The 144,179-nt window shown below is 38.1% G+C and overlaps 1 protein-coding gene across 1 annotated transcript; it reads right to left on the bottom strand.

The window, feature by feature from the left end:
- Nucleotides 1–54,938: 54,938 nt before the first annotated feature.
- On the bottom strand, nucleotides 54,939–116,450 carry INSC (INSC spindle orientation adaptor protein). The gene is made up of 13 exons (XM_054390756.1): nucleotides 116,396–116,450; nucleotides 114,275–114,362; nucleotides 97,877–98,222; nucleotides 97,424–97,476; nucleotides 95,755–95,878; nucleotides 94,866–94,979; nucleotides 89,407–89,532; nucleotides 68,371–68,542; nucleotides 67,019–67,197; nucleotides 59,732–59,798; nucleotides 57,743–57,898; nucleotides 57,009–57,085; nucleotides 54,939–55,067 (listed from the first exon to the last, which is right to left on the bottom strand). Exons 1-13 carry the CDS (start codon nucleotides 116,448–116,450, stop codon nucleotides 54,939–54,941), a joined length of 1,686 nt encoding a protein of 561 aa, XP_054246731.1.
- Nucleotides 116,451–144,179: the final 27,729 nt, after the last annotated feature.

Here is a 144,179-nt window from a genome sequence, read left to right as displayed (position 1 = left end):
AGCACACATGTCAAATTAAAGAGCAGCTTATGCACCTGATATTTAATTATTGCCTAGCACTACAGACAACCGGGAAATGTCAAAGCGAGCAGTCCTGCATTGGAGCAACTAAAACTGATATCTTCTTTGGCAAAGAAAAAAATAGAGATAAAATATGTATGGGCGATTCAGTTGTCTTACAATTCACAGTTACAAAAAAATGGCCTCCCAAACCTTAAATAATTTACCATCATGATGAATTCAGAGAATTCTGTCAAAGCAGAAGAGTGTGTGAAACAGGTTCACCAGCTCACATGATTATTTGTATTAGATGCATGTTTGCATGATTAAAGTGTTTACAAGAAAATGGCAGGATTTGAGCTGCTTCATACCAACTTCAAATACCAAAGGGATTATTTATTTACTCAGGTATGAACTAATTCACAGGTGTTAAAAGAAACATTCATTCCTACAGCTCTGTTATCCTGCAGTTAACTTAAAGTCATCCTTAGCTTACTGGAAATTTTCCTAAATTCCTTCATAGCCAAATCACCTCCATAATCCTAGTTGTAATAAGGTTGAAATGAAAAGCCGGCGATACTAAAAAGGATGTAAGTAAAGTGTTTCCAGCAAATTGAGACATGCTAATCAAAAAAAAGAAAGTTTTATGGCTGCAACAGAGGTGCTGACAGTAAGGTGAGGAAAAATCCATATCGCCTCGAGTTTGGAGTGCAATTTTTAATAAAGGAAAAAATGTGCACAATACAAAATAGTTTCTCTTAGTCGTTGATCTGTAATGGAACACCCAAATAGAGATCCAGTGGTATCCCGTAGCTAAGAAAGTTGTGTGTGTATCTTGGACCATTCTACTCCAAATAAAGGAATCTAATTACCCGTAATCTTAATTGCACAGTCTAATACTAAAAAGGCTTAATAAGAGTGCTTTTGTATTTACAAAACTGCACAGCTTGTGAAAGAACCCTCAAAACATTTGGCAGGAATCCCAGCCGAGGTATGACTGACTGGAACCTCTAATGACTACAACATGTAAACAAGTGTTTTGTTTCGACTGATAATCATTAACTTCCAGTGTCAGACTTATCCCACAAGGTTTTGTTCACTGCTTCACCAGCCTGCTTTACAAAGGCATCTGGTGCTAAGGGAGAGGAAGGGAGGGAGGGGGGAGGAGGCATGGGGGGGAGGCAACAGGGGGGAGGCAGAAAGTGCAGAGTGCTGTACAGTGTTGTCACTCTTAAACTAAAGTGGCAGTAGGCAAATGAAAGGGTCATGAGGTAAATGCTTCTAACAAGTAGCAAGCTGCTGTGATAATTCCCACCATTCTTTGATGGTCCCTCTTACTGTGTGACTTAGTGACATAATGTGCTAGACCTCCTGGTTATTTTATTTTTTAATGAAGAAAGGTAATTTGAAACAGAGCCTCTCTGAATTATTGTTTCATGACTTGGTAGTTTTCAAAATTAAATGTGTGTAGGAAAAAAAATTAAAAAGAAAAAAGGCAATTTGGTTTCCCTAACTACTGTAGTACTGGAACAATCTGCCTCTAAGTGCTGCATTAAAATAAAAGACAGAGGAACAGTTGAAAACAGTCCTACAAAGACATGTCCAGTATCCCAACAGAAGAGAAGCACATCGGGAAATACACTAATTGTACTGTTTAGTTCAGCTGTGAAAGGGTGCTCAGCAACTCTCATTTTAAAAGTGAATTTCAAATGGCCAAATCCTCATCTGGAGTAACTCTGCTAAAATGCAGACACCACAGAGAAAAATACTCAGATTTCTCATCATTCAGTTACTTTATTATTAGGATAGTTATGGTTCAAATTATTTTATGTAGCGACCCTGGAGAAGTTGTTTAAAAAATTATGTTCATTATCTAAAATGTTTGGTAAAAACTTGCAGTCTATAAGCAAAAAACTGAATAGCCCATATTTACATTCTCAACCTTTTCTTATCTTGGGAAATGCAACTACTTTGCTATTTTTCAATAATGCAATTGTATAACCAGAGTTTTGAGTCTTTACTGAAACAGCAGCAGTAGCTTATAGATTGCAGAGCTAGTACTTCTGTGGCTACCTGTAAGTAAGAGGTCATTTGTAAACTCCATTTAACTATAGATACCACAGAGAGTAGTTTCAAAGGTTTACACTTATTTCATGCCCTGCTAGGATCTTGCCTGTGTAACAAGCATCTCCTGATCAGTTTTAGCAGAGCACTGAAAAGCGTGCCGTGCATAGCTCTCATGACTGCATGAAAGAATTTATGCATGCAACTCTCCAGCAGCTTTGATATATAACACCTCAGAATCAGGTAGGAGCTATGAATCAGCCTGGTTAAATTTATTTCAAAAACACTTGGCAAAGCAAGTTTGCAATTGTTTAATTTTCATTATAACTGCTGCCTCAGAAGATAATGAGCCCTCATAACAGTGTTTTATATAAAAGCACATTATGCCTTTACACAGCACACACAAATGGCCAGTGATTATTAACAATGTTAAAGTGTCAGTAGAACCAAGCCAGCATAACGGCACACATTTAGATGCCATAAAAGCTGCAAATGACTGCTACATTGTTTTAAAGGAAGCATCTTAAAAAGGCACTTGCAAACAGAGGGAAAAAAAATATTTGCTAGGAGGAATAGAAATTTATGATAAAATGTCAATCAGATTTGACTCCAGGAAAAGCATTAGTCACAAGAATTGGCTAAGCTCATCACTGCTGTTGTTAGTACTCTCACTTTTAGGATTACAGACAAAATGCTCCATAAATAATTTTTGCTTTTACCTTTGATTTTTTTTTTTTCCTCCTCCTTCCTCACTATTCCAGGGTTTCTGTGTTTTGGAATGCTTTAAGAAAACATTCTCAAAGCAAAACTTTGGAGAGTCCAGATGTGCACATTCACTACTGATTTATGGTCTCAAAAAAAGTCCAGCAAAGAGTAAAAGGTCTATACAAGGTAATCACTATCTAAATTATTACAAGTATTTTAGAGGCTTTTAGCCTCAAAATGTCACTCAGGGCATCATCTTAGATACAAGTAGGTCTTGTTCCCATTCACTGAGAGGAAAATTAATATGGTTAAGAAGTTTGAATCACAATGGATTCATTTTGTTAGGCTGTTAGTTATTTACAGCAATCCTCCAAAGCTATTTTTTGTAAACTCGAAATTATTCAACTAATTTATTAGGCAATGTTGGATTTAATTTTATTTTTAAAACAGAAAGAAGGAAAGTTTGGGGGGGGGGGGCACAGATGGAGGGCATTTGGGGGTTTGTAGTTGTTGTTGAAGTCTTCTTTTGTCACATATTCTAAGATACCACAATCTGGCAATGAAAGCAGCAGCATCTAAAATTTATCAGAAGAATTACTGGCTTGCTCCATGTAATTCAGAAGCTCTAGGAACCCATGTAAGTTAAACAAGTAATTTTTAATTTTAGCTTATTCAGTTGCAAGGCCATATGCTATATTTCATTTCATACATTAACAAAGGTGTTCAAGAGGAAATGAGTTGTGAATGTTCATTCCCCTCTCCAGGATATGGTTTTAGAAACATAAGCCTCCAATGTTTTTATTAAAAGTGACTATAAACAGAACTGTGAAATCAAGCATTTAAGATTGTCTTAATCAACATAATCAGTGGTCAATACTATGTTTTATTTATTTTATTCCCAACCATTATAATTTTATCTTACATAGTAGCCTATTCAAGTGTGATATGCAATAAACATTTGTATCACCCTCTCATTAACCACAATCTTATTTTTCCCTCAGTTATTATAAAACAAATGCTTTAGAAAATGAGTTAGCTCAAAGAATAAACTGGTACATCTGTATCATAAACATAATACAGATTTTGAACCTGGTAGAAAGAAGATGTTTAAAACATAACTTCAAAGTATTACTATTTCATTGCTCTCATTGGATACTCAGTTATGAACTAAGGCAGTAAATTAGTCCTCCTTAAACATGCATTAAATAGGTATTGTTTCTCTAGAGCTGGAATCTATCATTTGTCTCCAGTTTTAACATTTACATATTCAAGAAACAAAAGCCTGAACATTAGCAGAGACATTAAGAGGGCAATTAATGAAGCCACGTTAGTACAATGTGATCAAAAACAAGGCATCAGTATCCTTAGGGCAAAACCACATTTCAAGCCAAACTTTACATACAGGGGTATGTATATGGGAAGAAGTGTATCTCAGGCAGACCCTTCCTTTATGTTAAGGATTTTTAAAGGCATCAAAGTAACTATTTGTACTGGCTGCTGCATTTATTTGCACTGTAAATTATTTGAGATCAGATTCTAGAGCTTGTTTGATTTTTGATGCGTGGAAAAAGAAACCATTGTCTTATATTGTATATACTGATTGCCTGGCACCACCCAATGGCAACCATCAGAAATGCAGATGGCTGTTCTTCCAGATGCATGTAGAAAAATTATCAACACTTAAAAATACTAAAGAAAATAAGCAATAAACAATAACGAGCAGGGATTTTTTCAGAAACCAGAGAGCTGCTCTTAATCACATCATAAATTAGTTCATCAAAAATTGGGAAAAGGTAAGTGCATGGCAAAGCAAATTATTTAGTCCTTGAATGCCATATGTTTTTTAAAGAACAACCTTAAATGATCACATTTCTTATGGCATCAAAGCTCATAACCAGAAGAGAATCATTGTTAAGCCTTCTGTGACAGGAAAGCTCACCTACAGTGCGTAACTACAGAGGAAAGAGTAGAAGTTAATCAATTCCAGCAAGTAGGGAAAGTGGTGGATTCAAAGCAGAGAAGAAAAAAAGCCTTTAATTATTTCTTAACCACTGCGAAAGTTATTCACTCCTCAGTTGGTCTGTATAATTTTTTAAAACCAAAAAAACAACCAATCAAAAAAAGAAAAAAAAAATCACAGACACATACACTTCTTCAATCAAATGCAAGAGAGTAAAAAAATTACAGTCGACAGGATCAGGAAAGATGGCTATTCCCAATGAAGAGGCAAAGTCACCACTTCATTCCCAGGCTATCTTATTCAGTCAGAGCCTTGGTGCAACTCCAGCATAATTACATGAAGATGTATAGGCAATGTAAAGAGCCTGAAACACTTGTTCAAAAATCCTCAGAAATTATTCCATTTCTTTTAATCAGAGAAGCTGCTGAAAAGTGACTTGGTATTGCAATGTGTTTTTATTGCTGATCTTTCTGAGCTGTCCTATGCTCACATGTATAGTTTACTCTTCCTTGCTTTCGTCATGAAGGCTGAGCTTTATCAAGCTGGGGTTGTTTAGCCTGAAGAAAAGGAGGCTCAGGGGTGACCTCATTGCTGTCTACAACTACCTGAAGGGAGGTTGTAGCCAGGTGGGGATCAGTCTCTTCTCTCAGGCAACCAGCATCAGAACAAGGGAACACAGTCTCAAGTTGTGCCAGGGGAGGTATAGGCTGGATATTAGGAGGAAGTTCTTCACAGAGAGAGTCATTTGCCAGTGGAATGGGCTGCCCAGGGAGGTGGTGGAGTCACCATCCCTGGGGATGTTCAAGAAAAGACTGGATGAGGCACTCAGTGCTGTGGTCTAGTTGATAGGATAGGGCTGGGTGATAGGTTGGACTGGATGATCTTGGAGGTCTCATCCAGCCTGGCTGATTCTATTCTATTCTGAGTGTGATGATCATTTCATGCTAGTCACAGAAAACAGTAGAAGAGAACAAACGGTATTTGGGCTTGTCCTTTTTCTTTGTTTAAACAGATACATAAGAAACTTTAAAAAGTGGTGAACTGGTGAGGCATATTCTTTAATTATCAGAAGGATTACCACAGCCTTTACATGGAACTGAATATATTCAACATCTCAAAATTTAAGACCTTCTGGATCTCAAGTGGTACAACCATAGCACCTGCAGGATTCCACAGAAAAGAACAGTGCTTTCACAGGACAAGTCTCAGATGCCATCATGGACTAAAAATGCCACGGCAGCTTTATTTAATTTCAGATTAGATGGATTTTTCCCATGTAAAATGGAATAATACATGAAGTGTACTTGCTCCTGTGCTGTCTAGTTCCATTTAAGGCTACTATGTCTTCCTGTATACCTTCATTACTTCCATGTACTTCTGTGAAGAACAAGCCAAGTATCTACAGCCAAGTGTCACAGTGTATATTCTGAAGGACAGAAAGATGAAATGAAGACTGATGGATGTGTATGTTGCAGTTATTGCTGTGATAATTATAAATTGGTTTAATTATGATAGAACCTTCAAACCTGATGTTTCAGGCTCACCAGTGCCAGTCTCAGAGGCAAAATACTCTGTTTAAAGAGATTGTTCAGGACCCTAGAGTGCTATAAAAGGAACAATTTGTGCGACATTTTTTCTGCAATTCATCAGTGACAACTAAATCACAGATCCTGGACCATAACTCCATATCAGGACAATGATTCTGCAGCAGATTTTAGAACCAGAAAGCTACAAAACACGTGTGGTCATGAGAGTAGCACTTGCATTGCTAGTAAAGCTTCCACAGAAGAGATTCAAAATCCTTCAACAAATTGAGGCACACAAAGTGCTCCAGAGGTGAGCAGATATTACTACGTCTGCTTTATAGATAAGATGAAGGTACACAGGTTTTAACATTTTTCCCTGCATCAGATGACAAGTTTGAAGCATCTTGCATCTTACTGAAACATCCTTCCTCTTTTCCCTGTTCTCTAGACAGTAGCCATGTTAATGACAGAGATTCATAGAAATCACTGTGAGAATGGAAAAGGCACAGAATATGTTCTTACAACAGTGGATTTTAACTCAGAAAGCATTATTTGTCTTCAAAAGGAAAAAAAAATAACAGCAACAGCAAAGCTTGCAGCACTAAATATAATAGTACAATTCATATGTTATTTTCACAAGGATAAGCTGTTTTCTAAGGACAAGACAAAATAATCAACCCTATAGAAGCAGCTTGAGTAGTCTAAATATGTCCCAGTTAAAATTGTTAATGAAGCTGCAGAATGAATGCAAATCTACAAGTCCCAGAGCTGGTGTAGCACCATGTAATTTCTAAGTAACAGTGCCTGAGAAGTCCCCTAGCAGCACACCACAATCTCTGCTAGAGAACTGAGTACCCTTGTAGCACATTACTGGTCTACACAGAGGCATTCAATCGGTTTCTTTAATCTGAGGAGTGCCTTTTTACTTCATGAGGAATCCAACTCTACTGGGGGGATTTGAACTGGAGGCCCTTGGATCCCAAAACAGCAACATTACTAAGGCAAAGCGAAGGCAAATCTCCAGTACCTTTTAGCTGGAGTCTTAAGGGGCCTGTAAAAACAGTGAGAGTCTCTCCCTTGCAGGGATACCAGTTGTAAAGGGTAAACCATTCAGCCAGCTTTAACAGAGACAAATGAGGAAGAAAAAAAAAAATACGCACAGGAAAAAGGGATGCTAAATTATAAAGGAGCAGTAGCACATATGTTGTATTCATTCCATGTCAGAGTTCATAAGGAATTAAATCCCGGCAATGGCTGAGTGCTTTCAGCTACCATTGGGCCAAATCCTCTCATCTTTAATGTTTCCTTAAGAAATAGCAAAACTTCCAGTGACCTCCCAGATTACTTTTCCCTACCTAGAAGACCTAGAGCACTAAAATGAGAGGGAGATGCAACCAAACCGTTCTGGTTTACAGATAGAGGTTTTTCAGCATTTCTTCTCCCCCTTAAACAAGTAGGAGTATCAGATGTCTAAAACAACAAACAAAGAGGAGGAGAAATATTTCTCACAAAAACTAGAGGCAAAAGGTAACTTGTTTTCCTGCTCAGTAGCAGGACAGTTTCCTCCACTGTTGGAAGATTTGTACCCTCCTCTAGCTGGAAGCAGTTACCCCTCTGCTCCTGCCCAGTTCCAGGTGAGATCAGCATCTCTGAACTCCAGCACATTAGGCTGATGGGAAAGCCAAAAGGCTTCACTGGGGTTTTTGGCTCACGACCTCTAACTTTTTGGGAAGATGCCAAAGTACAGCTCTTTTTGTGCCTGTTGGCTCAGCAGCCCTGACAGGCTGAACTAAAGCACAGGCCTCTAAAGGACAATTACTCATTTATTCACAATGAGCATGCAACCTTATAACAACCAGGACAAATACAGCACTTCAGGGTCAGGCTTAGCTTTTGGATAAACACAGGGTAACACAGACTGCATGTCATTTAAATGTTTTTTGAGCAAATCAACAAAAAGCACATGCTCACAGAGAAGGAACCCTTACCCCCACTTGACATAACATAGAAAAATATTGCTCAGTTGTGCTCTATTTCTTCATTGTGTTTGTTACATCAAAAGGGGAAAATCTCCTTCATTATACACCATGCTCCAAGAGACACCCTGGCCAGACAGCTGAGTCCATACACTGACAGACAGCAGGATGGCTCCTCAAAACCTCTCTGGAAAAGTTGCAGGATAAATAGGCAGCCGTTGGATCTGAAATTTATGTAGTAATATAAAATATTAACTCCAGCCAGGGTGTGCAGCCTTTGCCAAAGCTTGATTGGCATCAGGCGATTTTGGCAACTTTGCTTATAAAGATTTCAATGGAAATCTGGGCAACTGGAAATTAGGTATAAAAAAAAAATTATAGGGACTAGCATCTTTAAGCTCTTCTGCAGCAGAAGAGGTCAGCCAGGTAGCTAAAGGCAAAGAGTTGTACTTCAAAGCCATTTTAAAGCATTAGGGGAAAAAAAGAGATACTGAAGATACCAAGAAACTTCACCTGTCTAACAGTTCATTCTAAAAAGCAACACCAAAGGAGTGAAAAAAAGCCAGTGAGCATGGGAAACCAATAACAACAACAAAATGCATAGCATGGGGGTTCTGTCATTTCAGTTAATTTCTACGTTCCTTATTCATTAAGTCTTTTGTCTACTTCTGCTGATAAAAGGCTTTAATCTCTACACTTCTAAATCTCTATGAATGACAATTTAAGGCATTTTATTTACCCCATATTTTTAAAAGTGTGGTAATTAAAATAATCTGTTTTACACTTATTAAAAATAAATTATTGCATATTTTAATGGTTTTCCTCCCTGCAACTTTTTCTTAATTAGTTATTTAAACTGTGTTGAAAATCCCAAGCCAATACATTTCAATATTCATTTTTCTATTTCAATTTTTCAAACAAGAAGAAAAGTTTCCCTCTTTAAGCTGAAAATTCAATTAAAAAAAGCAGATTAAATACTCATTGGTGTTATTTTACATCGTTCAGAGGGAGCTTCTTTTTTCCCCCAGTATTTATTAATGACAATAGTTTTGCATGTACCCATTATTCTACAACAACATTTTTGCATCCATTCATCATGTCTGATAACATCTTTCATCTGAAAAGATCCTGAAGAGCTCTAACAAACGGACACTTTTGTAACTAAGATGAGGGAGTGATTCACCACTCAAACCCAAACCTCTCTGGAACAGAAATCCTTCAACTGTTTAGAAGTCCATAGCAATGCTATGAAAAGCATCACCAAGTGCCTTAGCCAAGATGAGCAGAATTTAGCACAGCATAGTCCCCATTCCCTCTTGCTCCCACTGCATCCTGACATAACAGTCATCAAATACATAAATCAGCTGCCAAGGCTGACTGGCAAAGTGTAATTACTTCTGGTGAACTCAAAGATATTAGGACTTACATCTTTAAATAAAGGATTAGTAAACTGCATATTCCCAGACTGGAAGTGGCTACACATAATTTACATAATTTAGTGGGACAAGCTAACAATTATGGTGCTGTTTCACTCTCTGAAGAGCACTGTCACAAAGCCTGCCCAGAGTGGACAAAGCCTGCACAAAGTGGACTACAGTATTAGGAAAGAATTACCAGAAATATTACCAAAGACAGACAGACATAGTGGACAAGGTCCTCAGTAGATGTCAGCAGGCTTTAGCTATATGCCATGGCCACACAGCAATGCTTGAGCAGAGACATTCAGCCCAGGGAAGTGCTATAAACAAAGCTTACAGGGTCTGATGCAGACAATTCAGTCTGTCCTGGAGCCCGTCAGACCATAAATACAACTGGATGAACTCCATAAGAGCTGAAAAATTCAAATTAATACATTGCAAATCATCCCTGAAATTCTTTGGGATTTTTCAGCTGGGTAGGCATTTTAAAGGTCTTCTATACTTTTTATACACATAGGTGCAATAGGAATGTTTTACTACTATATGCATGCAATGTGTGTGATTTAAAATTTAACTGTATTTCATTGAAGAGAGAAGCACCCTCCCAGTTCAGACAGAACTGAAGTAATCATTACACAGTGCGGAATAGTAAGAAGAATGAACTCAGTAAGCTTATGCAGAAAGTGACTGAGTTTAATGGTTCCCTCCACACCTTAAAAAGCCCTAAGAAAACAGTTTTGCATGTCTTACCACAACAGCATAGGGTAAACTCACTTACTCCAAAGTTAGGCACATGGAGTATTGGGTTCAGTAGGGATGGAGTTTTCTTTTGCCTATATGTGCAATGATGTTCATCATGGCATAGTTTTTCTAGAACACTCAATAAATACTTTCCATAATTCTTGGATTTTCTACCTGGTGTTCCCTGTGTTGGCTTTTATTCCCATAGTATTGGTGACTGAAATATCTCTACAGCTTGGCCAGTCTATTTCCAGGCTCTCAGATAGATGCCCAGTCTATGCTTGGGAACATTTTTTTTACCCCTTCATCTATCTCACTAATTCTGCCAGTGCAGAAGCAAGAAGGTGAAACATGAAAACACTGCCTTGGCACAGGGTATTTCCCAAACTCCAGCATAATTTTTATTGCTCATACTGTTTAATGGTTCCCTTACAAATATTGTAATGCTCTTTCATGCTAATTATACTATATAATGTATGCTGCTCTCTCTTCAGCTGGCTTTCTCTCTTCAGTATTTAACAGGTAAGGTGTTTTTCCACGTAGAACCCAGTTTAGTTTGGGCTAAGATGCTACAAGTAAAGATGAAACTTTATTATAATTAGTGAAAACTACACTGTAGCAATATACAGATTTGAAATTCCTCAGTTCCAATGTCTTCTTCCCAATTTTGCCCTGCAGTTGCCAAGAAGCTTTACAATTTTATACAGACTTTATATCTTTAAAGAGCTGAAATAGGTTCCTTTCAGATTCAGACCTTTATCACTTTTTCAGTGTAAATATTAAGATCCTATTCCTAAGGAAATTCATTCCTCTATGTCATTTTCACCCTTATAAGCTTCCTTTAGTCCTTTTCTATAAAACATGACCAATAGCACTTTTCCAAACTCCATTTTTGAAAGGAGAAATAGAGATAATCCAGTCCATACACAGACATGTATATGCAGCAATACAAGTTCCATGTCAAGCTGACATTCTACACTTCTGTCACTCCTAGGCTGGAGCTGAGAGTTCCAGAAAGTAATACAAGCCAAACAGCAGTGAAGACCACTTCTGACAGGTGCCATGGAAGACCGCAACAGAAAAATCAGATCTATACAGGTCTCAATTCCTTATTAGGAGTGAAGAGGACTCTAGTGTGGCATCCCAGAAACTAACTGCTATCTCCTACCATATTCTGATAAACTGATCACAACAATCCTCTTTGCTCATGCTTTGAGCACACTGGATAGATTGCTCCTGGTTCCCAATCCTAAAGGTCAAAAGGCATAGTAAAAGATCCCTTGTTAAATTTTGTCTGATTTGGAACAAAATCCTTCCAGATAATTTCCAAGAGGTACACAGTGCACTGAACTGAGACAAAAGAAAAAAAAAGAGATTTATGATACTGCCCAATAACCAATATTTTGTCTCAGTCTTTAGTCTTATTTCCTTTCAAAAAGGCATCAGATTCTTCTTCAGTCCTAGAAACTTTTTCTCTGTAGTTCGAGATGGTCAAACCATATGTACATAACAGAGCATATTATAGCCACAAAAATTATTCCTAAGCCCAACAAAATGCCCCAAACATATTTTTTTTTTTACTTATATGATCAACATGTTGCATTCCTACTTTTAACTCCAGCACTACTCCCAATAATTTTCAAAATGGTTCTCTCAAATATAGCACTCTGTTGGTAGCTAAAAAAGCTGGTTTGCACAACAAGGATTAAAGCTGGAACAACATTTCAGCCTAATGCAGGGTAATAGAGATGAAGATTGAAATTTTAAAGTTTTAATATCCTCACAGTGACTGACCAGATACTCTATTAATTCTGTAAATTGACAGCACTGAATGAGAGCAGAGATCCACAGATCTCAATGCCAAATATACCAACTGTCATCATAATGTCTTTATTCATGAGAGATGGGGTACACGTGCACATAGCTATTCTGCACACTGTATGCAAATTCTCATTCTATAGGAATTATGCTGTTGCAAAGCAGTCTAGGGAAGCTCTACACTAAGGCTACATCCCTCTGGAAATACTGCATGAAAAGGCTTTTTATTTTTAAAGATAAATTACATTTCTTGTATAATTGAGTCACACTTTTCATGTACCACTCAGCCTAGGGATGTCTGCAGGAGAAAAGAACAATATCTTACTAAATCCCTTTTAGGATCATTAAATTTAGATCACAAAACTCTTGCAGGCATGCAATTCCAAACATGTCACAGAAACAAAAGGAACAACAACAAAAAATGACAAGCTTCCCTTACATTATTTTCCTTCTTCGCAATGATGTTTAAGGTAGCAAAGTGTTAATGAATTCAGTACAATGTATCATGCATTGTGTTAGAACTTTTACATTGTTGAAAAATTGTCATATTTGGCTAGGCAGCTGCATGGAGAAAAAAAGCTCTGACAATATCTAATTGAGTCTATTTTTACTGTCTTTCAGATAACATTGTTAGAATTATGTACTGTACATATTTCTTATTTTTAGTTTCATACTCCCTCCCGCCTCTTCACAGCCCTCCACTGCAACAGTATTTTACTATCACAGATATAAATCCAGGTCATTTTCATGAAAGAGGAGTGAGTCCCTTTCTGTAATATTGAAATGGGGCTACAAGCTGTTATGTAAATCACTATTAATAACAGAGTATCCAGGACATGTGCCTCTTAAAAGCTGGTCCTTCTTTAGAACGCTGACTGGGACACAAAAGCTCCGAGCTCTGTTTCCTACTTTATCATGTGCTTCCTGGGCATTTTCAAGCTAATCATTTCATCACTTTCCTGCTCCTTTCTGTAAAATGGGAACAGTAGAGACTTTTTTTTTTTTTTTTTTTTTTTTTTTTTTTTTGTCTGCCTTTTGAGACCTTGAATGCTTCAATGCAAAGCCTGCCTTTTCTGGGTGTATATATACATATCTATCATGTCCTGTGTAACCGCTCCAACTCGCATACACACACACTGTATTTCAGGTATTAGCACGGGATACTTGCAGGGCTTTCACCACAACAGCTTTACATCTCTCATCCTTATTCAATCAGCCTATTCTCAACCTTTTCACTCCTGATTTTTCATGAGTGTCCCAACCCTTAGTAGTCTTGTAGGAAAATCAGGTAGGCAGGTTAGTCAGACAGTACACATTTCTTCAAGGCTACAAAATTATGTCTTGGGCCTCATCCTTTGCAGCAGACTGATTTTCCCACTTGAATTTGCTGTGTGAGTTACATGACACTAACTAGGACTGTCAGGAGTGCACGTCAGACCGACAGAAGTATTGTCAAGAGGAATCACATTCTCTGGGGATGTACATGCCTAGCAGCATCACCATTGCAAAGGCACAGGTGAAGAAAGTTACTCTTCTGCACAGCCAGCCAGAAGGACTCAATCTTCAATTTGTGCAAACGTAGATACCACATCCTGCTTCCATGAGGAAGAATAGCATACTAAACTAGAGAGAGCAAGCCAGGCAGGTCAGATAGCCTCAGGTCACCACACAGAAACATGTTCATTTAAAATTTCTGTTACTCAGGCTGACTCTTTCTTTTAAAAATATCCTACAATTTAAAACAACCAAAAAATATCACCACCCCCAAACATGGCAATTGAAATATATTTTCATATCCACACATTCAAGGCACAGACATTCAGAAACAGAATCCTCAATGAAAATTTCAACCAGCCATGACCAAATAGAACATTTTGATATATATACTGGGGAAACTGTCAAAAAATGGACCTCACAGTGTTTTGGAAGAAATTATTTGAGAAGCACCAAATTATTTCATGGACAAAACAAGAAGAATACAGTAAAGAGGAGTCTCAAGATTGGAAAACAAACCACCTCACAAAAATTAAAAAGACTTCTCAGCCCATTTCCTTTGAGGCTCTGTGCCTTCCCTGGTTAGCTCTTATTAACACTACCAAGATTTTTTTCCCCAGAAAACAAAGGAAAAATGTCTTCTCTTGCACCTTGCCAAATCTCCTGTGGGTAAACTGAAACACTAAGTCAAAACTCCAGAAAGTGATACTACTGCATTCAGAAGGGAAAAAAAAAAAATTCTATTTTTGGTGGTTTTTTTCTCCCCAAAATTGAAACAAGTTCAGAACAAAAAGCTGGATACCATTGTGCAGAAGACTGAGAATTCCCTGTACCTTCTCCCTTTCCCTCTTCTATAAAAACATTTTTTTTTTCTTTCTTCACAACACCCCCACATTCTCACCATAGAAACCTAATACTGAAACTGTTCTGAGTGACTCAAGCTTCTGCAAGCTTTAGGGTACCCCATGGGGACATTGCTATTAGAGAGCCAGGAGGGAAAAATGAAATTAAAATAGAAATGGAAAGCATGGTAGTCTTATAGAAGAATAGGTGGGACCTAATGAGAATCTATACCTGTGAAACCTAATAGCCAGAACAGAATCAGCCATACTCACTCAAAAATAGTTCTTACAGCAGTTTTAACAGCAGAAGTGCTTCAAACCATTACAAAGTACAGCTGTAGACACGTGTAACAAATGCAGGAGTTAGTAGACCTGCTCTTCTGGTACACATGCCCAGAGGCTATGGTCAGACATCCAGGATATGAAAATGGATACACCATATAATCAAGACAATAATGCCCACGGCATTTGCTTCCATTTAGCCTGCAGGCTTCTGAATGTACAGGGAAAAGTCTGGTCGATTATGGGAACTGGCATAATATATGTATTGCCAAAGAGAGCAAAACTCTCTAATATGATAACACCTCTTTTCATTTTTCATGAGTTTCCTGATTTACAGTGCATAATGTACTGGTCTGAACAGATGGATTTAGGAATTGATTGGCTTGTGCACAAACTCACCCCTGTTATTAAAAAAAATTAAAATTCAGTATAATTTTCATGTGTAGATCGACACAAAGACTAAAACTTTGTGGTGACACCAACTTTGAAGGCTGAACTATAATAACCTTAACACAGATTCCCTCCATGTGTCTCTGCCTGCTCCCAGCAGAGGTGAGGACTGGGTCTCACATGAAATGTTTTTTAAAGAAAAACAAACAAATTAAATCTTCTTGACTACTACCATTTACTGTCCAGTGTTGTTATGCAACTGCATATAAAATAGTAACTGTTAATGACAAAACCCCAGAAATACTTAGAAAAGGAGATTTCCACTTTCTGAATACAAGATGAGCCATAGCTTCATAGTGATTACTGCAGCATTTATTATTTATAGTATATTTTTGGAAATAAAAGGATATGTCAAAATTTTTTTGTACAGCATACAGTCTGACCCTGAACTGTCTACTGCCCATACTCAATATTATGGTTTAACAAGGGAGAATAAGCACCTTGTTATGGTTATTTTATGTGCATTTCCAAGTTATATACAGGAAAACTACATGCACAAATTTCCCACAGAAACACTGAACATGAGAGTGCTTACTGCACTATCATCTCCAAGCCTCCTAGCTGCACACTTCATATAAGGCCTTTCATACACAGTTAAATCTCCACCTTAGATATGGTAATGTTGGTCCATAGGGCTCGTGGATGACAGTCCTAGTCTCTCACTGCTCTGATAGTTTGGTTTGCTCCTGATTTTCAACCTGGATCTGCTCATCACCAGCTCATACCTTTTGTTCCTGAGCGTTCAATGTTTTTGCATCTTCACCTCCTCTAACCAGTCTGCTCCCTTTGTTCAGTTTTTCTCCCATTCTGTTCTTTCCTTCCTGTCTCCCATGATGTCCTTAAGAGTTTCTTGGGTAAATTACTGTTTGTAAGGACCTACTTGACAGCAAATTATTCATTTCCATTTTGCACAATTACGCAAGTAATTATTTAAGCATCCTGTTGAATGTGTGTACATAGACATACACAATTGTTACTAGTAACTGAATTATCAAGTAGCTCTACATAACACAAGCAAAACCAGAGACTTCATCTGTGCTTCTGGCAATTTTCAAAGAAAACATGCTGGACTAAACACGTCATTTCTTTGTCTCAGTATGCATAATGCCAGCAGTTTTTACAACTGAGCTGAATTACTCTACCAATGCTCATATTCGTGACCAAACTCCTGTCATAAGTGTCAGTCCACACCATGCTTCATTTTGAAAACTATCCTTAATAAAATTAGCAGAGACTGATTTTACCTTTTTCTCTCTCTCAAGTGAAAGTCAACACTGAACAAACATTGCAAGGAAAAAAAGGACATCCATAAAGGTTCAAAGTTTGAAAGAAGCTGATGTAACAGGACACAACCATATCCCTATTGTGTTGCCTTTTTATAACCCTGAAAAGTAACTGGTAGGAAATCAGAGATGTATTAGAAAGTAAACTCAATTTTAAAACATCAGAAGCAAAGTTGAATGCATAACCAACGTAAAACCCATCTTGAAAACGTGAAAAAAAATTAAGCCTCGTGCATGGTTTGAGGCTTTATCAAATTTACAACCTTAATACTTTAAATTATGGAATTGCTTCAAGGCCACCCTCTATCTCTTTTGGAAAGTCTAAAACAAAACTTTCATTAAAGGAGACTGCAATTCTGTCTGTGGAGCCAAATAATACTTTCCTCCTACCCCATTTAAGAAACTTCTTATTTTACAGGTCAGCTTTACTTGCAATACATCCCGATGTTGTAAAGGGCTGTAACTAATACCAGCTAGTGGAACAGGTGAGGTGCAGCAGGATAAAGAGATTAGTCTGGTGACTTGGGTGAAAGGAGTTCATCTGGTAGCTCCATCTGATTAATAAAAAAAAAAAAATCTTTTGCACCATGATACTTGAATTTATCTTTACCTTTGCACTTCACAGCATATTACAGCCAAGTTGTGGGGCTTTTGTCTTCTTCCCTCAGTTCGACTTTCTCATTTCCCAGGTACTACTTTTCCCCTAACTCTGTATACTCCGTGAAGTCCACCTTCCTCTTTGCTGCATAATATCTTATAGAGGATCCACCTCATTTCCTGCACTTCTCTGTCTTTCTCTATAGAGCAATTCCTTCATGAATTCTCCTTCCAGGAGCTTCCTGTTCCTGCCATATCCTGAAGAGCTGCTAGCCTAAAAACCACCTTTTACCAAACATGTGGATTGCACAGGGTAAAAAGCTCCCCTCTGGATTGCAGTCTGCTCCCCTCTACACCAAGGCTCTGGATGTTCACAGCATTGAGGTGTCTAATGCATCATGAAGGCAAAGAGCAAGCCCTTCTCTCACAGGAGGGAGAGCGAGTGTGCTTTGATTTCCAGATTTCACAGATAGGGAGCCAGAAATGCACTCCAGTTTTCTCCTTTAACCTGGGAATTTACAGCCCATGTAGGGCATTCAGCCTGTTCAGCAGAAGTTTTGGAGCATGCGTATACAAAAAATAGGATGTGTCACTATCCAGAAGGGGTGGCTTCTCTCCTTGCCTGCTGCTCAGAAACAAAGCAGAGTCTTCCCCATTTATTGATCTCAGAACCCTGAAGATTTTGAACAAATGTCTTCGCCTTTCAAGTCAGAAGGGTTAGAAGCCATGGCACAGAAAAAGTAGGGGGGGGAGGAAAATTGGCAAGGAAAGAAAATGGGTTTTTAAAAGCATTCACTCAGCAGTTCAGAATTGATCTGCAGAGTATGTTCCACCTGGGTTTGTTTTTCACAGCTACTAAAGCAAGAAAGCTCTATTCATGCTCATGCTCTGCCAAAGAGGTGGGAGAGTGCAGACAGGGCCCTTATTGGATGTGCACACCCCAACTAACAGAGTCGGTAACAGCCTAACAGAGTTCAGCCTCTATTGCACAGAAATAAGAGGTCTGCTCAGACTTGGGCTAGAGACTTGCCCTTGTTAAAGCCAAAAAGCATCAAAAGGATCTGAGCCAGCCCATACACCTACACCCCAAACTGTTCCCTCATACATCAAAGATGGCATTTTACTGCAAAACTGGTCAGGAAGTACAGACAGCTTTGCCCCTGATTTCTTTCTTTCAAACCCCAGGGAGTTAGTGACCCACAGGGATCCTGCACATTGCACCATGGAAAAGGATGATCCTCCTAAGCTTTCTTCTCTCCCACCCATCATTTGGTTATTCAGTAGACAGAAACTATAGGCTAGCTTTAAAGTAATGAATCTGTGAAGCAATAAAGCTGATTTGATATTGGGAAATTTCTATAGGTCAGGATCATACTTCCTCAGGTAAGAAAAGGTTTTCTATTGGTGGTGTATGCTTGGTGACTCAAATAAAAAAAGACAATGCAAAAAAAGGACATCAGCCCTAAGGCAAGAAGGGAAAAACCATCTGTTCAATCTTAAATCAACACCAACTCAAACTGCTCCATCGTGTCTATAGCCACACACTGAACTACTTGCAGAACGGAAGATGATTATCCCAGTAATCTCCTGTAAACTTTGCATTTTCTGTATACTCCTAAAACGCTGCCAAAATACAATTTATTTACTTCCTAACATAGAGGCTGGTTCCATGGACCTTCCACAAGAAAAAGCAAGCAAGCAACCCTTTCTCTGTCACAGAGCAGGCAAGTCCCTCACTGCTGGAATGCAAGACCCCAAACTTCTTTGGCATATCTCCTCTACATTGACACAAAACAGTACAGGAAGGAATAGCTGTTTGACCTTTCCTTCTACTGACAATAAGTACAACAAACATATGGGATGTATCTCTGTAGTGAGAAGGGCAGACAAGTTCTTTAATTTTATCAGAGGCTGGAAGTTTTCTGTGACTTAGAAGGTCCCCTACAAACTCAGGCTTTCATTAAGAGATTATTTTGTCATTATGGAAAGAAATATATTTAAAGATCTGTTGACCTGTGCCTGAAAGTATAGTGTTACAACAATCTCCAAGAATTGGAATTAAAATAAACAGAACTTATGGCTTTAGAAAAGACTCAAAAAGTTCAATTTTTATGAATAAATTTCACTAATATTTTTAGAACATAAAAAAAAAAAAAAGCAGACAGCCTTTAATTTTAAAAACAAAACATATTTTTCTAGCAAGTAGCCCAAGGCTCTGTGGCAGAGCATTTGACAGTGTACTTGCTCATTTTTGCTCTGTCAAGATTTTTATACCATGCCTATGGCACACCAGAGACCTTCACCCCAACAGCTGCCATCTTTTTGCAGTAATCAATACTGATGTGCCATTAGCTGATATGGGAAATCCTTTCCCAATCTCAAGCAGGCATCATGATGATAGACTGCATTGTATAGTGTGCCACATTTGTGTATTCTGCTACATGAAGTTGCCACCTAGAATCACTTCAAGTCTCTTGTAGTGTTTATGCACATGCTGCACATGTTTTAGTTATCCTATTGCCCCTATTACTTGAGATTTCTCCTTAAGGTTGTTCCCTTTGTTGGCCTAGGAAACTTGTATATACTCCAATGAAGAATTAAAAAAAAAAAAAAAATAAAAATCTACTTTTTCATCTACTCACAAAGGTTCTAATTTTACTCATTAAAATTCCTTGCAGCAATCACAACACCCACATCTCATGGAGAGGCACTCTTTTTCAGCACAGCCAGACTTAGGCTTAGCCTGTGCTAACAGCTCTAGGAAAAGCAGAAACCCTGGAAACAAATCTGAGTTTAAGCTTTCTCCCTGACAAGTTGTGACTGTGCAGAAATTCTTTCTAATGCTTTGGTGTTACTGCCATAATCAGATATGTCATATATTCACTCAGAACTACAGCAACACAAGTGTAATTTTCACCATGTCAAAACTACAATGAATATGGTACTTGCTACTTCTGGCTACAGCATGACCAAAAAGGAAAAAGAAAGAAAGGGGAGGGGGTGGGGGGGAATAAGTGGAAACTGTCTCCTTGGGAAAAGGATGGAAATTCAAGTCTTGGCACTGTTTATGCATGCTATGATTTCTTATGCACTCTATAGCATGAAAAAGCCTACATCAAATATGATCATCTACTGAAGATTGTGTGTGGGTTTCAAAAAAAAAAAAAAAAAAACACTTTGCACATTTCAGTGCTAGTAGGTACCCACACTGAGTTATGAATAACTCCTAACATGTCTCAAAGCCAGCAAGCATCCAGCACTACTTCAGGATATGCCTGGCAAAGGAGTTTTCCTACAACTGTCATATTAGACTCAGGTAGCATTTTGGAAAAGGATAGTCTGCCTGCTCAGCAATCTTTTTTAAGAAGGGGTCACCCAAAGCACTCTTCTTTACATATAGATGTGCAAATGAGTTTTAAAGCCTGGTTTCCTCAGAAAACAAGGGTGATGCAATTACATTTGTTTAACTGTTTTTCCCCAAAGCTTCCTAAATCAGCCGCATTTGCAAGTAGAACTAGTATCAAAGATGTCATGTTGAGTGAAAACAGGCTGTCAATAGAAGGAAAAGCTGCAAGCTCAGTTTGTGCACTTACTGATCCCTAAAAACATTTACACCGCAAAGACCAAAATACTTTATTGTTCCCATTTGGAATGAGAATCTGCACCAGACTGACCAACAAACAAGCCAGGCAGACAGGTCCCATACATCAAGCTCGCTCATTACACAGGCCTCTTGGAAAGAGCCCACACCTTCTAGTTCCTTTATGTATACACATTTTTTTAAGATCTGTTTTTATATAACTTATGTCAGTAACACTAAGAGCATGACCCCTTCTAAGTTTTCTTTCTCAAAGTGATAAAATCAATATGATTTGGCCCACAAGGATCAACCAGGGTTTTTTGGAACATGGAGAAGAAAGAATCTAAAGCTTTAGCTTACTCTTAACTCTAGAGCTCTGAAAGTACATCTATATTTGCACTGTCTTCTCATTTGGCAGATAAGCGATAAAAATCGCTCCCTTTTCTCTATGCTTTCAGCTGACAGTAGGCAGATTTTACATGGCTTTATCTCATTTCTACTTTAAAAAAAAATAAATATATATACAACTCCAGGAATGAATGAGAGCATTAGCCTCCACGCATTCTGTGCTTTAGGCTATTTACTACTGGATAGCCCTGGAATATTTGCAGCTGGCTGTACTGTGTTTTGTACAATGTAGCTCTTTATCATGTTTTTTATCAAAGAACTGTGGTTTAGCACAGAATGAGGCAGTGCTGTATTGAAGCTGTAATGTGGCTCAGGTTACCAGATTGCATTTTTGATGATTTGGTATTAAAGTGCTCAACACAAAATAAAAATCAACATTTAAGAAATGCAAGTGAGAAAAGCTCTAAAAGAGACTGGATAAGCTTATGGAGATTTTGCCTTACTTTCTGTATTAAAATGAGTAGCTTTGAATAAACACAAGTGAATCTCCCTATTATTTTCTTTCTGAGGCAAATCTTATACTAAACTTTTGCTAGCAGAAAGTCAGGGGTGCGAGGACATGGGATTTGCAACCAACACAGCTGTGCTGGCAAAAGGCCCTAGCATAGATGTGGTTTTACCGGCAAAATTGAGCTTTTGCCAGCATAGCTAATTTCTCTCTTGAGAGTTAGTTTTGCCAGTACAGCTGCATCCAGACTAGGGATCACTGGCACTATGGACTTCTTACAACTCTAACCTCACTGCCTTTCAAGTGTAGACACTCTCTTAGTCTCAACCTAACAGTAGTTTGCCAATGTGCTGCAAGTTGGTCTCACTGAGATTGTGACCATAACCACCTCACAGAGCACCCCCACAACCGATCAGATAAAAAGCTACCTGGTTCCTCAGTTACTGCTTACACTGCCCTGACACGTAAGGCTCTTCTTAATACAGTCCTTTGCATATCTCATAGAACTTTTTTTTACTACTACAGCTGGTAACTTTTTACTGAAGCAGAGGCATGTATGTGAGCACTTTGTGTCTCAATCTTTTAAGGAGAAGCTTTGCTATTACAGATGCTTCCTTTTCTTCTGCTTTGTCTCTCTTGGCTGTTTCCAGCCATTTAACTCTTCTATTTTTCCCCAAAAGGTTGTACTCACCATGTTTATTCCTTTTCTTACTCTTCTTTCTTGGTGGCTTGCATTAGGACACTAATATTGTCCCACTCCCTCCACTCTAATTCAGAAATGTCACCTTCTCTCCATGCCCTCTACTCTCCACATAAGCCCTTATGCTTTTTGGTCTCAGCTCAGATTTGCAGCTGATACCTGTGCTAATAATTGCTATCAGCTGCAGTTACATCAGCTGCTGGTTTCTCATCTTAAAGGACTACTGCAGCATGCCATTTCTGATATGCTGCTCAAGTTGTGCTTTAAAGTATTGAACTGCTACCACCTACACCCCCTTATCAGTTTTCCTGTCATTCTCAAGCATTATTGACTCCTGCCTGTAGTTCTGTTCCAAACTGGGATTTCTCTTTTTTTCTGTAGGAAGCAACTTCTGCTGCCACACCAGACTTCAGAAGGCACATTCAGCTGTGATGCAGAGCATTTTACATCCTTTCTGGCACAGGGGCATATGGCTGAAGAGATAGCATTTGCCCTGACCATGTATTTTTCATGATCATGACTAGAATAATCATCCAGGAGATAAGCAAGGTGCTTACATATCAGCTGGGTGTGAACTGGAGGGAGTGCAAACTCTTCAGAAAAGCTGTACTTATCCTGAAAGGAAGCTGGGTACACCATCCTGCAATGGGGGTCTTTGATGGATGGAAGTCTCTACCCATCTCCTGGGACCTTATATTGAGATTATTGCTGGATGTTAGAAAACATCCTTCCCTGGCTCCAGGGTTTAGTAGCTCCCTGCACAGTTAGTGATTTTGAAGACTGTTTTTTTGAGGACACTAACTGAACACACCAATAGCTAGTTGGTTAGAAATGAGGGATACAGTGGTTTTGGATTTTGAGGCAAGCTCATAAGACTACCACACAGTACAGGTGAATCTGGCCTTAAATCTATTTTACTCTGGTTTTGGGGTTTTTTTTCTGAGAACATTCAAAATGGAGACAGGAAAAAGTCAGTTCCCGTATTTGAGGGGGTATAATTAATGTTGTGGGTTGGTTTGGGGTTGGTTTTGGGGTTGGTTTTGGTTTGGTTTTGGTTTTGATTTTGTTTTAATACTAATCAAGAGTGGTTATGCAACCATGAATATTGTAAAGAGCAAGAGAAGCAGTCCAAATAATATACCAGTGAAATCTCTTGCTGTGTGTATTCTATCCATCATACCCTGGAGCTATTACAGCCAAAGGTATAGCTGTGTTCCCTTCTGCCACAGGAAAAGGCTGGTACTTGTCTTTGACAGTGCTAGAGTCAAAGAGGTTCAGCTTGGGAATCCTCCACCTGGAGTTCTCCAGGCTACTGGCCAAGGCTTAGTTGTGAACAGCTTGGCTTTATTACACTCTTTTTTTCTCCAGATTCAGTGAAGATGTACAACTGGTCCTAACAGCTACTGAGTGTTTAAAAGGCCTCCGATTATGCATTGTTAAAACAATTTGAGAGAGAAAAAATTATACAGATGCTGCTGGCTTGTTTTGTTGGTTTGGGTTTTTTGGGGGTTTTTGTTTGTTTGTTTGTTTTGTTTTGTTTTTCAAAGGGAACCAGTTTTTATTTCTATTAAATGCAAATAAATGAAGGGGTGTAAATGTCAATTTTTAGATATTTATTTCTAACTTACAGAAAAGATGTTGTATGTACAGAGAGGATATTCTGCCTTTTGTCAAGGGAATTTGTATAAAATAAAAAGTTGAATTTTTACCTCAAGAGCAAAACAAAACTTCAGTGTAATCAGTTGGATGCAATAAGAACAAAACTTTGCATATGAAAATGCACACTTGATCATGTGCAACCTGTTATATGGGCCAAGTAACAACAGGACAGTGGTTCAAGCAGACAAATTCCAACAGATTTTTTGTTTGGTTTTGTTTTTTTTTCTAAAGCTGCAACTTTTTACATGCCTTTGTAAGAGATTGACACACACCGTACCAACCGTATATTTCCTAAGTACCCTAACAATACAAACTGCAAATTCAACTTATCCTGAGCTTTGCATTTTTCAGCTGTTGTCAATTTGCATCACAAGCATAAAGTTATTTAATACACAAAAGCTTTAGTGCTCCTTCCAAATCATATAACAACACGTTTATCCAAGTGCTAAATAAAAGCTTTCAGAACTTTAAAGTGACTTTATGAATTGTATGTACCATAAAATAAACATTAGAGTATAATAATATTCTGCAATTTGGAAAACAGCAACAAAAACCAGTAGAAGACAAAAGAACAAATGTTTGAGTAATCTACTGTGTGTCAGAAACATTAAATTAATTTATGCAATAATGTAAGCACAGTGATGTTAAGGTAATATGAAGGACATAAATTATACATTATTATTGTCAGTTCTAGCACTTATCTTAGTGGTATGTCAAAATAAATCTTGATATGTTAATATTTATAGAAATGAACAACAAGTGTTACAGCTCAGGGATTCATCTGTGATATTTTTATATATAATTTGCATTTGCACATATGGTTGTCATTGTCTTTGCTGTAATTTGAGAGGTAAGCATCATGCAATTCATTTCTAATGCATTTTACATTACCATGAAAGCACATTATGGTTCTTCCACAAACGCTTTTCAAATAGATGGCCAGAAATGATTTAGAGAATGCACAAAACGGCTCAGCAAATGGGTGACAATCTACCTGCAGAATCTGCAGTAACAATAGCTTACTAGTGAGCAAAGTGCATAGTTTGCTAATGACAGATTGTCTCCATAAAGTAAACACATTCCAAAATTCTTGCAGTGTAGCATTTCCTAAGGATTAATATCTCCAAGAATACATCTTTTCATTCTTTACATTTACACATAAAATAATTCATCCTCCTCCCTCTAAAATCTGAGGACACCCCTTTTATCATCCTCATTTTCATCCAGCAGTTTGGTTTCTAGCTGAAGATAAATGGACATAGCTTGACTTAGCATTTGAAGCTGCCAGGAGAAGTTTTCAGAAAAACAATACAAGAGAAGATACATTCACAGTTACTGCTACCTCAGAAGCAAAAGGCATATGTTCTTCCTTCAGCAAGAAACCATAATTCCACCCCTGAGTAAGGGTGGGTTAGGGATTTTGGCCTTGGGCCATGTCTTCTGATGTCTGGTAACCATGCTATGGATAAAAAGGTAGCTACAGAGTTTATATATTGCTGAGTCTACAAGTAAGGCTAGTTTTCCTAATTACCAAATATAGTTTTCCTGTTTTCCAGAAAGGAAGTGTGAAAATATTTATATTCCCTTATTTGAGCAGTAAAAGACAGCCTGAGCCATATATTTGTGTTCTCATTATGGAAGGACTGCCATGTCAAAATGATTTGGCTAAGTCTTATGATCTTGTCTTTACCCAATTTTCTTGCACAGCTCAAGCTTGTTGCCCCAAACGTCATCTGTCAGGATTTCCAGTGAGAAAGAATCTAAGTTCAGATTTTCATATCTTTATTAATGCAGATGCCTGCTTTTTAAAACACTTGACAACTCTCTCCAGCACCAACTGCTATGCTCCATCTTAACTTCTGAAAAAACTCATTTGGAAAAGTGTTTCTTGGTCTAATTACAAGTTTATGAAAATCAACCTAAACATTTGTTTTGATGCTACCATAGGCACTGAATCCAGAGGACAAACAGTAGAGAAAGCTGAAGTATAAACCATGAAAATCCCTGACTATTGTATGCTGTGGTGTAACACACTTCCAAGCTCCACCTGACGTCGCATGATGTATACAAGTGGCTACAAGAGAAACCATGGGGAAGTCTCAGAGGGTGCTTTCTGGTTAGCACAATGTAAAATCAGCCTAACACTTACAAGAAGAGAAGGGGCTAGAAGTGAAAATTGAGAGTATAAATTGTCTCATAAACCCTTTGTCAGATGTGATGACAGGGACAAAAAAATCCTACCTGATTTCATTTTCCAACAGACAATAATCCCCAAAACTCAATGACCACCTTTTCACAGAATTCATGTACAATTTAGGAGAGTGAAATATGACACAAGGGACTACAATCTTTGCACATGAAAACTGTACCCAAAAGAATTCCATGCCAGTGCAAGCAGCAAGCTATATCCATTGAAAGTATACACATAAAGCACAGTATGTGGGTCTGATTTATCGCTTGCCTTTTTGTTTAGAACATATTATGCTTCTCAGTAGGATAGGATCATTTAAATGAAACTCCTGCACCACTGTATCACTGCAGTGAAATGAAATATCATGTGACTGTTTGAAAGGTCTGGGAACAGGGAGGAAGTAGACTTGGTGTAAGAGTGGAAAAAGCTTCTAAACTTGCAACTTCACAAAAGCATTTAGACCCTATGGGGTAGGTCTTCGGCTACGATAAATGTTATCGCTTCACTGAAATCAGTGGAGGAACAGTAATCGATATCAACTGAGGATTTGTCCCACTGACTTCAAAGGACCTACTTACAGTGCACACATTTAGAGGAAATGTACAAACCTTTCCAACACAGAGGATTTTAATGTAAGCACATCAAATCCTGAAGTCCTTACTTAATATTTTACACTACTCTTAGTCAGAAATCTCTCATTGGAATCAAGCAATGAAGAGAATATTAAAAGGTTATTTTCAGACCAAGATACTACACATGAGAATCTTACATGTTAAAGTTGTTGAGAAATGTTCCTCAACAAAACAAGGTGTTTCATTTAATGTAGATTTGTATTCCAGAAGTGAAATATTTTTTATTTCTTGGGCTTAGGAAAGAAGCATCTCCTTTTTTGATTCTTTTTTCTTGTAACTTTCCCAATGTAGATGAAGCAGAGAAAAGAGAGTGAAAACAGGAGGAAAATTAGAAGTAAGAATGTGTGGACATTATGCATTTTAACTGATTCAGCACCAAAAGACAGTTCTTATACTCACAACCTTTTAATTTTTTTGTATTTTAGAGTAGAATTTTAGGAAATTATAAGATGTTAGAGGTGTTTAATGTGGGTCCATCCTTCTTGAGCACTCATAAATACTGATAAGGGGAATAGGAATTAGAGGATATGAAAGTATACTGCATATTTACTCCAATATCTTCTTCCCTTGGTTTCTTCCAGCTTTCTGTTGTATATATTTGTATAAATTGTACAGAATTAGAGGAAAATTCCAAAAATGAGCTCACATAAAAACAGGAGAACTGACATTTGCCAGCTAGAAAGGAGGAAAAGATGCAACTTGATAGTATCCTGATAAGGATAAAACTGCCTCTCTCCTAGGTATAAAGGATCCATTCCAATATGGTCACTACAACAAAGGTATCTATAAGAGATGTTTGATCTTAGCTGCCTAGTGGGGTTCAGGTGGCAGCCTGATGTTGCTTGGATTTAGGGGTTTGATTGAGCTTTCTATCACCACACTGCAGTGTGTTTTTCAGATCATTTCTTTCTCCCCTCTGTAACCTCTCTAGTTTTCTTTACTTCTCAGTGCTTATTGTTGCCTTTGGCTCTGTTCATCAAGCTCTTTTCTTTGTCTTCCTTATCCTCCTAACCTCCTTTTTTGTCACTTTATCACATATAACCTTTCTTCTGTCTATCAAAGGTAGTGTGTTTCGTCAGCCAGCCCACAATGCCCCATGGCACTCATCCACAAGGCCCCTAGGCAAGGTTTATGAATGAAGAAAATCCTTAAGTGGCCTTGAGCCACTAAAACAACATATATGTTGTGGGCTATTCTTGCCCCTGGAACACAGAATATCTACAGAGTATAAATGGCCTGACTAGACATTCATGGTGCAGTATCAGCTCCTGGAACAATTGCAGGCAGTCAGCTAAACTTGAGTTAGCACAGCACTGATATTAACCTAAATTATACTGGCCACCTGGAAGTGGCTATGAGATTTGGAATGGGTAAGTATACATAACCCTGCTGTTGCTTCAGCATTTTCAGTTTCTATAAGCATTTCCTTCTGTATCCCTACATGGCAGCCATCACCAATGTGTTCTTTGGTTAGATACTCTGCTCTGCACCCTAGAAAATTTCTGTTTCTCATTTTCTCCGTGGCACAAACTGCTATAATTTTCTGTTATCAAGCACATTTTCCATTAAAATGACTCTTCAGTCACTTCAAAGTCTTCTGACCTGCTGAGCACCCACTAGCTTGTCTAGACCAAACAGCTTTCATATCCATGGCAGGGCAGAGAAACACATATGTGGCTGGAGCGAAGGAACAGAAGTCAAAATGAACCAGAAAAGGTGTAATATCCAGCCACAATACAAGCTCTCTTACACACAGATAGGACCTACTATATTTCTAGATCTATATTTAGTGAGTCCTAAAGTAACATATCCCTTTGTAAGGAAGAGCAACAACATGTTTCTCAAACTTCAAGATTTGTTTACACTTTTCTGCAATACTCATACCACTGTCACTTGCTTCAGAGTCTCATAGCTAGTTTTCTTCCTTTTTTGATCTTTCAGGCATAAATATGGAGCACCCCTTACACCTCAGGTAAAAAATAAATAAATTTTAAAAAATCTAAAACTAAACCAGAAACACAAGTTCACACCAAGAAAATTTTATTCCAGCTAGAGAATCAGCACAGTCATGTGGTGTGCACCTGTAGTTCTCTCTCATTCCTGTCTTTTACAGATATTAGGCTTTGGTAGCAAACACACATCCCAGACTTTCTCAGGGTGGTATGGGGAGTGACATAGCCCATGGGTATTGAGAGCAGCCGGGCAGGGTTCTGTACATCAACAGCAGCTGTTCTCTGAGAAGAATGCATGTTATCATGCTAAACAGGATGCATCTTTTCTGCATTAGGCTAGTAAAGCTTTGCGACTTTGTCAACCTTTTTAGCATTCAACAAATTCTTTTAAACGTATGACTTTTTAGTAAGTTAATCCATTCATTGTCTGGAACTGTGCAAAGTGACATAAAAGCACAATGAAGCCTAATTAAACTTGTTCTGTGAAAGCTAATTTGTCAAACCCAGAAGCATAGTTCATAGATAAATGCTAATATTTGAAAGTCAAATTAAAGTTGAAAAGGTTTGTAATAACAGTTAATTAACTCTTGTTTTGTTTTCCTCTCACAAACTTGAACCAGCTGAAATATTGCTCAGTTCATCTTTAACATTTTGGACCACAAAGATAAAATTCAAAGCTTTGAGATAAGCCTTTGATGTTGGTATTCTCTACAGATTATATATTATTTTAAGATCTCTTTGTTTAAAAATTCATTTTTATTATCCCTGCATGAAATGCATGGCAATTCCCCAAATAACTAACCATCAGGGCAATTAACATCTTCGATCGACACCATATTCCTGATAATTAATACAGACTTTGTACCTCCCCTGTGATAGCTGCAAGGGTTTGATTTTTCAGAGCAACTGTTCATTTACAGAATCAGTTTCATCCTAATGAAAATGGATTGTGAAACTTTAATGAACAAGACTTTGCTGTCATAATAATAACTCATGAAACAACACGAAGACCTACATAGCAAGCATCTCGCTATACTTGTGTTGTTACGTGGTATCAAACAAGTTAAGCCATACAAAGAATATTAACACTAGTGTTTTTGTAAACTATATGAGATCAGATAAACCCATAAAAGTGAGCATGATGTTGTTTCGACAACTTCTGTCATTATAGCTTAATAAACTAGCATCTGTAGAGCAAGCTGACTTGATCTGCCCTCCTCTCTTTGGTTTAACAAAGGTGAGCAAAACTCTGGAAATCCAATTTACACACAGTACTAGTGTGCTTGTTATGAAAGTCAGTGGATTGCATATTCTGTGTGCTTCCACCATGTTAGGAAGTACATATAACAGCAAACATGTATGAAAGACATCTGCAAAGAACAATGCCTCTGGCATTCATATAAGCAGCTGTACAAGTACCTTGCAGATAAATAATTAATCTCTTAACAGGTAGGCTATCCTGAGGAAGAGTTTGCTCTTTTAACATTAATCTTGGGTGGCCTTGGCAAGAATTCCCTGTCAGCAAAGGGTCAAATGGCTTTCAACTGTGTAACTAAAACAAAACTGAAAACAGAGCCAGGGAGAGAGAGTAGAAGAGAGGCAGAGTGAGACAGCAACTGACAGCAAAAGTGACACCCTGGGACACTTCCCCTGGCTGCTGGAGCAGGGCTGGAAAGATGCAGAAGGCCCAGTGCCCATTCCCCTCACCACCCTTCCCAGGGCCCTGTCTGCCTGCACTCAGCCTGCCACTGGTGTTCCTGACAGGGTCAGAGCAATGCAAGGAGCACTGACAGGCCTGGACCATGCTTGCTGAGGCAGCTTTCAGGCTCCACCTGCCTTGTCCCCAGGGGCCCACCTGGTTGTGGGGCTGGCATGTGGCCCTGATCAGCCCTGTGGGCCCTGACCCACCCACCCTGTTGGGTCCAAGGGGTTGCCCTTGTTGGTGGGACAGCTCCTGCTCTCCCAGCTCAGCCTCTTGGGAGTGAGAGCAGCTGAGGGGAAGCTCTTCACCTTCCATGGCCCCGGTGTGGAACGTCTCTAACACGGAACCTAACATGTCCCCTTTGGAAGGGGATTATCAGGCTGAGGTTCAGATGAAAAAACAATCAACCAACCAACCAAAAAAACCCCATCCTAGTGAAAAAAAAAAAAGAGGGGGATCAGGGGAGGGTTAAAATATTCATCCACTAAACTGTGAAGTCATTGGTTTTGTACACCCACCTCACCTCTGTGCAGAGCTCATTGGAAAGCTCAGAAAGGAATTTTGTTCTACCTCTAATGCCTTGGTGAAAGGTCTTTCAAAGTTGTAATCTAAACTATAATATGCTCTTAGAATTTGTTTGGCTAAATCCTTTAAACACAGAAATAGATGATTGTTCCCATTAGAAAAAAATGGTGTATGGGAGAGAAGGGATAGGCTCATTAGTAAATAAATGAATGAATGGGATAATTTTAAAAAAAGAATAATTTGCTCAATCAAGAATAATTTGAACAGCATCTAAGTAGTCATGGAAAAATCATAAACTATTACCCTATATAGTGCTCTGTTGACTATTAAATGTCTCCTTTTTCACACCACTGGCCTGAATGAATAACTTGGCAGCACAAAATTAGCCAGGTGGCAAAATGTGCTTGTGTCAGCTATTGGCCAAACAAAACAGCAAATAGCAAAGCTCATTTTGCAATGTCACATTAACTCCTTCATCACTGGGGGCACATGCTTTTATATCTGCTGCTTAGAAGTACCTGGGAGTAGGCCAAAAGAGAATCACTCAATCTCTGCAGCACAGTTGCAAGTTGAGGTGACGTTTGTGGTTGTTTCCACATGTGGCATCTGAGATGACATGGAAGGGACTGCCCTGTAAACATCTATGTCAGTGTAATATCTCAGTTTGGAAAAACTGTATTTTCAGATGATTTTATGCACAACTTCCTTTGCCTTTAGTAGAGCCATCTCTTCATGTTATCATAACACAAATTTTTCCCTTTCCATACTGTCATTATCTTTTGTTTATCTTCAGCTTCCAGGAGACCTTCAGTAAATGGATGTAAAGAGCACAAAGCCAAGTGTTAGAGCACTAAACTTAACTGTATTATGTTCTGAGTATCTTCAACAGAATTACCTCAGGGATTAATCTGGAGTTTTACTTACATAGCATTACTGAAATATTATATACAAGAAAAGTGTGTTCATCTCATTGATGTCAACAGGATTCTTTTAATAGATTTCACCAAATTTATCAAGAACAATCAATGACCTTTTTCATTCCAGATGTTAATGTAGGGGAACAAAATATGTTATTTTACAATTAGTAATCTTCCCCAGCTATAGAAGCTTACCCTCCCATTACACAGCTAACAGTAGATTCCTAAAGTTAAGGCTGGGCCTGTTTTTTGTTAACAGAGAACTTACTTAACCTTAGTGTGCAATATTTCCCTGAAGTACTATGGAATTTCATTAAGAAAATAAAGGCTGTATTTCATAATTAAGTTGCTGGTTGAATATTATTTTTTACATTGAGACATGCTTTACTGATAAAACTGACCATGTCATTCACTGTGAACCCAAAGCAGAAAAGGGTAGGATATTGACAGCTGTATATATAGATTTTTTTGGGCTGCAATATATATTTCAGAATCACTTCTGAACATGATAAACACATTGTATCTAGCAAAGGGTAACGTCCTGTTCTTATCCAAGCAGTGTCTTTTCCTCTGAGCTGTTTCACATGCCCTAGGCATAAAACCTGGGTGAATATTTTCCATTAAAAACAGGAGTGGTGGGCAAGGGAATCACCAGTACTGTAAGTTAATGAGATGGGGGGCTTTAAATACACTTAATAAACAGTCACTTAGGCTGACCATAATAAGTCATGGAAATTTATAAACTATTACCCACTATAGTACTTCATTGACTATTAAACATCTATTTTTCACACCACAAGCCTGAGTGAATAGCTTGGCAGGAAAAAAAATTGGCCAGGTGGCAAAACGTGCTCACTACAACCCATGTCAGATATCAGCCAAACCAAATAGTCCAGTAGAAGCTGATTTTTAAATGCTTTTTTTTAACCCTTGATAGCCTGTGGTGAAGTTTTCTAGGAGCAAAGACCCTTGAATTCCTCAAAAGAATAACATTCATTAGCATTTTACATACATGTCTCCCTAAGTACAGTGCTTCTGTCTATCCTGGATACCTGTCCTCTCTAGACTGCCTATCAGTTCTGCTGATGGTCACAGCCTAAGGACAGAGGAAGTGCAGAGATACTGCTGAAAACCTATCTGGGGAATCTGTGTCAAGTATTAGCTATATTCTTGGGACAAAGGGGTGTACAGAAGGGAAAAGAGAGCTTACAGTTGCTGTAAGGTCTATTTGATCAGTCTAGCTGACAAAAGGGGAGGTCAATGGGGCAACATTGAGTTGAGCTCAATGTACATAGCCAAATGAAATTGCTGAAGGAATGTGTGTAAGTACTAAAAAAAAAAAATAGAAAAGAAAAAACCAATTGCTGGAGCTGGAATTAAGCCAGAACACCTTCACTAACACCTCTATTCATGAAAAAAAAAAAAAAAAAAAGTGATCCTAGTGACCACAAATGGTGACAGACTGTTTTACATCTCTTACAAAAGCCAGTGCATTCAGCAGCATTACATTCACCAGAGCTAGATGGATAAGGGGGGAAATATGTCATTGATTTTTTTCCCCCCAAAGAAATTAATAATACTGTTTGCACTAATTTTAACTGTGCAGAGATTTTCAAGAGAATCAGTTCTGTTTAACCTGGAAGCTAACAGTATTAAAAACCTAAGGTGTCTTAGTGCTTTCTTTTGCAGAAAGATCTGCTTCTTTTCAACTAATGTGTATAACAACTAATCTGTATAAAAAGCCTCTTAACCATTAGACTCCAACATTACTACCTGCAGCAGTATGGAAACAATCAGCCTCTCTGAAAGTATCTTGTAATGTCATTCCAATGGGGAAATTACTGGTGTGTCCCAAAGTCCACTGAAGTACATGGAAGGGCTTCTGTGGGTCTCACTATAGCTTACAGACAGATATGCTCTTAAGACTCTGTGTTTTACATATGCATTAATGAAGTACTATCAGTATATATGACTGCTAACTGCTTTTAAGAGTCTTGCTTTCCTACGTCTTTTCTGATACATATTGTTCATTCTAAAAAATCCCCATTTTATATTCAAGCCATTCACTCGCTGGTTATTCTCCCCCAAAACTTTAAAAATCTACCTCCAGATATATCTCATTATTTCAATTCAATAGGATTATTGAGATCTGTCCCTTGAAGTTAGATTTTCTATTAATAGGAATACAGGAAGGAAAACAGGAAGACTCTCCATTATTTGCAGGAAAACTGATTTTTTTGTGGAAAAGGGAACATAAAATTTGCTCTTGCTAACAGTGTATGCTGTATTTCAATTCATCTGTTTTCAGCTTTAAGGCTTATTTATTAATCAACATAAGCTTAAGTTTAAAATACCTACAGAGATATATAGTGTCAGAGTGTGCTTGGATTTGAAAGGAGTCTGTATGTACCTTTCCTTATTCACATACAAACACAGAGACACATCCTTCCCTTCTCCATATTCCTATTTATTCAGTGCCTTACTCCCAAGCTTGAATACACAGGAGTAAGAAGGACTAACTTGCTTTTACTTACTCATCCTCTTTACAACTGGAAGAAGAATGAACTAGGAGATCACTTGCTGGTGATATGTTCACAGGGGGATTCAATGTCTCGTGTGACAATTCTTGGCATGGTTTATTCTTTTTCTCAATAATTTGCTTATGTGATTGCCAACTAAAATCACATATTTACCTCACATGAGAATGAATGAACAAAACTAAGAGAACAGCTCACATGGAGCTACATATATTCCTCAGGTTATTTGTTCAGAGAATGACATATTTCTGCTGTCACACTTAGAGTTGGCTTAACGCAATTTGGAGCCTATAGCGTTGCTCCAACCTGTGCTACTGGTAAAGTTTGCTCTTTTCAAAAATGTTATCTTATTTTTCACTGCCAAAGCACACACCAATCCTGTAATCAGCTATGGAAACTTAATGAATGAAACAGGGCCTCTGAACACTAAAGAATTTATTTTATTTCATAGTCTGTTTCACATTGGTTACTACTCTGCAACACTTCTGTCACTTTAACGGGCAATAAAAAATGGCCAAAACCATTGCTCTCTTTAGACCCTGTGGGGGTTAAATAAAAGAAAGCAATATTCCATCCCGCATGTTGAGATGGTACACACAGCCTCACTTCACATCCAAAGCAGAGAAGAATTTTGGCTTACGTGCTTGCAAAGGGAAAGTGTTATCATACTATCATCATAAGGTTTGACATTGGGGTTGTTTGAACCTGTTCTCATTTCAAGACTTGGCATCCTACATTTAACACCTTGGGCTGACAGAATGAAGAAGCATGAGGGCTTCTTACCTACTTGCCGATGGGTTAGTATCTTGCTGCTCTGCTAGGGCCCCTGTGATGGATCTGAGCAAAATACTAGTGAATTGTTAGAGGCCAAGCAACACTATTTTAGGCAAGAAATGGTGCTCTAAAGTAGAGATCTTGCTTCATATTGATATATTTTTATTTAATCTTTTGTCAAAGGAAACAATTTTTATCACTGACTAGATATTCTTCGGTCTAGTAACATGATCTCTTTCTTACCCTTTGTTTATTGTCACTTAAAACCCTTTGAATTATGAATTTCATTTAGCAAAAATTGAGAGGTTTTATGCTCCTCTAAGATGCTTGTGGTGTTGCTTTTCTTTGTTATACGCCATTCATGGCATCTACATAAACTTGCTGTTTCAGCTATGAAACAAATCTATAAGACATCACTGTAGATGCAAACCATGTACCCAAATGAGTTGATTTTGGCACTCAGATTGCTGATGAAATTTATGCTTCATTAACGGATGTCTAATGTACATAATACACATATTTTAGAATCGACCTCAACCTGGCCAGGAAGGCTGGCTGAATCCATGAAAATACAATTACCTAATGAGAGATTAGAGGGGTTTGCTTATTGTATTTACTATTTCTAGGAAATTACTTTGTGTCTCTGTAGCTGTGTCAGCCTTCTTCAAGAGTATGTTTTAATGTTGTTATAGCTTGCAAGCTAAACTAGTGGAAAGACAGGGAAAGGCAGCACAATTTCCTTTCAGATCAGAGCCAATGTTTCTCCAAAACCTTAGCAGGCTGGGTTTACCATAAGATCAATGCAGCTGAACACTCCACCTGCAGAATGAGCTCACTGTCTGTGCATTACACTAGTCCTCTGCCAGTCCAAGTAGTAAGACTCCTGGGGTTGGTCTTGAACCTGCTACTCCCCGCACTAGAGTGCTAAGCTTTGCTGCCAAGACACCAGGCCAGGTATTAAATGCATTCTTGTTTCTGTTACCTTCCAGCACTCAGAGGACCACATTAGAAAGCCCCCAGAAAACATAATTGGAAAGCAAGGAGAATACAGAGTACTTAAAGACCTTTTACAGAAAACATTATGTTATAAAAACCTCTACCAAACCCCCCCCCCCCAAAAAAAATCCTTTCCTTACAGAGGTATCAAAATGATCAAACCTATCTGAAACAAATAAATAAAAGAATCAGGACTAAGTAAGCTTGTCTTTGTCACTGTATTAAATTTTATGTGGCCTGCTCATTTCAGCATTGTAAGCCTTCCATCTTTTGAAGAAGGGGATTTTATGGACACTGTAGCTCAAATGCCCAGGTGCAGAAACCGTGGAGTATGAACCCATCAAGAACATCCAATTCAGTCTCACTCAGGACTTTGGATGGGGAATGTGTCCCTTGGATGGGGCATGTGCCCCACATGAATACCTTGGAAACCACAGTGAATGGCAGGAGTGCTGCTTTTAATTACATGGAGTAAAACTAGCGAACAGGAAACTGAGGTTCCCATAAAAGCTATTTGGCAGGAGGATTTCACCTTTGGTTTTATAGCTCTTGCAAGGGACAAATGAAAAGTCCATTTGTGGTTTTCTTGTTGTGATTATTGGAGGTAAAAACTCTAGCACCTCAGGTTTATCATTGTATAGATCGTATGGGAAATAATGCACAGCATAATTCCACCAATCTGGTAAGTCAAGCTAACAACAAGAAGCAATTCAAAGATTTTTAGATGCAGCGAGGGTTTCTGAAGCACATATGCACTAGGATGCATTTTTCAAGATAGCTGATTGTTAAACCTTAGTAATTTACTGCTTTCTGAATCAGGGCTAAATTTTAATCTTTCATTGTTTCACAAGACTGCTACTTTTAACTGCTTATTTGTTCCACTACAAGAAGCTTCACTATGAACTATGCCTCTTACTGTATCTATTTTGCTAGCCAAACTCTGACAAGTAAGGAAACAAAAACCTACCATTTGTAGTTATACGTCCTACAAGAACTAGTTCTGTGCTCTTTTAACCTACCCTAAACAAAACAGTGCTTCAAACTGGTCATGTAGGTCAGGGAGAATAAAGAGGAAGCAGTCATATAAATTTGTGTACCTCTGCTATTTAAAGTGGGACTGCACTTATTTGTCTTTTCTGAGATTTAAAAAACTTAATTGTGTTGTTGGGTATGGAGACAGAGACTTCCAGTAAAAGATTATTTTAACACATAAATAATAAACATTTGAGAAATCCATATACCCTCATCAAAATACATGTCTACTGCTGTCAACAGCAGTTCCAAGTTTTCTGTGCCTTGTTTTGGAGGGGGTCTCCATCTCGAACAATATCTTGATTAATGAACAAAAATTATATCTAATGCTTTTGACAGCTGCTATTTATGTTGAACTTTGATACATAGCCCAGTCACAGCTTTGTAATTGGTGGCTTCACAATATGGTAATTGATCTGGATCCAGACTGAAAGGCAACCAAGTCCCATTACAGTCCTACAATGCCTGTCCACAGTGCAGAAGGGAGCAGTAACCTAAAGAGGTTGTAATAACTTATTTGAAAAGAAAATGCACTTCGATAGTTTTGCTGTTAAGCCTAACACATTCATAGATTTTCAAATCTGCTTTCTCTCTGATTTGGCCAGGAAAAACACCAAAGCTAGGAATGTTTTCACTTGAGTGCAAGCAGAGGATAGAAAGTAGTAGTAGAGTTACTATAGATATTTGGAGAAACTGCATCATGTGAAGGAATAGCTTTCAACAGGATTGATGTCTTTGACTTCCTGTATAAATAGGAAAATATCAAGCAAGAACACTAAGATGATTTTGTCCACATACATGGCATGAGGGAAGTCTAAAAAATAAACCATCAAAAAACACAAAGTGAAGATATTGAAATGGTCAGAAGGTTATAAAAATGTGAGACTAAAAGCAACAGCCATAAACCAAGAAATATCACAACCTTTATCTTCATAATTCAAATGCCTTGATGTCATCCTAGTCATACTTACACAGGAGACAGAAGGTTCTTTGATGCTGCAGTACAAGATCCCATAGCTGAAGATTGACTTCAGTTTCCAAGCTGAAAGAAACTCGTATTAGAGGTGCGCTAGTTTTCCTTTCTTTTTTAAGAAGCATAGATTGTCAATAATCAGTAGAGTAATTTAAGAAAGCAGTCAGTCTACTCTTAACCCTATGGTAGCTCAATCAAACTAGGAAGATCTCTCTCTAAAAAACATAAACTCTCACAGGAGTTACCGGATAGATACAAGATCATTTATTGCCTTCAAGTGGCAAGCAGGTCTAGGATCATCCCAAAGTATCCCTTCAAAACCCATCATACAAAGCAAAAAACCAAACAAAACCAACCAACAAAACAAACAGGAAAAACCAACCCATACCCCACAGTCTAAATCAGCAGAGATATGTAGATAATGTCCCTAAAAAAAAAAATTAGGAAAATAACTAATTAAAAAAAAGAGTCGCTGGTTTGGTGTACTTGTGAAAAGAGATAGTGAAATATATTGCTAGGGCTGCATTCTAGGCAAAGGACCTCCCATCCTATTTCAAGTTTCATAGTGTTTGGATGCTGACAAATAAATTACATTAATTGCATTCATTCTAGCAACCACTTAAACACTATTAGGGCTTATGCATACAATATCTGTGCCATTAGTCAAATCTGGATACCTTGCTGCTGGTAATCAACATTCTGTCTTCTTCTAGTATAACTATCTTAATTTCTGCAAGTCTCCTTTATCCCTATTCAGCTTTTGCAGATGAAATTTAGGACACTAATTTTGACTAATAACATCACATGGTGTTCTCTCGGAGTTATAGTCTGCTGGGCTACTTGCAATTACTTGCAGAGAAAGGCTAGCAAGGTTTGCTGCCTATGTTAGTATGTTTTGCCATACTGCAATCACCTGCTGTTACAATTGTTGCTTTTCTTCTTTCTCTGGATGGGGGGGAAGCGAGACTCCTTTCCTTTTCTATCACTCTTCCAGGAGACTGACAACCTAGGCCAGGAGGGACACGGAACATACATGTGATACAGAACACTAGAAACTGGGAAAGCTGCCTGCCCCTTGTATCCACTTTGAAATAAGAGAAAGCAGAGGGTGGAATGGGTGGCTTCTTGCAATCTGTTTCTCTTCATTGCCCTCCAACTGGCTAGGGGAATTGCCATCAAGCACACAAGAATCCTGGAGTTAGGAAGCCGATTGCTTGCCAAAGCTGCCTGTACATGCTCTCCAAAGTTGATCCAGCTGTAGGGACATATGCTCTCAGCAGTCCCTGAGTAACATCTCTAGGAGTCTCCAGCTTTGTCAGCATTGTAGCTGCTTCTCCATACAAGGAGCAGAGGACTATGAGCCTTTTTTCAAAAGTAGCTTGACCACACCCTTGGAGTCTCATCAGGACAGTGATGAGTGTTGCTCAGTGCATGTGTCAGTCCATGATTCAGTGAGATTTAGTTTTCATACTGACACCAAAACCTCACCTATGCACCAGGGAGAAATTCTGTCATCATTCGAGTTAGAGAACTCCTTTACATAATTGAGGGGGGAAAAAAATTAATAATTAAAAGGCAGGGTAGGAGGCTTTAAAATTTATTATTTAGATCACAGAGTTCTTTATTTTTATCATTTCATTAGCATGTTTTTCTGTTTGATCAAGGCAGTAAAGAAAGGGATGAGTACACTCAGCATAGTGTTTTGCAACTTTGGAAGTGTGGTTTGTCTATGACCTGAAAGATTAATCTTAGGAACAGCATCTCACCATTATTTCAAACTCTTAATTTCACAGACAACACCTGCACAAGATTCTGAAATTCTGCATTAATATGGAATTGTCCTAAATGTAGCAGTTGTTCATTAAAATCAAGTTCTCTCATTTATGTTCATTCTCCCCCCTCTTGTGGTTCATTATAAAATCACAATTGTTGCCTTCAGAAACATTCCATAGTTGGGCTTTCGTGCAGAAAGGATAGAAAAAGATCCACAAAATCCAACCAGGCAGTGCTACTAATAAGCTCAACAAAATGCAAATACAGTAAATAATGAGCTTGTTGTTCAGGGTAATTCTCCTTGCTAATTTAAATGTTCTCTGTAATCTCTGATTGAAAGCAAATCTTGTATGGAATACATTTCAGGCAGACTTAGGATAACTATTAATTGGATATCATGTGCTATTGTCTAGGGAAGATTTTAGTACTTGCACCCTCAATCATTTATTGTCTTACTAGCTTAACATAGAAGCATTGAGCTATAATTTCTTCAGCCAGATCTTCAGCTTGTATAAGTGGCTGTAGTATTACAATCCTGTGAACTTGTGCCAGAAGTATGCCAGCTCCATTCTACAGGCAGCTTCTTGCATTTCTTATGCACATTTCTCCATCAGAGTGAGCACCCTGACCTGATTCAGCAAAGCATAATTACAAAGAAAGCTAACAGAAAATATACAAAGATCTTGGATATTCAAAGGTCTGGGGAAAAAAAAAAAAAAAAAAAAACAAAAAAAAAACACCACCAAAAAGCTTTTAGCCATGAAAATGCTTTTAAATGGATGTGGATATCTATACAGATACCATTGTTCAGTTAAAAATACGTTATCTGTGTCATGATATGTCTAGAGAAATTTGTCAACAGCAGGCCAGCTAAATAAAATTACTGAACTGATAGAAGCTGGTCTAGAAAATCAGGGACATGATGCAGGAAAGTCAATGTGTACTAACAAAATTTGTTTGGAGGAAAACTCTCATGTCAGAGTTTCTCACCATAATCCTAACTGACAGCCAGTTCTAATTTTGTAGTAGGTAAGTTAGACTATCACACTTACAGTCTCTTTAGCCAGGCAGTCTCATAACCAGAGCAGACTGCTGAAGTGAGTGAAACAACTCCCATTGCTGGAAAAGCTGTTGTGACTGGTGACTCATGGATGACTCACTTCTGAGAGGGAGTGGGAGACCTGATATGCAGCCTGGCCCCATGTCTTCCAGAAGTCTGCTGCCTCCCAGGGTTTGGTTGCCACACAAGGAGAAGAGGAGAGTCTGTGGTCATTGGAAGAAGGGGCAGAGTACTCAGGAGGACTACAAGGTTGTCATGGGACTATGCAGAAAGAAAATTAGAAGGGCCAAAGCCCAATCAGAAATTAGTTTGGCTTCAGCTGTTAAAGAAAACAGGAAATATCTCTACAAACACATTATCAACAAAAGGAGGACTGAGAAGAATCTCTGTCCTTTGTTGGCAGAGGGGAGCATAGTGATCAAGGATGAGGAAATGGTTGAGATACTCAACACCTTCTTTGCCTCAGACTTTAGCAGTTAGACCAGATGTTCACTAGATACCCAGCCCCCTGGAGCTGGAAAATAGGGATGGAAAGCAGAATAAAGACCCCACAATCCAAGATGAGTTGATTAGTGACCTGCTGCACACAAGTCTCTCGAGCTGGATAGCATACACCCAGGGTACTGAGGGAGCTGGTGCAAGTGCTCACCAAGCCGCTTTCCATCATTTACCAGCAGTCCTGGCTAAACTGGGATGTCCCAGCTGACTGGAGATTGGCAGTTGTGATGTCCATCTACAAGCAGGGCCAGAAGGAGGACCCAGGGAACTACAGACCTGTTAGACTGACCTCAGTGCCTGGAAAAGTCATAGAGCAAGTCATCTTGAGTGCCATGATGCAGCTTGTACAAGTCAATGTCAATCCTGAGTACCATGATGCAAGTGATCAGGCCCAGGCAGCATGAGTTCATGAAGGCTCCTGCTTGACAAATCTGACCTCCTTTTCTAACAACGTGACCCTCAGTAGATGAAGGAAAGGGTGTGGATGTTCTTTACCTGGACATTAGTAAAGACTTTCACACCATTTCCCACTGCCTCCTCTTGGAGAACCTGGCTGGTCATGGCTTGGATAGGTGGGAAATTCACTGGGTTAAGAACTGACTGGATGGCCAAGTCCAAAGACTGGTGGTGAATGGAGTTAAGTTTGCTACCTTTATCAATAGTCTGAATGAGGGAATTGAGTGCACTCTCAGTAAGTTTGTAGATGATACCAAATTGGGTGGGAGTGTTGATCTGATTGAGGGTAGGAAAGCTCTGCAAAGAGATTGGGACAGGTGGGATCAATAGGCTGAAGTCAGCTGTTTGAAGTTTAACAAAGCCAAGTGCTGGATTCTGCACCTAGGTCACAACAACCCCATGCAGTGCTACAGGCTTGGGGCTGAGTGGCTGGAAAGTTGCCCAGCAGAAAAGGACCTGGGGGTGTTGATTGACATCCATCTGAGCATGAGCCAGAAACGTTCCCAGGTGACCAAGGCCAACAACATGCTGGCCTCTATCAGGATTAGTGCAGCCAGCAGGAGGAGGGAAGTGATCTTGCCCCTGTACACAGCACTGGTGAGGTCACAGTATTGTATTCAGTTTTAGGCCACTTTCTCCAAGAAGGACACTGAGTTGCTGAAGCATGTCCAGAGAAGAGCAACAAGGCTGGTGAAGGGTCTGGAGAACAAGTCTCTTGAGAAGCAGGTAAGGGAAGTGGAATTGTTTAGTCTGTAGAAGAGGAAGCTGAAGGGAGACCTTATTGCTCTCTACACCTCCCTGAAGGGAGACCGTATTGCTCTCTACCCCTCCCTGAAGGGAGGTTGGAGTGAGGTGGATTCAGACTCTCCCCACATCTGCAACTTTCAGAGTTAGAGGTAAGACTGGTGGTAGACTTACATTTAAATGAACAACAGCAGATAGCTTCATTTTGTCATGACATAATAATCATAATTCTGCTTAGCATCTGAAACCCCTTAAGAACAGTTATGGGGAAAATCTTACAGAAAATTCCTCACAGATTAGACAATTTTTAACAAAAAGGATAGAATGGGTAATAACAAACCAGGGTCAATAATGTGAATCAGCTACACATAGCACTTGAAACACTTTTTAGCAAGAAAGAAAAATGGTGGTGGAACTTTAAGGAGCATCATTCTCCATTTTGTCCTGGATATTTCTTGTGCCTGTTACTCTAAATATGTGGTGGGGAGGGGAAAGAAAAAAAGAAAAAAGAAAAAAGAAAACCTAACTGCTGCAAAGTCTACCATTGATTAACATTACTCATCAGAAAACACACAATTTATTTTATCCATTATATGGAAAGATGGAAAATCTGAAATGCCAGGTAAAAGAAAGTTGTTGAGAGCCCACGGAACCACTGCAGACAATGGTAATTTGGCTTTTAGTTTAAGGTGAGCAGGAAAACTCCTACTCCTCATTTTCTACAGTTTTTAATTGTATGACACAATCACATCATACAATCAGGTCATAAACTTTGTAAAGTCATAAACCCTTTTTAATCTAACCAGGCATAGGCTGAAGGGGATGGAAGAGATAAATTGTGGTAGCCCACAGATAACATTGGAAACCACACCTCAAGGGTACATGTCAAAGACCAATTTATTGCCTACATCTTCCTTATCCCAGAGGAAGCTATTTAGCTCTGGTTCATAAAAGTAAAATTTTGGAAACCCTGACCCCCAGCCAATACCAGCAAGCTAGTCAGAGGAGTTTTTGTGCCAAGAGGGATTGCTTCATCTTCTGCAATTCCATCACCCTTTCTCTCCCCTTGGCACATTCCCTCTAAGGAGAGAGAGGAAGCGGATGCATAACCCTGCTGCTCCTGCAGGCCCAGTCCCAAGGTCCAAGTAACCTACATCAGGATGCAAGAAAAGCCTCACACTCTTATTGGGCATGCAGTACACATCAAAATCTAGCCCCAAGAAATCAAGAGATTAAAGTTAGAACATGGTTTAAATGGATCTGAGTTAATAATTTTTAATGAATGTATTTAATGATGGATGAGTTTCCTTCCTTCTTTCCATGAAATGTGAGGAGCAGTTGCAATTTACTTCACACATTCCTTCCTCACTGATTTTTTTTTTTTAATTTCTTTTAAAGGGGTTGCTACTCCAAGCACAAACTCACTGTTCAGTTGCAGTTGGTCCCATAAATCACTTAATATTGTTTGCATCCTCCAGTCTAATGAACACATCTCATGGAATCAGCTTTGTGGTACATGGGCTTACAGAAAGCACATTAGAAATTCACTTTTCATAGTATTCCTGTGTGAGTTTAACGTTTATTTTCTGCCAACAGTTATGCAATTAAACTTTAATAACTCTGAGCATGTGCAGGAAATGACACCAAAAGCAACCCCAAGATGGCTGAAAGTTTGCTTCCAAATTTGCACAAATAAGTGGAAATTGTTTCTGCATTATTCATCCAACTTTAGACCTAAACCAAATAAATCTTGCTAGCAGCCTTGGAAACACATGATGAAGTGTTTTAAAATTCCAGTAGATGTCACCACTTCTCCCCCAGCAAGTCCTTAAGTACATCTGACAGAAGCTTTTGAAAACCCAGTTTGCACTTCATCATGAGTTGAGAAAGCAGAGAAACTCACTTTGCTTTGGGTTACGTCTATGTGTTTGGACAGAAAAAGAATATATCCAGTTTCCCAATCTGTGTCAATGAATTAATGAAGTTACAGAACTCATGTCACTATTGTAAACCAAACCCCATGCAGATTAGCCATCAACTGCATAGCGATGTTGTTGCTTACATAAAACAGTCTCCAGTGTTGTAATAATTTTTCCTGTGTCTCTTGCTACCTCAGAAATATCAAAGTTTTCAAGGATGCTTTAACTATAGCCCTGATTGTGCCAAAGCTGGTTTTCCACCTGTGGTGTCACAATCTGTGCAACATGGGTTTGCTTTAGTTGCACAAGTTTGAACAAGCCCAGTAGTGTCTCCTCCCTAACACTTGGGGTCAATTCTTTTCAGCTTTCACTTGCTGTTATCCATCCTGCTCCTGAAAAACAAGACTTTGTGCTTCAGTTCAGCTGGTTTTCATGGCTACATTTTCCTCCACTCCCATTGGGAACTAGAGTTTCCACATTATAGAAGAGGATTTCTTCTAGTCAGCTACATCCAGACAGAGATTCCTGGTACTTTCCCTTTCCATTTGCACACTAAGTCTCCAGGGAAGATGCATTGTTTTAATAAATAGCCGATTTAACTCAAGGCCAGCTAAAATCAGGATCTCTGATTAAGAAGAAGGATATTCATTTGCTTATACTGACCTTGACTCCTTGCATCTGCCAATGGAAACATGTTTCATCTTTCATTGTTCTCTATAATAATAATAACTTCATATTTATCTGCATCATGGAATAAATAAATTATTCTAGTCTTTAAAAAGAAACTCACATCCACAGAACATGATAATATATACAACTTACTCTACTACAGAAAAATTCTATAGTCTAAACTTCATTTTCAGAAGAATTTAATATTCTTTAGAGACAAATTTTACTTTTACTTTGAGAATATTGGAAGATAAAATTATTTCTCAGCAATATCCAGGGCATGTTTTTTCATGTGATGAGGTGGCCTCAAAAGAAGCTGGCTCTCTACTTTCATCCCTTAAGATTTGGAAGAGAATGTGGATACACAGCCATGCATAATGATCATATGTTTCTGATGAGTTCAACAGTGTATTAAATGCTACAGAAAGGTTCATTTGCAGGTCTGTGAATGGCTTGATCTTATTCAGATTTCATCCAGATTAAAATGTCCAAACTGACTAGAGACATTACATATGCAAGGAGAAGTGTCTCTTAGATATTTTAGGAAGTGAGATAAAATTCAAATGCACCACTAAAACCTTTTAAAATGGCCTTATTTATGTGACTGGCTCGCTTGATCAAGTTAAAAAACTACCAAGCACATTTAAAGAATATTTAAAGCATTATTGTTTCAATTCCTTTCCCATCCAGTTGTAAAGGGGCCTCTAGATTACTGCATTGTCAATGGGATTTGTAGAATAGCAGCCAGAACTAACAAGAGACTGAACAATAGCAACACTGTACTTCTGCTCAAGGAAAAAGAAAAATGCAGCCTATAGTAAAACCTTGGGCTGCTGCATGAGGATTGACTCATTTTCCAAGATTCTTCTGATTGCTTGCTATTTAAACAAAACAAAACAAAAATCAAATATTCATGTTAAGATGTGTAAATTACTTCCTTCTTTAAAAATAAATTAGTGTTTAAAAAGGAGTTTTTTACCTGAACAATTAAAAGCAGTTTATTGTCTTGACCAAAAGTATGTGACTGGAGGGGAATTATATGAATGACTGTCCCTGACAAAACTGGGTAATCATTAACATTAATTATTCCAGAAATGCTTCAGTATTTCTAAAACAATGCTGTCTGTACACAGAAGAAATATATTAGTTATGTGTGAGCTTGATGGCAGTTATCAAGCCTGTTGTGCATACAAATAGTAAGGAAGGTGGTTCTTCAGCAGGCAAGTGACAAATGAAGCAGAAAAGAAGAGGTATGCAGACCAAATCAGAATTATCCACAGGGCTTGCAGCTTTCAGCTGTCCCAATATAAACACACAGAAGTTATTTAAAAAAAAAAATAAAAATAAACAAATCCACAGACTACTGAACAAAGGCAATAGACACCTGAACTCACTAGAGGCCATGAAGCATTCTCCAGTTGAAGAAGGCTTGGTTGGAATCTTCAACCAAGAGAAAGCAGTTCAACCAGAATCTTCAACCAGGAGAAAGCAATTTCAGCAAGACTTTCTCTCCTTCTTGTCTTCATAAATTTTCTGGCTCTTGTTCTCCTGCTTGAAACAAACCAGTTTTCTGGACAGGACTACAAAAGTGCTGCTACTAAGACCATATGATGTTTGTTTACTTTCCTGTGAATGAAAAGGTAGCAGTGAGTGAAACTAGATTTTCCTTTGGCCATTGATATTGGAGCATCTGTACTTAAGTTAAAAAAGGAAAATATATACAACCTCTGCGAAATATCCTGAAGGAAAACAAAATATGAGAACTTGTTTGGTAAAATCTTATGCAAACAGAGTATCTAGAACAGCTGAGAGGTTCTGGACAGTGAATAGTTGTTTCAGGACCTTAAAACAGTTTGTAACTGAGAGGTTTGTTCCTTAGAAGAGCTGCTATACTGAGATTTATTGAATGAATTTGTGTAATGAGGTTGGAGGGAAAGTTAGCTAGTATGTGCCATTCTCCACATAAAATTTGGTTTTATTGATTTAGGCAATTCTACACCAAATATTTCAGTTCTGTAAATTTTTTCTTGCTTCCCACCTTCACTCAAGATCCTGCTTCAGAAACTTAGTCGTCTTTCACCAGGAACGTTTTCCTGTCTAAGTAATCCTCCTGCTCTCCACTATTAATAAATTCATGGTGTATTAATATCTTTCTTCTGTTCACCATGATTCCACCACGTGTGTTCTGGTTTTGTAGCTAATAGGATCATGCACAGTTAACGTATCATTAGTATATAGTCCATTTAATGCTTTACAGATTACTTTCAATCATTGACAACTGCAAGAACAAATATGTGAGCTAAAGTTCTAAACTAACAAAAGAGAAGAATTCAATGTATTTTTAACTCTATTCGACTAATACCAGATGAATTTATGTGCTTTAGGTAACAGAGTGATGAAGTAAAAGAAATAATTCATTTAGAAAACCCTAAATTTCTCATTTGCAAGGCTACAAGTGCAGAACATTCACAGGAGCTGTCCTCTGAAGGCTTTAGCAGGAGTTATATGGAAGCTAGACCTGAAATTGATAAATGGACTTCAGTATACAAAGAAAGACCTCTTACACAATTAACAAGAAATAAATGCTTAAATATATCCTTTATGACAAATAGGAAGGTAGTAGGGGGGAACAAAAAAAAAAAATAAGAAGGCAGAACTTAACTGAGTGTGAGAAAAAACAAAAGTATTGCAACTTGAAAGGGGAAGTCATCAGCTTGCAAACAATAGATGTAAGAAGATGTGTTGGAAGGGGAGCACCAGAATGAAAGTCACAGTTTTCTTTCACCTGGGAGGGTAGAAGGAGTCACTGGAATCAACTGTCCCAGGGTTGGAAACAGAGCCCCACCATTTGAACTGGTCATGCACTGATGCAGACTCTGCTGGAACAGGGTGGAGCTCCAGAGCGTCTGCAGTTAAAAGTCTTCTATGTAACACAAGGCAATCTCATTTTGAGTGAGAATGGGCAATCAATGATGACATCAAACAACGTGCATCACACAATACCTTGTTACCATCATGCCAGCTTAAAAATTAAAGTGCTGGCTGGAGCAAAGTATCATGGGGCTCACAGTTCAGACTGCAACATGGGAACCTTCCTGTTCTGGTTGCTGCTTCCAGTTTCTGGGGTTTTGGGGTGCTGGTCTTTTCTGCTGGGCAGGTTGTGGGTTGGAAGGTGGGGGAAGGTCGCTGGCTTGTGCTGCTGATTCTGCATTTTGCTGCACTTTTCTGCAAACAGGCTAAGGTAATTGTGCATTGGATTGTCTCATTTCCAGTAAAACTCTTTATCTCAATCCAGATGTGGGGTTTGTGTTACTTTCCCTCCTGCCTGTGTGGGGAGAGAGGTGAGGCTTGAAAGAGCAGGCTGTGTTAACCTGGGACAGTCCATAACACAGTTTTTCACAACTTTGAAGAAGAACTTTCTTTTTTCATGTCTTATTTATCTAATACCACATTTAGAGCAAAGCATTTTGAGTTCCAGCAAAAAAAAGATTATATTAATATAAACAGTAATTGTCATGAGATCTTTAATACAAGTGAAGTCAAAGAAGAACATTGACAGGTGAAGACCATATAATAATTGTACAAGATGATTTTAAAAGGAAGTTGGAAATGTAAGAGGATTTTTTTCTTGTCAGAGGTCAGCTTATTACTTTTTAGTAAAGAAGGGATACTGGGTTTGAGGGGGGAGGGCTTGCTTTTTCTTTGTTTTCTGGTGAATATTAGCTTTCCTGACATGTGCAATGCAATTTATTAGCTCCATGGTATTTCACATATTGTCTGGGTTAGATCACTTAGGAGACCATTCTGAATTAGTGTCCTGTGTCCTGTTTTCTTTCTCCCTCTCTTTAAATGCAAGACAGTTTTCTGTAATAAGAATCATACAACCTGGTATAATACTCTGAGATTGATGAGTTGTTCCACCTACTCCTTGTTTTACAACACTGGCAAACAGGAGTCATCACCTATTGCACACCAAACAAGAAAATAATGTGTCAGTAATTTCAAATGGAGAGTCTGATGTTGCATAAAGTTCTGGTTTGATGGAAGTTATGTTTGATATGTAAACAGCATGTGAAACCCTAGTTGAAAAAGTGCCTTCCTTTTGGCTCCAGACCGAGTCTGGAATTCATCTCACATTATCTGAACTAATAGTTAGATGTCAAGGTGTTTAGACATCTGCTCCAGACAAATCATCTGCACTCTTTTCCATAGCCACTTGTTAAAAAAGAAAAAGGCAGCTCTACAGCATTATGTATGCTCTGCCTTGGGCAGTCACCCTCAAAAAGAATTGCTCACTTCTTTCTTTGTTTTACAATAAGTACCTAAATTACTGATCTGGACTATACTTACAGAGCTGAACTTCAAAACAAATGAGCACTTCCCCCTAAATCACATGAAATATTTCTTCTGACCAAGATATTCTGAATCAATAACCCATCTAACTCATTCCACAAAGTTTGTGTTGTTTTAAGGATGAGATATTCATGGAAATGATTGGCTGTGCTTCGCAGTCACTCCCCTGTTTATCCATCCCTAAAGACAAGCTAAACTTTTGAAATTGCTAATTTGCAATAATTGCTGCTCTGAAAAATTGTGGCTTATTTAATAATTAAGCAGTACAAAAGTAGAAAGCCACGACAAAGGATGTTGTATCTTGCTTTGGAAGTGGAACCAAACACTTGTAAACAAGGACGTTGCTTACTGTACAAAGTATACTCCTTAAATGTTTATGTTTATCACAAAATTTTACAAGTTGTTTATATTTAGCTTCATATTTTGAGATTTTATTCAAGTTTATTTTATGTGTTCAACCTCTACAGTTCTAATTCTAGCAAGAATCCTGAAAGATGGGAGTTAGCTCTGTCTTCTCTTTACTGCAGTGCACACTGACTTATCATAGCTTCAAAGAAGGCTTCCCTAGGTGGCTTGGACCCATTCCATATATTTTTTTTTTAATGCAAGTGAAAACACAGATGGTTGTTTCTAAATCTTTTTAGATATATCCTCTTGATTTACCATAAACTTTGCTTTACCTGGTGAGCATACGCAATAGACATACCTTGTTAAATATATCCTTCCAGAACTAAGATATTTAAAAACATTTTTACATTATGTTTTATTAAAAAAAAAAAAAAAACAGACTAAATTTCTCTATACATTAAAATCAGTAAGTTACTTTGAAGACGTGCATTGTTAGGTCGTATTCTAAAGGCTGTGGAGGACACAGACAAAAGCTAGTTAAATGACAGTGGGAATATCCAGAATGGGGGGGAGTTGGGGAAGGAAGAAAAAGAAAAAAAAGGTACAAGCAGTGTTCCTTTCAGTTAGACATTTGTGACACAGGTGATCACAATAGTGATAGAAAACGTATCGCATTAGACACACCTCCTTCTTCACACCATTTAAGTCTTTTGATCCCTTTAATTTCTCTCTAAAGCAAATTAGCAGTACTGGCTGCTACACTTTTTGCACTGGTTTCTCACAGGTTCCATCAGATTCTAGGTGCACTTGAATTATTAAGATAAAAAGTCACTGACTTGCTGTTGAAAAGAAAAGAAAAATCTGTGATTTTTTTCCAGTGATTTCACTCTTAATCTAGTGGTTTTCCTTCGTCACTTGGATTCAGTGACTATTTGGCAACAGACTGATCAATTCATAAAATCTTAGTTAACAAGCCTCCTTGTAGTGTACCAATACTTGAAAGTAGACTTTAATATCATAGAATCATGGAATGGTTTAGGTTGGAAGGGACCTCCAAAGGTCATCTAATCCATATGCTTTCTCTCAAGTTTTCCAGATATGATGATCATTCTTTTCCCTGTTATGGGAACAACAAACATTTGTTTTTGTTTCATTTAACAAGCTATTTTTGTTACTTAGTTTTTCAGCAAAAACCTTATCAACACAATAATTAGCAGAACCAAACCTTGGAATTTAACTCCTCTATTCAGATAACTAGCAATTGAAAGAGAAACTCAGACCCAAGATCAAACCAGAATGCAGAGATAAGGATTTCTGCAAAGCATGTAAATATTTAAGATAGATGACCCTGTCTTTTCCTTCTTACTGGTTCTTCAGCCTACCAAGAGCTGAAACTGTTCACCTACCATCTCACCAGCTAAGCACTTCCAACTCAGATTAACATCTCTCAATGATCAATGACATCTTTCCACTGTCCTCTGAAAAACGAGAACATTAGTGAATAATTTACAGTGTCTAGAGTGTTACTTTAAATGCATTACATGTAATATTAATTTAAACTGAAAATTAAAGCACATTTCTCAAAATACAAAAGCCACTTATTTTGACTGTGTATTGCTGTTATTTAAATGAAAACGGTCAACATACATCTTTGGAACGAGCTGTGTAAGATACCAGAATCAGTCCTGTGCTGAGGCAACATGACACCCTACAGATGGAGTCCCATCATTTGGATACTACCAGGCAACCCTGCAAAATAGGTTAGGCCTCCAATTTACCACAATATTATCTTATCTTTTGCAGATATGATTTTTTAAAACCACAGAACAGGTCAGACAACTAACATTCCCCATAAAGAATTCATGTACCAAACACACAATAAACTGAGCAAAAAACAACTTTATTCTATGAAACATCTGGGCTCCAAGTATCTGTAAAACAGTACAAAACTGAAGCTGAAATTTGAACATTTTTTGCAAGGTCATTGGAATGAAAATCAAAGTTACAAAGAATCTTGCAGTTCTCACTGCACATTTGTCTGACATTTCTAACCACGTACAAAATCTAAAATACAATTTCAGTGAAACAACAACATATCTGATGAGCATGACAGTCACTTTCCAGGATGTGCATAAGCTAATACCTAAGCTACATGCAGCCTCTATAGGTCAGTGAGTCCACATATATGATTTTATAAGTAAATGTATTACACATACTCTCTACTACACATACACTCTACTGACTGTAAATAAATATACACAGGAAGTCCAGCAATTGATCCACCAAAACACTTGCTTTAGTGAAAATCTTTTGATATGAAATCTCATTTTTTTATACTGCATTGAAAACAAACATTGTTATTCTCTTTATAAACAGAGAAGTCACTTTCAAAGCAAACATTTTCAGTCCAGAATTATTTAGAACTAAGGAGCAAATAGCCGTTCAGTATTTTTAATGACTTTTTATTTCCAAGTTAATTAAGAAGGAAAGGATATATTTATTTTCTCATAAACTTTACCATATACAAAAATAAAGTGCACAAATTTAGGTGAAAAATTCAGACCTAGAAAAAATGGCTTTGATGACACTTAGATGATATTGGCTCTTTTATGTTATATTTTTCTACTACAGCTGTGAGGTTCACCTAAAAGTGTCTTGTTTCTATAGTGTAAACAGCCACATTCACAACATGAACCCATGTAAGTGGGCAATGTGGGCCTAAAATTATGGCTACATATTCACAGACTATCTGTAGTAAAACCAATTAATGTGGATTCACATTATTGTATCTGAGCAAACTAGAGTCATTCAATGCTACTGGCCTGCTCACTGAATGTTTGATTGACCTGTTAGAAATGGCTTTAAAACATCACAGGTGATAATGGCATTTCATTAATAGCTACTTGAATTCACTTCAGTGGACTTTTTTTTAAATCAGATTTTAACTTTACCTGTTATGGGATTAACTCTATCTCATCTACGAACTCCTCTCTGGTTTTAGTTGCAGCTGACAGAACAAGTTCAGCACAGAAGGTTCACAACAGAATTTGATGTGTTTTATTGTATTAGGAATTATCAGCATGATAGTAATGAGTCCTTAGTGAATTTTTTCATGATATTTATGAGCTTACTGTTTATGTCAAGAATGTTGATTTACCATGTAAAGCATCCATGGTTCATACATGTATTTCTGCCAAGTGAGAAAACTGCTAAAGTCCAACACTTGTATAATGCTTTTAAACCTTTACAGTGCCATACATCTTAATCCCAAAAGTTCAACGAGCTGCCTCAAAGCAAGCAAACAAAACAGAATTCATCTCTGTTCTTACTAGAAAATTACATCTGTGAAACATCTGATTCGGTGCTTATCTTGGAGTACTTGCTTCTGACAGAGTTCATTTTGCGTTTTCTAATGTTTTAAAGCTCCAGTCAAGATAGAGCTGCAAGTTAAATGAGGAGATCACAACGAAGAAACGCTAAGGCAAAAACTTTTTAACCCATAGACTGAAGAGGAGAAGGAAGTAGCCACCATGTATCATTGCTTGAAACAGGACAGATTTCTCAGACATAGAAAATACAGAAGGCAACCAAAGCTTAGCAATTTCCTGGTGCCTTTATTCTAAACATCACATAATACTAAATAAACATTAATTCATTAAGTTGCTTAATGTATCTACAAAGTAAGTACAGTAAAGAAGAAATGTACTTACTTTTTGGCAGATGTCCTAGTGCTCTATAGCTGCTGATCATAACATGATCCAGAATAATAGTGGCAAGCAATCCAGAGGGGGTGGGAGATAGAGAGCTGGGGAGGGAACTAACAATCTCAAGGTATTGTTGGTTGAGTAATTTTAAATTTATATGGTTTCTTGGTGAAAATAAAAAGGCAAATTTTATGAGGATCATTCATGAAAAAATATAAATCTATTCTTAAATCAACTCTACTCTTCACGTTGTATTCATTAGTAAAATCCCTTTTTGTCAATTCCAAGACCTCCTGGAAGTCTTATTTTGGAGTTCTAGAAATACAGGACTAGTTAGAAAAACAGAAAAAAATGGGAGTTCAGATTACAATTAATTTATCTGTTCTGATTTAGTGTATGAATACACAACTTTTCACAAAAGTAGTAGCTTGAATATTAAAAACATGTCTGGACATGCTCATTTCCAGTCCTTATAAGGCTTAGAAAGGAGGGAAAATTACCAGTGTGTCATGATTTAAGATTTTATGTGGATACCTTCACACTGATGACGTGCTTGATTTCATGAAAGCTTTTCTAGAATTCTCTCTATTTCCTTAGGAAACTTAGTAATAAAAGAGTTGTCTGCAAGAGTGTATCCTCTGGTGGAGCACATCTTTACCCAGCATAAGAATGTCCTTTAACATCATTTCTAGCCAGTGTTTGAAAATTTTCTGAAAAATGTTCTCAGCTAATCACAGTTACATATTTTCATAAGTCCATTAAAAAATAATGGTTACAAACTAGATTCAGACTGTAACATCCCTTTTATTTTTTCAAAGTATATACTTGCAGCTTTGAGAAATATTTTTCTTCTAACTCAGCAAATGGTTGAGACAAAAGCATTTATTTAAAAAAACCCTGCAAAATATTTTAACTGTATAAAAATATCATTGATAAGACATTATTGGAAGCATTTATTCTTGGCTTTGCTGCTTTGATTCAACTATAGTAAAAAACATTTTGTTAGAATGCAGTCTGTTGATAAGTGTTGGCAAGAAAATAGAAAATTACCTTCATGAACCACTGAAAAAGTTTGCTCATTTTGTTTCTTTGCTCCTACAAACAACATGTTCATGGTTTAAAATAAATAAGTCATAAATAACAACAGGACTAAAACTAAATAAAATTCTATTTGTAGTATCTTATTGTGTACCTATCATCTTGATTATTTTTCAAAGGTTTTTGGCTCACATTTACACAAAGCTCTCTTCCATATTTGTGCATAGCAGAAAGGAATCCACAAGTCTGGGCTTTATTAGCTGCTGAAAATCTGAATCTTCAAGTCCCTCAGGACTCATAACTGCTAGTCTCCGTAGGGCTGCCTAGAAGAACAAAACAACACAATTATGCTGTTGAGGTTTGACAAAGCCCTCATTGCAGGAATCCATTGTAACTATCTCTAAATAATATTCAAGGCTCAAAACTGAACTGTACAGGTCTACAGACTCTTCTGCCTGGCTAATCTCTAATTACTATCTTTATCTACCAGATGCACACCCCCTCAAAGGCAGCTATTCAATGACCGTGGTTTTTTGGGCACTTTACTCTTAGCCCAGAGCAGTAGGGACAATGTGGTGTTAAGGACCACAGAGGTCAGAGTCAGAACACTTTGACAGTAAACATATCTCTGATCTGCTGCATGTCTCACGCTGCCTCTTTGTATCTCAGCTCTCAGCTTCTGTCTTATTTCTGAGAAGTACAAGCCATCTGACTCAGAAAAACATCTACTAGTTAAGTTTTATGCAATGCCCATAACGGGAACCCTAGGTACTAGTGTACTAGAAAGAAGCTGTATATTTCACACCCTGTGGGAACAAATACTGCTGACAACTCTGGTTATGAGGCTGCACAACGGAAATTGCATTGATGTTTCTATTATCTTCATAAACTCTTCTCTTAGAATTTCTCACTGGAGAAAAAGATACAATTACATACCTTCTAACAACCTGATCTGACAAATGCAATGGGAAAGCAGACTGGCTTTCCTCAAGAATCAATACCATCTTCTATTAGTGAGGTCTGATGCCTGGGATCGGTTTATCACTCTGCTGTCAATGCAGCACTAACACAAGAGTTAATCTCCTGCTTCAAAATATATAAAAAGTAAATAAACAAGCTAAAAATATAAAAGAGAACAGAGTTTAATTATAATAGTTATCAGAGCCTGAAGCTGCTTATGTCTCAAGGACACTATTTTTGCCACATCTTTATCAGAAACTGTCATTAGACAGCTACTAAAATATCAGGAGAAGAAGCAGAATTGCTGTGACAGACAGGGAGGTAACATCTGAAGTGATAGTCATGAATGTGCATGAATTCAAGGAACGTGCAGCAACAATTTCAGTTTGCAGCCATCACTCTACGGCCTCTGCCCTAGCCACAGAAGATTAAGACTTCTCTCTATATATATGGAATGACCACAGGATATCTTATGCTCACACTCATGCTTTCTTCATCCTGAATGAGTCCTGCTTAAACAAACAAAACTTCTCATATGCTGGTACAAAGCTAGCCATTAAACAAAACTGCAATAACCAAGCTTTGCTTCTACATTTAAAATGATCACATTAATACTAAAAAGCACTGTCAGACAATACTCTTCAGTCTTCATTCATCAAAACATATCTCCTAACCTTAGATGGTCCATGTGCCCAGAGACCTTCCTTCTCACAGAACAGTAGGTGAAATTACTCAACTCCAAGAGCTGGCTGGGATTCATAGTTCATGCAGTGCAAGGGCAGCTGGAATCTTTCTCCTAAGCAGAGAAGTGTTAGCTTTCTGTTGGCCACTCCTTGACTGGACATTATACTGACTTGGAGACTCAAATTAAAAAATGTAAATGGATTGTAGCAAAAGCAAGAACTCTCCTTTCCTGTCTTCAGCCACTTCATGTAAATATTTCCATACATGTGTGTGCAGATAAAGGGCTGCTGCCCCTGTGATTCAAGGCTCATTTCAGCAAACACACCATCATCAGAGAGTGGAATTGAAAAATGACTGAAACCTTAAATTCTGAAGTGTTCCTGTGAAATTTTTTAGTGCTCAGTAATGTGAAGATGAAACCATTTTTCCTTATATGCTTAAATCTTCAATCAAAGAATAAATAATTGACACTATAGAAGATTATGCTTAAGGGGAAAAGCAAGAGACCCTGGCATGAATCTAAAACATTCCTGCAATACTTATGCATTTTCAAATCTAAAGGGCTTGTTTTTTCTGCATTTTTCAGAATAAACATGAGAAGAAGATTAAAATGTACTTACCAGGCATGCCACTAAAACAGAATCACTGTTATTTCTTTCGGTTGGTGATCTGCAAAGTTTAATTAGGCGAGGAATACCTGAGTGCACAAAAGAGTATCAGGAGAAACAATTTAGAAAAACAAAGTCTTCACTTTGAGACAGAGTCTTTTTGCAGTTGTTTCATACTTATCTTCCTTAGTAGATATGATCTCTAATGCAAAGATGATGTGCAAATACTTAAGGGACTGTCATGGTGCTATGCAGTTCAGAGCAAGCATATTTAACAGATGTAAAAAATAAACAAACAAATGCATTGTTTTTAGCTGCTATTGCTCTTTCAGAGTGGAAACTGTGACCCATATTTCTTCCCTATCGATTCTCCTATGCACCCTTAAAATACTCCAGCGAAAAGAACATATTCCTTTCTGTTAGATTAATCACAGCTGAACCCGCAGGGGTCCAAGTTTTCTGTCCCCTGGCAGATCCTGCACAAGGGTTTTAACAAAGGAATGGAGGAGGCAGCACAGTCATTTGGCACAGTCTGCCACAGCTGTGTATTGAGTGGACACTGCACCTCAGGTTCCTCTGGGAAACAAGCCAGAGGTTCATTTAGCACAACATCCTCAGCCACTCTCTGGACATGCAACCTCTTCTATAAAGCATACCAAGAGAGGCTAAAAATTAAAAAGAGCTTCTCCATAACTGACAATTCCTCCCTCTTTCAGCCTGCCATTAAGCTAGTGGTACATCCTTACAGCTGAGCTTCACGGCTGCATCAGCCACTTCAGGGTCTCGGCTGAGTCGTGCCAATGTAACTGCAGATTTCTGTTGGACTCGCTCACAAGCAGCAACTTCTGCTGAATTTCCTGAAGATGATCTTTCAAAGAGCATTTCCATTAAAAGCTGAACACCTAAAAGGATATAAAAGCCACTGTTATCTTCTCTTTAACAAAAAAGTTAGTTCAAAAAAGTAAATGTAAAAAAGCAAAGTAGGTAAATAAAGACCAATCACTGCCCAAAGAGGGCATAAGAATGCATAAATGTGGACTGCAATGTGGCCATCAGCATTCAGGCACATCTCATCTGTGCAAAAGTTTGTCTTCACTGGGAAGCTATAGAACTTCTGGAACTAGAAAATACACTAACTCTTCCCTTCTCCAATTTCTTGGCTGGTCTAAAAAAGTTGGTCTTTTAGATTTCACAAATTTGTTTCAGTTAAACCAAGTGCAGTTCCTTATTTGCTTCTAAAGCAACCTGAATGTAATCACTAACCTAAAAATCTGTAGTGACATATTTCAGGACTCTACATGAAGTTTTGTTTTCCATGAAACTTTTTTTTTTCTTCTTGGTAAGCATTTAAAAGTCTTCAAAAGATTTTATCTTAAATTCTTTAAGGGTATTTTAGAATGGGGAATCATTTTAACAATGGAAATGGTGAAATTCTGCCTCTGAAGTTTACTGTGCAGCTAACTCTCCACTTCCGAAGAGACAATGTCATCCACGTTGAAATGGTTTCATTAACTTATTTCCTGTAGGAGTTGATATTCTTATTGTAGCAGCACAAAACCAGGTGAGCCTGTACTGATTTCTATTTTCTAGATTATTTTAAATGTAACAACAATTATGTGCTATTAGACTGCACATGTTATTAGGCATTCAGATTACTTCAGGTAGCGTCAGAGGATTTTAACTGTTGGAACATTTACATAAATAATTAAGAGAATTAGCATCAGAATCATGCAGCTAGATAATACTCAATCAACGTATTAAAAAAAAAAAAAAAGTCAAAGTTGAGAAGAAAATTTATTTAAACTTTCCAAGACTCAAAGATGCTTCTCAGTTTGTGAATCTGGCTTCTGACCAGCATCTGATTATTACAACATTAGGCAGAACCAAAAAGCCTTTCTACACAAGCTGAGTGTCAACCCTTTTTAAAAGCCTGGGGGCAAATGCCTCTGTGAGCTTCCATTCCTGAGTGCATGTGCAAACCTTCCTTCATCACATTGTGCTTGCCAAGCCACCTGTACATCTCCACATACTGTAGTATCTAGCAGGAAGCTAGGCCTAGCTGGCATAGCTATTAGTATAATTTCATGAACTTCAGTCAGTTTTCTGCTGTAATAAAAGCAGATGAAATATGCTCAGGCACCTGTCCCAAACAACAAAGGAGTTTTTGGTGTGCTCAAGTAAATAGATATCCGAGTTACATAACCAATCTATTAATGATAAAGAAATGTAAAATATTCCAGGCAGTATCTGAATTGTCAGTGCCAACAGCAGCAAATCAGAAGACATAGCACAAGTCAAAGAGAAATCACCAACAGGATATTCTCTACTCAATCCTATAATTACAGACACAAAATGCAGGTGAGCAAGGCTGGGTATCAGATGATGCCTTTCAATGTGTAAGAATTGTTACTTTATACAATGTAATCACCAGAAAAAACGTTCTTGAAATACTTTGTACTACCTTGCTTTGCATCTGTCAATAAGTCGCTCAGACAGAGACCAGCAACAATTGGCCATACAAGCAAAGTTTTCCAAAGCAGTGGTAATTTATTTCAGTTACACAGAACCACCCTGAGGATTCACTTTGCACCATACAGCAATGCACAGTATCCAGCAGAGACAGGATGAAAAATGAAGGATCATTAGCAAAGACTTTCTCCTTCACTTGCAGCCATTAAGTTTCCATCTCCCCACATTCTCTACAATCACGCACACAACTCAGGTAAAATACATACCATTTCCTTCAATGATTTCTGAAGCACATTGATCCAAGACAGACATGTTTGCCAATATTGTTACTACCTGTTATTAAAAAGAAAAGAAAATATGAAATATAACCCTACCAGTCAGTAATATTGAATACCATTGTGGTTTACAAAATTAGTATGGCAGAAACATGGCAAACCCAATAAAATTCAAAAGCATTCTTGTAGTTGATCAGTCTGTTCCCACCTCTGTGATTTCCTAGGGATCTTTACTGTACATATGGCTGCTACCTGAAATCCAGACAAGAAAAGTAAACCCACTTTTTCTTAGGCTTCTATACTCATGCATAGAAGTCTGTTGGATAGGAATCTGTGCAAAAAAAAATTTGTTCGGTGGTCAAGCTGTTCAGTGGTCAAAGAGGAAGATACAAATTTATAAAACAAAATAAAACAAAAAACCCAACAGACAAACAAACAAACAAACAAAAAAAAAAAAAGGCAAAACCCCCCAACCAACAGAAAAAATCCTGAAGTCCTGAACGCAGCTAGCAGGTGCCTGCCCTCAGGACCAATCCTGTAGTCACAATTCCAGCTCAGGCAGAGCTCACGGTGAAGGCTAAACAACAGCACATAAAGTATGTTCTGTAGTGATAAGTTATTGCTGCCTTTCTGCTCAGGCTGAAATGTTGAGAAATCCTCACAACAGATTTGGAGTTTTGAGCCTTGATTCAAGGGAGCATTTGAGGGATACTTTTCAGTTTTATTGAAGCCTCAAGTTGTGTGCATGTCAAAGCACTGTCCCCAAATGAGCTGGATTTAAAAAATCCATTTATACCTTTCCTGAGCCAAAGCCAAGATTAGGTTTCATACCAATAGAAACAAATTTTGAGATCATTATTTACAGAATTTCTTATCCAGCACTGGCTCTTTTCAACAGCAAGCCAATGACAGAGCCCGGGTCCTATAGAGCTGTTGGCTTTCAACCACGCCTTTTCCCTCAGTGGTGTCACATCTCCACATATTCTATTTTACTTTACCATTCAAATAACTTGCTTTCTGTATGCAAACATATCAATATTAAGGGCATATATGAAGGACCAAATAACAAATATTAAGGTCATCAGAGTACAATATTGAAATAATATTATTTCTTAAGATGTTTTCATTTTCTTTGTTCTACTTGAGAAAAATTGATCAGCACCAAAAATTTGAGAGCTGGTTATCTGCTTTTTAATGGTACAGTGTAAGTTCACAAACAAGCAAACTTCTTGGATGTAAGTAGGCATGAGATCAAATCACCATTCTGATCTCACTTTGCCATTTCATAACAAGGATGACTCATTTTGGATGCTGTGACATAAAGGTCTTCCACTTTCGAAGGTAGTGTTACTGTGTCATCTCTCTGAATAAATATACTTAACTTAGGATGCAAATGAGTTGCTGAAACTACAGAGTGACAGGTAGAAATATGGCAACTTGTTATATGTCTATGTATTTATTCCACATTAATTATTAACTGTGTTTCAGGCAGAGTGTATATGTTTTCTCATTCTAAATTATATCCTGTTAATGAAAATTGCTTCCTCTATGCAGAATCTGTACCCCATGTGGCTCTCTAAGCCACAGATGAGAATTCAATTAACCACAATTTGAATACATGCCAATTATTCCACTGCTTCAAGTTATTTTGTCTAATAAGTATTTTCATACATAAAAATATTTTGTGTGTATCTTTTGACGCCAAAAATTGTTTGAGGTTATATCTACATTTCCTTTGTGTTGCTTATGTGGCCCCCTACATTTTGCAACGTATTTATGAACTAGCCTAATAGGTTCATAGGTAGCCTTGTCCAGAGGGCTTGATAAAAGAGTCTCACCACCAATAACAGTCAAGTTCTACCTATATCATCTTTTAAATTCTTGGTAGGTCTTGCAAGGCAGTCAAACTGTAGATTAACTCACTCCACATAGGCAGATTTTTGTGTCCTAAAAAACAAGACACATTCTCCTGTGCTGTAAACAGTGTACCATGAAACAGCACATAATCACCTAACAGGCAAGCTGAATAAAGTTTACTTTAAAAGCTGTATTTCTGCTAGACTTGCCTATTTTAAAATTCAATATACATGCATCTTACACAAATATTTCCTCTGTAATATGGACCAAAGTTCAAGGAATTTTAATACTAAAGATGAAATCTCTAGAGGAAAACAAACTTAAAGTAAACTCAATTTGCTTTGAAGAGCAACACTTCCATCAGCACTGATGTTAGTGAAGTCTCATTTCTTTTGGAAATTAGAGTTGGTCAAAATCCACAAATAGTATTTTTCCAGTGGCATCTCTCCCATTGTAGATTTTATTTCTTTGTCTAATGATACATAGGCACACACTACAATATTTTCAGTTCTAGTCTGCTTTACACTGAGTCAGAGTTAATCTAATTGGAATCGGGGGCTGAGTATGTGGGAGGAAACTTAATTATTCTTATTTTAAAGGAGGCAGAAAGTGCAAAGAACTACTTCAACTTGCCACTAACTCAAGCAGAGTGATCAGGAAGTGATTTTTGGTGCCTTCCTAGAAAGAATAGCAGCAAAACTGTTTAGGAGTTCACTTGCTCAAAACCAAGACTGAAATCACAACTTTCACCTGGGCAGTGATTCTGTCTCAGGAAAAAAAAAAAAAAAAAAAAAAAAGTGAGTGGCAAAACTCAGAGGTCATCTGAAATCTGCCATCTCATTTCCTGGAGGACTGAAGACAAGAAATGCAGCAAAATGCATATATAACCATCTCAAATTTACAGCTTTAAGATTGCTACAGCCTGAAGCAAATTGTGTATAGTTTCTGCAGTAAACAGCTCGGCACCAACCTGATTGTACTGTGAACCTGGCAGGCAAGGGCAGAAAATCAAAACTGCAATGAATTGTGCTGACATAGCACTTTTCCTCTAGAAAGCCCACACTAAGTTCAGTGTCTGCCCAACTTCACAGATGATTAAACAAAAATACAGAAAAGTTAAATTGCTGCTTCAAAATCAGAGCAGCAGCAATATTAGGAACTGATCCCAGGAATACAAACCTGACTACACTAAGCTAGAAAAGAACAGCAGAGTCCTTCAACTGAGTTGAGAGTTTACTCTTCCAACTAATCCTCATTTTGCAAGCTGGAGCACGTTGCCTTGTCCTGCATCAAATCTAAATTTGAAAGGCAGACTTTTTTTTCTGCCTAGGCTGTCATTTTGTTTCCAAAAAATGTAATGTTTAAGAGTGAGAGTCAGTGTTGGACTACTGAAATGTAATAATCCCTTAACATAAACCACACACCACCAGTCAACACTGCTACTTACATTTTTATATTGGCCAGAGGTATGTCAAACTGCAGAAGGGATGTGGGAACATGCTGTTGAACCACTTGGGACTGTTAAGAGTTACTTGTAGCTGATCTTGAAAATAATTTGAGGACTAGACAGGAAGCTTAGGGCTACTGAAGTGAGATGTGATGTGGGCATACCAGAAACCTTTGCTTGCAAACCTGTCACTGGCTTTTGCATAACATGCATAGGTGATTGGGTCCCAGGGCACTACATGTATTTTGATCTGAGAAAGACCTGCTGATGGCGCAGCAGTGGAAGAGGTATTTCTCTTCTGACCCAGTTGGGAGAAGGAGCTCCCCCTTCCACACTCTTTTGCTTGAAGCATAAACAAGGACTCTTCTTCAACTGTCCTCAGTGCCTGCAGCATCTTCCAAACACCAATAGGAAAGAATTTAGCAGGAAAAAAAGGGCAGAAAAAATTTCCATTTTTTCCATCCAACTCCAAAGCCTGTCTCCACCTCAAAATTTTTGAAAACTAACTCATTGATTTTAGACCTAGAAATAACCAGTTTAAAATGGATGTGCTCACTGCACATTAATTCTCTGGCTGAAGATCACAAGCTGTTAAGAATATACCTCCACACCTTCACAGGTAAGGTGAGAATACTAGCAACACTGAAGGGACAAGTGGGAATGCAGAGAGAAAAAAAATACTATACATAAACATACTGTGCACAAACATACATATTTCATATATTCCTATGTAGAGTCTAAGATGATGGTTCAAGTCAAGAAGGCCCTGAATGATGAGGGCTTGAGCTAAACCCTTCTTCTGACAGTGCTTAAATGCCATTAGGATACCTGACTGTATCCATTACACTGTTGAATTTAGGCAGGAACCCTTCTGAAAGGTTATTTTGATACTCCTTTGAAGTAAATAACGTTTTATCTAAACCCCAAATATCTGCAGCATGAAAAAGAACATGACACATTCATACCCAAAGAGAGAGGCTTGTGTATCTGGAAATTACCAGTTTATCTGATGACACTTACATCTCTTGTATATCTTACACAAATTATTTTGTTATAAAACTAAGCAATCTCAATGTAATAATGCTGGTTACAGAGCAATACATGCTTCTGTAAAATGGACAATGATTGTCTTGTTCAGCATTAAGTCCACCACTCATTGCCTGACAAATGAAAGAGGGAGGCTTGCTTTCAGATACCAAAAGCAGGAAAAGTTTGTTGTTTGCAGGAAAATACTCTCTACAGGCAACACACAATGTACCCACGAGCAGAATGTTTATTCATACTGTCATGGAGAGTGATAACTAACCAGTGCTAGCTGTCCTTAGGAAAGCCTGTATTAAAAGGCTGTACTGTGACTTTAAGATGTGATTAAATGGCACAATTGAAAACAAAACTCACTGTTTCTCTCTTGAATTCCAGCCATCTTTTTCCCATCATTGGCTTACAGTGAGTATGCTGCAGTCTACTTTAGAAATTACAATATTCTTAAATCAGTAGTGATGCTGAATTAGTATTTTATTTAGAAAGACTGGGTAGTTTTCTACAGGATAATTGTGTTCCTTAAAGCTCGGTATGAAAACCAGGACAAGTTTGAAGAGCTCCTTTACAACATTTTATTATAATCAGACCATATTTTATTGTATTTGCTGTCAATCTTATTCTTACTTGTCTCAACCTTTACTACGGCTTAATCCTAATTCATCTATTTTACTGGCCAGGACTACTTGATCACTCATAATAGACAAAAACATATTCCACATGGTTACGTGTTTCAAAATAATACCTTGATTCAAAACATTTCCAAACCTACTGCACTTTAATCTACATGTCTATTTGTTGGGACATAATAATATATATAATGGGAAAAGTCAGTAAATATAATATGTACCTAAAAGACAATCAAGTATATACATCAAAAGCCAAAATGGCAATTCCAAATACTCTGATCCAATGCTGTGCTGCTTTTTTCTCTAGCTAAGTGTGTTGTCCTCATTGCAATGGTGAGGCACAGAGCAAGTTAAAAACATTCCATAAAATTGTCATAGTTTACAGACATCCTTCCCCCCATTACAACACTGAAACAACTACCCTTTTGAAAGGTGAGTAATCTACTCAAACACTTGTTAGTTCAGAAATGTGAAGACTTTCTCTTAAGGCTGTTGCATTACCCAAGCTGCTTGATGAGTAACACTGACAGCTCTTCAAGACAAGATGTGTAGTACTTGGATTCTATTTGAACATCAGGTGCTCAGTTACAAAAGAACACAAAGCAGGATTGCATAGTCCTCATTGCCACAGAAATAACAAAGAGTCAGCACACCACAGAAAACATCACACCTTTCTGATCTGGTCTTTCACTACAAGAAGAAATGTAAGGGGTTAATTGAGATGATAGTTCTAGGAAGAAAGCCATTGAGTTCTCTATTCTACTAACTAATGACGTGCTCTACAACAGGATGGAACTAGTCCCTTTCCTGAAGCCACAGGTATTTCTTTAAATGTCTGTCTTCCTCATGCAAAGAAAAGACTTGCAGTGCTATCCATAAAGCAAACTCATAGCTGACACCAGAATTAAGATGAGGGCATAAATAAATAAGGAAATCAAACTATAAGTGTGTACAGGATGAAAAAAAAAATTAAATAACTTAAAGAATTGTGTATGCATAATAATAGTGTACAACCATGTTAAACACTACAGCTGATGTCCCTGACACTGCTCAAAGAACAAAACAGCAACTATGGCTTAACTCCATCTCTTCATAAATACTCCTGAGCTGGAAAATGGCTAAGTGTGCTATTAATATATACTAAAGCAGCCCTAGTAACCCTAAGGTCCTCATACCTTGATTTCTATGGCCTGGCTCTTGTTGAAGGGTTTATACAGCAGTGCAGATCCCACGTCTAGCATAAATCATCTTTTGGCTACTTCAGAGACAGAAATGGGATGGACTTGTGAGACTCAAGGTATGGACTTTTACTTATATTCACAATGTCTCATAAAAAGAAGGTGGTTAACAGAGCTGACCAGCAAACACCAATCCTTAATAATAACTACTGAAACCCTCAAGCCTCATCATACTTTTTACTCTGCTGAGGTAAAATTCATCACTAAGATGCCAAATAAGCAGTGCCTCTGCAGCATCTCATTGCATGGCAGTACCTGAGAGGAACAAAAGAATTCTCTCTGCCTTAATCTGTGCATTAGCACAGACCATTAATTTTCTGTGTCTCTTTACTTTAAAAACTGACACAAAAAAAAAAAAAAAAAAAAAGGAAAAAAAAGGAAATCCAAAAGTACATCAGCAATATTTGGCAGTAAAGTTTGCAAACCATCTACCACGCAGTTAGGAATTGATTCAAAGCCCTCCGACGTCAATGGGCTGAGGATCAGATCCTTATTCATCAGCTTTTGGAGCTAATTCAGCTTTGAACTGACAACTGTATATTTAGGCTGCAGTCTCCATATATACTCCGTATATATCTTATTTGCCTCAAAGCTCTGTCCAGTGAAGTTCTGAATACCTCCAAAGACTGAGGTTACATAGCTTCTCTGGTCCTCTCTCACTGTTTGGCCACCTTGATACAGGGAAAAAAACAAATAATTCTAGTGTCTTAGAAATATGGAACTTTGATTGTTGTTTTTATTGAGGGGTTGGGGTTTGGGTTTTTGTTGGTGTGGGGGTTTTGTTTGTTTGGTGGTTTGTTGGTTTGGGGTGGGGGTTGTTTGTTTGTTGGGTTTGGTTTAGGTTTTGGGGTGTTGTTTTGTTTTTTTTTTTAAATCACATTAAAAGCTGTGGTATTTCAGAATATTCGACATAAAAAGAAATAGAAGCAGATAAAGAGCCATATATTGAAAAAAAGCAAGAACAGACAACATGAAAACAGCTTAGGTTTGACTATGTCAAATCAGAGTTGAAATGTGTTGACTTTTACACAAATGTGCTCAGACAGCATCTTGCTGAGAAACCACTCACCTGATCTCGGGAATATGGAGTATCCACTATGTGTTTGTCTGAGCATGCTGCTAGAAGAATCTTCATTGCATTTAACTGAAGCAATATTTCACAGGCCATTGTATCAAAGAAAGTAATATTGGCAAGAGCTGCTGAAGCCAGCAGGAAAACTTCACCAGATGACGCTTCTTTGCACAGTTCTAGGAATGCAAGAAAATAAGCTTTTATTACAAAAATCATGCTTAGGAATTTCAAAGCAATATTTACAGCAACTTGTGTTAGTCATCCTAGCATCTAAGACCAAGCACATAATGCTCAACATGAAAACCAAAACAAAAGAAAATCTTTGCTTTGTCAATTATATAGTTTCATATAATTGTTTAGGTTGGAAATGACCTTTAAAATCAAGTCCAACTGTTATCCTAGTATAGCCAAGTCCACCATCAAACCATGTGCCTAAGTGACTCCCTAAGTGACACATCTACACATCTTTAAAATTACTCCAGGGATGGTGACTCAACCACTGCCCTGGACACCGTGTTCCAGGGCTTGACAGCCCTTTCTCATGCCCAATCTAAACTTCCCTTGGCACAACTTGAGGACATTTTCTCTTGTCCTATCACTTGCTACTTGGGAGAAGAGACCAGCATCCACTTTGCTGCAATCTCCTTTCAGGAAGTTGTAGAGAGCAATAAAGTCTCCCCCTCAGCCTCATTTTCTCCAGGCTAAACAACCCCAATGAGAGCTTCTGGTATTTGAGAGGGATGGAGCACAGTGCCAGAAATAAGAGGTTCCTCTCTTGAGAAAGTAATGAGAAATACCATCTTAATTTTCTGAAGTATCTTTACTAACCCATCTTAAGGAAAACCTTGCTGCCACTTTTGGCTCATTTTACCATGGATCAGAAGCCTAGACAAGAAAGATTTGGTTTTTTTCTCATCACAATACCCATGGATTATACCACACTGTACTTTTCTTCTAAAGTATTATATGAATTTAGGTGCAGTTTTGAGCTGGAGCTCTAGCAAGTTTCGAAAATACAACAGGCATAAATATTAGCAACTGTTAGAAACTGCTTTTTTACATAGGACAAGAGGATACTTTGTTGAGTCTTTTCTGTGGGTCTTACAGTACAATTTCCCACAGATATTATTTTGACAAGTATGCATAAACTCTGTTTAAATATCAACTGGAATAAAAATTCTTTTGTAACTGCAGATTGCTCTGATTCAGAATTATAAATAACTGATTTCATGTATCTGTTAAGGAGAGAAATGGCAAACATTATTTAGGGAGTATTTCTAACAAAAGAGAGTCCTAACCGAAGCAGTTCTTTTAACTGGAAAGACTCAGAAGTCCCATAAAGAACTTACTGACAAGTGCTGTGACAATTTCTTCCATATTTTCCAGAAAGCTGCTGAGATGCTGAGTGAATGTGAGATGTGGAGATGTGATCTGTGCAATAACTGCTGCTGCTTCTGCATGAGTAGCTTCAGAGTGGCTGTTATCAGTAAGAATGTCAGCCAGGCACAGTATCCCATCAACCTATGGAAAAACAACAGGTGTGAGTTGGAAATACTCCAGAAAATATGTCTGCAACCAGATATGGGTTTTACAGTTCTCTTCTCTTGTCTGTGGTAAAACAAGTCAGTTTATTCTCAAAAAAAAAAAAAAAAAAAAAAGACTTAAACTTGGTGGTATTTACAACATCAGAAGTTTCAATCTAGCAAATAGTAGTGAGTTCAGCATGGAAGTTTGTTGGCCAGCAAAGTGTCTTACATTTCCTTCTTCCTTAATATTTCGGCTGAACTCATTTTTTGGCCAAACCAACAAGCCTTTTCTGACAAATGTCTGAAGCTAGGCATCAATTCAAACCAAGCTCTGGCAAGTAAATGCTAACTGCTACTATGCCACACCCTCACCTGAGCTCTTCTCTGAGTGTGTCTCACTGTGAGACTCAAGCCTGAGCATAAAGCAAGCTCTTCAGATTTTTGTGTCTGATGTTTCTCGGTGGGACTTTTTGTTTGGTTTTTGTGAACTTGCCTCAAAGCCAATGCAGAATCAAAAAAATACTATTAAGGAGAAACCCTGATCAAACTGCACCTGATGAGCTTACACAGGTGCCACATCAGAGCTAAGTCTGTATATCCCTTCCCTACTTGTAAGAGAAACGCCCGGGGGGCGGAATCAGTAACATGTGCATAGCTTTTATGCTTTTAGCACATCTGAAGTGTTCTAAACTCACTCCTTACAGTTTATACAGATACATCATAGGTGCACACCTTGCTCTGGGTTATGGAAGACCCTTTGGCACATCGAAAGACTTCTGCTTAAACTGCAGAAATGTGTCAGCGGCTAACAACCAAACCCAGCAAAGGAAGGTTCTCTGCAGACTCAGACAACTTATGAACTTTCAGATTAACAGGACTATCTTTCTTCCCCTCTTTAACACACCCTGAATAATTTGTGTTGTCAGGCAGGTAGGTCGATGTGCTTAGAGGGGACAGAGCATAAAGATTTATGTATTTAAACGTGGACGTGTTCATGTCAAATCCACATTATTTCATTATTAAAATATGAGCATAAAACTGATGCAAGGACAGTTTACAAACGATCAGAGCTTTTACAGACTTCACTGGGTAACTTTTAAAAAAACTGGCCTTATTTATTTGAAGTTCTGAAAAAATGTGCAGTTGCAATGAAATAGACTTCAACAGTCAAGAAAAACCAAACCCACATTTGTGTCGTGCACTCACCAAGACTGTTTTCCAGGTCTGTTCACACTGCATTCTCTGTCTATTCAAAGCTGCCTCAGAACATGCATGTGAAGTCCTATCCATTATCTCCACAAAGGGTATTAAGCAAATCTCTTATTCACGGTTTTTATTCATTAATACAAAATGCTGAGTTATCTTAATTGCTTATCCTGCAGTGGGGATGAATTAAATTATTTGGTAAGTACTGACAGTTTCTATATTTTTCAAGTCCTCAGACTGATGGGAGCAAAAATTACCCTCTGGAAGATTATTCATTGGGATGTACTTTTTAATAGGCAATAGACTATATCATTGGAACTCTAATAACAAAGATAAATACAAAAGAAATTACATCTCTATTTTCCCTCAGATTACAAATGGGATTTAGTACAGAAGCTCAAGTACTGGCAAGAAGAGGAAGAATAAATTTTCAACATTAAACTTTTTCTTGACAAGCTTTCAACATTAATCTAACTACAGCAAAATATTTCCTCTTAGTTATGGCAGAATTCTACAGCTTGAAACAGCAGATTCACATAATTCACTTGGCTTCAAGGTATATTAATAGATCTCAGTGTCAAGAATTAATATATGTCCTCACAAGATGATTTAGTAGCCAAAGTGTGCTAGACAATATCGTATGCAAAACCCCCCAACTCTGTCACCTTGAAACCTCCCCAGATCACACCTTGTCTGGGGGCCGAAGGATGCTAATAACAACAGTCAGTGTAAAAAGTGAAATCTATTTTGAGGCATTCCAAAAACACTTCTCAAGAAATTTCTTAGATTTGTAACAGAATACAGCAATCTCCAGCTCTAAAGTGACTGGTTAAAATTCACTTGGCCAACTCTTACTCAGTGACCTCGACAAAATGGCTTTAGAGTAGTTTTATGCTATTGGAGGGCAAGCAATGGCTTATGAAAGATGGGTACAAGCACCTGGCTAGATTTTCCCATCACCACTGATTGTATCTACATCATAAAAGAGAAGCTTCTCACAATACAAGACTGTACCCAACTTTTAAATTACATATTTGATTTTTTTTTATATATATGCTAAGTAATTACTTTTAGAAATTGGGAATTGTTGAATTGTAAATAGAAGTACATATATGTTTTTATTCATTAAAAAAAAAAAAAAAAAGGTAAAATATGTATTTTGGATCCCTGAAACCAGCACTAGGTAGTTTCTTTCCTTTCTATTCAATATCATGTGAAATACTAACAAATTCAGCCTAAAATTTGCCCTACACACTTAAGTCTCCATTCTTAAACGTGGGAACTAAACTAAAATCATTCTACTTCAGCAGGCAACCCCATTTATAAGTGTCTAGCAATAAATTTCAAAATGACAGGGGAACAATCTAATAAAAGCACTTTAACATCCAAAAAGAAATTGCTGCTCAAAGCATTTTTATAATTAGTTTTCACACTGAAAGGAACTTTGGATCACTGCCCTGTTTTCTGTTTAATTTTGGTGAAGTAATCAGCTAAATGTCAAATCTGTTCATCACCTTGGCAATACAAAAGAACCAGTTAGCCAGATAATGCAAACAAATGAATTCCATGAATGCAACAAAATGCTGTGGAGACCCTGCATTTGAGGAATAGCATTCAGTAAATGCTCGATCACCAATATTTCAATATTGATAACTGGGAAAATGCCAGGAACTTCCATCCTTACGAACACAGCCCTGTTACAGAAACTTAATCCAAGTGGCAAAATAAATCCATGACCACTTCACTTCATAGATCAAGCCTTCTGAAAGGAAAATAATTTTTCTCCACAACAGAAATGAATGAGTTCTGGGACAGCTCTCTTCTTTCTTCAGGACACCTGCTCTTCCTACTAGAAGTATTAAATAAAACTAGGTATTTTTTAAGGATACTAAGACACAATTTGGGATGAATTACTTTAATGACTTCACGATCTGAAATATTAGACATAACAAATCTTTGACTTTTTACTTCGCACAAGGAGGTTCAAGGCAGACTTTCCATGCCACGTGATGAACCTATTTCCTTCTTTTCAGCCCATCTTCATTTGTATTAAATGCTGCTAAAAGCCTTTACGCATACTACGACTTTCCCCAAAATTCCTGTTTGTCCCCTCTCAACACTCAGATGATCTTTACATTAGTAAATTTTCCCAAAGGCTTTTAGGGTTTTGGTGGGGGTTTTGGTTTGGTTTGGTTTGGTGGTGGGGGTTTTTTTTGGGTGTTTTTTTGTTTGTTTGTTTGTTGTTGGTTTTTTTTGGGGGAGGGTAGTGGAGAGCAGGGGTTGGGTTTTGTTGTGGGTTTGGTTTTTTTTTTCATTCTCAAATTCATCTCCTGGGTCATATTGCTGAGTCTGGAATGCCTTACAGGCTGTTAGCAAATTTCCCACTATCAAATCTGTGAATAGCACTTTCAACGTACAACTGGATGCTTCTGGTAGGGCAAAACAGCAGGTCCTACAGCAGTTTTAAAGGAGGATTGTAAGGGAGACGTTGAGATTCGAATATAAGACAACAAATGTGGAAACAAAACCAAAAGTGGATCACCTCTTAAACACTGTCTCAACCTTCTCAGAAGGGTAGAGGAGAATTTCAAAAGCAGAGGCTGCAGGGAGTCAAGGACTGACAGAGTTGTATTTGTTTCATGCTTTCACACATGCTGTGTATTAGCACTTCCAACTTGAAGCTAGGACTGGTTAACTATATAGGTGAAGATGCAAACACTAGCAGACTAACTAGAAAATGCACAGCTGGGTGAAAGCCCAAACATATTAACATTTATAGGATGAGGAAGAGTGTGACAGAGAGGGAAGGAAGGAAGAAATAAAACATTACCATATTCAGAAAATATTTGAATCCTCCACTTATCATTCTTTGCACACAATGTGTTTCACTCCCTAGACTATCCTATAAAACACAAAGTCAATTCACTGTTCTGCAACTTCATTGAAAATGGATCCATAAATCCATTTTGATCACTTGTTACTCATTAAATGAATTCTTGATCATCAAGGTTGAAGTATATCTTGTGTCAACTTCCATAACTTATTCTACACCTGTAGAAGAAGTCTTATTTAATTTTTGTTGAAATAAAGGTAGGGAAAAGGATAAAATTATTCTCTCTCGCATGTGATGATCTTTCCTATTTGAACAGCTCCTCTGCAGATATAAACTGCCTTAGCTCCCTTAACTGAGAGCTGTGCTGATTTATACCAGATGAAGATTTGGTCAGCTATTTTTCAAATGAGATGATATATTAATAGAGTGATGCCATTAAAATGCCCACAGATACTATTCCAAGTAATCAAAGCTACTGGAGCAATTCCATGGCAGCAGCAGTGACCAGTGAACCAGACTCCAATGATTTTTATACCTACTGCTGTACAACAGTGGCCATGGGACCTAACTTATAAGCTATATTGTATACACTGCAGAATATCATGGGGCTGAATAAAGGTTGAATGGTTCCCAACTTTGTAGCTTTAAAACTCCTGGTTGTAACCTTTGTATCTAAGCTGTCTCTAAGCTTTGGTTCGTGGCAACTTAAACTAAATCTTCCCTTTAAAAATTCCCTCCTTTGGAACATAATCAAACCAATGAAGAGGAATTTGTTCTTCCTTCGTTTTAGCCATCAAGGGGCAGTATGAAGATTATCTGATCTTTGTGAGGAATGTAATTATATGCCACAAAAAACCCAAACCCTCTTCTCTCAAAGTTAAAAAAGGAGACAGCTGCCTGTATCAGCACAAAGGATGCATTAAATGTGGCGATGCCTAAGTAGCAATCTTGCAGCCATGCTACAGGACAAAAAAACTGCAGAGCAAGATGTGGCCAACAGTCTCTCCTACATTTCAGAGGGCTGGATATACTGGCATGGTTTTAAGCTGTAGGAACTGATCTCTATTTGTAGGATTTTCTCAATATCTGCATTACAAATTCCAGAAAGTCTATGCTTGTTTCTTTTAAATAATGTATAAGGCTTTATATATTATACTTTGGGGTCTGAATTTCATTAAATAAAGCCATACAGACAAAAAATGGACTCAGCCACACGATGAGAGGAACTGTCATATGTTATATAAGAATGCTGAACAAGATACTGGGACCTGAAAACTGAATTAGGGAAGGACCATACACTAGTACTTTTCACATAGCCCTCATTTTTATGTACCCTGGGGGATCATAGTCTGAGGGAAAAAAAAAAAAAAAAAAAAAAGAAGAAGAAAAAAAAGAGAAAAAAAAGTAAAAGTAAAAAACCCCACTCAACTATTCCTGTAAACAAACAGGGGCTCCAGGGTTATGCACAGGAAAATGAGATGTGATCACTGAAAAAAAAAAACATGCTCCAATCATCTAGTTTTAAATAAATAATGTCACAGACACTTCACTGCATGAGGGCATATTCTCAAACACCTGGTGTCTGGCACTTAAAAAACAAGATCACTCTTTCAACAAGTTTGATTACTTTGTATTATTTAGGTTTTAGTGTGACACCATAGATTTTATTTTCGAGAAGTATCTGTTAGTGTACCTCTTCACAAGAGACAAAAAAAAATAAAAAATCCCATGCACAGCACATTTTTAGAGGACTCTCTTCGTCTCCTGCAATAATGATAAAAAGTGCCTCTATCCAAAAAAAGAGCAGCACAGAGGTCACAGCCAGAGAATCAGTCATTATCAGCTAATCTGGCTTGTCATAGAGTCTTTTTTCTCTCAAGAAAATTATCTGATAATCTTTCTGGCAGAATTCTGGATCTATTTAAGTCAATACATTCAAATTTTAACAAGAGTATGCTTAAGAGCTAATAAAAGGACCTATTATTATTGTGATTTCACATAGAACTTTTACTCTCATGAGGTTAAAATTCTGGAACAGGTCATTATACCATGAAGTTAGAAACAAACATAACTCTACACTCAGGTGTGAAAATGAAACCACCACAGCAGGAAGTAGAGAGTCACATTAGAAAGGTAGAGGGAAAGAGCAATGGAGATAGCACAGGACATTGCTTTCTTACTGTTGCTTTAAACATGAGATGCTGCGAATGCATTCAGAAACAGATCCTCACCCAAATAATTTTCCTGCAAATCCTTTTAATTTCAATGGTTTCAGTCAGTTTAACCTAAATAATTAGTCTCTGAAATGCCTCTACAGTACTTGAATCACATATGTGCTAATTAAATGCAACATACTATAATAGAAAGTACTAAATATATACAGCAACTCAGTCAAAAGAATGTCTTTATGTCTAAATTCACATAATTGCTAAAAGTTACTCGGTGTTTCACTCATACTGTTCTTTCTACAACTTTTTGTTGCTTTTAAGAAAACCACTGAGGCACCAAGCATTAATATAATTGTTTGCTACAGTCGTTACCTCACAATGGCTGCTCAATTATTTTAATAAATTAATTTAAATAAATTAGCTCCAGAACCAACCTTGTATGTGCCAGGGTTTTATTGGCAGAGAAGTTTTACAAGCAAGTTACAGCACTTTATGATAGCCATTTATAATGAAAACACTCACAGCACTTTAGCTATAAAACTTTTAGTGAGCGACTCAATAAGAGTCCATTTGTGTTGTAATAACAGAGGAAATTGCTACCCTTACTCAAACAAGAATTTCAGAAAAGTAAAAAAGTAACAGTTTTCATCTGGTGAAAATTGATGGAACTTTACTGGCTGCAGCAGACTTAAGCTATTTGGTCCTAAGATTTCTCTCCTGACAGTTAGGAAAATCTCCTTGGGTCTCCTGCAAACACTGATTTATTCCTATGACTGCAGTGGTAATAAAATAATTTCAGAATTGCTTTAAGCATAAGAAATTCCAGTTCGAGATCTGCTGCTTGCATGGAATCTTTATGAGCAGTCAAAGGTGTCCTATGAGCCAGCAGGTAACATGATCTCAGGAGTTTTTCCCTCCATTAGCACCTTCCAGTACTACTCTTTGGTCTAACATAGAATCAATATAGTATCTATATTTGAAGAAATAAGAAAAATGCTAAGAGGCTGAGGAAAAAGAAATATTTTAGAAGCTGAATTTTTATTTTTCTTCTACCCAGAGTTGTTTGTTGCATCACCAGGAATCAAATAAGAATCCCTATCGAGGATAACAAACATATATATTTAAAGTTAAGCTAGCATTTGAAAGTTGCATTGGAGGAGAAAAGAAACAACAAATTTGGTTACACTTTCAAAAGAGATTATTTTTCCAACAAAGGTAGACAGATACAACATAGCACACTGATACAGGGGCAGTTCCAATCTGCATTCAAAAGCATATTGGTAAGTAAGGCTTATCTTCATAAACTGATCTCACATCAGAAAACTGTGTCAGAACTCACTGAAACTGAGTTTACCTAGTGAGCAGATTCTGGCTTCGATAGCCCAGGATGTTATCAGGATGGGGGAGGCAGGTGTGTAAGGATTATGACAAAGATGAAACCTCCACATGCTGCAAGAATCTGGGCAAATAAGCTGCTCTTGAGGAACGTCCCAAATACTGTTCTGATTCTGTCATCAAGTCACTGACAGATTTTCTAATAGTCTTCCTAACCTATGAGCCAGTATCTTACTCTCAGAATACTCACAAGAGATGTTACAACAGAAGCTGCCTAACTAGCAAGTACTAAATATTAGAGTTCATATATACATATCTTTCCTCTCTCTGTTATTTTCTCTATCCTGCAACTCTGACATACCATTTATTGGTATAGACTTACCCTGACTGACTTCTTTTTAGGATTTGAAGAAGTCAGCACTTGGAATGTTCTTTTAAACTGAGGAAAAGGGAAAAAAAAAAAGCCAGCATCATCTCTACATGAAATTACTTCCTTTGCCATTACCACTTTCAGCGATTGCCATACTTTCTGTCCTTTTTTTTTTTTCCTGTGAGAAAAATCAATTGTAATTACATGAGTATGTCTCAATTACCTGTCCTTTTTCAGGATGGAAGTCTTCAATTGATTAATTGGACTTCTCAGTCCTAATGCCGTCTCCAATGCCCTAGGTCCTAGGTGCCTTAACTTCTTCGTATATTTTGTGGCAAGTCTTCATTTTGACTAGCTCATATGAGACAGAAATCCTTCTAGCAGAAACGTGTTAAAACTGCACCAAAAATTAAATGCAAGTGCATTATTTCATTTTTAAAGGACCTTGAAAAGAAAGGGCAAGAGCACACAGAATTTTTCCTCAGAGTAACAGCAGTACCACTTTCAATACAACTTAGATGGCAAAGTCAGAACAGTAAAGGTGTAGGGTGCACTTCTCAAAGGAATCTGACCCAGAAGTGCCATGGGCTGGAAAAGTCAAACCCTGTCAGTTCCACAACACAATTCCTCAAAAATCCTCCTCTAAGTAAGCAGGAAAGTAACTTGTTACATCCTTTAAGCTGTCCATTTATTTTTGGTGACACTGCTGTTGGTATTGCCAAAATTTAGAACGTTAAACTATACTCCCTAGAGACTTCCTTCTCATCTATATGACACATATTCCTCCTGTTCTCACTCCTGTCTCACACCTTACACCCTGCTCAGACTGTTGCATCTAAGCCCAGCCTGTGACTGAATCAGGAGCCGTGCTTGCCACTTGTTGTCCCTTGCCCCGTGCACTTGTGCTGCTCCAATGTCTCTCCAAGCTTTTGAGGCTGTTGCTATTCAAGTAACTTTCAGGGCAGTTTTCCTTCACTTTTCTATGATGCTCTTGCGTTAGATATTGCTTAAGGTTTTTGAATTAATGTAGCTAAAGCAGAGGGTCTACCCTGTGAGAAAAGGCCCTCACACTATCCAGAGCTTGTTGTGAATAGATAAATGCAGAAACAGCCTAAGATTTTTCAAATTAAAAGCCAATTGACAGGTATGGGTTCTTGATTTAGGAGAATGCTTCTAAGTTGTGCACAGCTTTCATCCTCATAGACCTGCCTTCCCGAATCAGCTCCTGCAGCACTAAACTAAATTTGGGCAAGCCTTACCCAGCAGCCAGGGAAACTTTGCTGTAATTGCAGCCTCCACTGGGTGCCACTATTGCATAACTCAATGCTGCACAGGACAGCACATCGGCAAAAACTACTTTAAACTTGCACTTCATTCTTGTGAAGTTTGTAAACCGTATTCAGAGAGTTGTTGCTCAGTTCTGTGCCTAAAATGCCTTATGATAATCATCTTTGAGACAGAAAAACAAGAAGGATTCAATTCCTCGTGGATCACTACCAATAAAAGTCTCAAGCAGAGTACTACTTAGATTCTTTCCTAATTTCATACCTTAATAAGCCTTTTAACCCCCTGAGTGAACCTGTTCCTCCATGATGACTGATAATCAGCTTAGTACCCTATTTTGACCTATCCCCTTTGATGAGACAGTAACCACATGGCTCTAAGTAACCTGATCTAGTTGGTAATGCTGCTGCTCACTGCAGGGAGGTTGAACCAGATGACCTTTAGAAGTCCCTTCCAACCAAACCATTCCCTGAGCCTGTCTCTATCTAAAGTGCTTTGATAACATCTTAGCTATCACAAGAGTAAAACTAACCACAAATACACTGGTGACCTTGACAACACTCCACTCTCTTCCTGAGTGTTCTGAAACCATGTGCACATCAGAAGGATGGCAGTAACATTGGAACTACATTATCAGACAACTTGTAATGTAATGGCAATTAAGTATCACATCAATTCAAAAAAACAAATTTCTGTGTGATCATCAGTGGATATCCACAACCTGCTAAGTACCAAATTTCTTCCTTCTACCTTCTTAATTTCCCATGCTGATCCTGTAGGACCAAGACCTCATCTCAGCCTAAGATCCTTATAAAATCAAACTTTTGCTTGAAGTCTAAAGGTGGGAGGAGTCAAAATCAACTATGCACAATAACCTAAGAGTTTTCAGGATTCCAGATTAAAGACTGACACTAAACACTCAGCTCAAGTTTCAGCCCAAGTTATTATCAGCCCTGAGTAGTCTGTCGACTTTACCTATCAAAACACAAGCTGGAGGCAGAAACCCACCATTCGAAGACATGCAAAGTGTCTCTGAAAATTGAGACTGATTTTGCATAGGAGTATGTCCTTGATCTATACAAAATCTTGCTCATCCATTCCAGGGGACTGCAAAGGAACAAACTGAAAGCCCTCTGAAGAAGAAAGTCTCTAGACAGCATTGGCAAGGGAAGGAACAGTCAGTGAAAGAGCTATACTCTCTGACAAAAGAAGATACAGTAAGTCTATGAGGAATGCTGTTGGATGTTTAGTTTTTCAAAAACAGGATCATTATCTTAAATGGATGAGATTGTTTTTTCCAACAGCTCTTTGAATATTTTTGTAGACATTAGGAAACATTAAAATTTTAGTATAAATCAGGCAGAGTGCCAGGTCTAACCAGTATCCTGCAAAGAAGTCTAAGAAAAAAAGATGTATATTCTGTCACAGAAACATGCTTCTACATCACCTGCCATTCATTATTATTTAACCTTCACTTTTTAAGGAAATATGGGGAGGCTTATACATATCATGGGTGAGTTTCAGCTAAGCTGCAGGGCAGCTTTTAGCTCATTACAAACAGAAGGTAAAAAACTTACACAATTAACTTCCTTTGTTTCTGTTAGGAGCACACAGAGGATACTTTACCTGAGTGATTCAGTACTTCCAGACCAAACTTTAAAGGGACATCACAAGGAAATGGCACTGAGTTTCAGATAATTTGTCCAATTAGCTTACACTAGGGTTTGATGGGGTTTTTGTGTGTTTGTTTTGGGTTTTGGGGTTTGGTTGGTTGGTTGGTTGTTGGTTTTTTTTTGTTTTGGGGTTTGTTTTTTGTTTTTTGTTTTTTTTTTTTTCAGCTAGGTCTGGGAGAAAACTCAGCTTCAGTTAAGGGTTAGCATTTGCCCTCACACAACAGTTGGAATACTGACTGGAAAAACCTGCAACAGTTCTGTGTTTATTTAATGCTATTTGGGTGAGAAAATTAAACTTGTAAGTATTAATTAAACCCAAGCAAATCTACTGAAAGGTTAATAGTGCCCAGTAATAGAACTGGTTGAAGCTACTACCATAATTAAGGTTTCCTGTACCTACTTTTTCCATTTTGTAAGGCAGTTTCTCAGCGTGTTGCAATGGTGGGTACTGAAGAGAAGGAAAAGAGGCTTTGACCATACTGTTAGCAAACGTGTGAAAAATAAGAACTAAGCAACTGTATCTGTACAAAATAAGATTTTGCAGAATACAAAATGGTGGATTTCCCTCTCAGTAACAGTATCTAGAGCTTGTGTATCTTGGGGACACTGCTATGACCTGATTTGCAAAGATTCCTTAGTACCTGCAGCTAGATAAGATTCTCAGCTTACACCTGTGCTGAACCCTGTGGCACAGCAGAACTCTTACAGCCTCACTGCCTAAGTGTGAACACTGATAAGTGCTGTGATGCAAGAAGCTTGTTAACCCCATGTTGAACCCAAGGGAGGGTAGTAACACTCGTGGGACTACTAGAATTACAAAAGCGGTTCTGGAAAAGAGCCAAGGTCTCAGCTAAGCATAAACTGAGGTTTACATATTTTGATAGTTTGAACCACTACTGAAAAACAAGCCCAAGGAAGTCATCAAACTGAGAAGCTAACTCAGAAAATGGACACTTTTGTGATGAGAAAGTTTTCTGAAGTGTTCTCAGGTTCCAATTCTCGTTCCAATAGATGACCAATATTCATTACCAGATCAAACTAAGCCCGTCACTTTGCCTAGCAGCCTCCATCATGTTATCCACTGGTAGAATTCAGATCAGCTCATTGATAGATGAATCAAAAACTCAACAGATGGAACATACAGAGCTCTCTGTTTCCAACTGGCACACCCCACTGGTCATTCAGTACTTCTGGAAGTGTAATTTTACATTGGTGAGGAATCCCATAGCTGCAGTGAGATGAATGACAAAAAGATTTTCTCCTTTTGCTGTTTAGTAATCTGCATTTGTGAAAGTTCAGTCCTTCAAAATTAAATATATTTAAAAAAAAAATTGAAAGACAGTGTTACAAAAGCAAGAAGAGATATACAGGAAACCATACAGAGCACTAGAAAATTCCAAGAATCGTCATTAATTCAGACAGGAAAATAAATGTGGTAGAAGACTTAGAACAGGAAATAATGCCATTACTGAATTTACAGGCTCCAAAGTGTAAATCCATATCTCTGTAGGCATGCTTTTCTTCCTGCAGAGGTCTCTGAAATCCATGGGGGTTTAGGCAAGCTAAAAGATTAGGCAAACAAGAAATGGAGGCTCTGGGTAGTAAACTCTCCAGACTTTTCTAATGAGTCACAAAAATCATCAACCATACATACTGAGTCATGAAGTCTGCAGCAGGATGGGGCAGTCAGACTGACATATCTAATTTCAGCAGAGATTTTGATGTGCCTGTCTCAGTAAGTGTTTTCACCCCTCTCTCTCTCCTCACACTTAATGTGGCTACAGCTATGCTATTTAATGCATGGGACATAGGTCCATTCAGTAAGTGTGTCTACATGAGGATACAAATGCAGATATGCAATGCTACAGTCCCCTGCTGAGCGAGAAGAATTATGAAAGCTGCTTGTCCAATGTGTCTTTTTGTAAGGCCATGTCTTTCCAGTTTCTTTTCTGCCTCTATCAGGCACAAGAGGAATATTTGAGATCCAAAATAGCTCTCTCTTTGCACTCTTTTTAAATGCTTCAATTGATTCTCATTTATCTCTGCCTTCAGTTTAGGAGCTGAGTAAGCTTCTTCTTTCATCTTAAAATTAAATTTGCTTGATAGATTATTATTATTATTATTAGGTAGGGAAAACCCACCTGTCATTCGATGTGTTGGCTTCTGTTCCTTCAGACATTATTCATGGATCATTTGCTCCCCTGATTATTGTCATTGCTTTAAGCAACATTTTTAAATCATTACAGAAAAATCATCATCTGGTGATTTCCAAATTATTTTTCATTTATAAAATTCTCTTAACATCCTGACTTCTGAAACATAAATCTAGAGCTATTTGGAGTGCTTTAAATAAAATACTTAGTGAAACGTAAAATCAATAGATAGCATAAAATACCAACATTACTGACTGCAAAAACCATGTGTAAATTATATGGGAGCCAAACAAGTGCAGAGTGGTAACCTGGCACCAGCTCAAATTCTCAAAATGAAGTTGGAGGGATGGCAATCTACAGGCACTGCTCCAATCTGATCTTGTACATTGAAGTGTTCACCTCAGTAACCTGGCATAGTCTGAAGACTTTTCAGCTTTCAAGAACTATTATTTCAATGGAACTTATCTTTTTAAAAACAAGAAGGAAAATCTGAGAACTTTCTTCTGCCCCTAAGCTACAAAGAGGTGTATAAAAAGACAGAAGCTGAGGGATAGATGAGAAGAGAGTTTGTCTCCTCCTATATGACTGCATCATACAGGGAAGCCGAATGCCAAAGTACACCTAATTCTGTCAGCTCTGAACACTGCTCTGGAGTCTTGAAAAAATAAAAATACAGTAGAGCAGTGGCAAGACTTAACCTCAGCAAATCCAAACTGATAATACCTGAATGCCTCTGCTATGCCTTCTCCTGACTGGGTCTTACTGAAACATGACAACACCCAAATAAAAGAGAGCAGCTATGAATTTTTTACATGTGAATATGTTATCACAGATCCATGCTTAAGCAGTATGCCACTTGAAGTACAGGACAAAAGGAAGTAAAGCCTAAATCTGTGGGATGTCATTAAAGGACGCACACTAAACGCAAGAAGTGTTCGTTGTTGGGTTAGAATACAGCTCACACCTCTCTAACACAAATTTATAACTTGATATTAATTCATAGCACCTCAATGGGAAAGACAGATGAGATTTATCAGAAAGGTCCTGTACCTATCTGATCTGACTCTGAAAGTTTTCCTTTGTTCCACAGCACTATGTGTTCGGGGATTGCCAAATTAATATTTACTCGGCGAAATTTGCTTGAGTCCAAAACCTCAATCATGAACAAATCAATAGATGCACATCTCTGCTGACATTTTTAACAGGCAGTGGTGCTCTTGGTTTTCAATGAAATTACTCACATGCTTAAGGCTGAGTGCACATGTATACATTTGTAGAGCCTGTGCCAGTCCTGACATCTAAGTGAGAATCTGCTGATAAAAAACAGAACCTGTGTGCTATGCACCAACTCCTTAGCTAAGTCTCACACTGTCCTACTTCACTGTTATCAAAATGTTTATCTTTCATGCCATGCTTACTGGCTTCTTTCTCCCTCTTCTAAAATCTCTGATATTATTCAAGTGAAGCATGGTTTGTAAGGAGAGGTGACTTTTTTTTTTTTTTTTTGTTAGAGCAACTGATACATATCTCCTTAGACCATCAGGACTATAAGAACACAACCACTAACTTAATTAGTCATTTTAACAGAACCGGAGCAATGGCAGTGACCCCAGCCAAAGCAGTTTGTGATGCTTCTTTTCCACAGAGGTCTGGCAGCGTACCATAATCCTGAACTAACATGTCTGTCTTTATTCTCTGTCTCTTAAATAAGTTCATTTTAAAAAACCCTTTCTTTTCCTTCTGCATAATAAAGCAGGGGGGGAGGGGGGATGCTTTTTTTTTGTGGTGTTTGTTTTTCAAATTTTTCACACTGTTTTTCAGAAACATGACCCTGCTATGAATTCCAAAGCATTTTCCCCTAGAACCACAGCCTGTCACATCAGATTCTGCATGACCTAAGAAGCCTTTCTACACTAGCCTGGGATTGTGCTGAAAGAAGCTGCATTTACTACTTAGGTATACATAGCTGTGTAATCGGGAGGTAAACCTTGAGACACCACCTCATATATGAAGCCAACAGCTGAGGAAGGGCAATTCCTACATTCAGATGTGATTTAATGAATCTTGCAGGGGCTTTGACAGAAATGTAATTTGCCAAACCCAGCACATTTTTCACTGCCAATTAATTAAACAGCTTTACTGAGAATAACTGTCCAGTAAATTAAAGAGCTGCAAGCCTAAAACTTTACATTATCTAATTGTACCATAAACAGCTACTGAAATAGATTTCCCTGGTTAGCCAAAAAGACTATGTGAAAAGAAGCTTTTGGAAATAGTTGCCTTCCCCCACTGTCCCTTAGGGTTCACTTTTCACTTGCATTTCTGTCTCATTGTAGCTCTTCATTCTCCTCTGAGCTAGCTACACAATTACCCACTGACAACAGTGAGACAGTTCCCAGTTTCAGTTGTCAATGAGATCAAGTTTCTATGTGCTATGCACTGACTGTCATAAGTTGCCCAAATTAGTCTTTAAGAGGTTATCCTACTCTCTCAAAATTCAGAGCAACAGAAATCTCTTTATCCATTCTTGCTACAGTTCACAACTTCATAATATGACATGAAAGCCTGACTACAAGTGGCCATGAAAAATAAGCCAAAACAATGTTCTTGGGTGGAAGAAAGTGCATTATGCAAATCAGGAGCTGACTCTACAGCCAAAGGGTTATAAAAGGAACACATCACTTGAACTCTTTCCATCTAAATCATCTCATCTGCTTTTAGCACACAAACCAATGCTCTATGGTTTTAAGCACACAGAAAAAGTTTCCAGTCTCTTCCAACCATGAAGCTTCAAATATTTTTCCTGTAAACAAGCACTACCTTTGGGGGACAAATAAGAATGATATTCCTCTTCAAAAAACAGTATTGGAAATGTGTTTGTCCGCATGAACCATGAAAAGCTCAGAAAGGAAAGAGACAAGAGAAGGGCTTCTTAATAACTTACCACCTTCTAATGACTTCTGAAATTCCTGTGTTTTGCTGTTAATACCTGGCCTGATTTCTTGCAAGTTACAATTTTCCATCATATAGAAGGTACTACAAAATTAAAACATTCATGGTTGTGGAACATGCACATGCTGTGACAATGAAATCCATGGGCTCCCAGCTAACTTTGTGTTCAGATTTTAGAAACAGTGACTGTACCCTCACACCAGGTCGTCCAAGCTCTCATAACCAAAAACCTCTCCATAACTGTCTCTGTCCTACCCTACAGCTACATGAACCTTCATGGTTTTAGCAGCTGAGATTCAGGGAGATGCAGATACATCACCCAAAGCAACTACTGCCTGATTTTGACTGAGGCTGTTTAGAATACTTTGCTCTTTTATACATATATATATATATGTATGTATAAAAGTATATACATATGCTTTTACTCTGGGGGTGTGTATATATATATATATATATACACACATGTAACCAGACTACATTCCCATTAAGTAAAAATTATAGTTGTGTATATGACCACAGTAGTTGAAAATCGGTCTGAGTTCACAGCGAACAATAGATTTTACATCACTCATGGTTAAGAAGCCTCCATGGAATTAATAGTTTCCCAACCACAACAGTGGTACACTTTGTACTCGCCTCCCCCTTCTCCAGTTTCTTTTTCTTGAGGTTTGTCATTTGATATAATGTGCTTTAAATGAAGGATTCAAAGCAATTTATAATCTATATCTAGGCAATTTTTCCTTAAAGCACAGTGATGAAAGCTGTGTCATCTCTTAAAAAGAAGGTTTTATTAATGAAAGTAACAAATGTTGTCACCGGTCTCTCTGGAATATCTTCTGAGTTGATTCCAGGTGTCTTGCTTTCTGGAGTACTTTAATGTAGGCAAACACTGTAGGCACTGCACAGTGTTAATATTTAGGCAGCTGCTTGAATGATTATTTGTATAAAACACTATGTTTTTGTCATAGTTGAGACCAGCTGAGCTGCAGCTTCTTAATGGAATAATGTTTCACATTATTGTGAGCTTGCAATACATTGCATGACCTGTTGGCTGTTTATTTCTGAACTAACTCTGCGGATCTTTTATTGCAGCAGTAAGTTTGCCTCAGGGGAAAAAAAAAAACACACAACTGAGCTTCAGTGTGAGGCAAAAATTGGAAAATTATGCCTTCTAGCACCAGTCATCAACAAGCATTATATGAACAGACCTGAAGCAGAGAAGCTGACACAGTCTTTAAACTTTAACGAGGCTACATGTCAGCATGTGTACAGGAGACACTGTTCCAGGAGATCTGCAAAACAAGGACCTAATGCAGACACAGGAAGAGAAAAGGCTGAAGAACTGCTTTAGGCAAACAGTGTGCTAAAGATGTATGATGGTATTCAAATATAAACCCTTTTGCCAGGCAAGTTTGCTTCCTGTTGAAGACAGTATCTGTTAGATTTTTACATGTGTCCTAACCAAAAAAAAAAAAAAAAAGAAAAAAGAAAAAGTATTTGAAGTACAGTTATTTGTAATGTAATCTGCAGGATGTACATTATCAGAGAATCAAGATCACCTTTTTTTTTTTTTTTACCTTAAGTTTCCTGAAATAGACACATTAATCTATCCCAGCTTTGTGCCTTCAACAGTCCTTCCCACTTGTGAACCCTTGTGGTGAATTAAGTTGTCAAAGCACGTTGATGAAGGTTCAGATATTCTACACTCTAGAACCCTCAACGAATTAAATGCCCGAATGATTTGTTCCCATTAGCTCTGTAGTTCAATGTATAGCAAATAACAGCACCTTTTCCAAAGTCAGTAAAATACTTGGAAGTGAAATAGTAACTATTTAAAACCAGCATTTTAACCAACTGATTTGGCATGACTGTAGATACAGCCAACTAGATTAATCTAAAAGAGTAAAAGCTAGACACTGCGACAACTACTAGGTCATTGCAATTATAGCAAAGATCAGTTTATTTATCAAGATAATAAGAAAGTAACAATGGCTTTTGCATGTCCAGCTCTTGCCTTGAGCAACCTGGTCTAGTGGAAAGTATCTCTGCTCATGGCAGGAAGGCTGGAACTAGATGATTTTTAAGGTCCCTTCCAACTCAAACCATTCTATGAATCTATGAATCCATAAGTGTGATGGTGAGAGGGTAGTGCAGACGTATTTAAAGACACACACCCCCCCCTTTTTTTATTGCCTTTAATACCTTTACATATATATACATATGTATATATGTATACATATATAATTGAGGAAAATATTTTTGCTTAAAATAACTTTCTACATCTGTAGAAATAAGAAGCTGACTGTTGTTTTCCTTTCATTAGTAAATGAGAACAATATTTCCACATTGCAATTCAGAAGCTCCCTCAAGAGAAATAGTTTAAACCCAGTATAACACCAATCACATTAAATTTGCAGTAATTATAAAGAAAGCCTAATATTCAGGTGTCTTAAAACCCAAGAAAATATTGGAATACTCTCTACTTGGATTGCCTCCTGTGAAGTGCTGACTTCCTTGCTTATTTTCTAAATAACCATTGACATGGTTTGTGTTACCTTCTTGCTTTGCTACTGAATTAGCAAGATCAAAGAACACTGGATAAATAAACAATACTCCTAATGTTTTTAGCAATTAAGCACTGCAATTACTGCAGAAAGCATACCACCCCTTTTAGTTCACCTTTCAGACAAATATTCCATTAGAAATGATAGCTCTTGCTGCTTTCTTTAAAGTGATCTTTTAAACACTTTAATGCTTGTGAAATCTAATTGAAAAATGGAGGTGGGGGGTGTTGGGGTGTTCATTTTGTATGCCTGAAGTGTTTGGAGGTCAAATTCTGAGGGTTTTTTTTTTTCAAATGAAGTTTCTGTCATTTAAAATCAAATTCAAATTGTACTGATGTTTTAATGCACTAGGTGGCATAATGATGTTCACATTAGAGAAAATGAAATGCTTCATCACCACCCAGGTACTCAGTTGAGTAATAGAAGCCTCCCCTTCTGCCAGATAAGTGCTGTGGTAACTTCTGTAACAATAGGAATTCTAATATTGTTAGCCCTGACTTTTGTTCTTTGCAAGAATAGTTCACGTTTTTAAAGAAAAATCCTTGTTATTTAAAGAGTATGATATGAAAAAACAGAGTGCTGTTCACATCAAAATACTCATCATCCGATCCATGTGCTTCCCACTGATTCCCTTCGGTCAAAATACATTCTTGTTTCTACACAGGCATACAAGAAGGGTGACAAGAGTACAAAGAGTAGTAAAACTTCCTATCTTTCCTCAACTCTATGTATTGACACAGCTGACAGATTAGTTACAGATGACATATCGTTGTACCAGCCTGTGTGTTTAACCTCCATTAGCACTTGGAGGGACATTAACCTCCTTGCAGAGAAAATGTCTTTTGATATAGGAGATACCCCGTTCTCCTTCACCAAAAACCCAGACATGTACTGGACCCACATAACATACAGGTCCTCAGCAACACAATTTTAGACAAAGTTGACAAAGTGATAACCAAATCCTCCTGTTATAAAATCTTTTCTGTTCAATCAGGTTAGGAGGATTAATGTCCAGCCCTTTGTGTTGCAGACTTCAGTTTTGCCAAGATGCAGATGAAAAATTAACTGTTGAAAGCAGAGGTGCTGCTACTCTACTCCAGTCCTGATTGTGACAAAGTTTACCTTGAGCAATTTCACTTGTGACCGACATTAAAGTAGATGAAAGGCATATGAGCTTGAGAGTTATCACTTTTTCTAGGACTCCTGTTTTGCCAGGTTTGATATGGGCCATATTGAATGCATGTTGACAGTGCCAGGAATAGGACCAGGTGAACTGAATCAATCTTTTCTATTTCTGACTCTATTAATTCCGCTACTACAGTGGACATAATGAAAGATCCTTTTAGACTGATTCTGGTGTCAGTCTGAACCAGCATTATGTCAAAAAAAATTTAAGTAATCTTCATTTACTGTAAGCTCAGATACTTGCTTTTTGCTGCAGATGTTCTGTCACAGTTTGCTTGAATTCTGGGCAGTAAATTAAAAGATACGTCAATGTAAAGTGGCAGTGAAATCATTTATCATTAACTTGAAGAGGCCATTACTCAGCTGTGGAAGATGACTGTTTTATGAAACACAAAGGATGAGATCATGATTTAGTGACCAGAATTGTTCATTTTCCAAAACACAGCAGTATGTAGTGAAAGTGAGAAAGGAATGAAGCCTAAGCAGTTGCTCTAATTTTATCTGGATAATGTTTGTGATCCCAGTTTAAATTGGCTCTCATGAGACCTGCTGCTGACTAGCATGCACATTTTTCTGTCATCTAGCTGCTCTATTTGTCCCAGCTCTTCCTGTGCAATTACAACTCTCACACCTTGCTGCAATACCACAAACAGGTGCCCTATCTGAGTGTCAGGAAAGGATTCAGAGGTATAAAGCTTTCTGTCTTAAGGATTATTTGAAATAATGGAGAACACTTCAGAAGGTCTGGAGATTAAAATTTCCCTAGTTTCTTGACGTAGTCACTAACGTATTGACTTGGTTTATGAAAATTATCTCCACTTAGCTTATTTTTGCAAGCAACTGAATAGGATAATGTTTTTGGTGGGACTAATTTTTGAGAAGACTGAAGATGTATTTGTCACACAAAAAGTGAGCTTACTATGGAGAACAATGTTAACATCACCAAGTTATCCACTGCTAGAAGAGATTAAAAACAGGACTTCTCTGGGTTACAATGCAGTCATAGAATCATAGATTCGTAAAATTGTTAGGATTGGAAGGGACCTTAAGGATCATCTAGTTCTAACCCCCCTGCCATGGGCAGGGACACCTCCCATTAGATCAAGTTGATCAGTAAAGAGCACTGAAGTGCCTACCTTTTCCAGTTGGTGCATGCCCTCCTCTACGCAGCAAATAGATGCCAGTGTTCTCAGTGTCTGGGGATAAAGGCACCTGAAACAATCCTGGCGACAGATCTTAAAGAGAGCAACTACACCTCCTTCCTGCAGGGGGAAAAAAAAAAAAAAAAGAAAAGAAAGAAATCAGGAAAAGCAGCACTGAATATTTCCCTACTATTTAACTGAAACGGGGTAGGGAAGTAGATTCCTTTAGTAATTTATCCAAATTAGCTATCATCACAACACCAACAAAGAGGATGTTAAGCTCACACAGAGAACTCAAGTTGATTAATGCTTATATACTAAGTGATGAAAAAGTAATATAGCCTCTGTGGGAGGTGTGCTTAAGTGATTGACTTTTAGCAATTACAAGCACAATTTAAATTAAACTTGACATTCATGCGAAAATTACAAAGAATTATCAATAGGTAGCAATTGGAGTGACATTTAAGTGATAGTTCAACCTATGGTGTTAGATTAAAACAGATTTTTGTTGGCATGTATTTCCCATTCCTCAACATTTCTGAGCCCCAGATAGTATTTACTTAATGCTAGAATATGAAGAGAAAATTATGTGATTGAAGAGCTACTGAAAATAATGTGGAAATAAGTGTCAAGTTCTGTACAGGTACAATAGCATCACTCTCTAATACATAAAATTTGCATGTTTATACATACGGCAATAATGACAAAGGATTGAATATACACACATCCTTAGAGTAACTAACCTCAATTTCTTCTAACACAGCTTGTAAACATGCTTGCAAAGTCCACATATAAATGGGAAGACACAAATACAGACAACACATGTACTTTTGTGTTTTTTGGATTGTCCATTTCAAAATGCTATGCTATCAAATAGACCTACAGATGCCATATATTATGTAAGAGTAGACATAGAATGAAGAGTAATGCATTGAAAACATTGATATCAGATGAAAGACCTGACTAAAGTATTTAGATTACATCAGAAAATTGCAAATAATTGGAATTATGAACCAAGTGTAATATACATCCTTTTTGAAGCCTGTTTCAATAGCCTCTGCATAAAACTATTTTTCAGATTCACAGAAATAGTCTTTTTGTCCTCAGCCATTTGTGTTATTTGAAAGCTCAGGAGGTTGTACTGACATAAAGCCTCTGAACTAGAATTCAGACTTGACTCCTTTTCAGAATTCTACATTTTCGTAGAAGTTCTGCTGGAATAGAGTAGAGAATAATAGAGCAAGCAAAGGTATCTCTTCAGTCTAACAAAAATATGCACACTAATTGATAAGAAAATTAGAATCAGACAAAACTAGCACTCCATATAACTTCAAGATAGAAGTTTTATGTTATGCCTTTGCACATGCCCATGTAATTTTTGTGAGACCAGTAAAACCAGTAGGCTTACAGAGGTCTGCCAACGGTAAAATCCATTTCTGGTATTGTAAGAAGTGCACATATATCTGTATGAGTTATTTTGTATCTAGTAGTGCTATATATAAGCCTACTGAAGAGAGACGTTTCTGAGCCACTAAAGTAGAAAAGAGGCAATACACTAACAAAAAAGTTTCAGTCATTTGTCCTTCCACAAAAAAAGATGTATTTCACCCAAGCAGTAATTCAATTATCTATGAAAAAAATACAGAAAAAAACATTAGCATTGCCCCAAACCTAAGGTAACCGGGGATTTTATTTATTTTATCATCATTTTGAAAGTCCCCACAGTTCACTGGAATCAGAGAGGAGCTGAGCCTCTGCTTTAGTCACAATAAGCAGAAGTTGGTGGACAACACTTACAAAGCTCAGGCGGTGTTGGCACATTGGCTTCAAGCTTTCTGTATGACAAATGGGTGCCCTTCTACTTGCCTGTGATGGACAGGAAGTGATTTATCACTGCATTTGTCAGGAGCTGTAGACTTTATTTTATGCCCTGTGTGGCATTACCAAGCAGTAAAACACTGATCACAAGTAATGAATCTAGAAAGCTGTAGATGAAATATGGAATAGGTAGGTCTCCTGGGTTAACACAACCCACTCTCACAAGCCCCTCTTCCCCTAACACAGACAGGAGTGAAAGTAATACCAAAAAAGACAACTTTGGGTTGAGATAGAGTTTTACTGGAGGTGGGATAATCCCATGCACAATTGCCTTAGCCTGTTTGCAGCAAAGTGCAGCAAAATGTACAAGCAGCAGCACAAGCCAGCAACCTCCCCCCACTCCCTGACCCACAGCCTGCCAAGTAGAAAAGACCAACACCCCAAACCCCAGAAACTGGAAGAAGCAACCAGAACAGGAAGCTTCTCCTGTTACAATCTGAATTTCAAGCCCCATGACACTTTGCTCCAGCCAGCACTTTTATTTTGAAGCTGACGTGAGGGCAGCATGGCATTGAATATCAGCAGCAGATTCAATTCAACTCATGGCAGTAGGAAATACTGAGCCTGATTCTGTGGCTTGCCAGAAACACTTGCCTTACTGTTATTTCAGCATTCCTTGGGATCTACTTACTTTCTTCAAGATTTATGCCCTAAATCTTCTGCAGTGATGATGAAACTATTCCGTCTGACAGGGGTATACATAAATTGGTTAGATGGGTAAACAAGTACCATTCAGTCAAAGAAACAGTACAGAGCTTTGCTTGTATTGGGGATTCACCTGCACTTTTCCGAAAGCCCCCAATGTGTCTAAGCATTGTGACTCTCAAGCTGATTTTTAGTCGTTCTTTTGGTGGTTACAAAAATCAAATCAATTTAGAACCAGTCTACTTCAAATAATGCTAACTTTTGACAGTTGCTCAAGTCTACTCAAATTTCTGGTTTTATCATCTCTTCATTCTATTGGAACAGGAAGGTCAGCTTTTAATAACCAAGAGTAATTTATAATTTGTAATATGAAAGGTCCCAGGATTAAAATCTAATAAATAGAATGTAGTAAAAAATACTTTTGTGAATACATCTCTGCAGTGCAACTCGAGACAATGATACAGCAGATTAGTCATGTTTGATGGCCAAGTATGTACCATAAGACTTGACAAAAGAGTATTTTAGCAACATGTGGCTCCAAAGGTAGGAAACTGATCTGCAAGCAGAGACCTGACTAAAATTTTCCCTGGTAGTTGCAACAAACACTTCGCTTGGTTCTTCCTTTCCACATGTTATCTTTTTTCTTTTAAAATCACCAAACTGGTAAAGTTTCCATTATTCTGCCACCAGTGTAGCTGCTTGTAGATGAACAGTACATATTATGGTTCAAAAATAAGTGTTGGCTCTTCTATTAACTTAGAAGTTAAAGATTTTTATTACGAAGGCTTTCTCCCTATTTTTATCCCTTGCTACTACTCATCGGTGTTAGAGATCTCCGACTTTATACTTCTGACAGCTGGCGAGAAGGACTAGCTGGCTGCCAGGGTGAGTCAGCAACATGACTCTTTCACAGCAGATTATAAAGTTACAAGCTGAAATAAAAAGTTGAAGAATGCCTCCAGGTGGAATAAAATTATAGGTGACACCAGCATAGGGAGTTAGCATTCCAAAGCCTTTTCAAAGTTCGGTAAGATATTAGAGAAGGATAGAGAAGGGGGGAGAATACTGAAGCCCTTACCAAAATGTGAAGTGAGAAACTGGTCCCTATAAATTGTAGCTTTTTGATATGATCATAGTTCTTTCTTTGCATGTCCAAGATTCTGGGGTGCTTTAGCGTTGTAATTTATATCTTGGGACAGGGAAAAAAACCTGACAACAGCGTTCCACAAGATCACACATGTATTGGAGAATAAAGCTTCTAGATTACATGAATAAATTTGTTGATTTCTGCTTTCACCCTAAATATTTTACTGTTCTGGTTAATTTTTACCAAATATCATAGCTCTCAAGGGAGCTTCTGTATTTGTGGGAGGTTTTGTGATCTTGGTAAAACTGGAATCCATTTTCAAATCCTTCTCTGCACTTACAGTCATAGTTAACTACTCAAGTGGGTGAACTCAAAATTTTGGTCTGTTATGATTCCTCTGCCACTTTGCTCACTTGATGCAGATAACAGGCAGTACAGAGGGTGAAGGGTGAGGGTGAGTTGGGACAAATGTATTTCACAGTACACAGAGGAAACAGACATGCAGGACAGGTGATGCAATCACCACTTTAATTTGGCAACCAAATGCCACTTAGGGCTCTCTGCATAAGGGGATGCATTTCCTCACTTGTAAACATGTGACACACCCTGAGTTTACCAATAAATTAAATGTAATGGTTTATGGAAAGTCAGACTTCACTTTTGCTAAATTAAACTGATACAGAATTCACACAATGACCAAAAGCACAAGACCAATTTTCCTTGATTTGTTAGTTCAGCACTTCCTCAATACTCAACATTTTAACATTGTTTTTGGATACCACTGAGTGGAGCTCAAATACCAATTTCGAAAGAATTAAACCTCTCAGGATATCACCAGGATCCACTGCATGTTTCTGAGTCTACCACATTCACAGCCTTCAGAACAGAGCAGTACACCTTTTATGGTGCAAACATCCATCTAAAGGCAGAGCAGAAGTAAACTTAATTAAATGTTGCTGTTTAACCTCATCTCTGAGCAGGACAAGGGACTGGCACACCTCTCCACGAGCAGAAGCTTGAGAAAGGAGATTTTCTTATATCTATCTACACTGTGATTGTAATTATCCTATCCTTGACCTCACACAATGCCCTGCCATTCTCACTTTTTCAAGATTCAAGATCAAGATCAAAGGTGCAAATTCTGCAGGGATTACCAGTATCATTGATCCTTGCAGAATGAGTCACTTACATGAAAAGTTAGCATCAACTACATGGAAAACAAGAATACACACTGCCAGAAATAATTGTAGTGATGGTCCTGTGTAAAAGGAACATAATGGATGCAAAGTATTTCTAAAATTTCCTCTGTAGTAATATCTCTAACCTCCTGTTTATACACATCTGAAGACATCTTGCTGTTTGTCTGCATAGTCAACCACATGCATGGCCAGTTGTAAAGTTTATCTTCACTTATGTGTTTGGTACTTAAAAAGTATTGCCAGGAGAGATACTTCAGCCCCAGATGCTGAAAGAAGTGGCAAAAAGACAGCTCTAGTTGAATCAATGCCCAGAAGACTGTTGGAGATTATCATCCTACTGTGGTTGTTTGCACAGGCATTGAGCTTTATGAAATTAAAGATTTGGAGGTTTACAGCTTCAAAAAAAAAAAAAAAAAAAAAGGGTTTAATAGGATAGTTGTGGTCAATTCTGCAAAGTAAAGCTTACAAAATAGGAAACTAGTTTCTCAGAGCAGATTTTGATATTTTTTAACCAAGGTTGTGTCCTGAGATACAGAATTTTGTCTTGTACTGTATATTTCAAAACTCACAACCACTACTAAATTAAGTAAAATAACTCATCTGTGTAACTTGCTTCCTTTGGATTAATCCATATATCCCCTTACCTTAGCTATGATACGGCACAGATGAGCACCTTCCTGGGTAAGGCTGAATAAACTATTAATGGCCAGCTCAGTGATGTACATACTGTCTGACAATTCAATCTGTCTCAGCAGGTTCTGTGGGGCAAGGAGAAAATAAACATCATTTACTTTCAATGAAAAACATTAGTGTTAGATTTAAAGACAAGATTGAGGATAAAGACTAGTTCATTTAGTTCACATCAGCTTGCTTCTCACTGAGCGAAAGGGAAAAAAGCCATGGGCAGAAGTCAAACTGATAACACTGTACCATGTTTGTTATTGCACTGGAACAGATGTAACCAAGAATTAATCATATTTGCATGTAAATATCACTGGGTAAAAGAACAGGTATGTGTGTGAGAACACACAATAAAGAATTCTTGAGCTATTTAGTAGATTGTTATTGGGTTTGGCCGGGAACTGAACTAACATTTGCAGAAGGCAACTAATTGCATCTCGGTGTAGAAGCTGCATCACGAGGGGATAGAAGACTTCCACCTGATTTAGAAGGAATACTGCAGGAGAGACTTTTTTCAAGCTTTCTAAAGAAATACAGTGTCTGTGTGAAAGGAAAACAAAACATGACCAAAGGTCTTGTTAACAAGACGCTGTTCATAAATTAGATGCCTCACAATGAAGAAGATATATCAGAAAAAAAACTAAATAACAGTGAAGAGTGAGCTACAAGATCATTTTGTTTGAGATTTAAAATTATTTGAGAATACAAACACCTAAATTTCTAAGCAAGATATTTGAATCATTGATCATAAATTAGCTGAAGATTGAGAGCTATAATTCTAATCCTTCTCTTAATGGATGGTCTCCCTCAAGAATCAGTGACTTGGAAACTAGTTTAAAACTATAAACTAACCTGTGCTTCATGTGTTAAAACCAGCTCTATCAATTGGCCAAAATAGTGAGCAACTGTAGTGAGTGTTTCATTAATACAAGATTTCATGGACTTCAGTATCTGTTCATCTTCAGTTTGTATGCACCTGGGAAAAAAAAAAAGGATAAGGGTGAAGGTGAAAGATGCACCAGACAACTCCTGCTTTATCAAGCTGATTGTCACAGCTGACCTCTGTGTAATAATAGGGATATAATGGGAATTCAGCTGTTCGTGATGACACTGCCATTGTGCTGGCAGCATCATACCAGACCTTAATTGAAGCTTTGTCTGCACATAGTAGGCATACAAAGATAACAGTGAACATTTTACTTCAGACAGCAGGCCAAGTTTTGCTGCAGATTGCTGTGCTCATACCAGGATAACTCTGCCATTTTCCACTCCTACTAATAGTTACAGTCACTCTAGGATGTCTGCATTCTAACTGCAGCTGCATATATCCATCCATCCCTCATGGCCAAAGAAAGGTTTTCAGTGACTTCAGTTTATTTACCTTCTTTTCCATAGTTTAAAGATAGCAAGATAGGAATCCCATATGTACGTGTCCCCAGATGAGTAAAGTCCATTTGCATTTGAACAGCATACTCAGAAGTAAAATTTAGCCTGCTATGCAAAAAGATAACATACAGCAAGCATAAAGCCGTTAGTCTAACTACTCTGTAATCAGTGATATTTGGCTGTAACTAAAGAAATGAGATAAAGATGGAAAATTTCATACAATTCAGTTGAAGTAACTATTACTTTCTCACAGAAACGCATTCTCTTGAATTGTTAAAACATATTCCATCCAGGCAGGCCACTGTATGGGAAGATATAGTTTAATTGATCAGTGCCTCCACCCACACAGTGTGTCCCCTTTTCAGCTTTACCTGTCAAACAGACAAGGAGGGAGAGGCACTATGAGATCAGAGATCTCATTAAATCAGTGTGTCTCATGGTAGACTACAAAAGTGAAGTCTGATCTGGGCGGGTTTGACAAAAAGCAGTAGTGCTCAAGCAAAGTTCTTTCCTGATAATTAGATGGTGCCTTTTTCCCTGAACAAAACGACTTGCACAGTGTTTAACATAAATAGGAAAAGACTGAATGAACTGTGCTGGAGAAAACAAGATTATTTCTGTTAGACAGGGGAAATATCATGAGAGGAATTATGAAGAGATTCTTATTTTCCAGTCTCAGCATTCTGGAGTGCACGGAGCTACAAGTGCAATTCAAAGGAATGTGTATTTCTGTTTGGTTCACCAGCACATGGAGATGCTCATACAGGAACACATACCATGACAGTTTCACAACTTGAGTTTTCACACCAGCTGGCTTCACAGAACCTGAAGAGAACTTAGTCACTGCTATCATTAAAGCCAAACTTCTTTCCATGATGTCTAAAAGCCCTGAAAAATCCACTTGCATGCAGCTTTGTGGCTACGCCAGGCTCTTTGTGCAACAGCAGTTCCCATCCTCAATTAGGATGCAGTTTAGATAAAAGCAATTCACTTTATGCACCAGAGGCTAACATATAGAGACCCTATCAGGACTAGTTTAAATATTTCAGGGTGTTAGTACATTAATACCTCTTAGAAAATCTACAACATAATAAACCAGAAAAAAATACTATTTCAACTAGCAAATTTAGATTACCTTTCTGTGAATGCCGTAAATTCTGAGCACTTGTCTATTAAAAGCTTTTCATACTGCAAAGAGAGAAATAGAGAGTGGGTTGAAAGCAATAACCATACACACAAGTGCTTGTTAAAAGGTTCTTGTTTACAACAATTAGCTGAAAAACCTCTGGAAACATACTACTCCATATAGACATTTCTTTTAGTTAGTTTAACCCAGTAGTCCTCAAAACCAAAACTTTTGTCATATAATTTGTCAACACTACTAACTAAATCAGGCCTATGATAAAACAAGGATCCAAAATGAGTCAAGGATGATTCCATTGCTGAAAAAAGAATGAGAAAGCCTCAAAACAAGGGAGCAGCATTGATAAAAAAGGATTTCTTCCAGATGTTTTAAAGCAAACATTATTTATAGCAATAAAAAAAAAAATGAAAAAAGACAAACATGACAACATGTAAGGCATTCTACCTGGTGCATTTCTTCTGAAGGATTCCTGGAAAAGGTATTGTATTCATTTATCATTGAACGCACATGGCAGTTGACTCTTACTGTCATGCTGTGGACTCTCTGCCATCGATTCTTCTCCAGCTTTTGAGCAATCCTAGTCAACTCCGTGCTTATGATCCATGCTCTTTTTAATAACAGCTGCAAGTTATCACATGTGTTATACTGTGAGGAAAGGAGAAGTTCATTTTGTTCATCCTTCTCAATGCTGATGGGCTTTGACTGGAGAATACACATACACTCACAGTCTGTCATCAGCTTCAGGTCTTCCATCCATCGCTGAACGGAGTCCATCTGAATTAAGTGCATGCTAGAAGGCAGAGAACGAAGGAAGAAGGAGGTAAAGTAAAACACCTTCACAATAACCACCTGGAAGAATGAGGTAAAGCAAAACACCTTTACAATAACCAGCAGCAATATCATAGCTGCATTCACCTACCATGTTGCAGTTGATTGACAAAAGGCAACTAATTGAACAAATGGTTTGCTTGTGGTAACAGAGTGACATGCTTAACTTTCCATTCCAAACACAGCTTTTGGGTTTCTAATCATCTTATACCACATACTTCTTATAGAATTATTTGTGAAAAATAAGCAGAGATTAGAGATAAATAAATAGGAGAAATTTAAAGTGCACTTTTGGGGAGAATATGTTTCCTGCACGTTCATGGTTTAATATGATGAAGGAGCAAAGCTATGGGTGTGTTTGCTTATTTATGAGACTGTACTATCAGCTTTTTCTAGACACTCTGCCTATTAAACACTTAATAGGAAAAAAAAAAAATTTACCTTGCAGCATCTCTCCACCCACCCTGGCACAGCCAAACCACTAAAATGCGGTAGCAGAAACAGCAGCAGCACTACTGAGCAGTTCTGTTCCCCAGAGCCCTGAGGTAGAGATGCCTAGGTATTTTTCCTTATAGTGAGGAGCCCAGATCCTAATTAAAAGCCCCTAATCCTCACCTCAACCATGCGTACCTACAGAGCCAAGTTATATTACCATAACTGGTACTATTAACACTGCATCTAACATGAAGGTCAAGTCGGGGATGTTAGATCAGAGCAAAATCTGTGCAATTGCATTCACCCTCATCTACATTGTTTTTGCAGACAGGCTATAGCTCCTGCTTTTGTTTCATCTCTATCAGGGAATTCCTTAGTGGCAGCATCCTGATCACTTTGTGATCCTGGAAGTTTGCTCCCTTTTCTCTGAGGCCTGCCCAGTCCATTGCTACCTCCTGCATTTTCCCAGACCATCTGCACAAAATGCAGGCTCCCAGGAGATTTTCCTTTTTGTATGTCTAAAATAGTATAAACCCAGGCATGGCCAGCAAATGTAAATATTTATATACACAACACATTTCCAAAAGGGGCACTGTACCTAGCAAGAATTTCAGATTACTGATTTACAGTAAACAAAATCTTTTTTCTTTTTTTTTCTGACAGTTTTTGTAATTTGAAGACTTAGTCTTAATTTTTGGCATGTCCTCTTAACATCAAATACTTCCAAAATATTAGTATATCTTACTCTAGTAAAAGATGGATTGATACTAAAAGATTCTGACAAAATATATATGAAAGGTAAGGCAAGAATTAAATTAAGTGGAAGCAAGAGAGACTGGGCTTAATTATTTTTCCCAAGCTTCTGTTAGTATCCTTCAGCTAGTCTGACCATGTAGTAGATTGTTCTCTACCTTCTGAATACATGCTGCAGTTCTGTATGATGCTATACAGGAAAGAACTGAAGGTTGCATTATATCCTCCATTCTTTTAATCCAGCTGCTGAATTTCCACAGCTGAGCATCACAGCAGCAATGCACTGTGCTTTTATCTAAAGCATTGCTGTTAGAACTAAATCTGCAATGACAGTAGCCAAGCTAAGGACAATCTTGTGCTTCCATTTATACATCAGCTCATCTCAAGAGATCTCCTTCCAGACCACTGAAGGAATATTCCACAAGTGATCAAAATCTATTAATGGTCATATGAAAAGGAGGCTCACCTCAAGTATAATTTCATATAAATCAACAGCAAAGAAGATACAAGAGGTGATTTTTATTGATCCAATCCCCCTTTTCACCATATATGATGAAACTACTTTTAATTTTAAACTTAACAGGCTACTGCTATTTAAGATCTTTTTTTTTCCCCATTCAGCTTTGAATATTGTGTAATTGAATTTCAGTATTGATTGTGGCTTGCGTTCTGCCTGCTGTGTATAGTCCCTTTATTGCCTTCTTGGATCTGAAGCCAGGTTTCCTAATAAACAAAAATAACAACTTTAGAAGTTTGAGACGTGATTTATAAGGATGTGCACAGTTCATGTGCAGTTCAGGATAAACTCATAACACAGAGTAATGTATTTTTCATTTCTGAAGTGCACTGTGATAGTTGCTGAAATCTGTTTAGTAAGTACCAAAAAAAAAAAAAATCCCTCCTAAATTACAAATTCAAATAAAAAAAAAAAAAAAGGAGGTTAGACAGAAGAAAAAAAAAAATCATATTTCCTCTAATTCCAAAAACTTATCTTCATTCTGAGGAGAAAAAAGGATGATAGAGTAGTACCCAAAAAAAAGATAAGGATTTATGTTAAAGAAATTCTCCTTTTTTGCCTCTGTTCCTATCGACTGCCACAAGTACAGCTGTAGAATTTAAGATTTCCTATGACTGAAACAACATTCCTTAATTTTCAGGAGCAGCAAAAGCAACACCATTCACCTCCTTTCAGACAGAACCACAGAAAGCTCACCATGTTGTGTCAGTTTTTCCAACACATTATCCTCTAAAATACACATCATGAGTCCTCCGGTGAAACACACAAATGAATCACCTTCATCTACATCTTCCTGTATTTAGAGATTAATTTGTAGACTATTTTTATGTCTCTTAAAGTGAGGAAAGCAAAGAGTGTGATTGTTCCTAGTTACTTATTAAGAATCATATTCCAAACAGCGTTTACTGAACTCCAAAAACAAGCTGAAAATTTCCATTTTGTCTCCCCATTACTAAAAAAAATAAAAAATAAAAATCTGCGCCTACAAAATAAAAACAGCCATAATGAGTCAGAAGGAAAAAAAAGGAAAAAAAAAAACAAACAACCAACCCACACAAACAAAAAACCACACACACAAACCAAGGGAAAAAAAAAATAAATCTGTCTAGCCCATTATCCTGCTCCTAACATGGCCATTAGGAGATGCATAAGGAAAGATCATAAGAGGCATGGCAAGAGCTGAGCAACCCCTCCTTCCCATCTTCTGGCAATTAGTGGTTTAGCAACTTCCTAAGCCAGAAGTTGTGTCTGAGCAGGATGTTTTTACAATTCATGAAACAACAGTAGCCATTAATCCTTTTTTGAACTCAGTTAAACTTTTGGCCTTTACAACATCTACTGGCAGTGTCTTGTATTGGTTATTTTTTGGAAAAAAAGTGTTTCTTGTTTGACTTAAACTTGCTGCCTGGAGATATTAACAGAAGCTCTTTAGTTCTTGTATGCTGAGTTCTGCATTCACCCTCTTTGTACCATTCATTCTTTCATTTGTTCTATCATATCTTCTTTCAGCTATCTCACTTCCAAGTTAGAGAAACAGTCCCTATCTAGTCTGTCACCACACAGGAGAGATTCCACTCCTTTGATCATCCACCTTTTACTCTCCCCACCTTTTCAAAAGCCTTTTCCATTTTTTTTTTCTGTTCTAAGATGTGATGGCAAGAACAGAATACAGTATCCAAGCTTTAAGTAAATTACAGATTTATACACCTGAATTACATTTCCTGCACTGTCCCTATTTTCCAAGAGCTCACAAAATTTACTTTCTCTTTTGCTTAAGTGTTTTTCAGAGAGCTGTTTCATCTTCACCTTCCAGGAAACCTACTTATTTTGATTTCAGAATCTTTTGCCTGAATGATAATACCTAATTTAGAGTTTGTCATTCTATATGTGTGATGAAAATGACTGTTCTTCAGTTCCCCTCCTCACATGCACTACATTATGTTCATTAACATATAATTTCTTCTGGCATTTTACATTTCTGAGACTCAGTATTATGAGACTTGGCATTTCACATTGTTTCAAACTGGCCTGAACAGTTTTGCATCAGCAGGAAGCATTGTTGTCCTGCTATTAAACTATTTTTCAGTTTGTTAAATACATTAAACAAGACTGGTTCAACCACAAGTGACCTTAGTGGTGTGACTTTCTCCAGTTGTTTAACCAAGCAACAATAGGAGAGATCCTGATGTATATTGATAGTAGTTCCCCACCAGTCAGAATGGCTGAATTTAGTATGTCATGGCATATTGACAAAAAAGCAATTTATCTAGGCTCTACATTGTAAAAGCAGCATTTCATGCAAAAATAGCAGTAAAAATAATTCAGTGCAAAATAAAAATTCAATAGAAAGTCTCCAGCATTTCTTCAAAGTCATTCTGTTTTAATTGAGGTTGTAAAATATTTGATGAAGTTTTCAAGAGCATGCCTCTGAATTTGAGTAACTAACAATCTGAACACTCTGAATTCCACTGTGCTGGCCAAAAGCAAATCTTTTAAAAATTGTGCTGTTTTGACAAAAATCATTTGGTGCCACTAGCTGAGACCAATTCAGAGCAACAGCAGATTCAAAGTACATTGCTTCAAAAGATGCTCAGGCCTTGTTTCATGCAGACATTTCTGCACCATACAATACAGAATGTTAGGGGTTGGAAGGGACCTCAAAAGATCTTCTAGTCCAACCCCCCTGCCAGAGCAGGCTCATCTAGAGCAGATTACAGAGGAATGCCTCTGGGTGGGTTTCAAATACCTCCATGCTGCAAGGCGAATTTCATCCTGCAGAAAGACCCACGTTAAAAAAAGCAAACCTTCCAATTTTCATTCTCTAAAAAGAGACACATCATATTCAGAGTTCTGTTACCAGCATTTCTCTTTGTTGTTGCTTTCTGTCATCTAGTCAGGTCATTACCAAACAAATCACAAGATCTTAAGGATAGACAAGATGGACTGTCATCTAAAGGATTGCTCGAACTAGTGGTGGTACTACACGAATACAAAAGAGAAGAATGAGTAAGTAAATCACTTGTTTAAAACTTACACCTACAATATTTTACTGGCAGCACATGTACTTCTTTTTTAAATTGTAAATGTTATCATGAAAAAGAGTTTTACCTCCACTTGAGTACCCAGTTTCACTAAGTGCAAAAGATTCATGTTTTATAACATCGTGGTCAAGTCTCAGTTCACACAAATAATTCCAGTGGTCATATTTATAAAGTGTAAAGACTTCTGCTCAATCACATTAGCTTTTCAAGGCTTCTTAGCCTATTTATCCATTTTCACCTATTATGACAGATTTATCACCAGTCCTAAAGAGAGGATTTAGTACAGCTTCCAGATAAACCTATGAAGAAAGTCATTGCCAAGTCTTACAATTGGGCTGAAATTTATTATTCTAATTAATAGTAGGTAATTAATTGGCAACAAACAACTTCTTGAATGGATTTAAGCCTCTCTTTAACCATAAATCATCTCTAATTTTTTTCTAATTTCATCTTTTCAAAATTATTCATAGGTACCCAATATACCCAGGGCTAGTTTCTACATCAATACAATGGAAGTCAGCTCTCAGTGGAAGGATTTAGTGAGAAGCCATAGAGACAGGGCTTTATTTATCACCAGCCTGTGAAACTTAGAACTAAGCATTTGTGGTCAGGCTGCTGCATCTGACCAATATTTAAACGACTACAAGAGAAGTAAAAACATTATAAACACTTGTAATGTGTAAGGTATGGCATGTAAATTGACTGTGGCTTCATCACACCTATTTAAAAGGCCACGTCAATCGTTCAGTGTTAAGTGCTGCCCCAATGTGCTTCTCAGATCTTTATGTTTTTCTGAGAAATCCTCACTGCAAGTTGTCTCTCTCCAAATGTCTGGAAACACTATGCCATCTCAGAATTACTGGCACACTGCAGAACATAAGGAAGATTGAATATAAAAATTCCAGACCAATTCAGCTTGCTGATTAGCTTATCTAAAATCTAGGATAACCCTATCATACATTAATTTTCTTTATGTTAGAGTTGAAGTAGAGCCAAGTCAGAAGGCAAAAGGACTAGTTCAAACTGGTTTTCTGGATTTTTACTTTGTGCCCCATACATTAAGTTGCTAAAACTGTAGCTGTCTCAACAAGCACGTAAGCCACTGAGTTCACAGCAAGACAGCAGTAATAGAAAATAAAATTTCCTGACAGAAAGGAGATAAATGAATAAATCCTGCTGTCAACAAGTTAGTGACAGCATAAGGCTGCTACTTGCCCAGGCAAAGCTGAACAACCCACATGCTAATCTTGTCACCATGATCACCAAGTATGCCTGTTGAATTTATATTTGTATAGTATTAGTAATTCACACACTTACAATGAATACTGTTGCATTTGTAGTGTCATTGTAAGCTAGTAAGCCAATTAAAATTTCCAAAACCAATCATCTTGGTGAACCCTGTGGTACTGGCGTATTCAAACTTGGTAAACTGTTATGGATTCAGATCAGACTTGATGGGATTTGATCCAGTGGGAAGAATCCAGACTTAGAAGCAGACAATTTTAGCCACACTACAATTCAGACAATATGGTAGATGGGAAAAAGTGCTCTCCTACTGGCCTTGCTTCTTGATAGCCCAATCATGTTGAAAGGGGGGTGAGGAACAGCCAGTACAAATCTACTCCTCTTAGATCCAAATGTGTTGATGTGAGTTCCAGACATGTTTACATCTTTTTTAATCTCCACTGGTAAAACTAGAAATGAAGGTGTACTTGACAAGTCCTGCAAGTAGAACTCTGGGATAGAGCACTTTTTGTTTGGTTGGGGGTGGGGTTTTTGTTTGTTTCTTTGGTTTGTTTTTTGACACTGGCCTTTTTAAGCCTATGTGTAAGAGTGTCTCCATCCTTCACAGTATCACAGTCTATCAGGGGTTGGAAGGGACTTCAGGAGATCATTAGGTCCAACCCCCCTGCCAGTGCAGGATCACTTAGGGTAGTCCACATAGGAATGTGTCCAGGTGGGTTTTGAAAGTCTCCAGAGAAGGAGACTCCACAACCCCCCTGGGCAGCCTGTTCCAGTGCTCCATCACCCTCACTGTTGAGGTGAAATCTTCTATGTTCCAGTTTGAACTCGTTGTTCCTTGTCTTATCACTGTGAGCCACCAAAAAGAGCCTGGCCCCCTCCACTTGACACCCACCCCTCAGATATTTGTAGACATTGATCAGATCCCCTCTCAGTCTTCTCTTCTCAAGACTAAATAGCCCCAGGGCTCTCAGTCTCTCTCAACGATTAACAGAATCAATTTACAATAGGACACTGATCATCAACTAAACTCTGCTTTCCTCTGCAAGCTCCTTTCAGCTATACTGGCCTATGCTCTGCATATAAAAAACACAATATAATTAAAAAAACAAAACCCACACCAAATGAATTCTACTTGGATCAGTTCCTGTTTATTTTTAATTATATTTGCAAAATATCAGTGTGAGATAGAAGTTAAAATAAATAAATAAAATTGTAAGCTGAGCAGGCTTTGTGAAGAATATTGGTTCTTTTGTTCAGCATGTTAGTTGATCATTTGTTCTGCAGTGAGTAAGCATTCCTCAGGCAAGTTGCTCTTTGATGAGCTGGATGAAGGAGGCATTCCCTCCATCTGAGGTTAGGTCCTGAAATAAGAAACTATTCTACAATGCACAGACAAAAGCAGAGCCTTGCAAAACCATGAAATAATTGCAGTTTTTCTGAAAACTGAGACGCCAGAGCTTAGGGACCTTAGCTTTGTACACAGTGACAAAATCCATTACTTTGTCCAATTAGCCCAGTGGAAGGAGAACAGCCTAGCCTGAGGGAACATCATAAAGCAGAACTGCTCAGAAGCCATAGAAATGTTCTTTCAGGACTTTAAGTCTATCTTGATAACTGAAATGTTGACAAATTTGAAGAGGTGTTGCCATCAGCATACCTTTAAATATCTAATTACTGAGTACAAAAAAGTGCTCACTCCCATAAACAGCTAAGCGTGTTTCCTACTTTGTGGGACACAGAAGTCAACAAGGCCAACTATGGGAGATGTGTGCAGGATATTAACCATGAGAGTTCACCCTAGTACACTGCTTCCTGATGCTCACGCTACACCTGTAAGTGCAGAGGATGATATTCCTTGTAGCCTTATAAAAGCAACACGCTGTAAGAGAAGTTCTTGTGAACATCTAGCAGGGAGGGAAAAATAAAAGAGAAGGAGAAAAACAGCAGTGGAAATTATCTGGGGCCACAGACCATGGAAATGTTCAGACACGATCACCAGCAGGGTCTGTTTTGGAGACATATAATAGGAGAGTCCATGAAAACAGGTGCCAGTGCCTCATTGAGTTTTTTCTTTTTGTCTTCCAAATTTGCCTTAATTTGTAGTTTAATAACAAACAGCACTGCTCTGTGCTTTTTCAAAGGAGTTATGACATGCATTATGAGCACTACCATTAGCTTTTCACCTTTTACTATTTACTCATTTAAGGTCCTAGCCCTACTGATTAGGTAAAACCAGGATTACTTAATGAAGGAAGCAACAACCATTTTACAGGGAGTTATGAGATCAGCACCACTCAGAAGACTACAGAAATCTGTGGACCCCGTCACACCTATTGCACAACAGAGCTGTAGGTAAAACTGTTCAAAAAAAGGGGTAAGAAAAGGATAGCCCAGGGTTGGCTTTTCCAAGATTCGCATTGGAACATTAGCACTTCAATAGGCAAGTTTAAAAGATGAGAACGAGTAACAGAGTGTTAAAAATACTGGAATGAGTTGGTAAAAATACCTTAAGTAGCATCATTCAAATAAGAAAGCAGTTTCTAATCAAACTAATTTGGTACTTAAACAAATGCTTAGATATTTCTGTAGAAGTCAGGAGTGAAAATTAAACCTTACATGATCAAATCCATTCTTCTGATACTAGAAAAAACAGATCAGATCATTTGTTCACAAATGGCTTAAAAGTCAACTCATCAAATAATTTATTGTAGGCTTAAAAGTGTTCCATTAAGAGGCTCCTCTAGAACTGCACTGCTCCAATGGTTAGAAATCTCCTGTTTCTGGTTTAAATTTCTTAAGTGTCAGTTCATTCTCATTTCAACTTTCCTTTTAAATAAGCAGTTATCTTTCAATGCATTATTTCTAGAAGAAAACATATCCTTTCACGTTCCGCTTTGCAAGATATAACAAGCAAAATTCTTTAGTTTTCTTTCATGAAACAAGTTGCTTTCCACTCCCCCTGCCCTAAAGAGTCTGGTAGATCCATAACTGCTGCAAAATTCATTTTTTTCCTGAAAGACTTGATATCATGCTTGGTGACAAATGAAGTTTCCCTTTAACTTGCACAGTGATACAGCCTTATGTTGACCAGAATGATCTCACTTCATATGGTTTGGAGCTGATCTTGCTCACCTTCATCACCACATCTTACTGGTAAATGCAGTCACATTCATCTCATTATCAATGAGTATATGGAAGTCCTTCTCCCAACTTTTTTACCATTGAAAGAAACAGATTATTGCAGACTTTCTTGTTATTAGCCCCTGAATGTAATAACCTTGAGATTTCAGCTACTCATCCTTTTTTCTTCAGTGCTTGAAGTCTAGTTCTAATTCTCTGCTTTCAAAAATAACCCCTGCATTATCCTTTCCCATTTTGACCTTTGCCTGACAGCCACTGTTTTCTGCATTTACTACCAAATTACTGCATGTGTAACCTTCACTGTCTTTACTCTGTTAAAAGGGAAAATAAGGAAAACAGTTACCTTGTCTGGGAAAAACAGCAGCTTATTCAGTACAACACATTTGGCAGGTTCATGTTTTGGCATCCTATTTCTAATTTAATCCCAGATCCTTAGCTTCTCTTTACTAGAGTTTTTCCTAAGTTTCTCGCTTCCTTTTCCTTTCCAGTTATTTTTTTATTCCACCCACTCTCACTCTTCAGATATAAGAATTATGCTTTGCTACTTTTCACTTGGAGCCTACAAAACTTTGCTAGCAGATTCAACAGTTGAAATAGTCTTTTTTCTGCCTTTTGTAAATTCAGTTGTATTTGCTTCTCCCTGAGATGTTTGTTTCTTTCCATGCGCTTGACAGTCAAAACTAGATTGTTAGTGTTCCTTTCTACACTGAATATTAAGTCTTTGTTCAGTCAGGGTACTATGACTATATTTAATGTCTACTCCTTAGAAATTACAGAAAGTAAGCATTTTTTGCCTTCTTCACTTTTATTCAGCACAGCTAGTGAATTCAGGCACCATTCATACATTTTAAATCGGTTTCCTGAACAAAAAGCCTGATTGGGAAAAAAGTATAACTGATCGTATATTCTAGATTGGTGTCCTATTCTCATTACAGCAGTGATTTAAATTGAAAGTCCAATTTTTTTTTTTTTTTGGTTGTGTGATCAATTGGAGCTGTGTGTACATTGATATCAAGGTGTCTATTTGAGCATTTACTGAAGACCTTACATGTGCAGCAACCAGAACTACAGTAGAACAATCCAAGTCTAGTGCACACTTGGAAATACAATTGTTCTCATACTCCTCTCTTACACCAGGGCATCTGGGTAGCAGTTTACTCAGTTGGACTATCTTCATTATTTATCAACAAAAAAGATACTTTTTCTAAATTACTGAGCTCAGCCTCTTACCCAGCTGAGAACGTTCAGTGCAATTCCAGCCCTTCAGAACAGAACAAAACGCTGAAAGGAAAAAAAAATAACTTATTTTCCCCTGGCAATAACACACTGATTTCTTTCCAGGTTTTTCCTGGTACATTAGCCAAGAGCAATATGGGGTTAGACTCTACCCAGCAGAATCAAGAGTGCTCAAATCTGTTTGCTTCCTGATTCATTCTCACAACATAAACACAACCCTTACCCCTCCACATTCACGACTGTGCCACAGGAAGTGTTGACAGGCTTCAGAAAAGTTTATTTGCTTTTAAATGAAGTGGGAAAAGTAGCTTTGTGGCTCAAACACTGTTGAGAGTGTTTCTATCAAAAGAAAAAGGGAAGAGAGTTTTGTAGAGCAACTGCTCTGCCGTATTTATCCATCCTGACTTCCCACTGGGTGCACTGGACAAAGAAAATGTTAAACAATACTAGCATACAAATCTGGAAGTTTGAGCATTCAAAATGATATTTTAAAGATAGGAAATACAGTATAAACACCTGTGCATAAAGGACTCTTGACTGCTGCAGACTGGATGCTTCTAATAATCACTAGGCCTCCTGTTTCTATGATATTTTCTCAGCTTTCCCCTTGTTTAATATTTATTCTGAGCTCAGTCCTGCTGCTATTTAAGACAATGGAAAAATATTTCCATTAACTTTATTTGAAAAGAATACTATGTTCTTGATGTAGATGTTTTCTATATTCCCATTGTACCCCTGGAAGAACCTCAAAGTATTCATAGAAGGAAAGGTACAAAATTCAAATACCTGAAGCATAAGTCTATACATGTCACAGGTTTGGGTTTGTTTTGTTTCTAGAAAAACAAGTAGAAGGTTGATTATCTACAGTCCTTTAGGCATATTGTTCTAAGTAAAATACATACATGTGTGTGTATATATGTATGTACACAACTTCATTGCATTCTCTAAAATACTGTGAAGAGCAAAGAGAATGAACTGCCACTGCTAGCAGCCACATTTCAGCTTAACTCCTACATGCATTTCACTCCAAATCCCTTAGGGTTAATATCAGCTCAGAAATCCAACCACTAACAGACACTAGGAAATATAATGAGACTAGAAATGAGGTCAGAACAGCACATTTCTTAAGATCACTCTACTGTTTGTCAAAAAGGGAAAAAAGGGGAAAAACCATTTACAAAGTTGTAGCATTGTTCTGCTAGCTTTCTTAAATTTGCTCATTACAGGTTACTGAACAACTGATTACACGATCCTCCCACCATCCCCAGGCAGCAGTGAATCAGATTAAGAGAGGTCAGGCAATTAAATAAGGAAGAAATTCCCAGGGAATGTGAACTGAGGTGACAAATATTGTATTTAACACAATATGGTACTGGTATTTCTAATAAATAGCTGAGAAGATGAGTCATAGCAAGATCACTAAAATATCCTTAACGAAGAGATTTATTTTTAAAAATCAGATTGTGGGAAAATACCTCAGAAATAACAGGCTTAGGGTAATTAATCATCATCCTCTCCTATAGCCATAGCTGTAAAGAGAGTTTAATGAACTCACTTGCAAGGCAACATCACTCTGAAAATGATGGTAAAATATATCATATGGAGGGAACAAGCTAGTTTGTGAAGTACAGCTTTGCAGCTGCTGAGAGCAGCTGCTGGGTAGTATAAAACATTATCAACCTCCACAGTGCAAGAGGATGATGCACACATACCAGGCCCAAGACTTATATAGCACTCGGTATGTTGGGACCTCATAAGTATCATTAAAATAGCAGTTTGTGGAGATGGACTAATAAGAGCTTCCATTGTGTTTCCCCAGCTGAGAGGGAGGAAGGAAAGACACAGAAAGGTATAGTGATTTGCCTAGGGCCAAGAAGATTAATTAGCAGTATAATCGAGGCAGAATCAGGAGGAATGATGTATAAGGCTCAGAATCAAAGCTGATGCAGGGTCTAGAGGACAAATCTGATGAGTGCCTGAGGAAGCTGGGGTTGTTCAGCCTGGAGAAGAGGAGGCTCGGGGGAGATGCGATTGCTCTCTACAACTACCCAAAAGGAGGTTGTAGTGAGGTGAATTACAATCTTTTCTCCCTAGTATCAAGTGACAGAATGAAAGGAAATGTCCTGGAATTGTGCCAGAGGAGGTTTAGGTTGTATATTAGGAAAAAACTCTTTACTGAAAGGATGGTAAGGCATTGAAACAGCTGCTCAGGGAGGTGGTGGAGTCACCATCCTTGGAGATGTTCAAAAAATATGTAGATGTGGCACTTCAGGACACGGTTTAACAGTCATGGGTGATGTTAGGTGACCAGTTGGACTCAATCTTAGAGGTCTTCTCCAACTAAAACAATTCTATGATTCTATAAAAGAGAAGACTGCTAAAACAGATATGAAGTGTAAATCATTATAATAATAAGCAGACAGTATTGAAATAAAATTCTGAGATAAAGATGACAACACATTTCACAATTAAAAAATTTCACAAGCTTCTCATAGTACAGCAAATATATCCCAAACTCCCAAGAATCAAACTACAGTTACTAGCAGACTTCACAAAGCAGACAAGAGTCAAACTGCAATAGAAACATTTGACAGACTAAAAGGAATGAAAGCATTTGCATCAATTCATGCATTGTTCATATTGTTAGATTCACAAACGAGAAGGAAGACTCCCACGTAGAAGATAAAGCCTTAAGCACTGAAACCTTAAGCCAGGCTGTTTCCTGAAAACAGAGCATAGACATCCAACAGCAGTGGTAGAGTATTTGCAAACCTGATCAGCCTCTCTCCTAAAATGTGCTACAGAAACACATGATGAAGATTTGAACACAAGTGAACATAACCAACTGCAAGCAAAATACAATTGCTTTGAAAAGATCTTGCTAGTACAAGGGGAAAATTGCAAAGAAGCACAAACCATGGAGTCAGAGCCATAAAACAACAGCTGGAAGATCTAGGTACAGTGTCTAAAGGTGACTAATCTAATGTCACAAACATGTCATGTAATAGTGTGTCAGGGAGATAAAGCAACCTAACATTCAGGCAAGTTGTGCCACTGTTATTTCAAAGACATTAACTGGAGGGTCCTTCCAGAAAGGGATACCAGGTCCCAAACACAAGATACTCATTGGGCAGATTGCATCTGCTGCATCTCCAGTGCACAGAGAAAAGTCTTGTCTATAGATTTTCAGGCTTCAAAAACATGCATTCTGAAAATAATCAGTCAGATTTCTTCTGTGATAAAGGCTATACCAGCACTAGCTTGCCCACTTCACAGTGCTTGTGTCCCACAAGCTATGAAATACGCTACTGACCCTGACAAGAGGGATTCAGGATAAATTCCCAACTGTCTTTAAGGATGAAAGATGATGCTTGATCATTTTAAAAAGGTCCCAGCTAACAGCAAGCCACAAATATGAAATACCAGCTTTAATGAAAAAAGGTCTAGTGAGGCCAGGTGAACACATTGTTAAAATTCATCAATTTGTTCACATTTTAAACTCACCATAACTTCACAATTATTATAATGGACAAACTCAGATTTGCTTCAGGTTAAAAGCCAAAATTCTTTTGTGACTTCTGCAGCTGAACTTAAAATATTTTACAGCATATCTCTGGGAAGTAATATAATATCTTTCTACAGCATGTTATACAACTTACAGTGATAAAAATATCAGAATAAAAAGGTTAGGGAAAATCTTGCATTCTGGCAAACTTGCCCACTCCCCAAATCAATAAAATATAAGTGAAATGCAATAATTTTTACTTCCTGCAAACTAAACTGCTGACCTACATATTAACCTCTTGAATATAGGAAGAAGGATTCAAATAAAAATAAAAATCTGTCGAGTTCATATTCCTCATGAATGCCACCAAACAATGGCAAACCCATAGCTGTTGTTTTACAAACGTCATCCTTCAGATCTAGCCAACCAGCATACCTGAAAATCCTTCTGAGAAGGACCGCATGGATGCACAAAGTTTTAACTACCAGCATCAAACTACCCACAAACAGCCTGGCTTTCAATTTGGTTACAAGTGGAATATAAATCACTAAAACTAGAAACACTTCATAGCAAGATAAGCTCCCTTTCTGAAGCCATAAAATTCTTTGTTGAATTGTTATAGGGTAAATAAGTGAAATGAAAAGAACACAAGGTCATTAAATGAAGCGTTAGTGTCTGGAGCTACACAATAACTAAATTTATTCCTTATCACCAGAAGGTATCTTTATGGCATTATTGGCAGCATACCTCTGTTCATACAGCTTACTGCAAAAGAGGTTTTTCATAAAACATTTTCAGTTCCCCAGCAAGCATTCCATTCATGAATGCTTTTCAAAAATTCATTGAGCAGTGAACCATAGAGTCAGGTAAGCACACTGAACTTCGAACTCTGAAAATCTTCACCTGGAGCTCCTGTGTTACAGATAACATGCAATTTTTCTCTAGAATTTCTTACAGTCTTCCTCTGAATCCTTTAAAAGAGCCACAAAATACAAGTTCCTGACATCACCCACATAAAGCTGATTATAGGGAATGTAGGATTCAAATCAGCAGGGCAAGATCAACGCACAGTAATCATCATCTTCATGGCCCTCCAACAGATCCATGTCTTTCCTGTACTGAACACACTGCTCCAGGTGATGTCTCACCAGAGCAGCAGAAGCCCCTTGCCTGACCTGCTGCCCAGTGAACAAATCTGCAGCTTTCACATTACCTACAACACAAATACAAACCCAGCACTGCAAGAAAAACACACACACACACCAAAAAACAACCAACCAACCAAAACAAAACAAAAAAGTGCCAAAAACAACAACCTTAAGACAAACTCAAACTAGAGTAAAAATATCCAAAAGCCATACTGGAAGAAGTTCAGATTTCTTGTGAGCTGACAGATATTCTTAATCACAGAGAGCCTAATAACAAGATACCTAAGGAGAACATCTAGAGAAGTTACCAGAACACCTGTAGATTTTGAAGAGCAATGCAAGGCTATAAATATGCAGGTGTGATCTCATTCATATTGTTTTTCATAGGACTCAGATCTTTAGTGCCTCAAAAAAAAAAAAAAAGGAAGAAAGCTACAAAAGGAGGAAGGGCTGTCTTTTGGTTAAGAACTAGGAGACAGGAAGCCTGACTTCTATTTTTGCCTCTGCCACAGAATTCCCATACGGTAAATTTTCCAGCTTTGGGATATCAAATCAAGGAATTGATTTTGAGATTAAATGCTGCAAAGGATTTACCCACAGGTGCCTAGATTATACTATAACCTTCCTGTCATTGCCATAACTCCACCTAGAGAAAGTCAACCAGGATAAAAAAAGTTTATAGTTTTCATCAGTCTTCAGAGTACCAGTTCCAGGGATTTCCATCTTGAAGAACTGATCCAGTAAATACAGTCACCTCTCTATTGCAAATGTGTTCATCCATTTAAAAGCAATGAGTGCATCTTCACCACTGTGATGTACCAGGCTGAAAATGCCTTGAGAAATCACCACAGATTTGCACACTCATTCTCAACATTTTGTATGAACATTGCCTAAAACTGAGTTTAAGAGTCTTCAGATCCTCACAGGAAAGTGTAGCTGCAGCCTTAGAGACATTTAATCACTTGAGTCTGGATGACAGAGCACAGCACTTACCGCTGAACAGGTAATGGAAGGGAATCTAAGTGGTCCTCCCCCTTAAAAGCCATCTTTATTTTATGTGCACTTTTCCATAGACTGGAATCTAGAAAGAAAACAAACAGTCTGTTAGTAAACCCAGGGCTTCTTCAGTCCAGGGTGACATGGCATCCTCCTACTGATCTGTGGAGTTAACTCTTCACAGGGTTTCTTCCCCTCAGGCTACCACATAAGTCCAACAGATAGCCAGGGCTGGTAAGTACATTTCATGGCATAAAAGTAACATAGTGTTTGCATATTCCTGAACTTCCTGAACTACTGCACAGGTCAGAGTCATCTGAGTCGAACATTTCTGAGTTAAGATTGAGTTATTATTTAGCCTCATTTGAATTAAGTTGATTTCTAGAAAAAATCTATTTGATGTGATTGCCATTCTTCAGATTATTGAGGTAAACTTTGCAAGAAAAAGGAAGTGTGTGCTCCTACGATTTCAGGATCATTTAGCACTACATTTACATAAATTTCCTTGATGTCCAAGTTACTGAGGTATTGTATCCTTCTATGTTAAATGATTTTGTTTTTATACTGATTTGAAATCATGTACACATCTTCCTCCTTGAGGTTTTTCCTTTATACTGGATGACCGAGAGATGCATCTGAACACTATTGTACTAGAGACAAGAGAAAGAGAAGCTCATTTTCAGAAATAGGAGAGGTGCTGTCTCTCTCTCAACTACGTCCATCACACACTATAAATCAGCATATATTCTTAACAAAAGCCAGCAAGCATTTATTCTGAGGAAAGAAAAAAGAAAGGGGGTGAGGGTTAGGGAAATCCTTCCCCCCTCACCCACATGGCTAGAGGAAAACTAATGCAAAATATCTGAAAGAAGAGATTCATCCATGATTCAAGAAGAACAAGGAGGAGATGAATGAATTTGGAGAGAGAGTCAGGAAGAGTGGGGAAATTATGCTTCCTCAGATGTGAAGAAAAACCTGGGATCAACAGATCTCACTCTCAGAGAAAATACTTTACACAGGAAATTAATGCTGTTTGTGTCACCAGCTGAGGCAGAATGCTTTTGATGTAGCCACTTGTGAAATTCTGCCATGTGGGTACTGGCTACATTCTGCAAGCTGAGCCAGCCAGCATTTGAGATTTTTGCCACTTCTAATTGCTCTTAATTGGCACAGAGTGGTCCCCAGCATCTTTCCTAGCAAAGTGATCTCTAATGACTGCTAATGCATGTCCTTGTTTTTATCCCCAAGATCCCACAAACATTGTGTTGAGTACATAAAAGTATTGCAAACAAAGCAATGCATTCACATGTTCTGTCCACTATTACCACATTGCTTTGGTAACAGTGTCACCCTGTGTTCCTCCTCACTCCTTAAATTTTCCTGGAAATAACAAATTTACTCTTCTTAGTCCATGCATCTAATGAATAAGTGTATTGAAATACAGGAGTATAGTCAGTTTAGAAAAATAAAAAATAGGCAGTTAAAGTGTTACTGAATTCTCCAGTTTAAGAAGATTTCACATATTTGACACACTGTGCCTGAAAATTCATATACCCAAGTCCAAAAATATTAGGAGGTATTTTTCTGGTTAAGATTTGAAAGAACAACTTTAGTGTTGCTTTCTGTTTGGTTTTTTGCCTTGATTTGGTTTTGTTGTGATTTTTTTAAAGCATTTAGAATGTGATTCACAGACTTCCCTAACAACTGGAATAAATCAGCTATCTTCATTTTTTTTACTAGCAGAAATTTATTGTCTCTTTGTCAAAGACACTTAAGATTACCACATACAAATTATCACTTAATCAGATTTACTGAAAATAGCCAATTATCACTATTTTAATTTGGAGAAGATGTCCTTAATCAAAGATGAACACACCTGCATAAAATCTTAATTTTCAAGATCAGGTTTCCTTCCCTAAATCTCATCATGCAAAGAACCACGCAAATATTCTTTTAGCCAGCAGAAAACATTTGGCTGAGCATGAGCTGTATCACCTGCTTATCATTAGGCACATGATTTATCTTCCTGTGCTACCAACACAAAAATCAACAGCTGCCTTCTGGCAAAGAAAAGCTCCTCCACCATTAGCTCAGCCTACTGACAATTTCTACACATACAAATCAAAGCATCTGCTCCTACTCCATTACTTGTGATCAGTGAAATAATGGACATGGCCATAAATCAGACCATTGCATGTCATTGTTTCCTATATATTAGGAACCTGACAAAAATGTAGGTTTTTTATACACCATCTTCCCACAAAACACACATTTCTATTACAGACGAGAGCCTTTAAAAACATGATCAACTCCTACTTAGAGGTCACTTATGCTTCAGGAACAATAAAATGCCACACCAATGCCTTAACCAGTCTGTCTGAAGCCTGTGATTATATATTAGTTCAAGTCTTTAAATCCAAGTTAATCTCAACATGAGGAAATGCTCCCTTCAAGCACCTGCCAGGCTGCCAGAGGATCAACTGTACCACCAGGACAACAAAGTATGACACTAGTCCATCTAAACCCATGACAAAACAGGTTGGAAACCCAGTGACTGACACTGTGCAGGCTTGCAGTCCTGCTCAGAATGCTTTCTCCAAGAGCTGGGTAATTACGATGCTCAATGTCAAACAGGTTAGGTTTTCAGTGTTCTCGTTTACCTCTATGGGTAAGACTAAGACAACTGTACTTCCTAGTAAAGACTATGACAGGACTGATGGATCCTTCTAATTAGTTGATGCTGCTTTTAATTAAAGGCCACAACACTTTGCTGAGTTCTAGGCAGCATTCCAAAAAGGAAAGTCTCCTGCTATGGCTGCTTATAACCTCCTAAGCATCACCCCAAGTCAAAGCAAGAAACTTTCAGAGTGTCAAACATTTTATCTTTCTGCACAAACCCACCTACTCAGGGTCAAGAGGTTCTTTACTCTGGCAAATATAGGACAAGAAGCACAGAAGAACAGAGACCTGAAGTTACTGCCAGAAACACATATGCTAACAACCTGTCATGAAAACCTCTCCAGGGCATTTTCTCTGGGGAACTGAAACATGAGTACAGATAATGGTAGACAACCCCATTGCAACTGCTGTCTGAGTCTCTTTGCAGAGGTCCAAGAAGATCAATAGCTTTCACACAAAAGCTATACACAGCTAAAACAGGTGGTGTGCACATGAACACACACGTTCAAGGATACACAAACTGTTAGCATATGCCACATGCCTCTTAATCCTTCTCACTTGCTGCTTCCTCACAGATGGCCATGACAGTGTGGCAGCAAGCAGAGCGACAGACCTCAACCTGTGCCTGAAGTCAGAGACCTTTCTCCTAGTGGGCATTCAAAAGATCCCCCTCTGACTTAAAATTTCAGAAGAGCATAGTCTATGGTTTGTGTATATGTTGTGGCTGTATACATACACACACGTGCTCACATTTATTGCATACATATTATACATACATTTTTCTTCTGGGTCAAGTGGCCACTGGTCAGAGATGCTGTTTAGGTAAACTAAAAACAAACAAACAAAAAAAAAAAAAAAAAAAACCAACCAACCAATAAAAAAAAAGAAAAACCCACCCAAAGCAAACAAGCAACAACAACAAAGACAAATAAACAAACAACAAACCACCAAACACACAACACAAGGACCAATTAGGCTCCAAAACAAACGAAAAAAAACAACAGAAATCACACCTCACTTATAGACACAGTACTGGTCATTTTTGTACAAGCCCAAATGGTACTTGTGCTGAAATAATAAAATTGTCATTGTTGAGCTTTTATAAGACTTTTTTTTAAACACCTTCTATAGGATTTTACATAAAAGCACCAACTTGCATTGCTTACATGTTATTTCCTTGTGTTTACTAAAGGAAAGTAAGTAGACAAGCAGACCACAATCTATGTTTCCTTCCCATTGAAGACAGTAAGTCAAAAGCTTCTTTTAGAACACTACTACACCAGAAGAAAACAAAGCATCACACCTGAAACATTGTGTAAGCATTGCTCACAAACAAGTGGTGTCAAGCAGAGCACACCACCAGAAAGAGAGAACTTGCTTGTATACAAGAGCTGTGGCCTGATGCTGGCAACTGGCAACTAAAAATAGTTTAAAAAAATGTTGAACTAGCCCACCCATAAATTAAAAGAGAAGTCTCATCTTAACTTACACTGGGCTTGGCAACACCTGTGAAACCAGTGCAATGCAGGACAGAAATACAGCTGGGAGCTGTTAAACCACTGGCTCCACAACAGCAGACTCCTCCTGCCTTGCAGGAGCTCCCTGCTGGAAGCCACCTCTTGCTCATCCGTTTAGTGTCACAGAGCAGCTTCTACAGTGTAATGTGACTTTTTACTGTCCTACAAAAGATGTTATCTCTGCCAGAAAAAACAAATTGCATCCTGTAAAATCTCCTAGTTTAAATTTCTTCTCCATCATTCAACATGTTACCTTATGTTTAACAAGCTAGAAAATCAAAGGATTTTAGCAGTCAGGATTGTTAACGCGTTCGTGTCCAGAAGTAGCACATCAATAGCATATATTCAAAGTGAACTCATTTATTCCTGCTACTGTTGGCCTTAAAGTTGTCCTCCCTCACAAAATGATGTACTGAATAATTAAGATCTGAAATGCACACAATTAAATTCACATCTCAGCTCATTCGCTGCACACATGTCCACCCCGTAACGGCTTAAATCAAAAGACAAATCCATGAACTTTTGCCACCCTATTTCTAAGCCTTAACATCATCATTCCAACAGTAAGAACATCTTGAAATAAGAGCATCATTTCTTTTCCTGAAAGACAGAGATCCACTCATCTAGCCTTTGATTATTAATAATAATCAGAATTAGAAGAGCATGTTACCTTCACGTAATGTGGTTAACCTGAGAATAAGAAGTCATTAGCTAAAAATCATTTCAGACTAGTTACCACTTGATTAGTATGAAAGGTTCCTATCTCCAGTAAAGTACAATCTCTGTTCTGCCAAATGGTGCCTGTCCTTATTTTACATTTCTGCAAGTCTGGGAATCATTATTTTCCTGATACACATAATAGCTGTTAATGAAATGCCACAAATCAAATTAAGAGCAGAATTCTGACAGCATTTATGTGATCGGTCAGAAAGTAAATACACACACTCTGTCCTTCAGCAGCATATCCTGTCCACCAGAAGTCTTTCATACTAACCATTTGAGGACTCAGAATCTTGTCATTTTGTGTTATAACAAGCTTATATAGATATAAATTAATTACAGCAGTAAAGGCCAACTCAGATTTAAGCTGGGTTTCACAAATCTAAGAAGCTATAAAAGTAGGAGCAAGAAATAATGAAGAGTCTTTCAAATGATGCATTAGAATGGGTTGTATTAGCAGGGGATCACATACACAGATGTACCTACCACACACCTAGAATGCCAAATTAAGACTAAAAGAGGGAGAGGGGGGAGCAGGTCCTACCTGCAGCGTTCATTCATGGCAACTGCTCTTGCAGAACCAATAATCAAAGAGAAAGCACTGCTGAGTGGTTTATTCCTTACACCTCAAGTACAATCTAAAGCATAAAACTACTTTCACTCACACAAGATTTTATTTTTAATGCATATTTCTTCCCACTTTTACTCTCTGAGTGAGTGAGGATCTCATTTTAAACAAATTGTTGTCTTTGACAATACTCATTTTTATATATCACAGAATCGTAGTTTGGGTTGGAAAACACCTTAACCACTGGTGTTGGGTAGGGACACAAGATCAGGTTGCTCAAAGCCTCAACCAACCTGGCCTTGAATAGAAAAAAATATACAATAGATAGAGATTTCAATATTTTTTATGTTTTTTTTTCCCTGAAAGATTATTTCTATTATACTACATATTTATAAAGTATGCTGTATATGTGTATATTAAAAAGGGGTATGGAGTGTGTGTGTCTACATATATATATAATGTAGCTATTCCTGCAAACTGAAGTCTGTGCTACTTTTGTATTCTGGATTTCTCTTATCTTGGCCTTACTGTACACACAGCTATACCTGGAGGCAGCACGTGCAAGGAAGATAAAGAAGATCTGAAGCCAACCATTTGCCTGCAAACAGATTTTAATTCCTTCATTCATGTCCTGGTTTTAGAGCCTTCAGGATGCCTTCCTGGAACATACACAATTTTTTCTTTATGATCACCACAATACCAAAAAAAAGCCCAAAGTAATAAAACACCTGCTTTTACAGCAAAGGATGTTGGATTTCTCACTTCATTTCTAAATTTTAGCAAGTGGATCATATGGAAACACACTAAGTAGAGGGTCTGCAATACAAACAGAATATCCTCTTGCACTGGAAAGAAAAGCACAGACCCAGGTTAAATTTAGGTTTCTCCATGAGAGTGATTGGGAATGGATGAGATCTGTCATCATATGCCAAGGCATGAGTGTTTTTTACAGTATCTTTAGCAAATGTTCCCATTTAGCTATAACATCTCTAGAAATACAGAGTTTACACTGTCATGGGCTATATTATGAAAATATTTTAAAGCAACAGCTAGGGAAGAGCATAACAGATTTAAACATTTCCTCAAAATTATTTTGGGCAAAAAGCCACTGGAATAATCACTTAGTTGGCATTTTTTTAAAAAAAAATTCTTATCAGTGAAAGACTTCACAAATCGTCCCTTCTGGAAGAAGCACACCAATTCATGTAGATGGCAGTATTATGGGAGCAAACTGATTAGCATCACATTTCCAGCAATTAGCATTTTAGAGGCAGTTTCACTGGAAAAGAATTTGCTTTTGAGGGTTCAGGAACTGAATAATAGGTGGCAAGTTGGTGCAGTCCAGAGCTGTATTTTATCTTTTATGTGACGCAGAGTAATCACCATGTAAAAATGTTTATTGGTTCTCAGAGCAATATTAATGCAACTTGCTACCATGAAATGCTGAGGTGGGACAACTCCTCTGGAGAGATGCTTCCCTAGCTGACAGACTGTGTAGTGCTTTCCCCACCCCTTCTTGAAATAAGCCAAAACAGACAATTTGCCATCACCTACACCAAGCCGCACAAGTCATAATAGGGACATCCCTGTTCCTGGTCACTCTTCTTGGTTTCAAAGGCATTTATGAAGAGAAATAGACAAAGCCTGTTTGGCTTTGGTGTGCAAGACCACCTCCCTTCACAGTGACTCAACTTCAGCCATGGCATCACTTGCATAGATGTCCCCTGCACGGTACAAGGGTCTTCTGTTCGGAGACATCCAGGTGCCATTGGACTGAAGAACTACCACCCCCCTCCTTTTTCGTGGGCTTGGGATCTTTTTTTTGGTTGGTTGTTTTGTTGTTGTCAGGGGAGCTGGAGGAGGTCTCTTTTTCATTCCCCCAAGACTAGCTATAAAGCAATGACCAAGGACACATCAGCTGTAAATTCAGTGCCTAACAGGCACAGCTCTGAGGACCCCACACTGCCTATGAGGGGAGCCCCAAGTGCCACCCACCAGTTAGAGACAGTTCCAGTAGCCTGAGGTGAGCAAGAGCCCAACAGCAGCAGCCAGATCCAGCTGCACTGCCTGGGCAGCACCCTCAGAGCCCAGCCAAAGAGGGGCCCCACAGTCACCATGATGACGTGGGAACATAAGGAAACCAGCACCAGCACCACCTCAACCTCCCAGATCACTCTGGAAATAAAAACAGTTGGGGGCTCCCCCTACATTTTTATCAGACTTAGAAGTTTGTGTTGTTTAAAGTTAAATTCCCCTACACTGGTCTGATTTACCTCCTACATCCAAGCAACATACAAACAACTTCCATCTAAAGGATAGGTTTTGTCACCTCAACAGGAAGCGGGATCTTGTGTCTTCCCAGAAACAAAAGGGCTGCTGGTTCAGCTAGCCCTTGTGTAGAGCACAAAGTAAAATAGATTTTTGCACCTTACCTTCTACAAGCCCAAACAAATGTGGACTATGCTGCTCAGCAGAAATGCCTACAGAACATCAGGGTGTTCTGATATTTGTTCTATTTGTTAACATGAGGCTTCCAAGCGTAAGGAAACTACAGCTAAGATTCATTATTTCCTCTACAAATATTTAGGGGAAAGGGGAAAAAAAAAAAAATCAAAAAGAGTTTAAAATGAAGCCATAAAAGCAAATCATCCCATCATTCCCTATCCAGGCAGGAAACAGAGGGACTTACCCAAAGTTAAACATAAGGCAAGTGCAAACTGAAACCAAGTGTTCCCACATTCGATATTGTAAGTAAGTACACAGAGAAGATGCTAACATTGTATTTAGCAGTTTTAATGAAGGGAAAAAGAATAAGGACCTGCACAAGAAACTCAGCTGCTGCAAGACAAAATGACAGTAATATCTTTGCACATCTCTGTATACAATCCATTTTCTGTAATGAAAGGATTTCATTTTCTAATTAATATCTGTTCCAGTTAGGCAGTCTGAAAGACATCTTTACTTGCATTGATATCCCTCCACAGAACAAAACAAACAAACAAAAACAAAAAAACCCTGACATTTTAACAGAGATGAGCAAAACAATATTATTAATTCAGTTCACAGCCCACACTAGCCAACTCTCTACTGGAAGTATCACAAGGCATTACATGGTAAACAGTGGTGGTATTTTCACAATATTTGCCAGCAGCCATTAAGTTTTTCATCTTACAGAGTTAATATCTAATTGCTCCTTTTTTTTTTTTTTTGGTCATAACTCCAAAAATCTTAAAACCCTCTTTAGACCAATACAGATCAACACACATTTACTGAAAGGTAACACAAACACAGAAGGCCAAGAATAGTTCTCTCTACTCATTGAACAATTTCTCTATTTGAATTACTAATAAGCTTGCCTCTTCTATCACCCAAGTTTATTGTCATTTTTTCCCCTGTCCCCATATCAATTAAAAGAAAGAGAAGGACATCAGAGAGCTAACAAAAGTTAAAATGAAAGAAAGGAAATAAGAGATGTTAAGGTTATTGCCTGCTAATAGGGTATCCCGACAGAATACAAGAACAGGAGTTGCAGTTTAGCCACAAGAGTACAAAATGAGCTAACACATGACAAGGAAGGTGCAAAGCAAGTGTGGTTGAGCTATATACTTTCAAGGATCCCATCTCTCTGAACAGTGATTCTCCTTCACTAGGCTTCACGCTAATTGGAGTCTCTACCTTTAAGTATGTCTTTCATAGGCAGAGACAACAAATCCAGTAGACAAACACAAACTTCTACCTACAAGCTGAAAAAGATAAAACCAGAGTATGTTTGTGAAATTACCTGTACACAAAAAAAAAAATTAACAACATGAACAACATTTGTGCCTACCAGAACATTTGAATGTTGTCTTTATTACTTGTTTTTTTTTTTCTTTTAGTAACTTAAATTAACACTTTCAGATAGCCTGTCAGCAGAACTCTGTTGCCTAGTCATTATAATTCTACATAAAGGTCAAGTAATAAATTAGCAGTGGGGTTTTTCTCTTTTTAAGGAGAAAACACTGCTCTTACATATTTTTGAACAACTGCCAAAGAGTATCCAATACTTAAATATTTTTTGTCTTCCTCTGTCCTTCACACAAAAGTGCCAAAGGAGCCAAAAAGCTGCTATAGCACAACTCAGATAGGGAATCCCCTGCAGGACTAGAGACAGAACTGCTCTGTAAGGTCATTCCCATATTCAGTGCCTGAGAGGCAGGTGTAACATGAGCAGAACACGTCTGGAAATCCCTAGCAAATCTAAAGGCTTAGGGGGACTTTGCAGACATTGGGTGAGATGCGCACCAGAGATCACACCGTGACTTGTGAACGTCTGATATCTCAGTCTTTGTGTCAAGATTTCTTGGTGAAACTCTGGCTGCAGAGGTCCAGAAGACCAAGTAAAAAAAAAAAAAAAAAAATAAAATAGTATTACCTGATGCAATGACACCATTTCTGTGGTGCTTCCTGGGTTAGGTTTTTCTGTTTGGTTTGGGTGTTTTGTTTGTTTCCCTTCTGCCCCCTCACAGTTTTAGTATGGAAGGTCCAAGAAGGAAAGCAAAGGCAACAGAACAATAGGAAGAAATAAGGAAAGGCATTGCCCACTGCAAGCCAAGTTTGGATGTTGATGGGTGTCCATATGAAGAACTATGCTACATCCAAGAGCTTATAACATTACTGATCCTGAGAAGACAAAAGTAGATGTCCCTTTCTCAACAGGTCCATCACAGCTAAGGATTCAGCAAAAACAGGAAAGAAAATGCTTCAGTTTGCTGCTTACACTCAGTATGAGGACAAACAAAGATCAGCGTAGAGCAAGAGAGCTTTATCCTAAGCCTGTTGGGTTTTGTCTTTTGTTTAAAATCCATCCATGCTGCAGAGTTAACACAACATCTTCCATCAGCTTACAGAAATATTAATACAAAACCTAGCTCTATTTTACACGTTACCATTCCTACAAATACTGTAGCTCAGTAGTGATCTGTGTAGTTTGATTGAAAAAGTGACTATCTACATGTCACAGTTCTTTTACTCAGTAAAGCTGCAAAATTGGAAGGGATACAGGGTATGGCCTATAATCTTATTTCTCCTTGGTAACTCCCAGACACATAGCAACTAGTGACAGGACAAGAGGGCATGGTATGAAGCTGTGCCAGGGGAGGTGTCAGTTAGGCATTAGGAAGCACTTCCTCCCAGAAAGGCCGATTAGGCACTGGGATGGACTGCCCAGGGAGGTGGTGGAGTCACCATCACTGGAGGAGTTTAAGAAAAGATTGGATGTGGCACTTGGTGGCGTGGTTTAGCTGATGTCCTGGTGTCAAGCCATAGGCTGGACCTGATGATGTCAGAGATCTTTTCCAGCCTCAATAATTCTGTGATTCTGATTCTGTAACTTGACAAGTATCAGCTGAACTACAGTAACCGACCCTGCTCCTCAGCTGATGTTCGGTAACCTATTATGCAAAGGAACTGGCGCAGAAGTTTTCAGTACATGATGAACTACTTCACAGTCTGTTCCAGGATGGCTATATTATTTGTTCTCATTATTTTCTAAAAGGTGATACCAAAAGAAGAGAAAAATTGCCTTTTAAACAGTAAAAGTCACGTTGCAGAGGAGGGCTACTGTTTTAATAAATATTTCTCATTGTTATACAAAGATTCTAGTAGTTTGAAATGGCACAAGTAGAGACACATACACCAGAATTAGTTGGATGTAAAGATCCTAGAGCAAAGCTTTTGCCTTTAACATCCAAATCCAATGAATTCCTAATCATGAAGCTTAGGAGTCCTCAGATTCCAGACTTCATTTTTCCACCTCATGGACAAACATAACTGTGATCTTGTCTTTTTTATCCAAAATTTAGGCTTCACTCTTGCAGTTATTTATGACCATACCACAGCACTTGCTCATTAATACTTAAATGAAAGTCAGACGGAGAGATCCACATTATATTCACATGTGGAAAACAGTCCATTCACTCCTTTGCAATGCAAATCTGTGACTACTAACCCCCGAGGCATATGAGGCTGGCAAGACCAACAAAATCTTTTTAAGTTCCAAAGTTTTCCATGAACTGCCATTCCCAGAAATCTATCATTGAATATTTCAGGTGCAAATACGTAAAGACATAGCAGAGGTAACAGAGCTGATCCATTGCACTGAAAACTTCAGTCTTCAGGTTTGTTTCATTACCTGTGACATGTAGGCTGTGGAGCAGACTAATCTCCCATCTGCAGGAGTAGCCAGGTAAACTCCCAGTCTCTCCAGGGAGCTCATTTCACTACTAAAATACCTGCAAATTTTCCATCTTCTGCCTTTAGGGATAATGTAATATTTAAGTTTCCTACATCTCTATTTTTCACAATTGACCTCAGAGAAAACTGCTTATCTTTGATTACTCATCCTCTCCCAGTATTGCCAATGCAGCCAAGGCCAGTAACAGGTCTCATCAAGAAAACAGGGACGTACCTAATCCCCCATGGGGACAGAGTGTAAATCCCACCTGCAAATATTGCTTTCATTATTTTCAGGGTGTCTAAACTTAGAGATGCTACAAACAATCCAACATTTACATCATTTGAATCCAAAGAATTGCCTGTGCCAATTAAACTTGCGTTATCCCAGTAAATACTTGCAGACCAGGCATGTCAAATGCCCAGCTCAGTATTGCCAATACTTGTCTGCTGATGTTCCAGTGCCTTGGCATCCAAGAGGAGGAAGGAACTGTTGTCAGTAATCAGGGAGATATTTCTGTCCCACCAGCCGCAGTGACTGCACATAACAAGGTTTGTTTTAGATACATGTTATCTGGACAGGACTCAGCACAGGGGATGCAGGGGACCAGCACATGACCTCTCTCAGTGTGTGTGTTCAGCTGAAAGGACAGGATTCCAAAGCCACAAATGTTCTGTGTTTATTATCATGACTTGGATGTCACACAGATAACTTGAAGATTGTGTACATGAGCCAGCTTTGGTAGCTACTGTCAGTATAGACCTCAGTGAAATACTGTCCCCAAAAGCAGAATCAATACTTGTTCAGCAGTCCCAAAAACTGAAATACTGTTATTTAAAGATCGAGAGCAGTGACCAGCAACTTATACATGCAAGGGAAAAAGTGACATCCTTAAAGTGGAGGAAAAAAATTTAAATTACTGCAGTGGTAAATGCAAATGAGTTCTGAGACCCAGCCACATAATTGTCCATTAAGATATCAAAAAACAGATTCTTCTTTTAATTTAATAGTCTTCTAAAAGAGAACCCAAGGAAATGCTAAGCATTACTCATGGTGGAACTACAGGACAGAGCTTTCGGCTCATGACTCATCCAATAAAAGTGAAAGCAGTTCATAAGCAGATTCTGAAAAATTTCAAAGCACAAGATGAATTTACCTTTAAAAAACCCATTTCAGTAAGAAGGGGAGGAAAAAAATAATTAGTTACAGGAAACACAGGGCAGTGGTTACAGCTAAGGAATGAAAATAAGAAAATTGTCCTGCTTTCCACAACAAGGGTTGTTACCCACTTCCCTGCTGCAAGTTACAACAAGTCACTTAACCTCTCCATATTCTGGGATAACAATGTACCTAATAATCTCTGGTGCAATAACCTGGGGGCAATAGTCTTTTTGGTTTATTCACAGCCCTTGAACCTCAAGTTGATTTCCAAATATCTGTCCAAATCTAACTCCAAGAATTGAAGAGGTCATACATGTAAGAGTGGAATGCCTAGTGCACACACACAAAACAAACAAACAAACAAAAAAAAACCCCAGATTTTTTTAAAGGAAAGTGACATAGTTGACCACTGACAGGAGATGACTAAGAGGGGAAATTCAGTAGAGATTAAACATGGAAAAACAGGTCATGAACCTTAACATCCTGGAATCTCTGAAAGGTTAGAAGAATAAAACAAAGCAAAGTCAAAATTCCAAAGGGAAATGCTTTTTCTTTCTTTTTTTTTTTTTCCAAACATTCCCACTATGTCACTGTGACTCAGAGGCTGCTATCACATAGTGACAGAATGGTTGAGGCTGGATATATCTCAGTAAACGTCAAAAAAAGGAACAGAATGGTTGAGGTTGAATATACCTCAGTAAACATCAAAAAGGAGCATTCTCATGGGTAATACAAACCACCGAAGTTGCTACTAACTGAAGTCATTTGAAAATCAAGTCTCACACTCAAGGGAATTGCTACCTGTATTGCATCCTCCTCCTAGGATATCTCCAAAGTTTAGCTGAAGACCAAACTTTTCCAGCATAACTGAGTGGAAGAACTAGAAGTGGCCAGGAGGGGTCATTAAGGAAGACAGACATATTAAAGCACCCAACAGCCCTGCCATTGACTCCAGCAGTGAAATAAGCCAAAAACATATTGTACATTTAGGACTTAAGATTGAATGGGACCTTTCTAAAATTACACATACAAAATACCAACTTCTGCAAGTAATTATCGGGTCATGGAGCCATAAAAGTCAAGAAAAGATATTTTATTACCTGCTCATCTTATATAAGGAACAGAGCCAATATTAGTCAGCACAAGGAGCCTTTGCAAGCAAGAATGCTTCAATCAGTAAAGAAGGGAGGTAATTAAAATGAGGGAAATCCAAAACACAGTTACACCTACCAATCATGTCATCTAAATTGTACTATTTTATTCATTAAAAATAAAGCTTTGAAACAAAGATGCCATATTTTATACAAGTTCTTGATTACCTTTCTGCCGAGGGAGCATGTAATTTACAAGAAAGAGGACTTAAAGCTTTAAGTGCCTCTGACTTAATTCAGCATGCTGTATTGATGGTCCCATTTAGATGATTCCATTTTAGGCCCCTCTAACGCATTAAAGGCATGACTTACTCACATCCATTTGGCTAATGATCCCCTACTGCTCTAAAGTAAATGACAGCTATTTACAGTAAATTATTCAATTAGATAGAGGGAAGTGCAGTATTCATTTTATATTGTTTGACACGGCAAAACAGAAGTGTGCAAGAAGGCAGGTGGGGCATTTTAATCTTTCAGAATCAATTGTTTAATCCACAGCAAGAGAATAAACATACTCCACAATACATGTCAGATGTTTATTGTGAACATTCTGAGAGATGCTGAAGTATTGCAACCCCAGATAATGAAATTCTGCTCGCTTCAGAAGTCTGTTGTGATGCAGTGTAAGGGAAGCTAGTAACCAGCATTTTATAGAACTTTATCCCAAACACGATTTCAAGTAACACACAAAATAACATTTCTCTTGGTTTGGAGAAAACAAGCAAACAAAACCCCACCAAACCAAAAACACCTGCTAGCAGACCACATTTCCATTAAAAATAAAAATTAAAATTAAAAAAAAAAAAAGAAAAATGGGAAACTATTCTGAATCCCCTTTCTTTGTAATGGGATTTATTCTACTAACTGCTTGCTTCACTTTCAGAAACGGAACTGATTCTCCCAAGACATTTAGATAGTGGGATATTTTTCAATTCATGAAATCCCAGGAGGGGACAGCACAGCTGCCCTCACAAATTACAAGGGAGTTCAAGGGGGAAAGAGAAAAAAAAAAAAAAAATCAAGAAAAGGACAACCTAGAGAAGTGCAGGTTTGGGCTAAAACACAGCCCAGAAAGAGAACAATCCCACTGCAATAACTCAAAAATAGTCTCAGAATTGAAGATCTTTTCACTCATTCTTGTATTCTTCTCCAGGCACTGAAGAGTGTGCTTTCATACATGAGCACAGGCACATGTTGCAGCCCCCACTGTACATATGCTAGTGTGACAACCACACCTGAAAAGGTTGAAGGCAAGACTTCGATGTCCCCTGGCAAACCTTTGCCTCATAAAAGGCAAAATAAAGGTGATGTTGTCCTTATTATGATTACAAACAAGAAGTCCAACGTGCAGGTGCAGCCACACTGCATCCTGAGCCTGCCATCAACCACACTTTGCACAGTTCTCAGAACTCCTGACATCTAATAAAAAGGGTAAGAAGGAAAAGGCATTTTGTTTGAGCCCTCCTGGGTAGCCCTGATTTTGGAGAATTTCTCTCTTCTCTGAGCCCAGAGTGCCTCAGAATGAATGCTGAGGGTCCCAAATAGAACACTTTCCTCTGGCTAACCTGCCAATTCATTTAATTTTCTGCAGGCAGAGGGCCAAGTTCAGCAAGCTCAGCTCCCACTAAGTTTAATGGGAGCTGCACTCTCCCATGCCAGCAAGTGAAGTTTGCTGGGGGACTCGAAGCAACACATTAGAGAAAATATAACTGCAGCCAGCATCTGCATTCACAGGATGTGTTTCAATGGACTGTGCTTTTTTTCCCCCCATACTGCTGCAGCTCTTCTAAAGATGCTGGCACAAGGAAACCCTTTCTACTCTTGCTATGCATTCACTCATTTCCATGAGCAAAGATCCCAGAGAGGCCATTTGTAATGATGAATTTAGTCAGAAGACTGGCTTACCACAACTAGGCTATTATGACTTCAACTGTCATTTGATGCCTTATATACCAAAAGTGCAGGCTAGGTTGTTCAGAAGTCCTTCTAAGGAAGGTCTGCATTTCAGTGGCTTCAGAACCTACTTGCTGCAATTTGATGCTTATTACTTATTTAGCTAGCTACTCTCCCCCTCTTATGAAAGGCTTATCTTAATGTCTAGCTGTACCCAAACCAAATATGTTAAGCAAATTTTAGTGCAAGATCTCAGTGTCTCTAAGTTATGGATGCTGTACCAATTTTTACTAGGTAAAGATTGTTCCATTATTACTTGCAGAAATTCAAAAATCTCCTCTCTTTAAAATACCTTTTAGAGACTAGAGTAATACAAGTAACAGTAATAACAATTCCAGACCTTAGCAAGAAATTGTATTGATTTTATTGTCTTCCAGTCTCCAGTGGCTATCTCTGCTTGACCTATACCTCTTCATACAATGTCTTCCTTGTCTACCCTCCTGCTCTCAGACTAAACACTTATATCTGCTGCTATTCCCTCTGGTGCACAAGGAAGCAGCCTCAACTTGCATTCTTTAAGCATGTGATGATCCTCTGAAACATTCCACAGTCAATTTGAGCTGAAAAATTACCTGCCTGAAAGGCACTGAGTTAAACCAGATTGCAAGCCAAACCTCCATCTATTAAGAAGCATAGTGAAAACATTTATCATGGCACTCAAAAGCACCCAGGAAGTCCAAACTTATTAAAAAAAAAAAAAAACACCCTCAAGCATAATGTGAATTTCAGTGCACATTTTTTAATAATTCAGTTCACTAAAATACATGAAATAATAAACATTTGTAATTTTCCAGTTCTGAAATTGCCCAGAAGGTCAAAGAGGAAAGCTCAGAGCAACTAAAACATTCAAGGTACATTGCCAGTAAAGCTGCTACACATCATAGCTACACTGAGTAGTACTGAAAATGAAATACTGAGTGTATGAAATAGTGTGTGTATATATATATGTGTGTGTGTGTGTGTCTGAACAGTTCTTGAGAATAGGCAGGAGTGGCAAAAGTTAGGAGACATTGGAGGAGACAGAAGCAGTCAGTTCTTCCCTAAGCCCTTCACAAAGAATTCCTTCCTTCCACAAAGCCAGGCTGTGATGGGTGCTTTAGCTGCCCATGCAGTCAGTGAGAGCACAGCTCAGCTGGACACTCACACCAGCATGGCAGCATGGCCAAGCTGGCCTGAGAGCATGGCTAATACTCTTGCCAAGGAAATACAGGAGCAACTATTAGAAGGAATGACTTGGCCTAGGATAAGTGTCTTGACATCATCTCCTTTCAGATGGTAGAGAGAGGAGTGTTGAAGCCCAAGGTGTCACAGCTGGGCTGTCCTACCCAAATGGGTAAATCTCTGCTGTCCTGAGCAAGAGCCCTGTCCCTGTTGTGCACAAGTGTCTCCAGAACAAATACATTAACCGCTTCAAATGGACTTGATTTGCAAGTATTATTCACAAAGCACCCAAACATCCTTTGCTTAGAGGCAGACCACAATAAACTTATGCCAAAATACAGTACAATTTCCCTCCCCCTTATGCAGGTGCACTGCATTTTCATTCAGATTACAATTAAGAGACATTACAGGTCAGGCTAGAAAATGGCACCGTGGTCATTTAGCCCAACCCTGCTCACACAACATCAGACTCTGTCTTGTTTTAATTTGAGGCTCCCCCTGCCCCAAACCCTTGACATTGTTTTCAAGCTATGGTAATACTTAGATAAATGAAGAAGCAGCTTTTCCACATGAGATCTTGAGTGTGCCACCCTATATGGCCTCTTTCCCTGCTTTCATAATTCATAGGTGTTTAAACAAAAACAAAAAAACCCAGCATTTTTAATGGAACTGAGTAGAAGGTAGAACAATTCTCTGAACCTGTCCAGGTCTTCCCCAGTGTCAGCATCTGTTTAGTACAGCTCTGTGGAAGTCCAGTAATTTTTTTATTTTTTTTTTACATTTTCTTTCTCAGCAGCCAGAGGTCACCGTTTTCTCACAAGTCTTTTGAATGCTCTCCTAAGTCATATATTTAGGAGGCAGAAATGAGAGAAGCAAGGGCATGCAAACACACTGAGGATGCAAGAAAATAGATACAAAAGAAAGAAAATCTGCTCTAGGGAGGCACTTGATGTGAAAAAGGACTGCAATCTGATCTGAAAATCAAGCAAAGATGCACCATGAAAAACTTGCATTGCAATTTCATGGCATCCTATGATTCTATCTTAGTACATGAGTCTTTGTTGGAGACAGCAAGTCCATGGCATGGGGCAATGGTCCAGCAATGACAAGAGCATACTTTAGGTGCAGCACTAAGTTATATTTTATTCATGCATCCTTCAGACAGACAATCTGTGCTGGCTACATTCTTCTTTTGTAGATCAACATCATTTGAGTCTTTTAAAACCCCTCTTTTCCTTCATTTAATCATTTCTCCTTAAGTCCTTAAAAATTGAGGACATTTTGAGAAACGTTTGTACAAGATCTGGCTTATGAAGATGCGAATTCCTATAAATAGATTAATATCCCATTTTCGGGAATTCTAATCAGCTTCTGCCTTTTATTTCAGCCCTATTAAATGGCAATCTCCATAGCATTTTTATGACTGCTGAATATTCATTCCTGCTTTTTCCTTTAAAGGATATCTACTTATTGACTCATTTTTTTTCCAAGTACAGGTTCCAGGAGGAAGAAAAAAATGAAGTGGATATAAAAGTACCGAAGTTTATACCTTATGATAGGACAGCAGAATTTCAACAGCAAATCTTTCTACACAAGACAAGGGTAAAGCTCTGCACCTCACAGAGCATACATTGGTGTCTAATAGTGCTGCTCAGCATAGCCACATGCTAACATCTCCAGAGAAAACCAATTCCAGCTTTTTATCTACTTCTTGTTCACAGAAGAGCTACATTTTCTCCAGATGAGAACCCATACCATGTTTGCATTACTGCTGTAACCCAGGCCTAGCAAGGTCTCTTTGCTGCCTAGCATAGACACTTTGAGAAAGAAGAAAGGATAAGAGTTCTGCTTGGAACACCACTCTTCGGTCTCAGGTTTTCACCTCCTGCTCCATTATCAGCAGTTTCTCCTCTTGCAGCTGTTAAACCTCCTCACTAGTGCTGCAATGGGACTAACAAGAGCAGCATCCAGCTTGTGTCTGCCCAAACACCACAGCAGCTGTGTCAAGGAGCTGAGCAGTGTGGCGACAAAGCTGAGGCAGCCCTGGATGTCCTGTCCCACACCCAACCACCAAAGCATATGCCTGCTTAGTTATGAGTCCATGAAAACATGAAATCAAACCAGACTTGCTTTTGTTTATAGCCATATTTCCTACAAGCATTTTATATAAGAAACATGAGGGGGGAAATCTGCCACACAACACACACCTAAAGTAATCTTACTTCAGCTGCACTTTGGCAAAATGCCTAGGCAGCAGCATGATTTTTCCCTGTAGCTAGCAAACAGATCTCATTTCCCTTCTTTCCAGAGCCCACATCTGTATACTCAGCTATAGTTTTGGTAGCAGCATTTACAACTTTCATATGGTTACCATTTCTAAGGAAACCACTTCCTCAGTACAGACACAGTATATTTTCTTATTTTCATGTTATTCTAGATTTGGCAGAACACACATACAGTATGAAAAAGGGGGAAGAAGAGACCATAAGGAACAGAAATCAGACCAAGAAAAATCAAAGGTAAGCATGTTTCTTAAGACACAACAGATCAAATAAGGAAAAGTCACTATGAGATAATGTCTCAAGCTCACTTTCTGCCTTTCATTTTTTCAGTACAGCTATCACAACTATTCAGATTTTCTCTGGCAGGATTTCATGTAGGCATTGCGTGTGGAGGAACCAAAGCAGTCAGATCAACATTTTCATTATTACTAATTGCCTAGGTGCATTTAGCTCTGCTTTCCTGGGGAGCACAGTGCCCTGGAAAGAACAGTGACCTTGCTCACCTGCACTGACTTGGGTATGACACAGCCACCACAGCATCGCCATATGAAACTCCAAGCGTTTCTATCACTGCAGTCTGTAGCACATGATGGTGGCTAACAGAAGCAGCAAAGGAAATCAAAGTCTCCAGCACAGGCTGAGTATTCTTCCATCTTCTTCTTCTATTTTCTTTCTGTTCTAAACAGCTTAGAAACTAACCAAAACTATGCAAGAAGTAAATTTGCCATTTCAAGACTGAGTTTTGAAGCAGCGGTTCCAGAACCCAATATATATAAATGCTTCAGGCTCTGAGATAAAGATTAGCATTGACTGCTCTGCTTTTTAAAGAAAACATAGCCCCAGTTCCTAGCTTGGTATTAGTGACTACAGTCTCCCAGGAGTGGACTTTTACCTACACTAATAGTTTACAGATGAATGTATTAAGTTGATAATGAGAAAGATAAGTTCAGGAACCTGAAGAGCACAGGTTTCAGTCTGCCACTGCTGCGGCAGGGATTGACATCAACCACTGCAGCTGCTTGCTCCATCACATATCTGAATTATTTTTTTTGACACACAATGAATACTGTCTTCAAAAAGCAACCAGCCACCTATCCTGCAACGTCTCACCTGGCTGTAACAAAGAAGAGTTGGAAAATATGAAATATCAAAAGGTCACTCCATTAGTGGTATAATCAGTGCCTCCAAAATCCCTTATATTTGGGCAGAAAAGACATATTTAAATCCTATATGCAATGTATGCCTGATAGGTCCATTATATGAAGAAAGCTGATATTTGCAAACTACTCAGATGCTGACCTTTGAGATGTTGACCTAGTTTTAATTCTTCTGGTGCTTGACACTCTGAACAGGTTTGCTTTCCCATCTGCAATGCCTGGGAAAGTACATAACCCAGGCAGGTCTCACAGATTGCTCCCTACAATATATTCTAATGGTTTCTTCCTGATAACAGAAAAATTCTTACATATCTCTACCCATTTTCATCTGCTGGTGGTACTCCACCTGTTTTCTCAAGACAGATAACAATCAGCAGGTTATTCAAGTCCAGTGAACAAGCTTCCAAGTATTCTTTTTTTTTCTCCAAAGGAGAATTTCATTAAACAGATCTTGAGGAACAAAAAACTCTCCTGAGGAATCAGATTAGATTTGAAGAATTAGTTTTTCAAGTGAGGAAGGCATTTCTAAATTTAATGAACTCTCATGTTCTGGATCAAATATACAGATTCCAGGATGACACAAAGCACACATCTGGCATAAGAGTTCAACATTCATTTTTCTGAAACAAAATATGTTTTAATATAGATTTCTTAAGAACATAGCTCATGGTGAATCAACAGCCTGTTTTGCTGGAGGACAGCTTGGATGCCAGTAAGAGATGGCAATCATGGAGCAGTGCCAGGTTAGACCAGCTGAAAATATGACTCATTTCTCTTGCATGGAGAACTAGAATCTAAGAATATTCTGTTATGATCCAGGTTTATCAATATGAATTTCCAGCTATTGTAGTTTCCCCAACATTTTTGTACTCTGTTCTGAAGTAGGCAATGAGCTAGAAATCAGCACAAGCAATGTAATGAACCAGCACTTGGGAAACACAACATCTCTGGATACCACTTTCTTACATAGAAATCTCAGTTGTAAAGGCTACACTTTCCCCTATACATTTGTCTTACCTTGCAGCATAGGCCAGTAAGTGGAAATGAAAACTGCTTTTCTGTAGGATTGCAGCACAGGCTGAAACTGCTCAATTCAGAAAGTCCTCCTCAGGTTTTATAATTAAAATTTTGCAAATATTAAGAATTTATTAGCACCAAAAATCATTTCTGTTGTTGCCAGAGTGTATACAGAATATTTTTTAAATCAAACCAATTTGAAGAGATGTCACAAAGCAGAAAAATATTTCCTTGCTTTTCCGAAGGCTTTCACCTCATCTTGTAACAGTCACAAGCATGTTGAGCTCCAAGAAATTTAGAAGTAATCACATAACCCAAAAAGTGAGTAAGAATACTTCCCTTTAAAAGCATTAACTGTTCCTTCTGATTATGTGACACAAAAGTGCTCACATTGGAGCTTAAAAAGTAGCTTTCAAAACTACAAATCAAGCAAAAGAATCCAGCATATTAAAGCAATATAGATGTAAAGTTCAATTTGCTTTTCACAGCATAGGAGCGCAGCTTAGTACCCAGACATGGCATTTACCTTTCTGACTTTTAATCCACACTGATAAACAAGCAGACATTTATCCTACAAGCCAGTTTTCCAAGCTATCTGTAGGACTGTGAGTGCACTCCTACCCACTGCAGGCTTGCAGAGTGGAGAGTGGCAGAGTCGTAAATGCCTTAGCCCTGCATGGGCATGTCTCATCTCTATACCTATATACAGATCTCTACATTTCTTCTAAAAGATAAAACAAAACCTACATGTTACCCAAGAGGTTGCCACATCTGCCACATGCTCCCTCTTCTGTAACCTCAGCAAAGACAAACTAGCAGAGTTAAAGTCAAAGAGACCCAAGAGACATTTACTCTCATTGAATTAACAGGTTTACCAGGAAGGGGATGAATGGCACATGGCTCTACTTCTTTTACAGTTCCTGTGAACACTAACCTACCTACCAGCTCAGATACCACTGGAATTATAGATACTTAACCGAAGCCTTGGCCAGGAGTTGACATAATGCTGAAAGCAGACTCAGTTCCTTTTACTTCCGTTGGAGCGAGGAATGAAAGCTGAGATTGTTTCGTTACAGAAATGGAATTTGTAGAAGAGAAACGAAGGGGCCAGTTCAGCCCTTCTGAAAAATCTATGCAACCTCAGAATAATAGTCAGGAGCATGGTGAGTTTGAGGTAATTAGTATCATATTTTGGGGGCCAACTTACTGGGTATGCTTTTGGAATTACAAGGCTACATCCAACTGGAGGAACAGCAGTAAGGGTGCTGGTTTCCAAAAGAGCAGCACTTAATTGTTAAAATAGAAGTTGGGGTTTTGGTTTTGTTTTTTTTTTTTTTTAAGTAAAGTTCTTTCTGAAATCCTTCCTTGGCCCAGTTTTCAGTACTGGAAACTGCTAAAGTCTGTCTATCTCAGGCAAACTCATTAGCTAGGAAGACAGAGTACCTAAAGCTGGAACAAAATCCCTCTGCCTGAATAGATTCCTTCTGCGGTGATGAACTGCTGCATTCTCCCTCTCTTTAGGCCAAAGGACATCCTCGATCAATGTGTAAAATCCTGGTTTAGAAGAAAAGCAGGAAGCCAGCAAGCTACAACAGCACAAACTGGGTGAGTACAGTCTAGCTCCTGCTGCCTGGATCATGACACTCTCCCAGCCATGGTTCAGCATTCTTCTCATCAGCCAGAAGGAACATATGCTGTTATATTCTGAAGAGTCATTCAGCGGTTATTAGCATTTAATTCAGTTAGTTTGTTCTAACACCTTTTGAAAAATTCATTGCGTGCAGTGTTCACCATCCAGTCTCCCCATTCCTTATTCAATAATATATAAAAACAGCATGAGGAAACTTTACAAGAGAAAGTCATCATCACTGGAGAGACAGAGGAGTGTGTAATGCAATCATGAAACACAAGCAGAGGAATCATGCTCAACAGCACTTATTCTCTAGTATAACTAATACATCATTTACGATGGTTTGGTGTTAGCGGTGAGCTCTTACCCGAACATCTTGTTTCAAAGGAAAAGCATAAGCACAGCTGTTCCTGGATGTGCTTTATCTTTGGCTTCATGCTAAGTGCAGATATAGCTCTCAAACTCACCTCTTGTTTGCAGGCTAGAATAGAAATAATTCCTTCTCTACCTTGACTTATTTGACAAGATTGGTATTTTCTCTATGGGTAGCCTCGGAGCTCTGGAAGTAGAGTATTTTCTGCTGGGTTTAGTTTGTGAGGTTTGGGGTTTTTCAAGTTCTTTAAACATGTTGACACATCTAATAGCAAGAGAATGTAGAATATTGAATATTATTTTTTTTAAAAGAGTAAAAGTTTCAAGCACAAAAAAGCAAGAGCAACCAAAAGAAATAGCATGCCTATGTTATATAATCTAAGGAAAAGCTGCAAATCTAAATAAATTCTTGCTTTAACACTGCTTAATGTGCAAAGATATCCAGGATTTCTGTCCTGACAGGATTCCAACCCAGCAAAGCACTTAAGGATGTTCATAGAAACCAAAATTAAAAATAACACATTTAAAACCTGGCACTTGCTGCTTAAGTGCTTTGCTACATTAGGAGCAACAACCTCAGCACTTCTCAGCTAAGATCCTTGTGAGTCTTGACTGAAATTAGTTACCTTGCCCTTCAACACTTGCCTCTAACCTCTCCAAATACACCATGGTTTGCAGCATGGGCCACCTGATGGTTGCCTCACCATGGCTGTTGTATGTCCATAAAATGCTTAGAGTAAAAGTAGTTTCCAGGCCTTTGACACAGCTCTTGAAGAAAGTAAAGAGAAATCTGATACAGAAACGTTCAGTAAGAACAATATGGAAAAGAGCATGCCTTTCCCCCACCCCCACTCAACTGTTTAGACTCAAAACATTTTTGTAAAGGAATGGCTGCACAGGACAACTACCTTGAGGGCTATTTGGATGCAGTTGCCCCTGATAGTTCATTTGGAAGTAGCACATTTTTCTGGACAGACTGTTTTCTGGTTAGAGCAGCAGCCCAGTTTCGTCTCTGGTTCTCATGCAGCCCAGTGAGTCATTTATACCCTGATTCAGCAGAATGCAGGTCTAGCCAGGAAGACACAAGGCATATGCTGAAGGCCAATATATCTCATTAAGATTTGAGCACCTTCTTTGTCAAACAAAGAAAGTTTCTGTTTTGTTGGAATAAAGGTTCAAGTTAAATTTAAAAACAAAACATCATAGCACTATTCATAGAATCATATTCTTCCCTTGCCTTCTCTCCTGCCTATTTAGTCAACAAGCTGTACCAAAATAAAACTGCCTTGGGTTGCCCCTTCATTTTTAGTGCAGTGAAACAGTTTTTCAGTGCAGGTTTCTCAGTCTGCTACATGGTCCATACTCACACTGAGTGCATGCATGAGGCTCTTCAAGTGCTTCATTATGAAGCTTTTGAGGGTGGTTTGTTTGGGTTTGGTCTTTTTGTGTTTGTTTGTTTGTTTTTGGAGGAATGTGGTTTACATAAAGAAGTCAAGAACAGATCTGCAGCATTTGTAGGTAGTTGTTTCCCCATCAAGCTCCAAGAAGGAAATAACTGCAGTGTATTATCTAGCAAGATGCTCTTGCTGAGCAGATGCAGAAGTCTGATGCCCCTGAGCTGCCTCAGCACATTTACCCTTTGGCCATGATATCACTTAGACACAAGCTGGTCATCCAGTGTTCAAATTAGTCTAGATTAAAAACAACCACATTCCTCTCATGACTTCTTATTTTATACAATTCCCTCATCCTCCAGTAGCCTCAACAAATCTAGCTCCTGGCTGCCAGATTTCACAGGTGTACAGGTCACTGTCAGAAACTTGTATTTTCTGGACTGGGTAGGAACTCATCAGGTTCAAAAATTTAATAGCTCTGAGAAAATGTTTCAGTCTATTTTATCCTCTACTGTGTGAACATAACTCTCAGTTAAAGACCATTAGGGTAAATTGAATAACTTGAAGATGTGAAAATTTGTCCAACACATTTTTTTAGGCAAATTAAATATACACATATTGTAGTTGGCAACCTCTTTCAAGAGATAAAATGAGACAAAGCAATATCCTGTACAGACTTACATAGCTTTCATACTAGAAACATGCTGAAAATCCAAGGGTAGTTCTATCATGCATAGAGTAGCTCTGGCACTTTGCAAGCAAGGTGGACTTGCTGCAGAGCTACAGTCACAGTGCTTTAAATGCAGTAGTCCAATACTTCCTGCAAGTGCACACAGCAGCACAAGCACTTATATTCAGACATGAAATCCCAGAGTGGAATAATCACCTCATTTAAATATCCAGCAAGAAAAGTCTTCTTTCATATGTCACTAGAAAGTACAGACCCTTCAAATGGGGCACAGTGTTTCCACTGTAGCAGCTGGCACTGCAGTTCTCAAAGAACTTCATCCCACACTTACATCCCCAAGGGGTGATAAGGGCACTCCAGAATAAACACAATGGTCCACTATTGCTACTCTTAGTCATTAAGAGAATCTACTGACTTCTTGTCAGCACAAGCACTTCTTTTCAACACCAACTGTTTGCTGAACCAGAGAATATAGTTTTGATACTGCAACATTAAGAAAACCCCAAACCCATACCTTGCATTTAATTTAATTATAATATTGCCTACAATATCTAGTGGCACTTTAAAGTCTAGACTTGACTCTTCTTCAATAGCACTACAATAAATTACAGCTACAGGCCTGTTTTTGCAGCACTATCTTAAGCTTTCTTCTAGCAATACTCTTTTCCTTCAAGCCATAAACTAGGACTGTGTTATACCAATATTGATCAGCACTGAATTATGACAGTTTCCTGTCAACAGAGCTGGCTTGTGTTGGTTTGGCCAGCTGCTCAGCTTTCAGACAGGTACATTGAAGTAATTCTTTAAGAAGCAACACTGTTGATATTTCAGAGGAATATTCTATTGTGGACAAACCATAAACATCTCAAAAGTTCTCTCACTGTTTGCTTACATTTTATTGTATTTGTGTAGCGGGTCTGATGCCTTTGCATGATGTTAGAGGGAAATACCCCAAAATAGTGCTGACAGTCCAAAGAGGTGCTGCACACAGCTACCTTGAATCAGAGCCACCCAAAGGGTTACAAGAACAAAGCTATTTTGGCTAAGAGTAATTCTCCCTCTTCCTTAGCAGACTTCATAAGCAGAGAGTAGGAGGTAGACAGGAGCTTTGTTCATTCTGTGTATTCTGCACACTTGTAGAGAAAGTCAATAATTGATCTTATTAGTAACACCTTAGAGGTTGTTGGCCTCCCTGATATCACACTGTCCTTCTCAGACAAGCAAGCTTACTAAAGTCATACGCCAGACAAACTCATGCTAAGTTTATCAAGCACAAAACCCTTTAGCTAGCTCTGAGAGAGCTTTCAACACCCAACAGAATAAAGAGATTAAGTTCTGTAGATATATCTGTAAACTCTTTCCATTCATAGTTAACAGATTTCTACCACATAACGTTTTCATCATTTTATCAATAATGTATCTATTAACTGGTCATCCACTGAATTTTTATAAACATATTAGGAAGCCATTTCAAATTCAACTACTTTTCATGTAAACATATACCATTAACTGCATAAATGAATTTGCAAGTTAAATCATTTGAATCTCTCCCACCTTTGAAAGCAGAAGTTATTTTATAATAAATTTTAAACTGTACCCTGGTTTTCTCTCATTAATATTAGATGGGCATACAGAGTACTCAGGCACTATTTAAACCATGACTGGGACAAAACAAAAAGTCAGCTTTTACAAGTCCTACATGGGTGGCTGCCTTCTTTGATTTATTACAGCAGAAGCCATATAAAACACTGTGTGTGGTCTTTGGTAGTGCTGCTGCTGCAGGATGGGGGCAAGGAACAAGCATGAGCAAAGCCACAGAACAGAGCAAGGCAAATGTAAATAGATCATGAAAACATTACAGACATGGGAAAGAAGATTGAACCTAAGTCCTGAACTCTGAAGGACTTGGAGGAGAAGACAAGACTTCCTATATTAGATGGGCTGCCAAATAATGGTCACAGCCAGGATTCAGGATTTTATCTCCCTGCTGCTTTTAGTCTCTTCTTCTCCAAATCAACACTACAACAATAAACACAGCTGATTCCACTCCTCGTGCAGAATGAAGCAAGCATTTATCAGCTGTCCCAAAGCCATGAAAGTATCTGTCATGAAAGAACAAAAAGAAAAGCTGAAGTCTTTGATCATCCCAGTATGTGGAGCTATCAAAGTATTTGATGGTGTTACATCTCTTAACACTAAAAAACCCCACAAAGTAGCAAACTATACTATATTTGTACTATATTTGCACGATGACCTATCAATCAACATCCCTACACAAAGTTCACCTCTTATTAAAAATGATTAGCTTGACAGATTAGCACTACCAGAGCAGAAAGCTGCCAAACTTAAAAGCTGTGCTGCAGTTCTCACGCACAGCTCTTGGCAAAAGCGAGCTTGACATAACTTCTCAACATCCCTACTTAATTCACTGGCAAAAGGGAGAAGAATTTATATGCCTCTTGTGTAAGGTCATGTCAAAATTGCATCTATTTTTGCAGTAGATCTTACACACCCAAATCCATCTGTAAATATCCCTCACCTTCCATAAAACTGAAATCTTCAGGAATCCATTGTATTGGAGATCAAACAGTGACCAAACCCCTGCCTTCCCACCTGCAGTGTGTCATATGCAGGTTGCGTATTGCCTGAAAATAAATAGCAAACCTGTGACGAAAAGGCAAGGTAAGGATTTACTCTTGCTTTGCTTTTAGGTACCACATATTTGAGTTGCAACTCTACAAATTCCAGGAAGCCAAAGAGCAAATCAAATCAAACAAACACCAAGACAGCACAGTTTTCCCAGGTCTGCCACCACCAGGATGCTGGTTTAGCAGTTCCTGTCGAAAGTAGTCTCCCTGTACAGCTGTTTTAATTTCAGCATTTGAGACTATTGCCCAGTTAGAAAAAGATATTGGTCGTTCTTGACTCCTGGATCCTGTTCTCATGCATGCCTATGACTACACAAGACTTGGATTATTCACTAACTTATATTTGCTACTATTCACTTCATATTTACCTGCCTAGAGATGTATAAATCATTTATAAAATGAAGAGCTGATTTAAATTCTCCTTAGGAAAGGCCATGGGGCACGTGCAAAGAACCAAACTGTCTTAGCTCCATAAGAACAATTGTCACAGAACCCCCCCAAAACACATTTCCCTACACTCACCACAGCACAGTATGAGATGTGCCACAGACATTTTCTCTTTCTGAAGATGTGCATAATTGTGGTATCTTAGATAATGTAGTGAGCACAGAGAAATGGTAACTTTTGAAATGGAAAACTGGTAGTTTGCACAGTAATTGCAAGCTATCAGAAATGCTAGATTCACTTAACCACAAGACAGAACAAAGGCTGGCCTCAGTTTGAGGCAATTAAACTCCACAGCAATCAACATAAAAATAAGAAGCCTCTGTCACAAATGTACTTTTTTGTTTTTACTGGAAATCATGAAGCAGCTCAGCCTCAGTGAGCCAGAGATTGAGCCAAACTACAGGTTTCCTCCCTGCAAAGACTGCGGTCTGCGCCCTTTGTGCTTTCGCTGGACAGATGGCACTGAGAAAGTAAGGAGGGAGGAGAAGAACAGGCACCAAGACAAAGTTTTCTTCTCAAAAGGATCAACCAGGTTAAAGGGAAGCAGGCATTGCTCACAAAGCTGTTACAGAGTTCGTCTGGCATTTCAGATATGATCTCATCTCCACTGATGGGCACTTTGTTTATGGAACCAAATCCATAACAAGTAATGAACAGATTGATTTGGCACATAAAGTCACACTTCATTATTTCTCCGAAAATCTAGAATTATAGTTACTTAATTTAGTGTATGTAATAACTAATAAAGCAATTGACTTAATACAATCTGAAAGCCAAAAGAACATATTTACAGCACCAAGAGGGGTCAGTTCCCTCATCTGAGCAGCATTATTCCCTCTTCAGCAACATTATTCTCTCTTTCTCATCTCATTTTCTTCAAACCAATTACCCCTGTGCCCATTCCTTCAATTTCCTTCGGAGGTGCCTAGGCTTGGGAGGGGGCAGGAGATTAAAAAAAAGAACCCAGAAAGTATTTTAAATTGAAAAAAGCTCTGAACACCATGACTACATTTTTAACAAAGAAAACTTGAGGCAGTGTGACAAACCCTTTACATATTATCCTTTTATAAGAACTTTTTTCCCCTGGCTAGTTCACTTTTCTTATTATTCAAAAAAAAAAGAGTGCTAGCTCCTTAATCTTTT

The sequence above is a fragment of the Indicator indicator genome, chromosome 21, assembly GCF_027791375.1.
Source record: "Indicator indicator isolate 239-I01 chromosome 21, UM_Iind_1.1, whole genome shotgun sequence".
Classification (NCBI taxonomy): domain Eukaryota; kingdom Metazoa; phylum Chordata; class Aves; order Piciformes; family Indicatoridae; genus Indicator; species Indicator indicator.
This window is presented reverse-complemented; position numbering and strand designations above follow the sequence as displayed.

Bases quoted from the DNA above. Each gene is read 5' to 3' on its own strand.
- INSC (XM_054390756.1), bottom strand. From the start codon at position 116,450: ATGTCCATTATTTCACTGATCACAAGTAATGGAGTAGGAGCAGATGCT. The intron at 94,980-95,754 runs GTTAGTTTATAG...CTTGCCCCACAG, and splicing joins TTTTAACACATGAAGCACAG to AACCTGCTGAGACAGATTGA. The intron at 89,533-94,865 runs GTAAGGGGATAT...TTCCCCCTGCAG, and splicing joins TGTGCCGTATCATAGCTAAG to GAAGGAGGTGTAGTTGCTCT.